Source organism: Mustela lutreola, chromosome 7, assembly GCF_030435805.1.
Source record: "Mustela lutreola isolate mMusLut2 chromosome 7, mMusLut2.pri, whole genome shotgun sequence".
Taxonomy (NCBI): domain Eukaryota; kingdom Metazoa; phylum Chordata; class Mammalia; order Carnivora; family Mustelidae; genus Mustela; species Mustela lutreola.
Window position 1 is genome coordinate 84,094,209 of NC_081296.1, and position 144,179 is coordinate 84,238,387.

The following is a 144,179-nucleotide window of genomic DNA, read 5'->3' on the forward strand; positions in this document are numbered from 1 at the left end:
AACATATACCTCATTTGCATAATCATTTGTTATCAGACAGAGCTCTCTATCTCTCTAATAATTTTTCTGAATATTTTGAAGGTAAGTTACAAACCACACTAAATGTGGAGTGTTTCCTAAAAAAGGGTCTACACAGTACAGTTATGCACTTCGTGTATTTCTATTGATTCACTGTTTTTAGCTATCCTTCCATCTATATTCTAATCTTGCCAGTTGACTTTTTTTTTTTTTTTAGTTTTTTTTTCAAATTCATTTTTTTTTTAATTTTTTATTTTTTATAAACATATATTTTTATCCCATGGGGTACAGGTCTGTGAATCACCAGGTTTACACACTTCACAGCACTCACCAAAGCACATACCCTCCCCAATGTCCATAATCCCACCCCCTTCTCCCAAACCCCCTCCCCCGAGCAACCCTCAGTTTATTTTGTGAGATTAAGAGTCACTTATGGTTTGTCTCCCTCCCAATCCCATCTTGTTTCATTTATTCTTCTCCTACCCACTTAAGCCCCCATGTTGCATCACCACTTCCTCATATCAGGGAGATCATATGATAGTTGTCTTTCGCTGCTTGACTTATTTCACTAAGCATGATACACTCTAGTTCCATCTATGTTGTCGCAAAAGGCAAGATTTCATTTCTTTTGAAGGCTGCATAGTATTCCATTGTGTATATATACCACTTCTTCTTGATCCATTCATCTGTTGATGGACATCGAGGTTCTTTACATAGTTTGGCTATTGTGGACATTGCTGCTATAAACATTCGGGTGCATGTACCCCTTTGGATCACTACGTTTGTATCTTTAGGGTAAATACCCAATAGTGCAATTGCTGGGTCATAGGGCAGTTCTATTTTCAACATTTTGAGGAACCTCCATGCTGTTTTCCAGAGTGGCTGCACCAGCTTGCATTCCCACCAACAGTGTAGGAGGGTTCCCCTTTCTCCGCATCCTCGCCAGCATCTGTCATTTCCTGACTTGTTGATTTTAGCCATTCTGACTGGTGTGAGGTGATATCTCATTGTAGTTTTGATTTGTATTTCCCTGATGCCGAGTGATATGGAGCACTTTTTCATGTGTCTGTTGGCCATCTGGATGTCTTCTTTGCAGAAATGTCTGTTCATGTTCTCTGCCCATTTCTTGATTGGATTATTTGTTCTTTGGGTGTTGAGTTTGCTAAGTTCTTTATAGATTCTGGACACTTTATCTGATATGTCGTTTGCAAATATCTTCTCCCATTGTGTCAGTTGTCTTTTGATTTTGTTAACTGTTTCCTTTGCTGTGCAAAAGCTTTTGATCTTGATGAAATCCCAATAGTTCATTTTTGCCCTTGCTTCCCTTGCCTTTGGCGTTGTTCCTAGGAAGATGTGCTGCGGCTGAGGTCGAAGAGGTTGCTGCCTGTGTTCTCCTCAAGGATTTTGAAGGATTCCTTTCGCACATTGAGGTCCTTCATCCATTTGAGTCTATTTTTGTGTGTGGTGTAAGGAAATGGTCCAATTTCATTTTTCTGCATGTGGCTGTCCAATTTTCCAAGCACCATTTATTGAAGAGGCTTTCTTTTTTCCATTGGACATTCTTTCCTGCTCTGTCAAAGATTAGTTGACTGTTCAGTTGAGGGTCTATTTCTGGGCTCTCTATTCTGTTCCATTGATCTATGTGTCTGTTTTTGTGCCAGTACCATGCTGTCTTGATGATGACAGCTTTGTAATAGAGCTTGAAGTCCGGAATTGTGATGCCACCAACGTTGGCTTTCTTTTTCAATATCCCTTTGGCTATTCGAGGTCTTTTCTGGTTTCATATAAATTTTAGAATTATTTGTTCCATTTCTTTGAAAAAGATGGATGGTACTTTGATAGGAATTGCATTAAATGTGTAGATTGCTTTAGGTAGCATAGACATTTTCACAATATTTATTCTTCCAGGAGCATGGAACATTTTTCCATTTCTTTGTGTCTTCCTCAATTTCTTTCATGAGTACTTTCTAGTTTTCTGAGTATAGATTCTGTGCCTCTTTGGTTAGGTTTATTCCTAGGTATCTTATGGTTTGGGTGCAATTGTAAATGGGATTGACTCCTTAATTTCTCTTTCTTCTGTCTTGCTGTTGGTGTAGAGAAATGCAACTGATTTCTGTGCATTGATTTTATATCCTGGCACTTTACTGAATTCCTGTATAAGTTCTAGCATTTTTGGAGTGGAGTCTTTTGGGTTTTCCACATATAGTATCATATCATCTGCGAAGAGTGATAATTTGACTTCTTCTTTGCCGATTTGGATGCCTTTAATTTCCTTTCGTTGTCTGATTGCTGAAGCTAGGACCTCGAGTACTATGTTGAATAGCAGTGGTGATAATGGACATCCCTGCCGTGTTCCTGACCTTAGCGGAAAAGCTTTCAGTTTTTCTCCATTGAGAATGATATTTGCGGTGGGTTTTTCATAGATGGCTTTGATGATATTGAGGTATGTGCCCTCTATCCCTACACTTTGAAGAGTTTTGATCAGGAAGGGATGCTGTACTTTGTCAAATGCTTTTTCAGCATCTATTGAGAGTATCATATGGTTCTTGTTCTTTCTTTTATTGATGTGTTGTATCACATTGACTGATTTGCGGATGTTGAACCAACCTTGCAGCCCTGGAATAAATCCCACTTGGTCGTGGTGAATAATCCTTTTAATGTACTGTTGAATCCTATTGGCTAGTATTTTGTTGAGTATTTTCGCATCTGTGTTCATCAAGGATATTGGTCTATAGCTCTCTTTTTTGATGGGATCCTTGTCTGGTTTTGGGATCCAGGTGATGCTGGCCTCATAAAATGAGTTTGGAAGTTTTCCTTCCATTTCTATTTTTTGGAACAGTTTCAGGAGAATAGGAATTAGTTCTTCTTTAAATGTTTGGTAGAATTCCCCCAGGAAGCCATCTGGCCCTGGGCTTTTGTTTGTTTGGAGATTTTTAATGACTGTTTCAATCTCCTTACTGCTTATGGGTCTGTTCCGGCTTTCTATTTCTTCCTGGTTCAGTTGTGGTAGTTTATATGTTTCTAGGAATGCATCCATTTCTTCCAGATGGTCAAATTTGTTGGCGTAGAGTTGCTCATAGTATGTTTTTATAATAGTTTGTATTTCTTTGGTGTTAGTTATGATCTCTCCTCTTTCATTCATGATTTTATTTATTTGGGTCCTTTCTCTTTTCTTTTTGATAAGTCGGGCCAGGAGTTTATCAATTTTATTAATTCTTTCAAAGAACCAGCTCCTAGTTTTGTTGATTTGCTCTATTGTTTTTTTTTTTTTTTTTGGTTTCTATTTCATTTATTTCTGCTCTAATCTTTATGATTTCTCTTCTCCTGCTGGGTTTGGGGTTTCTTTCTTGTTCTTTCTCCAGCTCCTTTAGGTGTAGGATTAGGTTGTGTACTTGAGACCTTTCTTGTTTCTTGAGAAAGGCTTGTACGGCTATATATTTTCCTCTCAGGACTGCCTTTGTTGTGTCCCACAGATTTTGAAACGTTGTATTTTCATTATCATTTGTTTCCATGATTTTTTTCAATTCTTCTTTAATTTCCCAGTTGACCCATTCATTCTTTAGAAGGATGCTGTTTAGTCTCCATGTATTTGGGTTCTTTTCAAACTTCCTTTTGTGGTTGAGTTCTAGCTTTAGAGCATTGTGGTCTGAAAATATGCAGGGAATGATCCCAGTCTTTTGATACTGGTTGAGTCCTGATTTAGGACCGAGGATGTGATCTATTCTGGAGAATGTTCCATGTGCACTAGAGAAGAATGTGTATTCTGTTGCTTTGGGATGAAATGTTCTGAATATATCTGTGATGTCCATCTGGTCCAGTGTGTCGTTTAAGGCCTTTATTTCCTTGCTGATCTTTTGCTTGGATGATCTGTCCATTTCAGTGAGGGGAGTGTTTAAGTCCCCTTCTATTATTCTATTATTGTTGATGTGTTTCTTTGATTTTGTTATTAATTGGTTTATATATTTGGCTGCTCCCACGTTGGGGGCTTAGATATTTAAAATTGTTAGATCTTCTTGTTGGACAGACCCTTTGTATGACATAGTGTCCTTCCTCATCTCTTATTATAGTCTTTGGCTTAAAATCTAATTGATCTGATATAAGGATTGCCACTCCTGCTTTCTTCTGATGTCCATTAGCATGGTAAATTCTTTTCCACCCCCTCACTTTAAATCTGGAGGTGTCTTTGGGCTTAAAATGAGTTTCTTGGAGGCAACATATAGATGGGTTTTGTTTTTTTATCCATTCTGATACCCTGTGTCTTTTGACAGGGGCATTTAGTCCATTAACATTCAGGGTAACTATTGAGAGGTATGAATTTAGTGCCATTGTATTGCCTGTATGGTGACTGTTACTTTATATGGTCTCTGTTCCTTTCTGATCTACCACTTGTAGGCTCTCTCTTTGCTTAGAGGATCCCTTTCATTATTTCCTGTAGAACTGGTTTGGTGTTTGCAAATTCTTTCAGTTTTTGTTTGTCCTGGAAGCTTTTAATCTCTCCTTCTATTTTCAATTATAGCCTAGCTGGATATAGTATTCTTGGCTGCATGTTTTTCTCGTTTAGTGCTCTGAAAATATCATGCCAGCTCTTTTTGGCCTGCCAGGTCTCTGTGGATAAGTCAGCTGCCAATCTAATATTTTTACCATTGTATGTTACAGACTTCTTCTCCCGGGCTGCTTTCAGGATTTTCTCTTTGTCACTGAGACTTGTAAATTTTACTATTAGGTGATGGGGTGTGGGCCTATTTTTATTGATTTTGAGGGGCGTTCTCTGAACCTCCTGAATTTTGATGCTCGTTTCCTTTGCCATATTGGGGAAATTCTCCCCAATAATTCTCTCCAGTATACCTTCTGCTCCCCTCTCTCTTTCTTCTTCTGGAATCCCAATTATTCTAATGAGGTTTCGTCTTATGGTGCCACTTATCTCTCTAATTCTCCCCTCGTGGTCCAGTAGCTGTTTGTCCCTCTTTTGCTCAGCTTCTTTATTCTCTGTCATTTCGTCTTCTATATCACTAATTCTTTCTTCTGCCTCATTTATCCTAGCAGTGAGAGCCTCCATTTTTGATTGCACCTCATTAATAGCTTTTTTGATTTCAACTTGGTTAGATTTTAGTTCTTTTATTTCTCCAGAAAGGGCTTTTATGTCTCTCGAGAGGGTTTCTCTAATATCTTCCATGCTTTTTTCGAGCCCGGCTAAAACCTTGAGATATGACATATTACCAATGTCTGTATTGATTAGGTCCCTAGCCTTCGGTACTGCCTCTTGTTCTTTTTTTGGTGTTGAATTTTTCCGTCTGTCATTTTGTCCAGATAAGAGTATATGAGGGAGCAATTAAAATACTAAAAGGGTGGCAACAACCCCAGGAAAATATGCTTAACCAAATTAGAAGAGATCCCAAATCATGAGGGGGGAGAAAGGGGATAAAAAGAGGTTCAAAAGGAAGAAAGGAAAAAAAAGAAAAAAGAAAAGAAAAGAATTAAAAAAAAGAAAACAATTAATAAAAATATAAAAAGAAAAAATATATATATTGGATAAACTAGTTAAAGAACATTAAAAAAGAAAAAGGTAAAAGTTAAAAAAAAAATTTACCAGAAGGCGAGAAAAAAAACAAAAAATGAAAAAAAAATTAAATTATATGCAAGACTAAAAAAAATCACAGGAGTTCCGTGCTTGGCTTTCTCCTCCTCTAATATTCTGCTGCTCTCCTTGGTATTGAAACTGCACTCCTTGGTAGGTGAACTTGGTCTCGGCTGGATTTCTTGTTGATCTTCTGGGGGAGGGGCCTTTTGTAGTGATTCTCAAGTGTCTTTGCCCCAGGCTGAATTGCACCGCCCTTACCAGGGGTGGGGGGGGAGTAATCCGCTGGGGTTTGCTTTCAGGAGCTTTTGTTACCTGAGAGCTTTCCATAGAGTTCCAGAGGATGGGAATACAAATGGCGGCCTCCTGGTCTCCGGCCCGGAGGAGCCGAGAGCCCAGGGACCCACTCTTCAGTGCGCCCTCAGAGAACAGCGCCCTGTTTCTCCCGTCTGCCTGACCTCCGGCCGAGCTCCGAGCTCACCAAGCCTGCGACCAGTTCAAGGTAACACCGTGCTGTGAGCTTACTGTCGGCTCTGTCTCTGTAGCCGGCTTTCCCGTTCCAATACCCGCAAGCTCTGCGACACTCAGACACCCCCCCCCCCGATCCTTCTGTGACCCTGCGGGACCTGAGGCCACGCTGACCCCGTGTGGGCTTTGCCCCGGGTAGCCTCTGGAGCAATGTCCCTCAGCGGAACAGACTTTTAAAAGTCCTGATTTTGTGCGCCGTTGCTCCGCCGCTTGCTGGGAGCTGGCCCCTTCCCCCGGGGTCTATCTTCCCGTCGCTTTGGATTCACTTCTCCGCCGGTCCTACCTTTCAGAAAGTGGTTGTTTTTCTGTTTCCAGAATTGCTGTTCTTCTTCTCTTAGATCTGGCGATGGATTTTCAGGTGTTTGCAATCTTTAGATAAGCTATCTAGCTGATCTCCACCTAGCTGAAGTAGTCTCAGCCTGCTACTTCTCTGCCATCTTGACTCCTCCTTCTTTCTCTCTCTTTTTTAAGTCTATAGGAAATCATTAGTAAAGACATCAGGGTCTAAGATTCTTTGTGGGAATATTTTTAATTAATGATGAAATTATTTTTACAAACATATAGAATTATCCAGATTTTCTCCTCTTTTGGCAATTTAATATTTATTTTTCTAAGACATTGTCTCATTTTTATAAAGATGTTCTTAATATCTTACTAACTTTAGTGTAGGATATATTAATGTATTAATATATTGTAATGTATTAATATTAACTTAAATGTAGGTTATATTTAAAAAATTTTTTCTTAGTATTAGAAATTTGTGCCTCCTCTCCCTACCTCCATTCTAAAAATCAATCTTGTAAAGAGTTTATTGATCATAATTTGTCATTCCCTTTCTAACGTCATAAAATAGTATTTATTTTAGCCTTTTATTTTGTTTCTATTGTGTGCTTTTTTTAAAATTTTTTATTTTTTTTTATTTTTTTATTTTTAATTTTTTTCCCTAAGACTTCACTTATTTATTTGACAGAGAGAGATCACAGTAGGAGAGAGGAAGGGAAGAGATCACAGAGAGAGGAAGGGAAGCAGGCCCCCTGCTGAGCAGAGAGCCCGATGTGGGACTCGATCCCAGGACCCTGAGATCATGACCTGAGCCGAAGGCAGCGGCTTAACCCACTGAGCCACCCAGGTGCCCCTAAAATTTTTTATTTTTTATAAACATATATTTTTATCTCCAGGGGTACAGGTCTGTGAATCACTAGGTTTACATACTTCACAGCATGTCTGTAAATTGGCTCTATTATGACTTTGCTAAAATCAGTAAGTTTTAATATATCATATTTTCATTATTCTTTTCATAATATCTTCTAATTTTCATTGGAACTTTCTTCATCCATAGGTGTTTAATTTATTTTTAAATATATTTTTTTAAATTTATTCACTTAGAGAGAGAGAGAGAGAGCGAGGATGATCAGGGGAGAAAAGCAGCGGGAAAGGGAGAAACAGACTCCCCATGGAGCCTGACACAGGGCTCAATCACATGACCTGAGCCAAAGGCAGACGCTTAACTGTCTGAGCCACCCAGGTGTCCCATCTATAGGTTATTTTAAATCCTTCTTTAAGGGATTTTCTAGTTTTCTTTTTATTGTCAATTTCATTTTCTTCCCAACTTTTAGAAACTTGCTTTCTAGCTATTATATAATCAGTTTTTCATGCATATTTTAAAAGAATGAACAGTTATGTCTTTTTTTAGATATGGAGATTAATTTATGTTGAATTGGTCAAGTTTGATATTTGTGTCCAATTCTTTAATATGTTTGCATATATTTTTTAAGATTTTTTAAATTTATTTGACAGAGAGAGAGAGATCACAAGTAGGCAGAGAGGCAGGTACAGAGAGAGGGGGAAGCAGGCTCCCCGCTGAGCAGAGAGCCTGATGCAGGGATCCTAGGACCCTGAGATCATGATCTGAGCCTAAGGCAGAGGCTTAACCCACTGAGCCACCCAGGTGTCCCTGTTTGCATATTTTCTGCTTAACATTTTCTGTCAGTGGTTGAGAAAGAAATCTGAAACTTTCTCTAATTTGGAATAGGGTTTTTTTTCCATATTTTTCAGTTTTAACTTCATATAGTTTAAATAGATAACTATATAGCAATTGTAGTTTTTAATGGTCATAAATGCCTGATAATTTTTATTATTAACCCATTTATCATTATGTAATTTCTTTCTCATTCTTAAGTACTACTTCCTTTTGTGTAATGTACTTACAGTATGTATTTTTTCTTTTTTCTTACACTGAAGGTGTAATTTTAGTAAGTGATAAGATATTGTTATTTTCTAACTCACTGTAGAAGTTTTACCTAAATATTTGTTTACATTTAATGTAGTTCCAGCTGAGCAACTCCAGTGCCCCTGAACTCTTTATTTTAATATACAGTTTGTTATTATTCTTTTCATAGTTGTGAGTATAGAGTTAACAAAACTTGATTCCTACATGGGAAATTGACCTTGGGTTAACTTTCACTTAGCTATTTCACTTAGCAAAACCCTGATGATAGCAGTATTTCAGTTGTACTAATTAATAATTAGTAAACTCCCAGCAGTTGGATTGGCAAGGAAGGCCACGGATAAATTTTAAATATCAGGTTGGAAGATACAATTTGGATTTTCCTTATTTGTAAAATTATTTCTAAAGAGGGTGTTTTGTTTTGTTTTGTTTTTGCAGAGATCTGGAAGTTATGCCCAAGCCTTTTCTTATATGAAGCTTATGGCTTCAAAGATAAAGTTTCTGTTCTTGGATGTGTTGTTGCCTCACACCTGAGCTTTCAGTTGGTAGGCCAAAGAATTAGTCCTGAATTTTTATAAGAATTCCCACTGATGCTGCCCTGTTGGCATCCTGACTCTCTCATCATCTTTGTTCCTTTAAAGCTGAATAGGGGCGTCTGGGTGGCTCAGTGGGTTAAAACCTCTGCCTTTGGCTTGGGTCATGATCCCTGCGTCCTGGGATTGAGCCCCGCATCGGATTGTCTGCTCGGCAGAGAGCCTGCCTCCACCTCTCCTCTCTGCTTGCCTCTCTGCCTACTTGTGATCTCTCTCTGTCAAATGGATAAATAAAATCTTAAAAAAAAAAAAGCTGAATAAACCATACTGTGATAGTTTATTCACATCTGGGGTATGAAAGGTACACTATGGATATTCTGTCAGAATGGCTGCTGCAGGGGCATGTGAGTGGCTCAGTCAGTTGAGTGATTTCAGCTCAGGTCATAGATCTCAGGGTCCTGGGATGAGCCCTGCATTGGGCTCTGTGGTCATCGAGGAGTCTGCTTCTCCCTCTCTCTTTCCCTCTCCCCCAACCTTCTCCCCATCCACCCCCAGCTTGTGTGCTCCTGCTCTCTCTCTCTCAAATAAATAAAGTCTTTAAAAAAAGGAAAACAATGGGTATTACAGTATTTACCAGCTGATTACAATATGCACCCTTATAATAGTGTAATATTACCACTCCTTAGATAATTTCATGGCCTTGGAACATTTTGATTCCATTTATGGTAACTTTAGTCTATTTTCTCTATTTTTGCCATGCATTTTAATTATGCATATATTTTAAATGTTATATTTGTTATTTATACTCAGTGTTATTTCCTTTGTTCTTTATTTACTTCCTCCATTTCTGTGCTTCACTCTGGAAACATTGCCCTTCTGTATGAACCTTTTTGATTTAATATTAGCATAGTATCAGTTTTGTAGTGGTGAATTACCTCAATTTTTAATCATCTAAATATTTTTACTAAGTTTTCACTTACTTAGGATATTTTTACTGGCTATGTAATTTTGTACTTGCAATGATTTTTTTTTTTAAGTTTTTATTTAAATTCATCACCTATTTAATCCATTCCCCCCACCCACCTCTTCTCCGGTAACCGTCACTTAGTTCTCTCTTTCTTGGTTTGCCTCTCTCTCTCATTTTCTTCCTTTTGCTCATTTGTATCTTAAATTCCACATGAGTGACATCATATGGTAATTGTCTTTCTCTGACTGATTTTGCTTAGCATAATAGTCTAGCTTCATCCATGCCATTGCAGTGCTTGCTTTGGCAGCACATATACATCCATGCCATTGTAAATGGCAAGATTTCATTCTTTTTTTATGGCTGAGTAGTGTGTGTGTGCACATACAACTTCTTTTTCCATTCATCAGTTGATGGACTCTTGGGCTGTTTCCCTAATTTGACAATTATAGATAATGCTGCTATAAACATTGTGGTGTATGTATCCCTTTGAATTAGTACTTTTGTATTCCTTGGGTAACTACGCACTAGTGCAACTACTGGATTATAGGGAAGCTCTGTTTTTAACTTTTTGAGGAACCTCCCATTGTATTTTCCAGAGGGGCTCTACCAGTTTGCATTCCCACTGACAGTGCAAGAGGATTCCTTTTTCTCCATATCTTTGCCAACACTTGGAGTTTCTTGCATTTTTTTCTAAATTTTAGCAATTATGAGAGATGTGAGGTAATATCATATTGAAGTTTTGATTTGTATTTCTCTAATAATGAGTGATGTTGAGCATATTTTGGCATCTTTTGAATATGTGTCTATTGGCCATCTGAATGTCTTCTTTGGAAAAATGTCTAGTCTTTTCTTCTGCCCATTTTTAAATGGATTATTTGTTTTTTTGAGTGTTGATTTAATAAGTTCTTTTTGTATTTTGGATACTAACCCTTTATTGGATATGTCATTTGCAAATATCTTTTCCCATTCCATAGGTTGCCTTTTAGTGTTGTTGCCTTTTAGTGTTGTTGATTATTTCCTTATTTCCTTTGCTGTATATTTTGATGATGTCCCAATAGTATTATATTTTTGTTTCCCTTGCCTCAGGAGACCTATCTAGAAAAATGTTGCTATGACCAATGCCAAAGAAGTTATTACCTTTGTTCTTCTCTAGGATTTTTATGTTTCAAGTCTCACATTTCGGTCGTTAACCCATTTTGAATTTATTTTTGTGTATGTTGTAGTAAAGTGCTTCAGTTTCATTCTTTTGCATGTTGCTGTCCAGTTTTCCCAATACCGCTTGTTGAATAGACTATCATTTTCTCATTGAATATTCTTTCCTGCTTTGTTGAAGATAAATTGACCATATAGGTTTGGGTTCATTTCTGGGTTTTCTATTCTGTTCTTTTGATATATGTGTCTATTTTTGTGCCAGTACCATACTGTCTTGATCACTAATGCTTTGTAATATAGGTTGAAGTCTGGAATTGTGATACCTCCAGCTTTGCTTTTCTTTTTCATACACATTTTAGGATTGTTTGTTCTATCTCGGTGAAAAATGCTTGTGGTATTTTGATAGGGGTTGCATTAAATGTGTAGACTGCCTTAGGTAATATATATATTTTAACAATATTTGTTGCTCTAATTCATGAGGATGGAATGTTTTTCTGTATCTTTGTATCATTTTAAGTTTCTTTCATCAGTGTTTTATAAAGTTTTCAGAGTACATGTCTTTCACCTTCTTGGTTAGGTTTATTCCTAGGTATCTTACTGTTTTGGGAGTAATTGTAAATGGGACTAATTCCTTCATTTGTTCTTCTGCTTCTGTATTGGTATATAGAAATGTGACAGATTTCTGTATGTTGATTTTGTATCCTGTAACTTTACAGAATTTATCATTTCTAGGAGCTTTTTGGTGGAATGTTTCTTCTATGGTCAGGAACAAGACAGGGTTATCCATTTTATTTAACATAGTATTGGAAGTTCTAGCCACAGCCATCCGCCAACAAAAAGTAATAAAAGACATTCAGATTGGCAAAGAAGAGGTAAAACTTTCATTGTTTTTACAGTGACATGATACTCTATATAGAAAACTTGCACTATTTTAGAATTTTAGAGCTGTTACTCATTGTTTCCTAGACTAAATTATTTCTCTTAACTCAGCTGTAAGTATATTTTTGCAAGATTGTTAGTAGATCTGGCTTTTCTGCATAGGTCTAGATCTTGGTTCAGCCTATTGCTTTGCACAAAGAATCATTCAATGCTGAGTAGGAGAATGGTGAGCAGAACATCTGCTAACATCTCTGGGATTGCTTTCTGTCTTTGATCTTGGCTTCTCTTTTCTGAAGGCCCCAATCCTGTCTGATATATATATTTTTTCATTTGTCTTTACTTTTTCTAAGATGGTATTGGTCTGCAGCAAGACAGTTCTTTGTTAATTAATCATACTTGGAGGTGGCAATCTGTACTCACCGATATGTGACTTACTAATAAAATGTGTCTTTTTTTTTTTTTTTTTTTACTTTACCATTTAAGTTTATGGTTGCCTAAAAATGTCACTAAGGGGACAAAAAAGAACGACTAGCATATTATTTTTCCTTTCTACAACTCCTGTTTCAAATAATGGGATTTTGTGCAAAATCATTTGCATTGGGTCCTAAACTGGATCCAAACTGCCTAATTTATACCTTGAGCCTATCAATTATTAGCTCTGTGACCCTAATCAACTTGCTCAATGCCTCTGTGGTTTTCATTTACTCATATGCTAATTAATAATAATACTAGTTTTTACACCATGTTGTTTTTGTGATAAATAATTCAATTTATTGCTAAGTCTTTGGTGATGGTGATATTATAACTAAAATACTACTCATTGCTCTAGATATTACATACATAAAACTGAAGATGATGTATCCTGTGAGATAGTTATATATTGTTATATAGTTGTATTTTCCAACTGTACTAATACAGGTGTTAGTACTAGCACTAGCACAGGTGTTATAGCAGCTAATTTCTGTAGGTGATTTTACTAAAACACTCATGGAAATAGTATATACTTTCACCCAAACTGAAGTTTGAGACTAACATTTCCATATATCATGTATTAGTCTATATTTTTGACCTAGTATGGGACCACTTTTTAATATTACAATTGGATTGATTATTGATTCTCCATTTCTAGGAGACATCCTATTTACCTGAAATGTGTATCGTAAATTTAAAAACACCTTGTTTGCCCTCGTGTGTATATATATTTTTTAAAGATTTTATTTATTTATTTGACAGAGATCCTGAGTAGGCAGAGAGGCAGGCAGAGAGAGAGAGAGGGGAAGCAGGCTCTCTGCTGAGCAGAGAGCCTGATGTGGGGCTCAATCCCAGGACCCTGAGATCATGACCTGAGCTGAAGGCAGAGGCTTTAACCCACTGAGCCACCTAGGCAACCCCCTTCTTGTGTATATTTTAACATAACTTCTCTGTTATCTTGTTCAGGTGTTTTATTTAATGCTAGATGTTTAAGAGGAATTGCTAAGTTATGAACTACATTCTTTGGTATTTTTATGAAGTTCTGTGCTATGAAAGTATCAATTCAGTGGAGTAGTTATGCAATTTCTATGCAGTGAGCATGAAGTAGCAGCTTTCATTAGCAGGTTTTCACAGTCAAAACTGTTACTTCTCTACCAACATCTCTAATTTAAAATGCAAGCTGCTTGTTTGCAGACACAGAAATTGGAACTTGCCAGTTATGTTAATCATCAGTTATAAAAATCTCTTGAATGTCTTATGATCTAAAGAACAATTGAAAATTCACTTTTTAATGCCTTGGGTACAACATTCTATTACATTTTTTTCTGTCATTTGAAATGGATTACAAAGGGATTTTTAGAAGCTCGTTTGTCAATTAATGGATATTATTATTAATTTTTAAGGGATTTAGCTGGGGTTTGCTGCTGAAACAACTTACTATAAGGCTTTTTATAAGTGAGTGCTAGCAATGACTGCTTCTGTGGAAGCTTAGATTACTCTTTACCATCCTCTATATTGTCTGGCTTGGAAATTTGGGAGTCATAACTTTAGTTCATTATGCCATATTCCAGAAGACTTTTAAGATGTTTTAAGTAACTAATTTAATGCAATATTATAAAAATTTAGATTATCATTATTTTCTATGGGGCCAAAATAACATAATAATGTATTAATTGTTCATGATGTTATTACCTTAATATTTGTTACACATTAAGTGTCACTAGAAAATAGATGAACTTTGTTTCTTCATTATACCAAATAGTTTTATAGCTAAGTCTCATTGTCTTTTTAAAAATACCTTTGAAAAATAAAGCAAAATATATACCTGCAATTTAATATGACATTTTACTTGCTTGACGCCAAAATTAATTCTTTATATCAAATTATTAAAAGTAACAATGCTGTGGATAACTCATCTGCACCATGTGTTGTTTTCCTAAAAGAGAACATACTTACAAAAATAATTCAAGTTTGAAATGAAATATTTTCACCATCTCTTTGTTTAAAGAGATGTCTACTTTGCAAAATTTTCTATTGTTGGATTATCTTAAAATTATTTTTAACTAATCTTTAATGCTAATATCAATAAAACTAATTTTTTATATAGAATTCAAATTATACGTTGTTTATCCCACTTTCAGGATCATTCAGAAAGCTTGTCTGTCATTCAGTGTATGCTGTGAAGGGATATTAATATTATAATAGTAATAACCTCATACTACCTATAAGTCAAGTTAATAAATGTGTGCTGTTTCAACATATATTTGATGCAAAACAGATATATATTAGCCATTAGTACATTTAGGATTCTGGTTTGTAGGGTATTTCATTGTTCTTGCAGAGTCACTGTTGGCCCTCTTCCCCATCAATTTAGGAAAACGCATAAGTAAATTTAAAAGCTGGTGAACATATTAGCAAAGGTGTATGAGAACTTACAGTTCTTTTATCCAGAGATTGTTCAGAGAGTTTGTCCTATTTTTGTAGTTTCTGCACCACGAGAGATACCCTCCAAAAGGCTCTAAGGTCAGTACAAACATGATTCATTGCTAGCAACAACAGGTAAAGCCAAAAATGGTCTTTTATTTACAGAACTTATGGCAAGCAGAATAAGCAAGGATGACAGGTTAGTTAAAATTCCAAAGAAATAGAGGGTCTGGGAATGTAATACATGACAATTCTTTATTGTCTATTAAGGCATCTCTGAAATATTTCTATAGTTTAAGGACAAGAGAGATTAAAAGATTAGAAGTTAGATATTCCATTCTAGAAATTGGAGAATATGTACTACTAGAACTTGATGATTTAGTTTAGTAAACTGTAACCTTGGAGTAGCACGTATAAAAATGTTCCTGTTGCTCTTTTGGCAAATTGTCAATCCTAGAAGTTGCTTCAGTCCTTTGTGTCACAGTGCCTTCATTCATTAAAGTGTAAAACACTTCCAATGTGTGACAAAATTTGTGGTAGACAAAGAGATGTAGACATATAGTAAAGAAACACTGATCTTAAGTGAGAAAAATACTTTGAATCTCTTGAGATATATGACTTTTTAAAAAGCCAATGGTCAAGGAAATAGGAAGTACATCTCCTTTTAAAAATATTCAGTGTCACATGGCACTCCCTACTGATAGAAAGGAATGGTTTTATCAAGAAATATTGCAGGATTAAATGTCCTTAGCTTGTCCATGGAACAGAAATAAGAAAAGGAAATTTTTGCTACTCTTTCCTGCTTTCAGTGTAGAAGTAATGGAGTAGGATAAGAAATCATGATATGAGTTCCTCACAATGCATATATTTAGATACAAAATTAATAGATGTAGAGTGGTAGTAAGGTATTAGGAAGACCATCAGTACAATAAATGCATTAATTAAACTAAAATCACACAACAAATGGTAATCATAGGAAGAGGCAACTTCCTAAGGGGCTTAATAGTGCCCAAGACTAGATAGGGAAAGATTTGGGTCCAATTCTATTAAAGTTATGAATACATCTAAAGAAATAATAAATGTATGATGGAAAAAAATGGTGATGGTTCCCTAAAATGCAAATCCTCCTACTCTGGCCCATTCTTGCCAAGAGAAGTATGAATTGTAATTTGTTTCTCTAGTGGTATATCTAAATAGTGTTAGTATTCTTTCACTTTAGAATGTAGACTTTAAAGTACAAAATATTGTTTCTGTGTATTTTAATCTCAGGTTACTGCAATATCAACAATAGTTAACTTTCTAAGAACAGTCAGATCTGGAGTTTGACAACATTAAGTCTGTGGACCAGTTGAAAGCATTATCAATTCACTCAAAACAAAACAAAACACAATAAAACTCCAAAAACCAATCGTTGTCTGCCTTATTCATTTGGGATATTGAGGATAAAAGATAATGATAGAAAATATTCAAAGGAAGTTTATATTTTCTGTCTCTATACTGCTTCATATTCAGAATCCTTTCAAAAATGAGAATCTACTGAAAAATTAAAACCATATTCTGATTTTAACATCATGGATTCATATCTTTATTTGTTTTGTGTATTGTAGTCAGGGAATACCATTATATTCAGTAAGAATTTCTGCAAGGAAGGATCATAAGATAAGATGTGCCACAGTGAGAAGAGATAAAAGTAACATTATGTTCTAAGTCATCAAGCCCTTTAATTCTCTAGGACAGTTTTACCGTTCATGTGTCATAGTGAATCCTTAGACCATTGATAAAGAGTTATAGAAAATCACTACCTAAGGACAGGTACTCCAGTGTAAAAAATATATATATGTATCATTCTTCTTTTCTGCAAATCAGACCCACTGGGATTCTGGCTTGTTATTTTTTTTGTTTCTGGGGCCTATACCAACTTAATCCTGTTCAGAAAGGAAATCTAAGTCTCAGTACTTTCTCAGCAGAGAAGAGACTCTAGAATTCCTCCAGAGCACTTGACAAATGAAAATCAGTAGAATTTCCTTTTAAAAGAAAATACTCTTTATGTGAGAATTTTACTGAAATACAGCCAATTAATCATGTTTTCTCATGTTTATATTTACTTATATACATATATATATATAACTCTACATTCTATCTTTGAAAATTATACATGTCCTCACTTGATAATACATTATTAAAGATAAAGACTTAATTCCCAAATTTAAAAAAAGGACCAAGGGCAATACATTATTATTCAAATTATTTTTGAATCCTTTGATTTTGAATTTGTTGGCATTAAAAATATTAAATTCTATGAAAAAATGTCCCCTCAGAAATGTTCTCTTATGACAGCTGTAGCTCAGAGAGTAATTAGCAAGGCCTATATACCAAAACACAATCAACTACATTATGGCTAATTTTCTGTTTTTAGTGAAATTGACAGTTGGTTATGCCTTAAAACTGGAATAATTGGCAGAAGATATGCCAATACTTGATAATACTAATCAATCCAGCAGGCAAGTGACAATACAATAGATAGGGCTAAGCCAAAACTCAATAAATACATGACTACTTAGAGGCTAAGTAATGCCACCACAGAGGCTGGTTCTTATGGTCAGTCAGTAGCTGACTGACACAGGCACAAATACTGATATACCGTGGGCTTCATTGTAATTTGCACAGGTGTAAACTTCAGGATTTATTCAGGGTATGAGGCAGAGCAGAAGTAAATTCATCATTCTGTCAAATATTGAACAAGTAAGTGGACAACAATCAGGGTTCTATGAGATATTTGCATGAGAACTAGGAGCAGATGCAGGTGTGCAAATGCTGTAGGCACCAAAGACAGGGGGACCTGGTAAGAATTAGCTAGTTTGCAGTGTGTGCAGTGCTAAAGGCTTGAGTGCTGGTCATAGTGGAGAACTATGGTAATAGCTTAGGAAATTAGAACAATTACAGAGTAAGCACAGGGGGGAAAGGATGAAAGCAACAAGAGAAATAGGAAATGTTTTGCCTCGGTCTGTTCATGAGCTTAAGGCTAGCACCTGGGCAATGACTTCTTAGTCTTGTTTCAATTAAAAATATTTTAGACATTGCTGCTATAAACATTCGGGTGCATGTGCCCCTTTGGATCACTACATTTGTATCTTTAGGGTAAATACCCAATAGTGCAATTGCTGGGTCATAGGGCAGTTCTATTTTCAACATTTTGAGGAACCTCCATGCTGTTTTCCAGAGAGGTTGCACCAGCTTGCATTCCCACCAACAGTGTAGGAGGGTTCCCCTTTCTCCGCATCCTCGCCAGCATCTGTCATTTCCTGACTTGTTGATTTTAGCCATTCTGACTGGTGTGAGGTCATTGGGGAGGGTATGTGCTTTGGTGAGTGCTGTGAAGTGTGTAAACCTGGTGATTCACAGACCTGTACCCCTGGGGATAAAAATATATGTTTATAAAAAATAAAAAAAATAAAAAAAATAAATAAAAAAATAAAAGTAGAAACACACACACACAAAAAAATATTTTGACTAGGAAAAATTAAAGGGCATTTTAGGTTCTTGATAAGCCAGGTAAAATTGCAGACCATCAATTTGCAGAGGCCGTGTACTTTTTATTTTCTATAACTTTTTAAAGCATAGGGAGAAATAAAGGTAGATATTAATATTGGGCTAAGGTATTGTATGCTTTGGTCAGCAGATGTAACAAGAAGTGAAATAATTGGTAATACAGTTGTTAGTGGAATCTCACTTCCCATCCATCATGACACTGAAGTCCCTGCTGAACTAGTGATTGTTAGTAGACTTTTACCATTGATTCTTTAGCTGAATTGTTAAAATGTATTAAAATCACTTGGTGCAATATAGTCAGTTTAACAGTGTGGCTAGTGTAGGAAGATACCTCCCCCCTTTACCGAATTTTTAAATTTGCATTACATAGTCACTGCTTGATGGGTTCACAGTGGTTGAGAGAGAGAGAGAGAGGGAGTGAGTGAGAGCAAACTAGTGGAAAGCAAGGGAACATGGGAGGAAAAAAAAAAAAAAAAAAACTAAAGTGAAAGGTCCAGCTATGACTATTTTCTGTCTTGCTTTGCAAGCCATTAATACTCCAGACTGAAATCTGTTCTTAAAAAGGTTTAACTGAACTTTAGCAATGTGTTTTGTACAGTATTTTGTTGGGGGGGGGTTTTCCAAATGATGGATAGGTTTTGCAGAGATTAATAATTAAAGTATCCAGTGTATTCTTGGGAAGAATCATTCAAAAAGGATGCTACCTTTTAATCTAGTTTCCCTACTCAGTAGTTTATGAATATATATTTTTGTGACTCACTGGAGGAAAATAAAGCTTTCCAAAACTAAGGCATGATAAAAATTAATTGTATTTTTAAATGTTTGTAATGTGCAATGTTTCTCTTTCAAGGAATAAATATCATTTAATTTATAAAAAAATAATAATTTAAAGGTCACGGACTATTTTTTTTCCCTTTTTGACACCTTTGTGCATTTATCTCATTGTTTGACTGTTTACTTCATGCATTCAGTAATATAAATTCCTTGGCATTTAGCAGGATCTTTTTTCCCCTTGTGGTTTGAAGTTCGTTCCTTTTTTTAATTAGATTGACCTTTTGGTTCACTTGAATGCCCTCAACCTGACAATGAATAACTGTTCTCTTCTGAGGCAACCAGAAATGAACAGAGAAAGAGTGAAAACACTGACATAAAATGAAAAACTTTGATGCAGTGATTTGGGTATTATAATTGTATAATCGTTACTTTTCACAGTCACTAATGTAGAGAAATACTGGCTCTGCACAATTCTCAGAACTTTAATGTGGTGAGCTACTTCTCATCTTGCCAAGTGCACACTTTTTTTTTTTTAATTTTTATTTTTTATTTTTTATAAACATATATTTTTATCCCATGGGGTACAGGTCTGTGAATCACCAGGTTTATACACTTCACAGCACTCACCAAAGCACATACCCTCCCCAATGTCCATAATCCCACCCCCTTCTCCCAAACCCCCTACCCCAGCAACCCTCAGTTTGTTTTGTGAAATTAAGAGTCACTTATGGTTTGTCTCCCTCCCAATCCCATCTTGTTTCATTGATTCTTCTCGTACCCACTTAAGCCCCCATGTTGCATCACCTCTTCCACCTCAGCCGCAGCAACATCTTCCTAGGAACAACGCCAAAGGCAAGGGAAGCAAGGGCAAAAATGAACTATTGGGATTTCATCAAGATTAAAAGCTTTTGCACAGCAAAGGAAACAGTTAACAAAATCAAAAGACAACTGACAGAATGGGAGAAGATATTTGCAAACGACATATCAGATAAAGGACTAGTGTCCAGAATCTATAAAGAACTTAGCAAACTCAACACCCAAAGAACAAATAATCCAATCAAGAAATGGGCAGAAGACATGAACAGACATTTCTGCAAAGAAGACATCCAGATGGCCAACAGACACATGAAAAAGTGCTCCATATCACTCGGCATCAGGGAAATACAAATCAAAACCACAATGCGATATCACCTCACACCAGTCAGAATGGCTAAAATTAACAAGTCAGGAAATGACAGATGCTGGCGAGGATGCGGAGAAAGGGGAACCCTCCTACACTGTTGGTGGGAATGCAAGCTGGTGCAGCCACTCTGGAAAACAGCATGGAGGTTCCTCAAAATGTTGAAAATAGAACTGCCCTATGACCCAGCAATTGCACTATTGGGTATTTACCCTAAAGATACAAACGTAGTGATCCAAAGGGGCACGTGCACCCGAATGTTTATAGCAGCAATGTCCACAATAGCCAAACTATGGAAAGAACCTCGATGTCCATCAACAGATGAATGGATCAAGAAGAAGTGGTATATATACACAATGGAATACTATGCAGCCGTCAAAAGAAATGAAATCTTGCCATTTGCGACAACATGGATGGAACTAGAGCGTATCATGCTTAGCGAAATAAGTCAAGCAGAGAAAGACAACTATCATATGATCTCCCTGATATGACCAAGTGCACACTTTTATAGTGACTCCTTAAAACCAATGTCTTTAAAGTGTTTTTAAATGTCTAATAACAGCTGACCTGCCTTACCTTTCTAAAACCCAATGACTAGTATTGAACGAATAAAAAAAGTGTGACTACTCCTCATTTTCGTTCTGTCATTGTGTGTCTGTACATATGATGTACATAAATGCGCGTGTGTGTGCACACATAGTTTTTTTCTTTTTATAAAAGTAAACACTAAGGAACATTTAGAACTACAGCTGTTTGTTATGGTTGAATACAAACTGCCTAATTTTAAACTCTGTAAGATTCAAATATTTATTATATATATTTCTACACATAACTCATAATGTGTAACTCATAAAATTGTGAGACCAACTTATTTTGACTAGTTTAACTATATGCCAAAACTTGAGACATAAAGGGGGTAAGAATTTCCTCTGAAATCTCATGTTGAATACAACAAAGCCATAATAATACTAATGTGGGTTACTCTAATATTCTAAGACATCACTTTTTTTCAGTTTCCAAAAGAAAAAATAAAAGATTATTTTTAAAATGTGTAAGGTTGCTATAAATTGACTGATGCATACTCCATTATTTCTGAGTTATCAGTTGACAATTAGGTAGTTCCTTGGTCAACTTGGCCTGTATGTAGGAAAAGATGATAATTGGATCTCAAGGTAGGTAAAACAATTATAAAAGAACACTAAGGTAAAGGCATCCTGTTCAGATTTCTAGCCTTTATCAAATTATGTCTGGGATGTGGAGCAGAATATAGAAGAGATATCAGAAAAATAGACAATCTAATTATTTTAAAGAGTGACATGTAGACTCTGATGCCAGAACTCTGTAATAGAAAATTAATAAAATTATATCGCAAGGTTTACATTATAGAATACTGTGAAGCCACAAAAATAATATCTATGAATACCAGTGACATGGAAATATATTCATAATTTGATTTTTAGTTTAAGGAATATCAGGATACACAACAGTATATCCTGTGGTATATATCATCTATATGTATAGGCATATATACAATTCAGGCATTTATTCCACCATTATTTATAATTTGAATGCATAAAAGAAATTTAAACATTTATGGAACAATGTATGAATAGCTTTTGATTGTATTAGAATTATAAACCAAAAATTATTCTAGCTTTGGAAAAAAATTGGGTAGGTGATGAAGTTTTGAATGGCTTAAATAGAACTAACTGATGGCAACATTAATGTCTGTGTAAGGTCTCTGTGTTACCATAAGGTAGGATACTGCATCCTAACAAAAGCTGGGTATAATAATAGTAATCCTAATAATAACCGTTATCAGTAGCCACAAGAAAATTATGTGGTTGATTGCTTCAAAAGTGGTTAAGATGTGTACCAGTGATCCTAAACAAAATTTTAAAGAGGTGTTAAAACTATTCAGTGAAGATAAGATTGTATTTTCAAGAAATGGTACAAGGGGCACCTGGGTGGCTCAATGGGTTAAACCTCTGCCTTCCGGCTCAGACCATGATCTCAGGGTCCTGGGATGGAGCCCTGCATCTGACTCTTTGCTTAGCAGGGAGCCTGTTTCCCTCCTCCTACCGGCCTCTCCTCCTCCTTGTGATCTCAGTCAAATAAATTAAAAGAAAAAAAAAAAAAACTTAAAAGAAGTTTCTATTAAAAAAACAAAGAAATGGTACAGAGACAATGAGATATCTATGCACAAAAAGATGTATTCAGAAGCTTATCCTACACCATATAGAAAAATTAACTTAAATGGATAATATAACTAAATGAAGAGCTAAAGCTATAAAATTCTTGGAAGGGAATATGGGGGGGGGAATTTTACACACGTGAGGTACAAAAATATTTCTTAGCCTCAAGAGCAAAACTATATAAAGATAAATTAAATTAGACTTCATGAGAATTAAAAATTTTGTACTCTAGGGGCACCTGGGTGGCTCATGGGTTAAAGCCCCTGCCTTCAGCTCAGGTCATGATCCCAGGGTCCTGGGATGGAGCCCTGCATTGGGCAATCTGCTCAGCACGGAGCCTGCTTCCCTCTGTCTCTCTCTCTGCCTGCCTCTATACCTACTTGTGATCTCTGTCAAATAAATAAATAAATCTTAAAGAAGTTTTTTTGCACTCTAAATAATACAAGTGAGACAATGAAAAGGCATCTAAAGAGTTGGAGAAAATATTTGCAAGTCATGTATCTGATAAAGGTTGTGTATCTCAGAAAATTAACTCTTAAAAATTCAATAATATGTCAACCCAAATAAAAAAGGTAAAGATTTAAAAATTCAAAGATCTTAATGGATACTTCCTCAGAAAGGCATTCAAGTGGTATATAAAGACACTTATATAAATACATAAAAAATGCTCAGCATCATTAGTTATTAGGGAAATGAAAGCTGAAAACACAATAATACATCACTTCACAAACAGATACTGGCCAGATTGTGAAGAAACTAGAATTCTGATTCTTTACTTCTGGGTATATCAGATGTGCCAGCCATTTGGAATATAATTTGGCAGTTTTGTAAAAAGGTAAACATAAATTTATCACACAAGCCAACAATTCTACATCTTGGCATCTCAGAGAAATTAAGTTATACATTAACACAGTCTTGTATATAAATTTTCATGGCAACATTATCATGATCAAAACTGGAGGCAATCCAAATGTCTATCAGTTGGTACATGGTTAAACAAAATGTTACATATTCATACAGTAGAATTGGGTCCATGGAAATGTTTTAAAGGAATTGTTATAGTTGCGTAGCCCTGCAAAATTGATAAAAATTCATTGCATTGTACAAATTGTAAGTTTTTTAATCGAATTACTCCTATAGTTCAAAAAAAGTGAACCACTTAATTTTTTCTTCTTAGTATACATGATAATAACATGTCACACTTTTTATACCACACTGAACTAGAATTTATAACCACTACAATAAGGCAAGAAAAAAAAAGTATAAAGACTTAAAAGGAAGAAATAAAATATCCAGTATTTTTTAAATGGAATGATTAGAGTTACAGGAGTGAAAATGATAAGAGTCAGTTATTCTAAAACTCCATGCCTCCACAAAAGTAGTGAACAAACTAGCAAAAATATTAGAATGAACTCTTTCTGAATTCTGGCATCTAATCAAACACAGCATTCAGGAGAATGCTTAACAAGAAAAAAAATAAAAACAGCTGAATTTTTTTAAGAGAGCTCTGTGGCATTTTAACATACTCTATTACCATCCCTCATTCTCCAGCTTGGAGGAACCTTGAAGATAGTAGTAGCCTGCATTCCTGGTGTAGGTTTTTGTTAGAGAGAGTAATAGATGTTAGTCTCCATAAATTATGGTTGTGAGTTATGTATGACCTCCTGATGGTTCCTTGAAGGATCCCTGAGTGTTTGCCTTTCTTTTGTCTGTCCTGGACACAAGGGAAATTTAAGCGAGATGAATGAAAACAAAAATGCAATATATCAAAACTTAGGGGATGTAGTGAAAGTATTGCTTGGATAGAAATTTATAGCCCAAAATGCCTACATTATATAAAAGGAGGATAACAAATTAGTATCCTGTTTTTCCAACCAAAGGAAATAGTAAAAGAACAAACTAAGCAGAAGAAAATAAGAATAATAAAATAGAGAATATAAAAATCGAGATAATCAACACAACCAAAAGATGAACAAAATTGACAGTCTTTAACTAGAATGACCAAGAGTAAAAGAAATAAAACTCAAAATAATAAAATTGGGGGCCTTACATAAATTTAAAGAAAAGGATTTTTAGAGAATACTATGAACAATTTTATGAATGAATTAGATAACCTACATGAAATGGACTTCTTCCTGAAGCACGACAAATACTGAAACTGATTCAGGAAACATAAAAAGTTTGAGTAGATATATAATAAGGAAAGATAATGAATAATCAAAAATTTCCCAACCAGGAAAAGCTCAGAGCAAGAGGGCTTTATTGGTGGATTTTACCAAATATTTAAAGAAGAATTAACAACAGTCCTTTACAAAATCTTCTAAAAAATAGGACAGGAAAGAACACTTCAGTTAACTCATTAATGTGATAATGAAGACATTATTGAAGACATTACTATAAAACTACAAACCAATATATATTATAAATTATTGATGCAAAAATTTTCAGCAAAATACTAGCAAACCAAATCCAGCAGTATATAAAAAGGATTTATATACTATGACCAAATGGAAGTTTTTCCAAGAATGCAAACGTGGATTATAAAAGTCATCAACAGAATGAAGGAAAAAAAAATCCATGATGTAGAGAAGCATTTCGCAAAATCTAGCATACTTTCATAATGAAACACCACCACCAACAACAAAACACTTAGAAAACTAAGAATAAAATAATTCCTCAATGTGATAAGAGTCTGTATGAACAATTCACAGCTACTCAGTGATGAAAGCCTGAAAGCTTTACCCTTAAATCAGGAAGACCAGTATATTCACTTTACCTTTTGCTATATACCTCTGTCCTAGAATTTCTGTCCCCAGCTACCAGGCTAGAAAAAGAAATGAAGGCATCCTAATTGGAAAGGAAGATGTAAAATTGTCTGTATTCTAAGATAACATGATCTTATATAAACAATCTGATAAAGTCACAGGTACTAGAATTTTAAGTGAATTCAAGAGTTTCTGGATACAAGATGAACATACATAAATCAGTTATATTTCTTTATACTATCAAAGAACAATCTGAAAAGAAAGCTAAAAACAAGTTCCTTTATAAAAAAGTAAAATCCCTGGAATAAATTTAACATAGGAGGTGTAAGACTTGTGTACTGAAACTAAAATATTGCTAAAAGAAATTAAAACTAAATACTGTTAAGATCCTGTATTTGTGAGTAAGAAGTCTTAAATAGTGTTAAGATGACATACCTCTCCTTCCAAAATGATCTACAGATTTGTTCAGTTCTTACCAAAATTCTAGTGGATTTTGCAGAAATGGAAAAGCTGATGTTAAAATTCATAAAGCACTTAGGGAGAATAATGTGTTCATTATTGTGTTTGTGAGGATGGTACACATATGTGAAAACAAACATATACAGTTATTTTACCTCAGTTATATTTCAGGAAAGCTGTTAAGTCAACATTTTTTTTTCTTTGTGTCCTTAAATGTAGGGTAACATGATACAGCACTAACTTCAGAAACAAGACACCATTTTTATGAAAGACTCTTCTGATTTCTTTTAATACAGTATCCCTATTATTTTATCATTCTTTTAGATGCTCTGAAAATTTTCAGGCAAATATACCACTCAAATAGTTTATACTTGAATTTATTGATATATTTAATTTTTAAAATAATGTATTCTGAATGTTATGCTATAATCAATAAATGATATTCAATGAAAGTCTTCAGTCCTTCCTCTACCAGAATTCCTTTGACCAAATTATTTGTATTAGGCCTCATTCTCTCATTTATCTTTTAATGAATGTGCTAATGAAGATTGAAATGATCAGAAGTTCAGAAAGAGGACAGTGGAGTAGAAGCAGAGGAGGTCTGGACAGTGCCCATAGTGGATATGTTGTTCTTGAAATCAATGACTAACTGTAGTCAGAGCAGTTGTAAAAGCTCTGGTACTTGTACTTCTGTAATAGCCAGGTACTTCTACCCAGTATAAAACTAGTCAGCTTTTTGGCATTTCCTTTGCCATGATAAAAGTAGTGTTACTTAGTGTTATTTTTCTTTATTTTTACATAAATAATCATTAAATCAAGTCTAAGACTGGTACTGTATATGGTATTTTAGCTTCTCTGCTGCATACAATATTTTTTTTTTCTGTTTTATAGCATCTATGTAATTTATTGTTGCAAGACTCAGCAGTTACCAGAATGAGGTATAAATGGTAATGATGGTGATTAACTTCCCTGCTTGTATACACTGAGGTTTTAGTATCATGCTAGGATGCTTTTCATAATATTCTTGACTACTAGGAACACATGCTAATTGAGCTTCACATCCAATTTCAACTAAATGCATTTGTAGAACATTTGCTCATTTAAAAAAGAAAAGGAAAAGAAAAAGTTGAAATCTTACTTTGGAATTTTGGAATCGTATAAGAAACTTATAATTATTTTTAAAATCACCTTTGAAGAAAGAAGGATTCCACATTTCATGTCACATTTCAGTGCTTTCCTTGGAGACGGTATCTGTATCTATCTATCTATATTCTTCCCAGGACAAAAGACACCTTATTGTCATAACTTTGTCTTAAAATATAGAATATACTGTTTTAGGAAAGACCATTTATTTTTAAAAAATGGTTCTTTACACCTTTGTAGTTGTACCACTGACCTTCTGTATCCTTAGCTTTTCCTGTCATGCCCCCCCCTTCCTCCTTGCACAATCCTGACCAAACATCGAGCCTAAACTGTCCTTTATGTTTAAAGGGAAGAAAATGGCTCACACAGATCACAAGGTGAAAACCATATAATGAATTGGAGAAAATAAAAAACAGAATGTTCTTTTTTTTTAAATTAATGTTTTCTTTGGCAAAACTATAAAAGGATAGAAGGACATGCTGTATGTATATATGTATGTATGTATGTATGTATGTATGTATGTATTTTTTAGGGAAAGAGAGAGAGTGGGGTGGGGAGAGGGGCAGAGGAAGAGGGAGAGCAGAGAATCTTAAGCAGGCTGATCCAGGGCTCAATTTCACAGTCCTGAGGTCGTGACCAGAACCAAAACCAAGAGTTGGAGGCTTAATAGACTGATTTATCCAGGTGCCCCAGAAGTTGTTTTACTTTTTAAATATTAATCTTACTTATCTCACTGGGTCTCTAATTCAGATATTGCTTGCTACCTACCTAATATTAATTCTGCAAACTATTCCCTCCTTCTTGAAAGAAAACCGGTTGGTTTTAGTAGCCCTTTTCCTCCTTATATTATAGTTCATGCCTTGGTGGAGACTGCTACAATCCCCGGCATTAGGGGTATGTAGGTTGTGACTGATCTAAGCTAATCATGGTGGTTTCTTTCCTTTTGCTTGTGACTGGTTTAGTTGTAGGCATATGTTATCATTCCAGCTAATGACATGTGATTGGCACTCTGCTCCAAAGAGAAGTATATATGAAAACTATTTGATTTTTTTTTTCATTTCTGAAAGTGACACATAGATTTACTGAAATTGTCCAGTCAGAGGAAACATCATGGATTCTAAAAATGGATATAGTCTGGAGCCTTTGAGATCTTTTTGAACACTGATTTAATGTCTAGATTCTTCCTATGCCTAACCTTCTTGTCATATGAGGTTAATACATTTCCTGATTGTTAAAAGTTTAAACTCTTTTTTTTTTCTTTGTAAGATTTTATTTATTTGAGAGAAAGAGCGTGTGTGCAAATCGGGGGAGGGGCAGAAGGAGAGCAAGAAGCAGACTTCCTGCTAAGCAGGGAGCTAGATCCCAGGACTCTGGGATCATGACCAAAACTGAAGGCAGACACTTAACTGACTGAGCCACCCAGATGCCCCAAAAGTTTGAATTCTTAATCATTATTATTCCTTGTAGCAGAATGTGTCTTAACTAGTAAGCTCCTACTAAATAATAATAATAATCATAGTCATAAACATAATCATAATAATAATTACCTTAGACTATTCTTAGAATTATTTTTGCTGAAAAAACAAATCACTCTGATGGGTGGAGAAAAATACAAATCTACATTTCAAATACTTGTATTTGTAATGTAAATGCATCTATATTATTTGAATAGATTTTTGATAAACACGGAACATTGATTTATTGGTAATAAAGTGATTAAAAATAGACAACTTCAATCTTATTGGCAGCTAAGGTGTGTATGGGAAGGCAGACACAGGGAAAAAACAATGAAAAACAAATTATCATAATAATGGCAATTGTTATATAGGAAGTTTAAAACAGTTTAATGTATTTTGAAAACACACAACCAAAAGCAGGTGAAATGAAAAAGGGATTGAAGTTGACTAGACATGATAATTGAGTAGATGTCTTCCAGGGAGTGAAGTGGGTAGGGTGTGATTGGATAATTGCTAATAAAGGAAATAGGACTGGTGAAGCTTAAGATCAGAAGGAACATGGCATATTCAAGAAATTAAAATTAAGTTTGCCAGGTTTTAGTTCGGTGGCAGTAATGAGGGAGTCACATCCTGTACCTTTAGGAATGACAGAGTCTCATCAGAGTAAACACACTCATGAACCCAGGTGGTTCTAATCATACCCCACACTGAGAAATGAATTCATTTAATACATTTTTAGTAAAACTATCTTATGGATGCCTATAGGATCCAAATACCATATGGCAGAAATGGTTTGATTATACCTTACCAAAGTCAGTGTATGCTTGCCTGGAAAAAACAAAGATGAATCAGGGTGGATCTGGCAACTGGTTGGACTGCTGCTCACATAAATGTATGTTAGTGCCAAACGCGTTTTCTTTTTCTTGGTAGAACATTGCTTTTTTTTTTTTTTTTTTTTTTTTTAGGAATTAGATACAATATGTGAGTAAGCCAGGTATTTCAATTAAATAATTATTAAAATTAAATAATTTTTTAATATATCCAATATAAAAATTACCAAATTTATCTTTTTACAAGCTAAAACAATTTTGTTTTAAAGCAATGTGAAAATGTTGCTAAATGCTTTTTTCAGGAGAAACTTAAAGGTTGTGAGAGACCATGAACTGATAAGAGATAATATTACTTTAATAAATTTTTAAATGAAAATTGGAATTCTAAAATATTCAATAAATAAAAGAAATAAAATAAAATAAATTAATTCTTTAATTATGACTAGTAAATCAAACTTCTATGGACAAATAAATGTTATAAAATGACATTTGAAATTTTAAAAAGCATAGCATGGGGGTACCTAAGCATGTGTCTCAGTTGGTTAGATGTCTCACTCTTGTTATCAGCTCAGATCATGATCTCAGGGTTTTGGGATCAAGTGCAATCTGGTTTTGCAGTTGGCAGGGAGTCTGCTTGAAGATTTTCTCCCTTTGCTCCTCCACCTATTCACTTGCACTCTCTCCCTATCACTCTCTCAAATAAATAAATAAATATTTTTTAAAAAGTAGTGTATTTTAATTATGTTTTGAGTGCAATTGCTTGGAAAACTTGCTGTGGTAACAGAGCAATGATATTTTATACATTGTGATAGACTGAGCAAAACTATACTAATTTTGCTGCTGACCCAACACAAAGTCAATGGAAATAATTCTTTCTTTAAAAAAGTAACTCCTGCCTAAAGTTTTGTTTCCCATTAATTTAACGGGAAAGAGATATTTTTACATCTTGCTCTTACCTCATCTGATATAATGACAGTGCAGAATATGTCAGTAAAATGTATCCTTGCTTAGTTAAAATTCATAGAAGAAAATGTAACAGATAGTTGTAATACCTCTATGAAATGCATTTATGCAACCATCCACAAGGAGAACTAATGTTTTCTACATACTTATTAGGGCCATTGAAGTCGGGGTTTTAATTTTTAAATTTTAGGGTACATAAGTAGATTCATCAGATAGGTAGAATCATCTCAAATCTCAGGCTATGTAAATATATGTGTGTATATGCATATGTATACATTTAACTTGATTCTTGAAAGATTATGAAATCCTTTAACTAATGTATATCTGTGTACTTAACAGTTCAAAGATCTCAGATATTAACCAATAATGATAAGGCTAATACATTTTTGGAGTAGATTCAGCAAGGGATATTTAAAGGATAATCTTTAAAATAACCTAATATAAATGAAATAAGTCATTTCAAGTGAGAAGTACCATAATGATAACTCTCTAAAGATGAGAACAAAAATGTTACAACATAAATGAGCTTAATACTGCTTTTTAAAAATTGTGTCTAAATATTTGAGTAATTTTAATTTTTATGCTTAAAGAAGCATCAGTATTTAAAAGATTAATGTCAATGCATCATTAACAAAAGGGCATGACAAGGAAAATCAAGTGCTAATAAAAATTTTTAAAGTATTTGCAATGAAATCCAACTTTCTGAAAATTATCTAATTCTCTAGATGTAGATATCTATAAATATTCAGTATATTTCTTGAATACCCATTAAAATAATTGTGATAGGATTGTTTTTCTTAAATTTTTGTTTTATTTCTGTGTTTTACCCGAGGCCCATAAGAGTCCTTTTCTTCATGAATATTGTTTTATTTGATTAACATATGTATGAAAAAGCCCATAAGCTAAACTTCCATTGGGTTTTATATGTCCTACTCACTATACATAAGCCATAGAAATGAGAACAATAAGAATGTATTAGAGTTGTTTTTAAAGTGTAGGGCTCTCCAAGTGTATACAATATTTTACAAAACTAACTCCTTTAAATGGGGGAAGAAAAAGTTGTAAACTAATAGCTTTTCATTAAATTTAGCTTCTTTCTTTTATCAGCAAGTGGCCCTTGTTGTAGGTTTTTGGCATCTTTTCTGTCATGAATAACCTTACACCATTTTCGGTTCTACTTAATTATTCTTTCTGGCTTAAAGCATAATCAGCATTAAACCAGCTGTGCAACCTTGAATGAACACCATTTCAATAATACATTGATTTTTTAAAAAGCACAAGGTGACTATTAATTTTACTTGAAACTCTCCCTCCTGACTCTTGCCAGTACACTGCTTTAGAGGCTGTATCTGTTTGCCACTAAGTAGTAGTATCTCTAGTGTACTTCTCTCAGAGGCAGACAACCACTAAGAGCTAGGAAAGACCCCTTTTGAGAGGGCATCCTTAATATCATGACTAACCAGATCATGGAAAATCTTTTTAGTAGCACAAAAAGCAGACCAGTTTCTTTGGGGGTTGGGGGGGAAGGAATTTTCTGAAAGCCCTTTCTAGTAGGATATAATTAGTTCATATATTAAGATGGCCTGCATATGAAGAAACCACAGTCTTGATAGGTGTTGATAATTCATTCGATTCATAGCAAAGTCAGATTGCTAGCAAAAACAGCCTTAAATACACGAAAAAGGAGCTCATTAATCATGAATATGTAGTATCCAGGTCTGAATCTTGGCTAGTGATGAAGCATAGGACTTACAGTAAATGAATTACATGGGTTTTGGCATGAAATCTAAATATCAAATTTCACCTTGGGTAACCCATGCAACTTTATGGAATTACGAACTTAAAAAAAATGATGGCATGCCATCATTCTATCCCAGAGAGGATGTCATAAAATCATTGATTATTTGTGCTGGAAAGAACCTTGGTGATTTCAGTCTAGTTCTTTAGTTAACCAACATAAAAACAAACCAGGAGAACTCAAGTGAATTACCAAATATGAAAAGCCTGTTTCTTTTTGTATTCTTTTTTCTTTTTAGTTTGGATAAAGTTACATATTGTCACATAAAAGATTTATTATCATACTATGGATCTTTATTAGTTAGAAAAAACAACATTGCCTTCTAAGTCTCTGTTCCTTACCATAAAATGGGTCCAATTTTTCTTATAAAAAGTCCACAAACTTTTATGTTTCTGGTCAAATGACAATATTCATCCTGGTCATTCAGATTCAAGGTTTGTTTAACCTTTTAGTTTTTCTGTGGAGCCTTTTCCTTTAGTGGATCATCTGCTGCAAGCAGTGCATGGAAGAAGACAGGAGTGTGGAGGATTATGCAGGAGAATTCTATGGACCAGGCCCAGAAATTGGATATATCCTTTGGTATTACCCTGGGAGACAGTCCAACATCCTATCTCGTTATTCCATTCATCTTAAAACTTTTCTAGTGATTACGTGGCCTTTTTAGCAGGTCCAGCAATCACTAAATCAGAAAAGATAAGTTATCTGCCCCTAATCCATCAAATACATCATGGTGGAGAAGGTCCAGAAAAAAAAAGAGAGAGAGAGAGAGAGAGGCGTAAGGAGGAAGGAAAGAGAAGGAGGAAAGGAAGGAGAGAGAAAAAGAAAAGGAAAGGAAAGGGAAAGGAAAAGAAATATGGAAATTGAAAGACACACCTTTACAGGTACATCTTAATGTTTGATACCTTGCTAGGCATGCTTTGTGAAAACTTACGTTTATAGTAGAGGTTGGTTAGGAAAATTCCTTGATTAGACTCTGATTTTGACTTCTGAAAGAAATATCCTTACTCTATCAATAATTCTCTCAGGGCTTTGTCTCTACCATTTGCAAGGTTCCTTCTTATTTTCCTCAGTGATTGTATCTTACATGAACAAATGAGAGTATGTTCTAATTGGGGTCTACATATGCTTGCAGTTTACTTGCTGTTTAGGTGGTGGTGTTTTTAGGTTTGAAAAGCTGCAGGCATTTTGGATGAAAGTCTTGGATTTTTAAAAAAAATATTATTGGACTATAATTGACATACAATTTATATTAGTTGCAGGAGACTCTTAGTTTCTTTTGGCTATATAATTCCCACCAAAACTTCTTAAGCTTTTGATCTGAGTCCATTTGGTTCCATGGGATAATAAGCAAAACCCAAAGTTCTTTCCCAGAGTTTTTTAATTGCTTCACATTTTCTTAACTATCACTCTCTCTTATTCTCTATCAACTATTTAACTTTCTTACCTACTTAATATTCTCTGAATCATTTTTGTTCAATTTTTCCCCCTCATACTTAGCACTTTTCTAGAGGAGAGTCTAGAATAGTTGTCTTTCCAATCCTGAATCTCTAATTCTTTTTAAACTTTGTAAGATGATCTGTTTTAGAAACACTTTGCTAAAGGCAGCCAATAGTAACCCACATACTTTTTTTTTTTTTTTAATTTTTTATTTTTTATAAACATATATTTTTATATACATATATTTTTATCCCCAGGTCTGTGAATCACCAGGTTTACACACTTCACAGCACTCACCAAATCACATACCCTCCCCAATGTCCATAATCCCACCCCATTCTCCCCAACCCCCTCCCCCCGGCAACCCTCAGTTTGTTTTGTGAGATTAAGAGTCACTTATGGTTTGTCTCCCTCCCAATCCCATCTTGTTTCATTTATTCTTCTACCCACTTAAGCCTCCATGTTGCATCACCACTTCTTCATATCAGGGAGATCATATGATAGTTGTCTTTCTCTGCTTGACTTATTTCGCTAAGCATGATACGCTCTAGTTCCATCCACGTTGTTGCAAATGGCAAGATTTCATTTCTTTTGATGGCTGCATAGTATTCCATTGTGTATATATACCACATCTTCTTGATCCATTCATCTGTTGATGGACATCTAGGTTCTTTCCATAGTTTGGCTATTGTGGACATTGCTGCTATAAACATTCGGGTGCATGTGTCCCTTTGGATCACTACGTTTGTATCTTTAGGGTAAATACCCAATAGTGCAATTGCTGGGTCATAGGGCAGTTCTATTTTCAACATTTTGAGGAACCTCCATGCTGTTTTCCAGAGTGGCTGCACCAGCTTGCATTCCCACCAACAGTGTAGGAGGGTTCCCCTTTCTCCGCATCCTCGCCAGCATCTGTCATTTCCTGACTTGTTGATTTTAGCCATTCTGACTGGTGTGAGGTGATATCTCATTGTGGTTTTGATTTGTATTTCCCTGATGCCGAGTGATATGGAGCACTTTTTCATGTGTCTGTTGGCCATCTGGATGTCTTCTTTGCAGAAATGTCTGTTCATGTCTTCTGCCCATTTCTTGATTGGATTATTTGTTCTTTGGGTGTTGAGTTTGCTAAGTTCTTTATAGATTCTGGACACTAGTCCTTTATCTGATATGTCGTTTGCAAATATCTTCTCCCATTCTGTCAGTTGTCTTTTGATTTTGTTAACTGTTTCCTTTGCTGTGCAAAAGCTTTTGATCTTGATGAAATCCCAGTAGTTCATTTTTTCCCTTGCTTCCCTTGCCTTTTGCGTTGTTCCTAGGAAGATGTTGCTGCGGCAGAGGTCGAAGAGGTTGCTGCCCGTGTTCTCCTCAAGGATTTTGATGGATTCCTTTCGTACATTGAGGTCCTTCATCCATTTTGAGTCTATTTTTGTGTGTGGTGTAAGGAAATGGTCCAATTTCATTTTTCTGCATGTGGCTGTCCAATTTTCCCAGCACCATTTATTGAAAAGGCTGTCTTTTTTCCATTGGACATTCTTTCCTGCTTTGTCGAAGATTAGTTGACCATAGAGTTGAGGGTCTATTTCTGGGCTCTCTATTCTGTTCCATTGATCTATGTGTCTGTTTTTGTGCCAGTACCATGCTGTCTTGATGATGACAGCTTTGTAATAGAGCTTGAAGTCCGGAATTGTGATGCCACCAACGTTGGCTTTCTTTTTCAATATCCCTTTGGCTATTCGAGGTCTTTTCTGGTTCCATATAAATTTTAGAATTATTTGTTCCATTTCTTTGAAAAAGATGGATGGTACTTTGATAGGAATTGCATTAAATGTGTAGATTGCTTTAGGTAGCATAGACATTTTCACAATATTTATTCTTCCAATCCAGGAGCATGGAACATTTTTCCATTTCTTTGTGTCTTCCTCAATTTCTTTCATGAGTACTTTCTAGTTTTCTGAGTATAGATTCTGTGTCTCTTTGGTTAGGTTTATTCCTAGGTATCTTATGGTTTTGGATGCAATTGTAAATGGGATTGACTCCTTAATATCTCTTTCTTCTGTCTTGCTGTTGGTGTAGAGAAATGCAACTGATTTCTGTGCATTGATTTTATATCCTGACACTTTACTGAATTCCTGTATAAGTTCTAGCAGTTTTGGAGTGGAGTCTTTTGGGTTTTCCACATATAGTATCATATCATCTGCGAAGAGTGATAATTTGACTTCTTCTTTGCCGATTTGGATGCCTTTAATTTCCTTTTGTTGTCTGATTGCTGAGGCTAGGACCTCTAGTACGATGTTGAATAGCAGTGGTGATAATGGACATCCCTGCCGTGTTCCTGACCTTAGCGGAAAAGCTTTCAGTTTTTCTCCATTGAGAATGATATTTGCGGTGGGTTTTTCATAGATGGCTTTGATGATATTGAGGTATGTGCCCTCTATCCCTACACTTTGAAGAGTTTTGATCAGGAAGGGATGTTGTACTTTGTCAAATGCTTTTTCAGCATCTATTGAGAGTATCATATGGTTCTTGTTCTTACTTTTATTGATGTGTTGTATCACATTGACTGATTTGCGGATGTTGAACCAACCTTGCAGCCCCGGAATAAATCCCACTTGGTCGTGGTGAATAATCTTTTTAATGTACTGTTGAATCCTATTGGCTAGTATTTTGTTGAGTATTTTCGCATCTGTGTTCATCAAGGATATCGGTCTATAGCTCTCTTTTTTGGTGGGATCCTTGTCTGGTTTTGGGATCAAGGTGATGCTGGCCTCATAAAATGAGTTTGGAAGTTTTCCTTCCATTTCTATTTTTTGGAACAGTTTCAGGAGAATAGGAATTAGTTCTTCTTTAAATGTTTGGTAGAATTCCCCCGGGAAGCCGTCTGGCCCTGGGCTTTTGTTTGGTGTTTTCTTTTTTAAAAAAAATTCTTTTCTTTTCTTTTTTTTTTTTTTTTTCTTTTTTCTTTCTTCCTTTTTGAACCTCTTTTTATCCCCTTTCTCCCCACTCACGATTTTGGATCTCTTCTAATTTGGCTAAAGCATATTTTCCTGGGGTTGTTGCCACCCTTTTAGTATTTTACTTGCCCCTTCATTTACTCTTATCTGGACAAAATGACAAGACGTAAAAATTCACCACAAAAAAAAGAACAAGAGGCAGTACCGAAGGCTAGGGACCTAATCAATACAGACATCGGTAATATGTCAGATCTAGAGTTCAGAATGACAATTCTCAAGGTTCTAGCCGGGCTCGAAAAAGGCATGGAAGATATTAGAGAAACCCTCTCGAGAGATATAAAAGCCCTTTCTGGAGAAATAAAAGAACTAAAATCTAACCAAGTTGAAATCAAAAAAGCTATTAATGAGGTGCAATCAAAAATGGAGGCTCTCACTGCTAGGATAAATGAGGCAGAAGAAAGAATTAGTGATATAGAAGACCAAATGACAGAGAATAAAGAAGCTGATCAAAAGAGGGACAAACAGCTACTGGACCACGAGGGGAGAATTCGAGAAATAAGTGACACCATAAGACGAAACAACATTAGAATAATTGGGATTCCAGAAGAAGAAGAAAGTGAGAGGGGAGCAGAAGGTATACTGGAGAGAATTATTGGGGAGAATTTCCCCAATATGGCAAAGGGAACGAGCATCAAAATTCAGGAGGTTCAGAGAATGCCCCTCAAAATCAATAAGAATAGGCCCACACCCCGTCACCTAATAGTAAAATTTACAAGTCTCAATGACAAAGAGAAAATCCTGAAAGCAGCCCGGGAAAAGAAGTCTGTAACATACAATGGTAAAAATATTAGATTGGCAGCTGACTTATCCACAGAGACCTGGCAGGCCAGAAAGAGCTGGCATGATATTTTCAGAGCACTAAACGAGAAAAACATGCAGCCAAGAATACTATATCCAGCTAGGCTATCATTGAAAATAGAAGGAGAGATTAAAAGCTTCCAGGACAAACAACAACTGAAAGAATTTGCAAATACCAAACCAGCTCTACAGGAAATATTGAAAGGGGTCCTCTAAGCAAAGAGAGAGCCTACAAGTGGTAGATCAGAAAGGAACAGAGACCATATACAGTAACAGTCACCTTACAGGCAATACAATGGCACTAAATTCATATCTCTCAATACTTACCCTGAATGTGAATGGGCTAAATGCCCCTGTCAAAAGACACAGGGTATCAGAATGGATAAAAAAACAAAACCCATCTATATGTTGCCTCCAAGAAACACATTTTAAGCCCGAAGACACCTCCAGATTTAAAGTGAGGGGGTGGAAAAGAATTTACCATGCTAATGGACATCAGAAGAAAGCAGGAGTGGCAATCCTTATATCAGATCAATTAGATTTTAAGCCAAAGACTGTAGTAAGAGATGAGGAAGGACACTATATCATACTCAAAGGGTCTGTCCAACAAGAAGATTTAACAATTTTAAATATCTATGCCCCCAACGTGGGAGCAGCCAACTATATAAACCAATTAATAACAAAATCAAAGAAACACATCAACAACAATACAATAATAGTAGGGGACTTTAACACTCCCCTCACTGAAATGGACAGGTCATCCAAGCAAAAGATCAGCAAGGAAATAAAGGCCTTAAATGACACACTGGACCAGATGGACATCACAGATATATTCAGAATATTTCATCCCAAAGCAACAGAATACACATTCTTCTCTAGTGCACATGGAACATTCTCCAGAATAGATCACATCCTCGGTCCTAAATCAGGACTCAACCGGTATCAAAAGATTGGGATCATTCCCTGCATATTTTCAGACCACAATGCTCTAAAGCTAGAACTCAACCACAAAAGGAAGTTTGGAAAGAACCCAAATACATGGAGACTAAACAGTATCCTTCTAAAGAATGAATGGGTCAACCGGGAAATTAAAGAAGAATTGAAAAAAATCATGGAAACAAATGATAATGAAAATACAACGGTTCAAAATCTATGGGACACAACAAAGGCAGTCCTGAGAGGAAAATATATAGCGGTACAAGCCTTTCTCAAGAAACAAGAAAGGTCTCAGGTACACAACCTAACCCTACACCTAAAGGAGCTGGAGAAAGAACAAGAAAGAAACCCTAAGCCCAGCAGGAGAAGAGAAATCATAAAGATCAGAGCAGAAATCAATGAAATAGAAACCAAAAAAACAATAGAACAAATCAACGAAACTAGGAGCTGGTTCTTTGAAAGAATTAATAAAATTGATAAACCCCTGGCCCGACTTATCAAAAAGAAAAGAGAAAGGACCCAAATAAATAAAATCATGAATGAAAGAGGAGAGATCACAACTAACACCAAGGAAATACAAACTATTATAAGAACATACTATGAGCAACTCTACGGCAATAAATTTGACAATCTGGAAGAAATGGATGCATTCCTAGAAACATATAAACTACCACAACTGAACCATGAAGAAATAGAAAGCCTGAAGAGACCCATAACCAGTAAGGAGATTGAAACAGTCATTAAAAATCTCCCACATACATTTTTATACTGCCTTTTCCCAGTCACTTTCTCTAGAGCAGTAGTCTTAACTATATGTTTGACTTGCCTTCCAAGTTATGGCAGATGGGAGTTTTGTCACAGTATAACAGAAATCTCTAGGGTTTCAGTCTATATTACTGTTTTCTTGTCCTATACAAATTCCACACAATTTGGCTTTTTAATGGCAGCACAATAATTACAAGTCTTTTTTTGTATTATTTGGGGTAAATAATTGTTTTGGGTAAGTATTATAAGTATACCTCTAAATTTCAGTGGCTTGGAATAACATATTTTTTCTCACTCAACTAAAGTATGGTGTAAACATTGCTAATTTTTGCATAGTCTTGGACTTAGTCACCTAGACATTTAGACTACTTTCGTATTTTTTTCTGCTGTCTTCCTGCCTCTGATCAGTTGTTTGTCTGTCTGGCTGGCAGGGAAAGAGATGATATGGAAATTACTTGGATATATTGTTTTCTGGGCTAGTCCTGGAAGTGGTGCACTTCAAAGAAAATCATTTGGTTGGAACTTGGTCATAGAGCCACATTTAAGTGTAAGGGATCCTGGGAAATGTCTGGCCTCTCTAGCAGGCAGTAGAAATACATTTCATGAACACAGAATATCTGCTGTAAAGTCTTGCTGTTTATGTATTTTTCACTACATATTATAAAAACTGTGCAACAATTATTGTGTGACATCATTGCCATTGAAAGATTTCATGAGCACCATTGTCAGTTTGATTTCTTTGCTGCAATATTCTTATATTTTCAGAATAAGATCTGCAGTATAGGGATGCCTGGATGGCTCAGCTGGTTAATGTCCAACTCTTGATTTTAGCTGAAGTCATGATACCAAGGTGGTGAGATCAAGTCATGCATCTGGCTCTGCACTGGGCATGGAGATTGCTTTAAGATTCCCTCTCTCCTTCTCCCTCTGTCCCTTCCCCTTGCCATTCTTGCACACATATGAGTACTTTCTCTCTCTCTCTAAAAAACAAATAATAATAAGATATGTTATATATTAAGCAATGTATGTCACATCAAAAAAAATTCTTCTGGGGCAACCATATTAATTGGTTAAGGATAGGGACAAGTACTGCACTCATATCCAAACAAAATGATTTTTGGAAAATAACTGTTAACTCCTAGAGTATATAATATATGGAATCAAATTTTACTTTGTTTCCATTTTCCTGAAATGTACCCTATAATTACGTTTAATAGTCCCTACGTAAATACCACGTAAACTGGAATCTTCTTTAAAGGAGAGAAGCAATCACATATTCACACTGTAATGATGGGGTATTTGCATGGCAATTACCAAGCCATTATATTGTCTTTCCTTTAATTTAGTCAACTTCTCCTAAATCTTGTTCGGCCAAAGTCGTTGAGCTAAATAACTTTTAACTACCGAAGTGTGTTTTTCTTAAAGCAGTTGTCATTGGCATTTTTGTAGTTACTCTGATAGTTTTCTTATTTTAATCATTTGGGAATAGAAAAGTTCAGACATCAGTTATATATTTATGCAAATAACCTATCAGACTGGTTGTTTCAAAAATATTCCAGTCACAATAATTATCACTAATTATCACAATAACTATGGAGAATTGAATATAAATAGAGTACAATAAAATTATTAAAAAAGTACAAACTATGAGCAAACGTGAAAAAATGAAGTCAGGATCCTCATTACAGATACCAAACTTACTCATTATTGATTATTTGTTTTTTTTTAATTTTTAATTAATTTTTTATTTTTTATAAACATATATTTTTATCCCCAGGGGTACAGGTCTGTGAATCACCAGGTTATTTTTAATATCCATGTTAAATATGAGTATTCGGGTCATCCATGGGTCATTACTTGATTTTTTTTTTTAAGATTTTATTTATTTGACAGACAGAGATCACAAATAGGCAGAGAGGCAGATAAAGAGAGAGGAAGGGAAGTAGGCTTCTGCCGAGCAGAGAGCCGGATGCGGGGCTCAATCCCAGGACCCTGGGATCATGACTCGAGCCGAAGGCAAAGGCTTTAACCCACTGAGCCATCCAAGCGTCCCCTCATTACTTGATTTTATAGCTGAAAACTTACTTGTAATTTTGTATAATTTGATTAATGTGAGTTTTGCTCAGTTAAAGGGTTTCTGACTGACCCCATTGTATTTTCAAGGATTGCTTTCTAAATTCCCATTTTCTCACTGGATGGTGAAACTACTGAAAATCTCATGGTTTTGGTTTCATTTATATTTAGATTTTGGTTTCTTATCTCTCTGGTTGGTATTTATTTAGAATTTGGAAAAAAAAAACCACCAAAATAAAAGATTCATGTTTCTAAGCCTATCTTTGGGAGGTTGGCCTCATACATACTAGGTGCTTTTATAGCCCAGGACTCCAACTTTTTCCCTGCAGATTCTATAAGGCTGTAAAAACCTCTTTTGGTCTTTAGTAGTAGACTTTTGCTTAGATATGCCAAAAACAGATTATAGCCCTTATGGCAAAGTTGCCTTATTTATGGTTGATTTCATATTTTTCTGAGGTCCCAGCCCTCGAAATCTTTGATGTCTTACCAGATCTCCAAGCTTTCATTGAATCTTTAGATGTATCTATATATCTGTGTATATTCAAATATCAATCTGATTGTTTCAGTGGGAGTGCTGGTGGACTTCTATAAGTTGCCCATTGTAGCTAGAAAGTCTTTCATCAATATTTTTAAGTAAACATCTCTTATGTTTTTTTTAAGCCTGGATATGGAGAAAGATAAAAGACAAACATTAAGTGTCTAAAAAATAAATGGGTGAAGTCAAGTGCAATTTATATAAAATGCTATGGTAAGTCCAGGCAGTTGTAAATTTTGTAAGTCATTACCATCATTTCTCAATTTGGTATTTATACTGTAGTTGTACTTATTTTGTAAATAAATTTATTTTTCATAAGAAAGTGTTTTTTTTTTTTTTTAATGCCATGATAGTTCAGTTGGTTGCGTTTAGCTCCACACTTTTTCAACCCAAGTCTTTTCATGTTAGTACTATCTCTCCTTACAGATTTCATAGTTTGGTACTGTATTTTAGCATCCAAAAAGTTAGTGAATGCTTTAATCCAATTTTAAAAATAAGTTTTTCTCAGTGCTACAACACTCTTTATTTACCATTTAGTAAGATTTTTTGGAAGTAGAATCTTCTTATATTTAAACTCGAAATAGATTTTATATTTATAACTCTAATATAATGCATTTTCTATTTATAAAGACACATCATCCACTTTTTAAAAAATTCCACTTCATATAATTTTTTTGTGTATTTTAGAAAATATTTGTTCTTGGTCAGCATCAGTTTTTGATTATCTGCAGCAGAAAACTAAATTTTTTATTGTCATCTTTTATATTGGAAATTGAACCACAGTATAGCAGTAAGTAGGGATGTAGGACTATCATGTATGTTTTCTGGGTCTTTGTATTGAGATAAAAATGTGTCTCAAATTATCTGATATGTTTTAGACCTCATAGCTTTTTATTTATTTTTTTGGCATATTTTAGATACTAAGGGCACAGGTATTTTTCTTAAGATCTTAAATTTTTACCATTTGTATTATTTTATAGAATTACAGTTAAAACTTACTATAATATAGGAAACTTTAATAAAAAGCAGTGAATGAGATTCTAAGAAATTGGTAGCAGGTACTTTGATTTGTTTTTGTTTTTATATTTTCTCTTACATTATTTTATTATTTATTTTCATTGTTATTTTACTTCATTTTTGTGCTGTTGAATTTGAGGTATAGGTGTTTTTGTTCCTGTTGTTACACCTAGAAAATTAAGCTTTGTCTTTAGGCCTTGAAAATAAAGTGGGAATAGAGTAAATTTAAAAGCTGCAGGGTACCATTAGAAATAAACAGAGGAATGTGAAATGTTGATTAAAGATCAAAGAATAGTAGCAGAATTAATTATCTAGAAGCTGTGAAATCACTTATAAACTGCATAAAGCCAAGGCAAGGGAATTGAAAACTTATTACTAATTAATTCTTATAATACATTGATAAAACAGACAAGGCCACATCACAATGTTTTAGTAGAAATTTGGCTTTAGTGTCCACAATCATTTTTTGAAAGATATATGATTCAAGTAATTAAACTCTTAAAAAACTAACTTCAGAACATAAACATCTAACTGGAAGACAGGTCACAATTCAAGTGTAAGTGCACAGAGTTACTAGGTTTGGGTGTAGAAATTATGAGGAAATATGACTATAATAATAGGAATATTATAAGGAATATGATTATGATAGGAATATGAATATAATAGCATAGCTATAATGAAGTGTGCCACTACCAGAACTCTGTAGGCAAGGTAAAGTAATACAGGCTTAACCGCTGAGCAAACATGCAGAACACAATATATAGAACCCCTGAACAAATATTTAGAAAACAGTGAGAGTTCTAGACAAAGAGACGAGGATATTTCAAAATGGAAAAATGGACTTATGCAAGAACTTTACACTGTGATTTTCAGGTGAGATAATAGCTTTCAGAGTACAAACTTCCAAACCTGGATTCTAGACCAAATATCAGCAACACTTTCTTGAGACTCAACTCTCTCAACTTCATGTTGATTCTTAGACTAATCCAAGCATTGAAAGAAAAAAAGTTAATCCATTTTACCTTTATTATTTTAACATCAGTTGACTTTGCCAAAGAGAGGTGCACAACCTTGAAGACTGGAGTTACAAAGGCATACATTCCAGATGTAGCTGGTATCTAAGCAAAGTCATAAAGATGTTTGTGGTGCTGTAAGCTCTACAAAACCCACAGACATCATTTTTAAGTATATAAAAATACCATGTCACTCTTGTAAAGGCAATATCCATACCTAATATTTTAGAGATTAAAAATAATATCAGAAATAAAAACAACCTTCCATCCCCTTTACTCCCTAATCTACTCCACTTTTCCCTTCTGTCATAAGACTGTAGTGTCTTTAATTTTTCAAAGCTTATGTCTCCTATCTTTACTTCTGCTTCCTACACATCTTTATCAGGAATCTTATACCCCTGCTACCTTTATTATTCATTCATTAATTTTCTTTCTCTCTGTTTCTCATTTCTCCATTTCCTCTGTTGCTTTGCTTCCTTCTTTCTTTGATCCTTTGTTCACTCTACATCTTTGTCCCAATTCTTATGTTTTAGCATTCTTTTTTTTTTTTTAAGATTTTATTTATTTATTTGAGAGAGAGAGATCACAAGTAGGCTGAGAGAGAAAGAGGGAGCAGGAAGCAGGCTCCCTGCTCAGCAGAGAGACCTACACAGGGCTCAGTCCCAGGACCCTGAGATCATGACCTGAGCTGAAGGCAGAGGCTTAACCCACTAAGCCACCCAGGTGCCCTTTAGCATTCTTTCATGATGAAAACAAATTGACCAGGAAGAAAACTATCATTCTCAAAAAAAAGAGACTATCAATCTCTATTTCTTTTAAAAATTTTTGTCTTCTTTACTACATATCATCTTGAAATAATGTTTGTACTTACTTTTTCAGCTTTCTCAAATTTTTCAACAGCACCTGTTTCTTAAGTCATTAGTGTCTGGCCATGACAAACTATTTTATTCAGTCTTTGTAAAAATTATGCTCAATATCAACTTATGGTGATTGGCTTATATGAAATTATACTAGTTGGTTTATAGAAAATGTTTACCATATTTTATCTCTTTGAGGTATTTAATGGTGTTCTCAATACCCTGAGTTTTACAGTATGTTCTTCATTGGCTTCTATAATTCATTCCTTCCGATAGCATCTGATTCTCCTCCTAAACTTCTGACCTAATCTACGCACAGATTAAATCATGGACTTAAGAGTTTTTAGTTTGATTACTTTATATTCTTTCAAACTCTTACTTGACAAATGTTTAATGGTGTATTAACTCTGATAATTTTATCATTTCTAAGCTGGACATTCTCAAATCGGTATCTCTTTCTCTAAACTATAGTGGAATTTATAATGTCCTTACTGAAAGTTCATAACAATATTTCCCTGTAGAATTCTCATTCATAATTATTTTAACTTAGACTATTTTATTGAATTTGTGACTTACCCTCACAAGATATATATGTAAATTATCTTGTCAACAAATTCCATTACTATTTATTCACCCTTTTTTCTTTTTTTACCATACACAGTTTCATTAACATTTTAATAGTCATTTTATTAAATTTATTAATGAACTTACTCTTGAATATACATTTTCTACTATACTGACAATGTTTAAATCACCACTGATTAACCTATACTTGGACTATTTGAAGAAAATTATCAGGTCTAACAATAATCTCTTCTCAGACTGGCTTTCTATGTACTGTATTGGCAGATTTCTTCTTAAAAAAAACAAAGCTAGAGGTGTGTCTATTAACCAGGCTTAACCTTACACATTTATCTCTGCCTTAAAAGATAACATCAAATTATTTAGCTTAGTCCAAGAAGTCCTACATAGTCTCTCTCCTATCTTGTTCCCATGCTTAACATACCTTGTTCTGTTTTGTATGTGATCTTCAAAAATGTTTCTAGAATGTAAAAAGCTTCTTAATGACTCATGTTTCTGGTTTCTCTTGAATGCTTTTCTTATTTTTTACTTTCAACTTGGAAAAATTTTGCATGTCACCAGTTCTTACTCAAATGTTCTCCCCTTTGTTATTTCCCAAGACATATTTTTTTCCATCTTTAGTATAATTGCATTTTGCTTTTCTTGTCTTCTAGAAAAACTGATTGAAAATCAAGGTATATTTGCTGAATTATTTAGATGGGTCATGTCTAAAGAACTGATGGGATTTTTCAGGAATCTTATATGAGGATTAATGTGAGGGTCTAGAGGCCTGTAAAATATAACTTTATTTAAAAGAAATAGTTCTGCACATTTAGACTACTTCTCAAAATCTTTTTCTAATCCTGTATTAATTGATAAGCCATTACTATGATTAGGGACAGTGCTGCAAAAAACAAAGTTGACCTGTCTTTTTGGGATGTTCTTTAGTTACTTCTGCCCTACAGTTGCATGTTTTGAAAAATATCTTCTTTATTTCTTATTGCCTCTATTTTATTCCTTCAGTTCCTTTTATCATATTATCCTTTGACAGATTATTGGTCTTGATAGAACTTATTTATCTAAATATTAATAAGGACAGCACACCATAAAATACCTCTACCAATAGATAGGAGAGAAGATAAATGGAGAAAAGCAAGGTAATTGGTAAAAATAGCATGCATGGAATTTTTCTGTAATACAAGAATCAGATAAATACTTATCCCCTATCCTAAAATAGAGAATATGACTCTTAAGAAAATAAAGGCAACAAAAAATAATTGAGAGCCAAGAAGAAGGAATATGATAATAGGAAATAATAAATAAGTTTTCACTAGTAAATGATACCTACAGTTTAAATAAAGACATAAAATAAATGAAAGAGATTAGAATCAAAAACAATTAGGAAGGATACACCTTAAGACTGAGTTAGGTAAATGGATATCAAATTTGAAAAATTATATAATTTGCATTTGATAAAACCGAGACAAATAAGTTAATAAATACATGTACCCCAAGAGATGGTGATATACAAAGAAGTTAGGTAACAAGGTTACAATTTAGGCATAACTGATATACCCTGGAACACTGAAAAAATAAAATTTAAAAAAGTAGTTGTACATAAAAATTATTAACACTCTAAGAATGTGATGACATTAGATAAAAATCTGAATCTCCATATCAACTGGTATATTTGTCCAAGAAGAGTTGATAGAATGTTCTATGTTTTAACTGATAGCCTTGTATAGTATTGAACTAATAGAGTAAAAGTTATGTCTTACGGAAATTTGGACAATCTCTGCTTTCAGTTATTACCAGTATAAAGAAAAAGTCCTATGAGTATGTAGGCAAAGACTAGTTCCAAAAAATAAAATAAAATAGGAAAAGATCTGATTTGTCTTAATATTCCATGCTCAGTGCAAGATGACCAAGGAGGGGCGCCTGGGTGGCTCAGTGGCTTAAGTCGCTGCCTTTGGCTCAGGTCATGATCTCAGGGTTCTGGGATCGAGTCCCACTTTGGGCTCTCTGCTCAGCAGGGAACCTGCTTCCCTCTCTCTCTCTCTCTGCTTGCCTCTCCATCTACTTGTGATCTCTCTCTGTCAAATAAATAAATAAAATCTTTAAAAAAAAATGAGCAAGGAGTTTACACATTTTAAGGGAAGATGAGCATGAACCAAATACTCCTTTGGCTGGTGGTGGGGGACACAGACTTATTTTGCTTAGCATAATACACTCTAGTTCCATCCATGTTGTTACAAATGGCAAGATTTTTTGATGGCTGCTTTGTATTCCATTGTATATATATACCACATCTTCTTTATCCATTCATCTGTTGATGGACATCTAGGTTATTCCCATATTTTGGTTATTGTGGACATTGTTGCTATAAACATTCGGGTATGCATGCCCCTTTGGATCACTACATTTGTCTCTTTAGGGTAAATACCCAGTAGTGCGATTGCTGGGTTGTAGGGTAGCTCTATTTTCCACTTTTTGAGGAACCTCCATACTGTTTTCCACAGCGGCTGCACCAGCTTGCATTCCCACCAACAGCGTGGGAGGGTTCCCATTTCTCTGCACCCTCGCCAACCTGTGTTGTTTCCTAACTGGTTAATTTTAGCCATTCTGACTGGTGTGAGGTGGTATCTACTGTGGTTTTGATTTGTATCTCCCTGGTGCCGAGTGATGTTGAGCACTTTTTTATGTGTCTGTTGGCTATTTGGATGTCTTCTTTGAAGAAATGTCTGTTCATGTCTTCTGCCTGCAACATTTCTTGATCACATACAGCTACAAAGATTATCTCCATGCTCAGGGGTTGTGCATGGGGTCCATTTCTTGTTTTGTGATGTGCAGGAGTAACCTGTTCTTTCTGCAAAGGGGGTTGAGGTCTACAGCTACACCAAGGGAAATAAGTGTGCCTTAAATGAAGGAAAAACATGCTTTTTTTGCTTTTTTTTTTTTTTTTTTTTGCTAGGCTAATCAGAAAGCTGAGGCAGCTTCAAACAGACTTGTCCTTTTGTGGCCTGGGAAAGTTCTAGTTCTTCACTCCTCAAAACTAGCTGTCTGCAAATCTCAAAGAAAGTAAACTAGCTCTATTATATATCAAGGGCCTTATATCAGCAAGTTAACCCTTAAGACTGGCTGGAGTGCTGTTCCAGGTTCAGGAATGGCAAGACCACCAAGACCACCACTGACCACTGTGAACATCTCTAAAACATTTGACTTGCATTTTATCTCAGCTATCAGACTGTTCCCTTTTGTGGCTCCAGAGAGCACCCTTCCACCTCTAACTGCTCTCAGTATTCTATCTTTGTGCTCCTACTGCAGTTCTTTGGGTCCCATATTTTCCTTATTCCTCTCCAAGTCTAGCTAGATTACAAGAGTTAAGTTCATAATTATAAAATACGAACTAAACAGTAGTTTAAAAATTTTTAACTATTCTGCAATTTTATCCAAGTCGCATCAAAGTACAAAGCCATCTTTCAAATACCACAGACTATTTTGTAAACATAAATTTTTGAATGAATTCAGTTACATTACTGTATGAAGAGAATTACTTGACCCTTTTAATATTATAAGTAAAAATACTGAAATAGAGACATTGAAATTTATCTGTATCTATATGGATATTCAAATGAGTCCCTTTTTATTGTACTTGATTTTTCCCTTGTGGATGGTTTTTCAAATGCTCTGTTTAAGTATTAAGTTTGATCCCTCACTAAACCAAGAACCTGCTTTGTAGGGAAATGATTCTTTTTCTTTAGCAGATTGTCCTTGCAGACAGTATACCTGCTGCTTAAAATCCCAATTTTCTTGCTCCTTTTTTTTTTTTTGTCATTTCACATATCCATGAAAGTAAAATTATTGAATAACATAATTTTGAGCCCTAAAGAAACTAAGAATTCTGAAAGATAGGGACTTAACAAAGCATTAATGTATTTTACATTTTATCATGCTTTATTACTGTCTAGCACCTTATTTACAATAAAAAATAATGAGTTGTAGAGATACCTATTAAGGGATTTCATGAGAAATGACTTCATTCTTACTATGAAACTAAATGTAGACAGCAGCACAGTATTGTTCAGGATAAATGACTATTTGATGGGATGATTATACCAGGAGGGATAACCTTTGCTGTGGTGCACAGATTCTCAGGCTCAAAAATCTAGTCAATACTAGTAGGAATATCCCTGAGATACCTTTTCTGGCAATGGATGAGAAAGCTCTTTCTTTTAGGACATTCAGAGGTCAGTGCTTACAATTTCACTAGCAACCAATATCTATTTAGCATGTCCTTTGTTAGAGAAGTGATAGGGATATAGATTTTCCTCAAATTTAACTAAAAGATAGAAAGCACCATCAAGAACAAGCAAAAAAGAATGTAGCACATGTATATATCAGTATAAAAGTATTATACTTATATATACCTGTATATAGTACTACTATATACCTGTATATATACTTCTATATACCTGTATATATACTTCTATATACCTGTATATATATCTATACATATATATATATATATTTATATATACCTGTAAATGAAGGCTTCACAAATAAAAATGAATTTGGTAGCCAAGTAGAAATGAAGCCATGAAGTTTAAAACCAAACATACCCTGTGTGCTGAGAATCATCTCTGCCTTTCATTTTGAGAAATGATCATACATGTGACATAAGTCTGAAGGATTATTTTGCAAGCCTTTTGTTGTTGTTGTTAGTCTTTTAATCTCAGACTTTGAAGTATTAATGAACTGAACTGGGGATATAAGACTGCAGTGGCAAACTGCAGGTGAAGTATACTGTTATACCATAATAATGATTTTGAAAACTTTAACATCCCTAAAATTCACATGTATATATAATGCCAGATCATGTTTAGAGTCACTTATACAACATACTTGCTTATACAACTTGGAGAACTCTGGGATAAACAAGATTTTTTTTTTTTCTTGAAACTCATTAGAAGATAGATTATGTGAGTTTTGGGAGCTGAAGATCAAGAAGGGGGCTAGGTAAGGAATGTAGTGAATTTAAAGCTGTTTGTAAGGCACTACTGATATGTTAGTTCAGTTATTCCAGTAGTGTGTTCATGGGCTGTACTGCAGAAAAGTAGGACAATCTCTTTGGAAAATGTGAAAAGGCTCTTTTAGCTGAAGTCTTCATTTTTCTTAGTGCCACCTCGGTAACACATACATTATTTATATATAAACTACTGATTGATAATTGGAAAAATTTAAATGAACTGAATGTGTGTATGTGTTTGTGCACATGTGCATGGGTGGGCATATACATGCATGTGTGTGGGAAGGTCACCAAATAATTGAGAGACCTTTTGAACTGAATATAGTTATCTGCTGTACTTGATGGAATAGTGATTTCTTAACATCATTCCTCAAATCCATATTTCTTTCAGTTCTAGAATTATTACAAATGAGACATTTGACATCATCTTCCTCCTGCTTCCACACTAGGAATGAGTGAACATTTGTCACGTAACAGCAGAATCTTATATTTTTTTAAATACAATTATCCTTATACTTGTCTGTGATAATTTCTAAGTATTTTACCCAGTTTCCCAGACATAGTTTTGGAACCCCGCTTCATTTGCATTTTCTCTCTGTTTCTCTTTCTCATTCTTATGTTCACTTTTTGCTGGCTTTACTCCATATTCTCCAAATCCAAGTGAATCTATTAAAATAATTAGGGTCAAGAGTATTTTCAAACTAATTATTCTCTGTACATTTCATGTACAACAAGCAACATGTACATATTGTGTATCTATACAAAACAGGGTTAAGTCAGAATGTTTCTTTTGCTTATAAGACATTTATTCAATGAGGAATGAAATCTAGGTTGGTCAAAAGGACTCAGGAATCTCAGAAAATGAATAATTCTTAAGAGAATTCCACTTTGCTTTATATATAAATATCAGCATATTTTGAGGTCAGGGGCACTTGGAGCTCTAGCTCAGGAAAGAAACTTAGCTCAGATTTTGAATTCTCAGGTGATGGTGTCCTTTTAAATAATAAGCATGGGGAAGTAAAAACATTTCTACCTATTAAGATGTGTTTCCTTCATTGCAAAAAGCTAAATTTATATTTAATAAAGACATGAACTTCCTACTGAAAATTTCAACTGTGAGTAAACTTCAAAAATCCTTTCTAATTTTTTTTTTCAAATTTGGATCTTTTAAATGCATACCATTTTCTCAGACCTTACTTAGACTCAATTATGTATTTTTTCTTTAAAAAGTTGTAAAAACATAAAGTTATTTAAAAGATAGTGTGTTCCTTAAAAATACTTATTTAAGCTTTTCCTATGTTTCAGGAACCATGAAAGGAATACAAGAATAAAACAATACAGATTCATTCTGGTTAGGATATATGTCAGTTAAACATAACAGAGAGGTTCTTTAGGAAAGTTCTGCCATATTACTAGTCTGCCTCCCCCTAGCAGAGCATTCCATCATTTGCAGTGTGAAATATACCTTGTTAGAGGCCCTACCAGAGGTAAGCAGCAGAAGAGGGAGCTGTGGATGCTGGCTTAGTCTCAAACTATTCTTAGATTTGTTTTTTGTTTGCTCTTTGGAGTCTTGGTTTTATATATATATATATATATATATATATATATATATATATATATATAAATGATTTTAAACTCTTGAAGGTTTTTGTGCATTTCAGCATTACTCAAATTCTGATGCTTTTAGTTATGTTGTGTTGTCCATGAAATATTTGATAGATATGCTCTTTCCTTGAGCATCATATTTGCTTCTACAAACATATCTCAAAGTATGAGGAATTTGTAATTTTCATCATAACTGACAGGACTGGCAAGCACACTTCTCTCAACTGACTTGGTGCATATTTCTGATATACATAAATTATGAAAGAAGCCTTTATTTGTTTATAATCTTAAATTCTCAGAGCAGCAAAACAGATTATAACAGACTTGTTCAAAATTAAGTAAAACTGTATTTAGATTATTTTAGAATAAAACACTATATTTTATTGTAGGAAGTTGAGGCAACAAAAATGATGGTTAAAAGAGCGCAAAGCTGATAAACACCGTGAGTTAAGCACTTTGTGCTAATAGTGTATGTACTGCTTTAAATACACATTACTAGGCTGCCTTAACATCAAAGACTGTTCTGCTTGGTAGGTTCATGGTAGTGTACTGCTTTATGTTTCAAGTTTCAGCTTGGTACAAATTGAATCAGCTGAGTTGCAAAATCAAATTTATCATAAAAGTGGTAACTGACCATTAACTACTATATAATGCTGTAAACATGACCCTATCATGAAACTACAAGACAGCCTCTTCTAGAACATGACAGACAGTTAGGAGGAACAGGAAAAGTCAGTGTATTTGTCACTAAGAACAAGAAAGATAAAAGGAACACGATCTTGTGTTCATTGTTTTCTTCACAATTTTAAGACACGCACTGTGCTCTTAATGGCAAATGCCTAGAGGAATGGTGCCTTCATTTTAAATTACAGCTATGTTTGTTTAAGACATTGTATCGGCATTTTCAAGGAGTTACTTTTCTATAGTAGATATTTTGTTTTAAGTGCAGCAAAAGGCCAAGCTCAGATTCATTCCTAATGAGCCATGTGTTAATGTCAAAGTCTCTGCTGTCCACTCAAATGCCAAAGAACACATCTGACTTTATAATGAGCCAAACAGTTGTCTCTTCATAATCTCTGTTAGCCTTCTGTTAGATAGCTGCATCCAAAATTTATAACACATAGATGGAGGTTGTTGTTGTAATGGCTGAAATCCAATCAAAGATATAAAACTTCTTATATTGTGTCAATATTATTACCAAGTCTTTGCCATTCTATCTCCACATCAAATAAATTGGTCCAACAAATTCCAAATGAAATCTTGCCTGCTTTTAATCTATTCTGTATACTAATGCGGGGAAGATCAAAACCAGATGACAGGCATCAAAACAATTAGACAGTGGCCGGGTGGTTGGAACATAGGCAAAAGTTTGAAATTGTACTTCCAAATCTTTCTTCTCTGGAGAACATGCATTCCAACTAATCACCTAATTTTTTATACTTTTAGGTCCTAAATTTTGTTCCTGATTTGACGTTTATTGACATTCAAACAGTTGTTTAGCTTTTTTCATTGTCTAGAAAATATGTCATACTTGCTTAACATGAAAATGAATGCCTTTACATAGTCATGGATAATGAAAAAGATATCTAAAAATAAGGGGACTTTTTAGATAAAGTGTTATACATATACATGACAATTTTGAGTTGAAATTAGATACATAATTCAGGCAAATCTATAAAATTGAAAGATAGTCACATTTTTGTTTCATTTCCAAGCGAGTCAGTCTATATTGATATAAGTTCCTGGATAGATTTTTCAAGTATTTACCCTTAAGTTAAATAGGGAAATTAGAATATTCATACATTAACTTGAAAATATTTTACTTTAGTAGAGATAGAAATACATCAGAAGAAAACCAAGACATAGAAAAACAACATTAGAAATAAATGTAGTTAAATGTTACTGTCTTTGATTGATGAGACTTTAAGAATTTTTACTTACTTTCTTGTATTCTCTAAGTTGACTATAATGAGACTGCATTTCTTTTTAAAGTTTCAGCTGAAATACATGAATATCTAACTTCTGGCACCACACAAATTAAGCTTGATAGTGTGTTCTACTAGTGGGGACAAGCATATTAAAATGATGTCACTGTCTCTGTACCTTTGCTATATGCTTCAGGATCTGTCTTAGTTTTTATTTTTTAATAAGGTTTCTTTAAACATATCTTAGTAAAGGAGTTAGCAACTAAAATGATAGTTTATATAAAATTTCTTTTAATGTATATATTGATAAAATGTAATATTAAATAATATCAAATATAGCAAGTACCTTAGAATTAAGATAACAAAATATGCAGAATCCATATAGCAAACTTGTAGGACAAGGTAGTTCTAAAATTGGTATGAAATTGCAAAGGTTCAAGATAGCAGAGTTGGTTTTGAAAAAGGCAAAAACTAGAGGATTTACTTTGTCAGATATCAAAACTAATTACCAAACTGTTCTGTTTGGTATGTAATTGGTATGTTATACAATTGTTGGAAAGATCAATTTACTTTTCAAAGCTAAAAGTGGAAAGTGGTGTAGTGATGCATCTCCTAATGAGGAATCAGGAGTGAAGAGTGAGAGAGACTGATTCTCAAATCTGTATCTTCGACTCTGATATCTTCCTGGAATTACAGATTCATATATCTGGCCATATACTAGGCCACATCATTTTCTTGTCTAATATTCACCTGAAATTTAGTATGTTCTAAAAATAACTGTTGATTTCTTTCTTTTCTTTCTTTTTTTTTTTTTTTTAAGATTTTATTTGTTTATTTCACAGTGACACAGTGAGAGAGGGAACACAAACAGGGGGATTAGGAGAGGGAGAAGCAGGCTTCTTGCTGAGCAGGAAGCCCCATGTGGGGCTGGCTCCCAGGACTCTGGGATCACAATTTGAGCTGAAGGCAGACCTAAATGACTGAGCCACCAAGGTGCCCCAGAACTGTTTATTTTTTATAATCTTCTTCCACATCTATATTTCTCTCAAAAATACCAGTTATTCACATATTATGTGTAGCTATATTGGCATAGGACCTTGACACCTGCAGTTTCTATTACCACACTAACCTGGGTTGCTTGTTTTTGGATCTTGAATTATCCTTTTGCAGTTTATTCAGATTAAATATGTGTTATGAGTACTTGCTCTTTATTCTAACCAGAATTTAGATAATCAGAATACTTTGCTTTAATTGAATCTCCTTTGCAACTGTAGTAATGAAAAATGGTATATAGCAAATACTACTTACTTTTTTTCATTAGGAAAATCACAGCCTATTAAAATAATACAGCTTTTATTTACAGCTTATATTACCACTATTTAATTTGTTTTAATAATTGCTAATAAACTAATATTAAAGCAATAGAAGAACAAATATTTTAGGATAAGCAGCATTTTAACTATGATTCAAAATTATAATTCAGGTTTCATTACTAGTTCCCTTTAGGGGGAAAAAAGTTTATGTTGTGTTATGACAATGCAGTGTAAATCTTATTAAATCTGTGGCTTAGATTTATGTTCTAAGGAATAACTTGTGATAGATGACAATTAGACAATTCAAGAAAATGCTTAACGTCAGTTATAAAAGTGTAGTAAATATAAATAATTATCAAGTACATCTAAATGTGTGTAATATTTTATCTAGGACTACATTTGAGGATATGGTAGTACTACTTATCATAATGAGAGAGTTATAACTTACTGTGATTGATTTTCTTTCTTTCTCTTTTTTAACTTTTTGCCCAGCAGTTGTTATTGTATTTCCACCCTGCTTCATTCTGCATATGGAGATACTACAATATAGATTGCCTTCTCATTTGAAGATCTAAATATTTAAGAAATAAGGGATGAGCTCTTACCAGCCCTTACATAATACTCATATAAGTATATGCATATGGATTTATTTAATTACTATAAATATTTATGTTTACCATATACCTTTAAATCAAGATTCATATACATTCTAATGCAACAATCACTTAAGTAAGATTAACTGAGCAATATAAATGGTATTTAGTAAGTCTTATTCATTTTATTCTGTTAAAAATTTTAATACACTATCCTTTCAAAAAATACACTAAAGCTCATATTTTAAGTTGCAACTACTTGTTGGTATAGCTCATACTTTACATTTGCCGAGCATTAAGTTCAGTATAACTACTTTATGGGATGAATCAACCACTTAAGAGCTAGGATGTGGATTTTCATCCAAATATTCTTCTTCATTAGAATCAAAGGATCAGCCTTAGCAGAAAAAGTTGTGTTTTAAATCATATGTGGCATTTAAAGATATGATATTTAAATATATGACTATCATATATAAACTTACAAATCCTAACAAATTGAGTAAAAGTCTCAACCCAGATCTCTATTAATGATATAAGGAGTAACAACTGTAGAGGGCTGGAGGAATCCAGTTACATCTGTGCTGTGTTCTTGAACTCTGTCTCAGTTAATACCCAGTCTGTTCCCTGAACCACCCTGATTGAAAGCTGAAAACCTGGATTGCATTTACCTGCTTCAAAACTCTGGTGTCCCATTCAGTAGCTGTTTGACTTTTGTTAAGTTGCTTAATTTCTCTGCTTTCACCTTTCTGTTTATAAGGTAGAGATAACAATGGTATCTAACTGCTATGGTTTGAATATTCTTTGAATATCCTCAGAATTCTTATATTGAAATCTTAACCCCAAAGATGATGGTATTAGGAGGTGGGGCCTTTGGGAAGTGCTTAGTTTATGATAACAGCCCAGATTCTTCCATAATGTTGGAAATTTAAGATCAAAAGACCCCACAAAGAGAATATGTTAGGATATCTCACAAAGGATGAAATAATGTAGCTTGTATATCCTGTAGTTTTTCCTCCATTTAGAGCTATTTCTATATATATTTAGAAAGGGCAGATATCTTAGGACTTCGATATTATCATTTACAAAATTTTTAGAAAGCTTATACAATGAGAATTAGACTAGGTATATTGTCATTCACATAATATTTCTTGAACCATAAGTCATTCAACTTTTCTAATACTCTGTCAGCTAGAAAAAAAAAATCTGTCTTTTTATTTATTTTTCTCATTGTGGTAAGTGTATTCTTGAATCCCTATCACCTATTTCACACATCCCTTCATCCACCTCCCCTCTGATAACCATCAGTTCATTCTCTATAATTAAGAGTCTATTTGTTGGTTTGTCTCTTTTACGCCCCCCTCTTATTTTTTTTTCCTTTTCTCATTTCTTTTGTTTCCACAGATTAATGAAACCATATGGCATTTGTCTTTCTCTGACTGATTTGTTTTACTTAGCATTGTATTCTCTAGCTCTGTCCATGTTGTTGCAAATGGGAAGATTTTGTTCTTTTTTTATGAATGAATAATATTCCATGATCTCTCTGTCTCTATTCATCCATCTGTCTGTCTACCTCCTTTTTCCATTCATCAGTGGATCAGTTGATGGATGCTTGGGCTATTTCCGTAGTTTGGCTATTGTAAATAATGCTGCCATAAACATAGGGGTATATTTTTCCCTTTGAATTACTGTTTTTATATTTTTCAGGTAAATATCTAGTAGTGCAATTACTGGATCATAGGATAGTTCTTTTTTTCAACTGTTTTTTTAACTGAAACCTCCATACTGTTTTCCACAGTAGCTGTACCAGTTTGCATTCCTTCCAACAGTGTTCCTTTTTCTGCGTATCCTCATCAACACTCATTTTTTATTATATTGTTATTATATTGTTGATTTTAGTCATTCTGATAGCTGGGAGGTGATATCTTATTATCCTTTTGATTTGCATTTCTTGGTGATGAATGATGTTGAGCATTGTTTCATATGTCTGTGGGCCATCTAGATGTATGTCTTCTTTGAAGAAATGTCTATTCTTGTCTTCTGCCCATTTTTAATTGCATTACTTATTTTGGGGGTGTTGAATTTTTCACATTCTTTACATAATTTGGATGCTAACCCTTTACTGGGTATGTCATTTGCAAATATCTTCTTCCCATTCCATAGGTCGTCTTTTAGTTTTGTTGCTTGTTTCCTTTCCTGTGCAAAAGCCTCTTATTTTGATGTAGTCCAGCTGTTTATTTTTGCTTTTGTTTCCTTTGCCTCAGGAGACATATCTAGAAAAATGTTGCTGCTGCCAATGTCAGATAAATTACTGCCTGTGCTCTCTTCAAGGATTTTAATGGTTTCAGGTCTCACATTTAAATCTTTAATCCATTTTGAATTTATTTGTTTTGTATGGTGAATGAAAGCAGTCTAGTTTCATTTTTTTTTTTTTTTTGCATATTGTTGTGTTTCCCAATACCAATGACAAGATGTTTTTTTTTCCCCATGTGTATCCGTTCCTCTGTTGTCAAAGATTAATTGACCATATAATGGTGGGGTTATTTCTGGATTTTCTTTCTTCTATTCCATTCATCTCTGTGTCTCTTTTAATGCCAGTACCTTACTGGTTTGTTGTTGTTGTTATCTTAAGTAGACTCAGCGTCCAGCATGGAGCCCAATGCTGGGCTCGAAGTCAAGACTGAGATCAAGACCTGAACTGAGATTAAGAGTCATATGCTTACCCAACTGAGCCACTCAATTGCCTCAGTACCATACTGTTTTAATTACTACCACTTTGTAATATAACTTAAAGTCTGAAATTGTGATACCTCCAGTTTTGTTTTTGAATTATGTCTTAATTTATATAATCTGGGACCTTAGGATTTATATTTTGTGTGTGGTAAGGCATTGATTTTTATATCCAAGGCATCAGTTCATTGATTTTTTTTAGCTTATTTATTTTTTAGGTATGCATAACAATTAGGAGATTCCAAGCTGCATAGAAAATTCCTCAGAACACAAACTACAAAGTTCAAGTTAATAATGTACCTTGTGAGGATACATGCATATAAAGAAACAATATGGTTATTTACTCACCACATTTACTCATTTATTTGACAATTAGTTCTTGAGCTTTTATTATGTGCCAGGCACTATTAAGCATATTGCAGAAACATCTGAAAGCAACAACAATCAAAACAAGCTCTGTCTTCTTGGAAGAGAGAGATAAGTACATAAGCAGATCCATAAATAAGATAATTTCAGAGTGTGATGAATGGTATGAAAGATATTAGGATGACTAGAAAAGGAGAGGAAAAGGAGAGGAAAGAAAGGAGAGTTATCTTCAAGTGGGTTTAGGTCAGACTTCTTTGAAGAAATATTTGAACTGATTAATGAGATGGGTCTATATCATGTGAAGATTTGGGAAAGAGTGTTCCAGGCAAAGGGAACACTTAGTTATGCTAGTAACATAAAAATGACCTTATCCTGATAAGGAATATGACGAAGACTTTTGTTCACTGTAGCTTGAACGGAATGGGGTAGGAGAATGTTCAACAGGAGATGAAAGTAGTGGAATAGGAAGAACCATATTTTGAAGTCTGCTGAGCCGTGATAAGATCTTGGGATTTATTTCTAATCATAAGAATATCTTAATTCCCTGAAACCTGGTAGGTAGATAGATGGAGAGATAAATAATTCAGCTTCGGTTAATTAAAAGAAACAGGTGATGTGGAACAAAACTGCTTTAAAAAAAAAAAAAAAAACCTTTATTTCACAATCACTAACCTCCACATTATCAGTGGCCAATGAACTGTGACATCTTCATATCTTTATAATTTGCCCTGTATTTTGACAGTTATTTCTCTACCTTGGCAAATTCAGCACCAAGTCTTCACTGCTTTTCTTACACATTAATAAAATATAAAACATATGGACAACTTTTTTCTCTTGGATTCTTGACTCCAAACTATTCACTGTTGAATAGTGTTGAACAAAAAAGTTATCACCTGAAATCTACAGTGGGAGCCAACAATATCCAACACCATGTTCATAAGCTGGTTAGGGTATTCAAATATATTATCCTTAATATCATGGCTCCCTTCCTGCCCAAATGAGGGCATATAGTTTTCATAATTGTTATTGGTATTGAATGCTGACCTATGGGTTATTGTTTTTTTTTACTCATTAAGCACTTATTATAGCTAAACATATCTGATGTAGTACAACTTATAGAGCAACATAATTTAGAAGGAAAACAAAAGATAATTTGCATAATAAAGATATTATAAATTTAAGTAGAAAATTATGTGACAAATTACATAAAAATATCTACAGATTTTTTGAACAGAGAATAAATATCTCCACGTATTGAAAGAAAAATTGGAGAGCCTTTAACCTCAGAAATGCAGAAAAGTTGGATTTATTTCTATCTCTGTTTCCTTTTCCAGTGAGGATGTTGGGCGCCTTTCAGAAACGCATGTACCCTCCTGTTTCCCTACCCCCAACTGCCCACACACATGCATTAGGAGCTAAAACACTAGACTCGGCCACTGGCCAAAGAGTGGCCTTAGTTTGAAATTTCTAAAAATTTAAACAGATCATACTAGAGAAGTATTATCAAGATTTTCGTTGTTGTGTTTCTTTGTTTTTTAAGCTGTATTTCAGCAGTTTACTTCCACAAGTGAGGACTGAAACTTAAACATTCTCTTAATAGTAGTATATATAAAGTGTCTTAGAGTACTTGCTCAATAAATATTTGAATATATAAGAAAATATATTTTAGTTGTTAAGCTATTAAGGCCTCCCTGATCCTAATCAGTGCCTTGCCTGCCTTTTGTAATGCCAAATTATACCCAGGGTTGCATTGATCAATGCCTCTTCATTGTAGTTCTTGACTAACTACAAAGTACTTACCTACATTTTTTGGCTATCTTCTTTATATTGATATTGATTTTCTTGATATTCTTCTTGATATTGACTTCTATTTTAGTTTATTCATATTGACTATTAATATGCTGGTTTAACTGACCATTCAGATTTTTGAGTCTCGCTCTTATTTCATACTCTTCTTCTATGGCCAACATGCAACAAATACAGGTCTAGTGAACAGATTTTATAATGCGTTTCCTGTTTGGTTACTAGGTGATTTTGGGTTAGTTCTGTTTTTGCTCAATTCTTGTCATGGTAGGGTTAATTGAGGGTACTATGCAAATAGCCTTAAAATAAAAAAGATGTACCTAGGTCCTTTTACCCAAAATGAACCACTTGAAAAACATTATTATTTTGATGCATTTGTTTAGATTATAGTATTTCTTTCAAGCCATTGTTAGAGTTCCTTTAATATTTTATTCCTTTCTTTCAAAAAATTAAATTGCGTTTATGTAATATATGTAATTCTAATAAAAGTAAAGAGTTTCACTCAGCAATTATCATTTCCTCTGCCATTTTAATAAAAATGTTTCACCTGGACACTTGTATTTATGGCAATCCTAATTATAGCACTTAATAACCATTACTGGAAGTAGTCTGCTATATATTAATATTCACTCATAGATTGTGAGCATCTTAATGGTCTTCAGCATTTGTCCATTCTAGATGTGCCAATAAATAGCCTTATTTTTTCCTGGAATGTAAAATGTGCTCAGTAAATGTTGATTGAAGACATGGATGAATGAGAAAACCATTTTAAAACTTTTATCAACATTGGTGGAAAGTTACATGGCATTCTCTATTTAAAAATAGTGAATACTTTTTCAGAACTTGAAAGACAATAACTTTAATCCTTTCTAAAAACAAGGCAATGTTATTGCTTCCTAATCTTCCATGAATACTTATATTTTCAACTATTCATAACAGTCTTTGTCAATGTCTCCACTAACTCACATTTTAATTCTCTTAGGTTTTCTGATAGATACTATCTGGTCCTCTTGATTTATTCTAATTTGTCATCTGGCTTGAGTTTAATTCTTTGAGAATTTTGACTTTGCCAATTATATGTTCAGGATTTTCTTAAAATACACCTTGGATATAAAAATTTCCATATTTTATATTACCCAGAATAAAAGACATATATGCAATAAATTTCTTATAAGAAATATGTAAATGTAAATTTACAAATGTAAATTTCTGACTTATAAGAAAAATGTAAACATACATTTATGCTGTATTAGGGCATAAATGAAATACCACTTATTATTATTTCTACTACATATAAAAGTTTTCCTTTATGTAATGCTGTTAAAACTTGAATTTCAGAGCATTTCTTTTTCTTCATTAATTTAATTTTTTGACTTTTTGCTATGTTTTTTTAAATTTTTTTCTCCTAAGTTTTTATTTAAATTCAAGTTAGTTAACATACAGTGTAACATTAGTTTCTGGTATAGAATTGTGTGATTCAGCATTTCTGTATAACACTTGGTGCTCATCACAAGTGTCCTCCTTAATCCCCATTGCCTGTTTAACCCATCTGTCTGCCCACCTCCCCTCTGATAACCATCACTTTGTTCTCTAGAGTCTTTCTTTGTCTTCCTCTTTTTTCTTTCTTATGTTCGTTTGTTTTGTTTCTTAAAATCCAGGTATGGGTGAAATCATAATAGTATTTTAACTTTCTCTGACAGACTTACTTCACTTAACATAACACACTAGCTCCATCCATGTTGTTGCAAATGACAAGATTTCATTCTTTTTATGGCTGAGTAATATTCTGTATTAAATATAATTGAAATACCAGATAGTATTTGAGGTGTATGTGTGTGTGTACATACATACACACACACCACTTCTTTATCCATTCATCAGTTGATGGACATTTGGGCTCTTTCCATAATTTGGATATTGTAGATACTGCTGCTATAAACATTGTGGTCCATGTATCTCTTTGAATTAGTATTTTTTGTTTCCTTTGGGTAAATATTTAGTAGTGCAGCTGGATCTAGGGTAGTTCTATTTTTAATAGTTTGAGGAGCTTTCATCCTGTTTTCCAAAATGGCTGCACCAGTTTCATTCCCACCAGCAGTGCAGGAGGGTTCCTCTTTCTTTAGATCCTTATGAGCACCTATTGTTTCTTTTATTGTTGATTTTAGCCTTTCTGACAGGTATGGGGTGATAGCTCATTGAGGTTTTGATTTGTATCTCCCTGATGATGAATGATATTAAGCATCTTTTCATGTGTCTGTTAGTCATCAGATGTCTTCTTTGGAAAAATATCTGTTTATGTCTTCTGCCCATTTTTAATTGGATTGTTTATTTTTGAGGTGTTGAGTTTGATAAGCTCTCTATGTATTTTAGATGCTAACCCTTTATCAGATAGATGATTTGCAATTATCTTCTCCTATTCCATAGGTTGCTTTTTTAGTTTTGTTGATTTTTTTCCTTTGCTGTGCAGAAGCTTTTGATTTTGATGTAGTCCCAAAGTTTATTTTTCTTTTTTTCCCCCCCTGTGTCAGAGACCTATCTAGTAAGAACTTACTATGGCTGATGTATAAAGGTTACTGCCTGTGTTCTCCTCTAGGATTTTAATGGCTTCAACTCTCACATTTAGGATGTTAATCCATTTTGAATTTATTTTGTGTATGGTATATAAGAAAGTGCTTTAGTTTCATTCTTATTTATGTTACTCTTCAGTTTTCACCATATGTTGAAGAGTCTGTCTTTTTTCCATTGGATACTTTTTGTTGAAGATTAGTTGACCATATAGTTGTGGGTTCATTTCTGGGTTTTCTATTCTGTTCTTTTAATCTATGTGTCTGTTTTTGTGCTTGTACCATACTCTCTTGATTACTACAGCTCTGTAATATAACTCAAAGTCTGGAATTGTGATGTCTCCAGCTTTGCTTTTCTTTTTCAAGGATGCTTTTGGCTATGCCAGGTCTTCTGTGGTTCTATACAAGTTGTAGGATTGTTTGTGCTAGCACTTAAAAATGCTCTTGGCATTTTGATAGGGATTGCATTAAATTTGTAGTATACTTGCTTTGAGTAGTATAAACATTTTAACAATATGTATTCTTTTAATCCATGAGCATAGGATGTTTTTCCCTTTCTTTGTGTCATCTTCAATTTCTTTCATAAGTGTTTTATAGTTTTCAGAATACAGATCTTTTACCTCTTTGGTTAGGTTTAGTCATTTCTCTTTCTGCTACTTCATTATTTGTATATAAAAATGTGGCAGATTTCTGTGTGTTGGTTTTGTATCCTGTGACTTTACTGAATTTGTATATCAATTCTAGTGATTTTTTGGCAGATTCTTTGGATTTTCTATATAAAGTATCATGGCATCTGCAAAGAATATAAATTTGACTTCTTTATTGCTGATTTGGATGCCTTTTATTTCTTTGTGTTATCTGATTGCTGTGGCTAGAACTTCCAGTACTGTGTTGAATAGTAATGGTGACAGTGACATCTCTGTCTTCTTCCTTTCCTCATTAATTTTAAATTTTATTCTGTATTCTGTGCTTTTACCTATTTTTGTTCTCTTGATTTCTAAATGTCACAAACATGGGTTTGTATATTTTTGTGTTTTTAAAACACTCTTTTTCTGTTAATTTTGAGTACTTAAGTACCATGTAATAGGTATCCCTTTCTTACTCTGCCACTCTTATTTCCTCAAAACAAACAAATAAAAACAAAAACCCAAAACAGAGACATCCAGAAAACTGGTGGAATTTATCTACCATCACTTGAGACTCTCAAGAATACCTTAATCCACAATAACCCAACTCGAAGCACTTTTAAAGCTCTCAAGAAAGAAGAAAGATTTTTTTGATATTCCTTTCTTGCTATTTCTTTTTATTGTCATGACAGCTAATAAGCTTATATTTTTGTCACTCACTTTTCCTGTTCCATTTTGTACAGCTAAAACTCATATATCTATCAAATATTGACAATTCCAACTCCTAGAGTGTTTGACTTTCCTCACTGAAGTATTGGAGTTTCTCGTTCATTGTGTATATGAGGGCAGGAGCAATGTTTTTACTCATTTACAACTATGACCTCCATGCCTAGTTCAAGGCTTGTTCCATATTAGGTACTAAATAAGTTATTCAGTAATGTATATATCTGCATACTAATAAATCGTATGACCATCAAGAATTATTGTTTTAATTTCAAGGATTTAATCATGTAAGATAACCAATCTGTAAGTGTTCTATTGCTGTATCTTCTATGATTTATCATCAATAAATATGAAAATAAATTAAAATTATATGATTTTTACTTATTCTTTAGAATCTTTAAGAGATTTAAAGGTCTGTGCTTCTTATCAAGTCTATTATGAGCTTAGTGAATACTTTATCAAGTAAAAACAACAGCAGGGCATTCCTGGACTCCAGGGGAGAAGTTCCCTTTTACTTTATTTGCTTCAGTTTGCAGATTCCAAATGTTCTGCCTTTTGTAGTCATTTTGTTTTATACTACAGAATGTTTTTTGCATTATTTCATGTAAACTTGTACTAAAGTAGCATTTATTTAAGAAGGTAAGAGGGATCGATGAAACATGGATCAAATATAGTAAAGAGTCATGATCAAACCTAGTCTGTTAAAAGTAAACAAAACACACATAAATAAATTTAATGTTCACACACTCCCTGAACCTAATAAAAATTTGAAATGAGAACTAAAAAATTTAAGAAGTGTAGAAAAATCAAAGTCAACTTTGTGAATGCTTAGAAATAATGTAAAAAATAAACTTTCAGTTAAATGAAGAATGAAAATGTCTGTGTCCCCATGTAGAAGCAGTTTAAATTTTAAGTATAGTTAATTAAATGTGACATTTTTTATAAGCCTATTCCAAATTTTATATTCCAAAGGAAGAATAAAATTGAACTGAAGTTTGAGAAAATCAGAGGCACAAGGCATTTACAATATAAAAAAATACAGAATATAATCTCATGTGAAGCAATATATATAAAATTAATAATATATTGAAAAGTTATACAGTATAATCTGTAACTCATTTAAGAGTAAGTACAGTGGTACACCACAGAGTTTTAAAAACAGAGATCTTGTTATTTACTTACAGAGTTTGAAACTCAAAGTGAAACATTCTGCACATTTCATATTTTCCCCAACTTCATGCTTATTGATATACCACCTCTCCACTAGGAAGATAATGTATAAATGTAGAAACACATTTCTCTTTCAAAATTCGAAGTCATAGAGCTGCTTTATTTGAATATTGTATCTTTAACTTTACTTTCATTGAAAACAAACTGACTTTTCCAACAATAGTAAAAACATGTGGATGGGGTTATGTTTCAAGCACAAAATGCTAATATTTGACTGTATTTCTTATTCTCCTTTCTCTCCCCAATGCTTTAAAATAGCAACAATAAATTTGTGTAGCTTGATATTAAAAATAAATAATGCTCTGTTAGCAGTTCAAAAGACATAGAAGTTTCTGGGAAAAAAAATGCACAGTTCTCATCCCACTTCCAACCCACCCATTCTCTATCTCCAACCTGCCTTTTAATGCTGTTAATTACTGTTTATATAATTCTGTATATTTCTTTGATTATATAAACATTTATGCACACAGTGTTTAATTGACATTATATGCTTATTTTCAAGCAATAATATGTTAGACTTGATTAGAAATAAACACTTATTGCCATGGAAAAAGTTACAATGAAAGCCTGTATTTTCAATTCAAAGAACACAATTTCCCAGTCGCATTCCCAATAGTTCCTCAGAAACAGCCAGTAAGAATACTTAGAATTTATTACTTCTGTTAGGGAACATAAAAAATAATATATTGAAATAATAGGTATGCTGGAGCATTGAAGAAAGTTTTAGGCCAAAACTTAAAATCACAAAGGCAGAAAATAGAAAAATTAAAGCTTAGCCACCAAGGTTATCAACAGTGCATGTATTATAAAATGAAGTTCAACCTGAAGATGTTGATGAGAGCAATTGCATATGCAGGTCTTCCAAATTCAAAGTAACTACATAAAGACAAATCAGCATTTCTTTAGAAAGGTACATGATTTGTAATTTAGATTTTTAAACAATAATATGTTTGTTTTTAGTAGATATTAACATATATTTTTTTAATGTAGCAAGTGCATGGAAAATGAATATAATTTCCAGCATTTCCTATTATTTCATTTAACATTTTAGAATTTCAAAATAGCAGTCAGGCAGAATAGAGGAAATCTAGTTAAAATTTAAATGTTTTGAAATGAATAAACATTGAAAAATTGTTTAGGGTATACATATATGGAGATTTTATAAAATATGTATTGAGAAACGTATCATCCTATTGAAATGAATATCATCCTTGTAATAATTAAAAATGGTTAGTAATAACAAATACCTATTTTCCTGGTCCTATATATCTAAACCAACTAAAGAAATAACACTGAGAGTTCTTACCCCAAAATAGACTTTATGTTTCCTAAGTCTTTAGGAAGCTTCCTTATAGGAAGGGAGCATTCATGGAAAGTTATAAAAGCAGAACCCCATATGTATATATAAATAAATCTATGATTTATTGAATAAATAATTGGTTGAGTTTATATTTATTGAGTAAGTATCATCCGCCAAGTATTAAGGGATATACAGGATAAGGTGAGGAACAAGGAAGAAGTCTAAGCTCTGGAACCTTATGCAGATAATCAATATTAGGAGATATGGGTGGAACTGAACAAAATATTCAAGGGTTTGAAATCTTTAATTTCCATGTAGTCCTCAGTCAAGTTATTGATAATATCCCATATCATGGGGGGATATAATATGCATTTTTCTCTTTGACTTTTTAGACCTCTCTTCTTTTTTTTTTTTTTTTTAAGATTTTATTTATTTATTTATTTGACAGAGAGAAATTACAAGTACACTGAGAGGCAGGCAGAGAAAGAGAGAAGGAAGCAGGCTCCCTGCTTAGCAGAGAGCCCGATGCGGGACTCGATCCCAGGACCCTGAGATCATGACCTGAGCCAAAGGCAGCGGCATAACCCACTGAGCCACCCAGGTGCCCCATAGACCTCTCTTCTTTAAATAAAGATTTTATTTATTTTTTTGACAGAGACAGTGAGAGAGGGAACAGAAGCAGGGGAGGCTGGGGAGGGAGAAGCAGACTTCCTGCTGAGCAGGGAGGCTGATGTGGGGCTCAATCCCAGGACACTGGGATCATGACCTGAGCCAAAGGCAGATGTCCAATAACTGAGCCACCCAGCACCCCTAGATCTCTTTTTTGGCAGTTATTTGAAGGAAGAGGTCATGTCCTAAGAATGTAATACAATAGTCTCTCCTTGCTACAGAAACACTGTACAGTACATATATCAATAAAAATACATTTGACATAAACTAGCCTTTTTAAAATGGTCTCTTGCGTATGGTCCCACTTATCAATCACTGAGAATCCACAGTATTTAAAGTTCCATGTTTATATAGTGGTGAGCACAGCAGATAGTCCCTGACCTCAAGGAGTTCACAGTTTAGGAAAAGCAATAAGAAAGAAACATACTTAGAAGCCAATTTGCCAAATGCAATGATAGGAGTATAGATTGAGGTTTTCAAACCTAGAGTGATTTATTTAGTGCTTAATTTAGTTTAAAGGAATATTAGTGCTTGAGTTTTCAAAAAGAAGAGAACAACAAAGGCCATATTTGAACTAAGATTTGAATGCCTTAGAATTTAGGTGAGTACAGAGTGGGTGGTATAAGGAAAAATAAGGAGGAAGAAAGTAAACTATGAGATTTAAGATCTTAGAAATAAGAAAGAGCATGATGTATTCAAGAAATTCTGGTGCTTATGAAGTACGTGATAAGCCTTGAATTTATTCAAGTATAAAGAAATATAAAGTATATTCAAGTATAAAGAAATCCTTGAAGAATTATGGAAGCCTACCCAAAAGGACACACTAGAGTCAGCAGCTTGAAGGGGCCCCCACTGGCAAAATCTGCCACTTTCCTCAGGGCGCAAAATCTGCCACTTTCCTCAGGGCGCATGGGAGAAGAATGAGGTACAAACAAGTCAGTTGTAAGAGAAGGGGAGCAGGGGACAATACTGTCGCCCCAAACAGCCCCAAAGAGCCCCAAACAACTCCTCAATCCCGGATTTATTAGATACAAGATAACAAAGGAGAAGAAAAGGCTAACAAAGGAGAAGAAAAGGCTATAATACATTAACCATTTGTTTAGTAGGTAAACAAGAAGGAATGTGAGTCATATGTTGGTCACAAGTTTTAGAGGCAAACAGGTAAACAAGAGGAGGAGTAAGGTGTGTCTTGTTCCCTGTATAGGATTTGTAGTTGTGCAAAGGCACTTAAATGGATTACTTTAGCAGGAGGCTTTCTCTGAGGTAGGGAAGAAAAAAAGGAAAGCAGGGCGGTGTTCCACCCTGAGCCAGCCAGGCGGTCCCAGCCATTTGGCTTTAATAAGGACGTGTATCATCCCCTCCACTAGAAGCCTGCTGCTAGTATGTTTTTCTCAAGGTCAACTTTAAGCATGTTTACGTGACTAGTACAACTCCTCATTAGTTATAGTTTAAGCTGTATTATTCTGAGGGATGGTGACACAAATCTGAGACAATTTTGGCAACAGAATACATAATGAAGTGAAATGGATTGTAACTATAAAATAAAATAATATTTGATAACTCCATTATTGATATATACAAATGAAAAAAGAACACTCTTCCTTGGAATATAACTTCAAATAATAAATGTAGAAAGCATGATGAAATTAGAAAAACCACTATTTAGAAAGTGCCATAGCAATACTTACATCAGGCAGGATTCATCAATGGATGTTAACATTTATTTTTTTTTATTTTTTTTTTAAAGATTTTATTTATTTATTTGACAGAGAGAGATCACAAGTAGGCCGAGAGGCAGGCAGAGAGAGAGAGGAGGAAGCAGGCTCCCTGCTGAGCAGAGAGCCCGATGTGGGACTCGATCCCAGGACCCTGAGATCATGACCTGAGCTGAAGGCAGCGGCTTAACCCACTGAGCCACCCAGGCGCCCGGATGTTAACATTTAATAAACAAAAATATCATAATGTATTGACATTATCAAAGTATATCCTTGTAAATTATCTATGTAGCATCTACCTCCCATTCCACCGGCTTTCTTTTAGTTTTGTTGATTGTTTCCTTCACTGTGCAGAAACTGTTTATCTTGATGAAGTTTTAATAGTTCATTTTTGCTTTTGTTTCCCTTGCTTCTTGAGACATGTCTAGTAAGAAGTTGCTATGGCTGAGGTAAAAGAGATTTCTGCCAATTTTCTCCTCTAGGAATTTGATGGTTCCCTACTCTTCCTATTTAGGTCTTTCATCCATTCGAAATTTATTTTTGTGTCTACTGCAAAAAAGTTATCTAGTTACATTCTTATGCAAGTTGCTGTCCTGTTTTCCCAGCACCATTTATTGAAAAGACAATCGTTCCCCTATTGTATGGTTTTTTTTTTGTGTGTGTGGTGTATTAATTAACCTTATAAGCATGATGTATTTCTGGGCTCTCTGTTGTGTTCTGTTCATACATATGTCTATCTCTTTGTCATACCATACTCTTTTGATACTGTAGCTTTGTAATATATCTTGAAATCTGGATTATGATAGTTTCAGGTTTGTTCTTCTTTCTCAGGATTGCCTTGACTATTTGGGGTCTTTTATGGTTCCACACAAATTTTAGGATTATTAGTTCTAGCTCTAGCTCTGTGAAAAACACTATTGGTATTTCAAGAGGAATTGCATTGAATCTGTAGGTTGCTTTGGGTAGTATGGATATTTTAATAATATTAATTCTTCCAATCTATGAGTATAATTATCTTTCCATTATATTTTTGTTGCCTTCAGTTTCCTTCATTGGTCTCTTACAGTTTTCAGAGTTTAAGTATTTCACCTCCTTGGTGAATTCCTAGGTATTTTAGTCTTCTTGATGCAGTTGTAAATGGGGTTTTCTTAATTTTTCTTTCTGCTAGTTCATTGTTAGTAAATAGAAACACAACAAGCTTCTGTATATTAATTTTTTATCTTATTTTCTGCATCACTGCTCTATGAATAAAAAAGTATAAAATTTTCATGGAGAGAATGTAATGAATTACATCTTTCACATATATGTTCTGCATATTTTACACATACATTGCATTCATAATTATATGTATTATATATACATGTATACATTATGTGTCCAAATTATTGCACATGCAAGGGCTCATGCATACACACACACATACGCACATACATATATACACACACATACATACATACATACATACTCAGATTTCTTAGCCAAGCTAGAAGGGAGAAATCTAAAAGGATGACTAACTCAGGTAAATATATAGTTAGTGATAATAGGAAAATAATGGATGTGTAATTATAATTGACTTATTTTAAAAAGTGAGAACAGAAAAAAAGAGTTGACAATAAAAGGCCTTTGTGATTTCCATCATTAATGAGCTAAGTTCCATTTTAAAGTAAAACATCTTAGAGACCACATCTTCAATTTCTATGACCATTTAGTAGGAAAATAACCACTTTTGAAAATCAGTACTCTTACATTGCTCTTCGCCTTTAATAGAATAGTATTATAAGAATAAGAATGCTAGAATTTATACTCAGAGTATTAGATTACAATTTAATATGTTCAAAGTGCAAGTTCAGGAAGATAAGAATGTATCATCTTACAGACTGCTAAACCCATGGTAGGAATAGAAGTCTGTCAAAGATACTTTATTTTGTGTATGTCTTCAGTACTACTTTTCCAGACCAACTGCAAACTGTGAGAACTTAAGAAAAATACAACATTAATTAGAAAAAGAGAAAGGTGTAGAAGTTATTTTCTGAAACATATACATTGTTTTAAATACCTACATTTCTCTGAGTTACCACATATAAATTCCTAACTGCTATTTTAATCTCAGCTTGGATGACATATGAAAAATAACATCTTTTAAGAAGGAACTGAATTAATGTAATTGAGTGTATATTTGTGTGTGCTAAGTATCTTTAATTCAGTATAAGATAAAACGATTCATAACAGAAGAATTTTTTGGCCCTTAATGTCAGTCCTGAACTCCTCACATTTGGATATAATCTTGAAAAATAATAAATCAGGACATGTTGAAGACGAAGATGGATAGATAGATAATAGATATCGACATTGATATGTTCTTTCACATTGAAATAATTTATCCAAGCTTTAAAGGGTTTTAAAAATAGTGAAAATATAGTATGTTCCATAATATAGTAAAAGAATGTCATCTGAAAATTAAAATAATTTATATAGTGATTAATGTATATAAAAATCTAGTGAAGAAGACATTATTTCTTGACTGGCAGAAAAACAGAGAGACAATGATCCATAATTTCAATTGTTTCCATTATTGTAGAATAAAGATATAACATAGGTACATACACACACAGATACACATACACGCACACACACACCCCAAGCTGCTTTTAGGTCCTTAAATTTATATAGTAATGCTTAGCAATTTTTATCTCCATTAATGCATATCACTTAACCATATCACTTATAAGCCATATTCATATCCCTTTAAGTAAGTGGATAGAAATGATCAAATGAAGGAAACAGTTAAGCCTGGTGGGGGGAATGGGGGAAGGGAGACCTCAGATTTTCTTTTGGGTTGTAGACCAAAAGAAAACACTAATTATAGGATTGCAAAAAATAAAAACATAGTGTGAGTAGGCATTATCTTTAATGAATTAATTGCTTGAATAGTAAGTATAGTATTCAGCCCTGATGCACTGGTAAATTGTTTGAATAAGCACTGAGGAAACTAAGTGGAAGGCAAGCTGAAAACAATACAGGAACTCTAAGCCACAAACACCTGTTAACTACTCTGAGCATCTTCAGTGCTGATTATGTCATTTCATTTGGCACCCTTTGAATGAATGGCATTGAAATTGTTTCCTGCCTGGTGATCTTGTTAAATGAATGTACTGTGTTTTCTATCCCAATTAAAAGCAAAGGGTTGGTGGCATTTTTATATCCTTATGGAACACTTCGTTTTTTTTACTTAAATACCTAAAATTGAATCTTGCCTTTCTCTATCAAAGATACCTCAAATACAAGATCTTAGGCTAACACCTTTACTTCCCTTTCTCCTTTGAACACCTGCCTGACCTATTTTCTTATTATTGACTTCTTGTTATTCAGTTAAGGATGATTGTTAACAGAGAAGCCCAGGAACACTTGGTTCTATTTAAAACAAAAGGCTACTGTTGAATTCAGTGTCAGAGCTGAGGTTTATAGCACTGAAGAATTGCCTTGATAAATGGCCCTGACATTACAGTTTCCACGACTCCACCTTCAATGTCATCACAACACAGTGTAAGTGTTAAAGTATGGCCGCTGCTGCCTCCCCAAAACATATTAACTTGATGCTTACTCTATCTCTGGATCCCATAGGCACAATAAATGGAGAAAATAACACATTTACAAACTGATAAAACCCAGCAAAGCTAATAAAATCAGACACTTTATAGCTCGGCTAATCGTGTCCTTTGAAGGGCATCAAATAACACATCATGTACTGCTCAGGGGGAAATCAAATTAGGTGCAGCAATGTCCCTTCAGAACTAACACATTTGAATAGACAGAAGCTATTGTAGCTAATCAGCTTGTATTGTGGATGCTTTATCATTAATACAGTATTTATGTTAAGTGGGCATTATGCAGTTTTTGTATGAAAAGGGAGTAATGTGTTCCTTAAATTTTTCTTTAGTTTGGATTCTGAATCTTTCTGTTTTTTATTTTTGTTCTTATTTTATTTTTAATATATTTGTCCTAATGTGGTGTACACCCCTGCAAATGGTGTTTAAAAGTTATTTGGCCTATAAAGAATTGACTAAGTTACTCAGTTTAGTGATAACCTGCCTTCCATTTTCCCCTCTTCATATATACCGAACTCCAAATGATCACAATTATCAGTGGCTTCAGAAAACATAAAGAAATGCTTGTAACAAATAGGACCAAGTATCTTGCCCCAGAATGTTTAGCTTTGTCTTAAGCCAAACTCTCTGAAAAGAAAGTGCCAATGTTCTTTCTTCTCCAAATTCTTGAATTCAGGATTAGTATTCTTTTAGTTATGTGCCAATTCTCTTCCACCAAAGCTTTAAATTACATATAAAAATTTTAAAAATGTCTTATTGCAAAGAAAACAATTAAGGAATCCTAAGCCTAGATGTTACTGCTAGGAAGAGGTCATTACAACATGAAGATATAAACAAATTAACAAAATCTCGGAGAAAAAAAGGATGAGCCTAGAAATTAGAAAATATGAATAATGCATGGACTTTACTTAGTAATAATTATATCAATATTGGTTCACTAATTACAATACATTTCATACCAATGTAAGATGCTAATTTGAGGAGAAACTGGTATGTCTTATATGGGAACTCTGTACTGTCTTTGTAATTTTTCTGTAAATCTTAATGTTGCTATAACTTTAAATGTCTGGGAATTATATTATGATAATATTTTATCATTTTCTAACTCCCAATCTTTCCTGTGACTTTAAACCCATTGAAAACTCAGACTCATATATAAGGAAGATTATTATAAAGTAAGTGTAAATAAAGGAATTACATAAAGCCTTAGTAAATGAATAATATGAAGCTCCTTCATGAAGATGCTTAATGATTGCCATGCCTGGGTGGCTCAGTCAGATTTCAGCTGAGGTCATGATCTCAGGCTCATGAGATTAAGCCCTATGTTGGGTTCCACACTCAGTGCAGAGTCTGGTTGGGATTCTGTCTCTCTCTCTCCTGCCCCCCACCCCGCTCACTCTAAATAAATAAATAAATAAAATCTTTTAAAAATGCTTAATGATTATAAACACTATAAGCAAAAATTAATTGTATGTAAATTACTACAAACCTGGACTCCAGAATAAATTTTAGTTTCTGTAATACTGTTCTGATGTTCAACACATCAAGTGGCTGTTGACAAGCTTCCATGACTTGGTCAGCTCTTCACAATTTTTTTCTAAGCACCAGTTGCTCTTGAGAACCTATATCTTACTATTAAGGATAGGGAAGGAAGTGACTAACTAAACCTCTCCATTTTGTTTCCCTTTTTCCTTTCTTCCTTGTGCTTATGTTGTGATTCAAAGCATTAAATGACTTGTTGATTACTGTAGAACTAGCAAATGACAGTATTGAGGTTAAGGTATTGCTTTTGAAATATCTTAATTCATGCATTTACTTACACAAGAAATATTTATTTATCACCTTTCTCACCATCTTTTGTAGGTCCTGAAGCTTAGATTCAAATACAATGGGAAGGAGCAATTTTTAAAAAATGATAAAATATATAGAAAATATGTAGTAATTTAAGAAGTGATATGTGTAAGAAGGGTGACAGGAAATATGAGTGGCAGAAAAAAAATAGTTTATCATCTGAGTAAACTGAGCTGGCTTAATAAAAATACAGACACACAGACCAATATAAAGAAATAGAACCTTTTATTATTAATGGCCTTACATCTTTCATATCTTTTAAAAAAATTTTTAAAGACTTTATTTAGAGCATGTACGCACGTGTGCACACACAAACACACACACGGGAGTGGGGGGTGGCGGGAAAAAGGAGAGAGAGAGAAAGAATCTCAAGCAGACCTCCTGTTGAGCACAGAGCCCAGTGCAGGGCTCAATCTCACAACCCTGAGATCATGACTGAAATCAAAAGTCAGGTGCTTAACAGACTGAGCCACCCAGGCACCCCTTCTTTGTATTTAAAACATTTCATTGCTATATCTACCTGCTTACTTTAGACAAAAAGCCCTGTCTATATATTTTTATATTTCCGTGGTGAAGTCACAGCAAATGGGTTGGTCATTAGAATGCATCTCTAGGCTAATAGAGACAGAAGTGTATCTTTATTTTTTTTTTTTTCTAGAACTTACATAACACCTTTATTTCAAGTAGTAAACAACCTTCTTTGAATGAATTTTATTTTTATGCTCTGAAACATTTTTCTGCCATAGCCTTGTCTAGTTGCTAGATGGTAACATGAAGTAAACATATAAATTATTCAAAACAAGAGTTGAATATTATTCTGTTAAAGGTAGATGACCGTTGGAGGAAAAGTGAGAAGAGAAAAATGGCAAGCAGCTCTTTAAATATATTTTTAAAGTACGTGAAAAGAAGCATATGAATTAATTTTCAGAAACTGGTTCCTGCTGGTATAAGCAGTGTGGAAAGCAATCAGATCAAGATCTGTTAGCATAAAAATTAAAAACAAAAAATTCAGATGTTCCATTTGTGATCAGTCAACTATCAAATGTTGTGTTACTAAAGATTTTACTTCTGCTAGATATACCACTAACCACAAATTTGGAATGCCACTATTTTTAACGTGTGTGTCATTAGTCTAAACAAGAATATGGTCCAAAAAGGGAAATAATTGTTTTGGCATTGGTGATACACTGATTTCACACATTTGTACTAATCTTCTTTCTCTGGAAGCATCATCCTCAATTCCTTACAATAAAATAAAGGAAAAAAGCAGAAACTTGATTCTAGGGTATAGGAAAATAAATTCCTCAACAGGAGATTCTTGAAACTATTGTATTTCCCTCAAGTAAATAGAACTTGCACCACTTTACCATAAGGTCCATTATTTTCATTAAAGTCTAATGAGAATCAGAAAAGCATCCATAGAACCCAAAGAATTATTAATATTATCTTTTTATAGATACTGCTAAGACAAATTAGGTTTATTTTTCACACAAATATGTAATGGCTCCTCTCCCCGTGTAACTAAGGTTCATTGTCATCTCATTTCTCTTAGCCAACTCAGTGGACATTACTTGAGGTTAAAATCAAGTCAATTAATCAAGATCTTCAGCTGGTTACAGAGAATGGAAGTTTTCAGCTTGCCAGAACACCTGCGCCACTCAAATGGTCTTGGCGCTTAATTGTTTCCAGGTGCAGCACATGTTCATTCTGGCCTAACACAGAATTGTGAATTTCTGGTGCCAGAGGATGCACTTCAGAAGCTGGAGTTAACTAGAAAGAGAATTAACCCTCACTTAAAAAAGGTGTATGTGCTGCTTAATCATTAAAATGGAAATTTGCAGAATATTTTCTGATACTAGGTTAAGGAATAGACTTTTTTGTTGCGCTAACAGATCCTACCCTTGAAAACTTCAAAGATGTATGTACATGTGTTGGTGATCATTTTGTGAAATTTACTCTATAACTATTGAGCACCCTCTTATGTTTCAGGAACTTGAAATACAGCAAAACAGAGATCCTTCATGGAGATTATATTCTACTGAGGGACATTTTCATCATTCATACATTCCACCCTTCCTTTTTTCCTTTCCTCTCTTTCCTTTTTTCTTCCAGCCTATCTTCCATCTTTTCTTTCTCTTTCACTATTTCTTTCTTTCCCCTTCTTTAGAATGTCCTTAGGTAAAATAAAAATCTCTTTCACAGTCTAGTTCCCATGAAGTAAGTGCACCCAGTTTTATAGTGGCTTTGGAGCTTGGAAATGAGTGGATAGTCGGTTTGGTGTTGCTCTGCAGTCCAACTTATCTAGAGCGTATCAGAGATCAAGAAACCCCACTTTGGAACCTGGTCTCTCCCATCTTCTTACCTGATTTTACCACAAATAATGCTCATACTCTGTTCTAATAGCCATCTTATACTTACCTCTCAATCTATTAGGACATTGGGAGGATAATGGATCATTGTTAACTACTGTAGCCTTCTCCCATTGTACTCGATTTTTATTCTGGAAAACAGTACATATTTATACTTCAGAGGTTCAAGATTTATACTCTAACTTAAAGAAGAATGGCAGTTCCTACCTCAAAGCAACAGATCACCAACAGAAACTTTGGAGGAATTTGGAGCTCAGTTTCCTATTTTCAGTTTTTACCCTGCTATATCATATCACTAAGATGTATCCTCTGAGGGTAGGTAAAATAAGGAGAAGGTACTATCTACATCCTGGCAGTCATGGAGCCTACGTGATCAACATTCATAAGGAAGATTGCTGATAAAAGGTTCTTGTTCTTTGCTCATCTATTTTTTTTTTTTTTAACTTCTTGTTAGGTGAGTAAGTGCCATCTACTTTGTTTATAGCTAAAAATGATCAGAAACCTGGGAGTAAATCCTATCTCTGATTAAGCCAGAATCAGACATCGAAGGATAACTTCCGTTTTGGCTAAAGATCTTCATTTATGCTGTGGCTGTTCTTCTTTTTTAGTTTTCTGTGAATTAGGATATTAGAAGGATGATGATACTGGCAAATTACATCTCATTGTAAGGCTAAAAACAAAACAAAAAAATTACTAACTACTCTGGTATGAATCTGTGATTATTTTAACTCTTTTAAATACTTTGAAAATTGTTATTGTTGTATTTTTATTGTTATTTTAAATAACATGTCAAAGCTGACTGTTTATGAATTACTTTCCAAAGACCATGAAACTGTTTCTCAGGCCGAGTAGTTTCTGTTATTTTTTAACGTATTTTCTTCCTAGAGCATCTTACTTGTTTTGAGTGTTCACCACATTTTCAATTCTGAATAAATTCATGTTTAACTTACACTGATTATTCTTTAGAGATTTAACCAAGTCATTTATATCTCTTTCTCTGCCTCATTTTATACTATGTCATTTCTTTATATTGGCTCTCTCCAATTGTGTTTCACGGAAAACAAGTGTCTTGTGGCATATTAGCTGCTTTTACTCCAAAAAGGAACTAAGGTTTTATCAGAAAGGATGTCCAAGCTGGGCTTTCATAGATATCTGATATTTATTCCTTAATTGGCTAGGTCACTGGAAGGACAATAGGTAGCACAAGCACTGTTGGTTATATATCCATCCTTCCTTCTATACTAACAGAACTCTGAATTTTCTCCAGATATCCACTCTCATTTCCCCAGTGAGTCAAACATACTTGTTTCAGAAAGGCTTACCCTAGATTACTTTAATGGTTATGGGGGTCCCATTAGTCATCATTGTGTGATGAAATTCTGGAATTAATGAATGAGGAGAAATGTACTCTTGCCTTTGAGACACAGAAGAAAAGATGATCCATTTGAATCGTGTCATACCTGAGTATCATTTTTACAATTGTCACAAGTCTCAAGCAGTTTTTTAAAATTTTGTGTATTAATATAGGTGACTCTTTCAAGGATGACTGGCTGCAAAGGAGAACAAAGAAGTGGGGTGGAAACTTACAAGAAAAGCAAAGAAGGTAGAAGAAAAAAATGGGGAAGTTGATGAGAAATACCTAGTAGAGTAGGAAAATTAATAGTACAGAAGAGAGTTGGAAAGGAGTGAAGTAATATCCTTGAAATGGTAAGAATGGCTAAGAGGTAAGGATCAAGTAGAGAGATGGATTTAGATAACCCAGATAATCCATGCATGTTGTCAAGTTACACAGGACATTTTTGAGTATGCATGTAGGGAGGTAAGAACATATAGTTGTGGAAGTCTTGAAATCTTTCATGTAATTGTTTCAATTCCTGAAATATTCTTATATTGTCATAATTTATTCAAGGTCTCATCACACTAATAAACTAGTAATGACTTTTATTAATTTGAGAGAGAGAGAAAATGTCCATGCTCACAAGTGGGGTAGAGGCAGAAGAAGAGAGTCTTCAAGCAGACTCCCCACTGGGATCAGAGCCTGCCCATCAGATCAGAGGTTGCCCATCAGCCTGCCAACCATGGGCCTAGATCCCACCACACTGAGATCTAGACCTAGCCAAAACCAAGAGTCAGATGCTTAACTGACTGAGCCACCCAGGCACCCCAAGATCTCGTCACTAATAAAGATAAGAAACATATTCAAACTTAAGAGTCTGTTCATATGTTTTTCCTATAAGCATCATAGCATCTGCAAGAAGGCATTGTTACAGACAATGCTATCAAGACGAGATCCCAAAAAAATCTCCTTTCTTACCAAACCCCAGTTATTTTGTGATGGAAATGTGAACAAACCTAGGCATTTAATCATAATCGATCTAAAACCATTATAACAGTTCTCTTCTTCACTCTCCCAGCAGCACTTGCAGATATGGGTGGTCCAATTATGGACAATAAAGTGAAACTTTATTACAAATGTCTCTGGAAATATTTCTTTCTTAATTAAAAGAGACTGGTGCAGTTAGCACTATCCTTGTTTCATATTCAGCCTTTATAACTATATCAAACACTTATGCCAGGTGGAGCTACAGCAGCCATCTTGCCATTTATTACAAAATAAAACAAAATACTGTACTTAAAGGCTGGTGGGTTAAAAAGAATGACAGAGCCTAGATTTCTAATGGCATCACAAGACAGCTGACCTGAATATGGATAAATAAATGACAGTTTGAATAAGTTATTGTTATTTAGGTACTTGGTGCCCAATGAACTTCTAAATGATATGGCTAGAATGCCATCATTCTTAACTTTCTTGGGAAAAAAACCTAAAACTGTCAGTTATGATAGAATTCTCAAAACAGATATTAATTATGAAGCTACTGATCTTATGATTCTGCTGTGTTCTAAGAAATGCAAAATTAGTTGTAAATTTTTAGTCTAGGTAGAAGATAAATCCTACAATTAAGTGTTTAAATAATGCTTGCCCCCTGCTCATTTAGAAATGTTATTTATTTCATATACTGCTGACACAGTAGATTTTAAAATTCTTAAGGAAAATAGATATCACTAGAAGCTTGAAAATTAAGATGTGTCTAAATTAAACCCATATTTTTAAATGGGAAATTTCCTTTTTTACCATAGTACCACCTTACAAAATTACATAGATCAGTTGGCATGCCAGGAAAAGTATTTCCAAGCATATTTTGATGTAAGATTTTATGGTCTGACACTGAAAAATAGTTTAAAAGTTGGCGCTGGCAGAGTGAAAAAAAGAAAGATTTCCTGCGTGTTTCCTATTTGTATTAATCCATTGAATTATCCAATTCAGAAGCTACTTTACTTATGTTTTCTTGTTATGAGAGATGATGAAAGGCTACATTGGTTAAACCACTTTGAGCTGAATTTACTGTTACTTCTAGCTGGTGTCCTAACTGATGAATAGTCAAACAGGTCTGGGAAACACTAGAATTAACAATATTAAAGGCTATTGTTTGGACTTCCTACTAAACACATTACTTAAACATTTAATTGTAGGATTTAGCTTGTTTTTTTTGTTTGTTTGTTTATTTGTTTTGTTTTGTTTTGGTTTTTTGTTTACTGCAGAACTTCACTAAGCCTTTCAAATGCTAAGGTACATATTAAATTCCCTAAGCAAAGAATAGGGTAGGCAATATTTTGTAAATTTATTTGATCATGGAGGTTATGTTAGAAGCTGCTCTCCCTACAGACAGTCCCTAAAACACATATTAAGTGGATCTAACATTCAAAAAATCATCATTTTAGCCTTGAAACACAAGAAAGGAAAAAAACCAAAGCACCTAAAAGCCCAGATATATGTGGGTTTAAAACTGGTCTTCCACTGATACTCAATTAGCTTTAGTCAAGAAGTCTGACTTTTCAGAGGCTTTGCCTCTTTGTAAATTGGAAGAAATAATACTGCTGTTTAACAATACTGGTTGGAGAATTCAAATGTTGAAATTTATTGAGTATCTGGCGCATACTGAGTACCCACTGACGATATTCACAATGGTGATTTTATAATACTACCAGCAATGTTAATGGATATTATTAAAGTGATGTTTCAGTATTATATATTTGATTTATCTATGCTACCTTTGACCCTGAGGGGGCCAATAAGTAACTCCTGTCTTCTTTGGTATTTATTTTTCTCATGTTTTATATTATAAATCTGAGCTTGGTTGAGCCTATGTAAAGATAAAAACAATGGACACAGTTTAAAGGTTAATTTTTAAAAAAATTATCCAAGTGCTGAGAGTGAGAAATTCCTTTGAACTCTAAATTTATAGAGAGTACCACTTAAGTTAGGGGCTATAGTTTTATTTAGCATTCAGTGCAGAAATATTTTTCTCATGTAAATAAATGGAGATGAATTAAAAAATTTACTGTTTGGGGGCGCCTGGATGGCTCAGTGGGTTAAGCCGTTGCCTTCGGCTCAGATCATGATCTCAGGGTCCTGGGATCGAGTCCCGCATCGGGCTCTCTGCTCGGCAGGGAGCCTGCTTCCTTCCCTTCCTCTCTCTCTGCCTGCCTCTCTGCCTACTTGTGATCTCTCGCTGTCAAATAAATAAATAAAATCTTAAAAAAAAATTTACTGTTTGGTAGAAAAATAGGGCAGTGTTGGGGTATTTTACTGGGTTTTCCACCACTATGATAACCCTCACTTTAAAGGCCAAGGAAACATTTTGGGCATTACTTCAACTTCTAAGTATGTTCATCAAAATTTGTCCTCAGAGTTGGAAAATGGCCTACTGGAAAGTTGTGGACCCATTTTAAACTAGACCGTAGCCAAGCAATGCTTAATACTTGCTCCATGTATTTACCTCTAGATCCTATAGATCCTATTTGTCCCCACATGAGCTCCATTCTGAGAGACACTTCTGGCCTCTGGGCATCTGTATCAACTCAGTTGCTGAACCCTCAAAATATCTAGCACTCCCCTTTTTTTCTACTGTACAGTTTTACCTGAGTAAATGTTAAGATAACTTTGGGGATAATTAGGGAATCTTCATAGCATATACTTACCATGGTGTTGCAAAGTCTATCTCTTCTGTCTGTTTGTTCCAGATCTAAATATTGACTTAGATCTGGAAACCAGGCAGTGTTTTGTTATATTTTACCCACACAATCAAACACATTCCTACATTTCCATTCTTGCTTTTTTATTATGGATGTTAAGAAGCACTTTCATTGGCTATTTTTTCCCCTAGTGTTGTTTATATCTCCCTGAGGATTCATTCCTATTGTCTGCCTTTCCATCCTTGCCCACCTTTCTTTCTATTAACTGTAATCTCTTGGATTCTTGTGTTTAAGTGTCACCACCTGGCCTCTATTATTTTACCACCTGTGTCAGTGTTCCTGTTTACACTGAGACTAGTCCTCTAAGTTATTCCTGGACTGCAGTGAAGAGGAAGCTCTAAACTTCTTACTGATCAAAGTACTCCTTTCAGTAGCACAGTACTGATTACTTTGGGTGGGTGATGTGTCCTCTGGTGCCTCCTGTGAAATATAATTCCCTGAACCTTATTCGTTTTTCTGTCATCCTGATAAAACCAAAACCAAAAACTTGGGCATTTCTATTTTACTTATTGTGGGTCATTCTTACTTCAGGCCTCTGGAGTCATTCTTGCAGCAAGTTGGGATCCTTGTCAGGTATTGAATCCTGTATCTTCAGGAAGTACCCCCAAATTAATAAATTTTTAATATTTAGTCTTACTGCTATCCCCTTTGATGAAACACCCCGAAAATTCAAACTTACGGATATTCCTTAGGCTCCTACACTTACATGCTAGCTGAAACTTGTATCATCTTCCGAGTGTGAGCTTTTTCGTCCTTATCAGATCCAGCATATACCAGGCTGAAAAATTTTGAGTTGGAATCAGCAGGACTTGGTAATTAGATTTGAAAATCCAGGGACAAATGAATGCCTTTTTATCACTGTTTTTTTGCTTTCTCTTCTATGTAACGATATTGACAAACTTAACTCATTCTTCTTTTTAATCAGTTTTATTTTTATGTTCCAATTTTTTGTACCCTCCTAAAAATGTAACTCAGTTTTTAATATTTGCAATAAACCATCCTGTTATGGAAAAAAAATTCTAATTTGGATTAATCAAGAAATACCAGTGTGTTTTTAAAACTTTATGGCATCTTTTACATGATGATATATTATATACCTTCCTATGTTCAAACATGATTGATTAAGAGAGAGACTGATTGCAATGACTGCAGTCTTGGGGCTCTGTGGTCAATGTAGACTTAAATCCTGGATTGTTTATTAACTCCGTGACTTACATATACTATAAAAAGCTCTAACATAATTTCCACATCTACATAAAGGGAATACTTATGCTGTCTCTCTGATAGGGCTGATGTGATAATTTATGAACTAACTAGGACAATGAAAGCACTAAGCTAAGACTTGGCATGGAGTAAGTGCTGAAGAAGTAGTACCTTCTAAAGGATTATAATGAGATGTCACATCCTTTCTTACTCCCATTTTGGCATATATTGTATCATCAAATCTCAGATCAAATTTTGCTGTATTCTTAAAATCAAAATAAAATAATTATAGCTAAAATAATCTTTCTTTTGCTGACTCCCAGAGAGGTTTTTCTTTACTTTGCTTAGATTACTTGTACACTTATTTTTCTATATTTTGGTGTTCATATAATATCTTCTGTCTTAGGATATCATAGATATTTTTTAGAACAGACATTCTGTTTTCAATAGTATTTTATCCTTCTTCCTCATTCTCTGTAGTGTCTTATATACACCTGGTGTTCAAACTATATGTTCTAAAAGAAATAAAGAGTACTAAATCCTAAGTAATGCTCATTTTATCAACAATAAAACAGTTATAACTATTCACCCTCAGTAGTTTTGTAATGACAGTGAGATATAAATTATGGATGTGAAAAGTGAATTGGGAAGAAAAAGCAAATGTAGAAGTTAAGGTAGAATTTTTTGTATTTGTGTCAAGGTTTCAGATTTGTACTTTATTAGTACTTATGTGTCATAACTTAGTGTCATAACTTTCAAGGACAAAGTTGTGGGGAGATCATACTGTTGAATATTGCTGAAGTCAGCCTTCAAACGTGTATAATCCATACCAAATCCTTAAGCTTTTGAATGAATCAAGATAAAGACTATTTTTACAGCTTTATTCCTCTGCCTTTCATCATCTCTTTCTCCTTGCCTTTGTCTTATTTCAAAGCCTAAGTCAATCAAAAGCATTAAAAATGTGTGTTTTTTCCTTACATTTATGGACTCTTTGCTAAAGCCTTAAATTAGGCCCTTCTTACAAATAGGACATTTGTATCTATAAAATGTGAGCTCCTTAACTTCTCTAACTTTAAGTGGACAATGTGAACAGATAAGAGTGGCTTCATTACTACTCCTTTTTCTACACAGCTTAATAAATGTATATCCACATTTAAGTACAAAATGCATACACATTTAAATTATATATATTGAAGGAGCTTGAAAATTATTGTTTTAGAATTTCCTTGGATATTCGTCCTCTTCTAAAAACTTTTTTTTTTTTTAATTTGCAAATTACCATGAAGCAGGCAGGAATGGAAAACTATGATTGACCCCTACCTCCCACTTGTTTTTAGAGAATCTGAGAAAAGGACATTAAGTTGGTGTTACAGAGCCAAGTATAGCATTTTCACATTAAAAATGAAATCAGTATTACTATATCCACTCATACATGTACACACAAAGCATTAACAAAGATTCACTTTTCTATATATAGTATTTGGATCTATTGTTAATGGTAACTTATAAATAAACTTATAAATAGTTTAGAATTGGGCATTTTATTGGTTAGCAGTTAGTATAATAAGTTTTAAAAACATATTTCTTTGGTGTTTCTTTTTGTTCTGATAATAATTCCAAAAACATTTCACCACGTTTATCAATGATTTATTTCTAATTAGTTTGAAATAATAGGGGTTTTACCATAGTCTTTATATGAGGAAACATCAAGTTCTAGAAAATTCAAAGAGCCTCTTAATGAGTGGGTACAGGTTTTAAAAATATAAATCAGGGGGCACCATGGTGGTTTAGCTGGTTAATTGTCCAACTCTTGATTTTGGCTCAGGTCATGATCTTTAGGGTCCTGAGATCTGAGCCCCATTTTGGGTTCTGCATTCTTCACAGTCTGCTTGCTCTCCCTTCCTCTCTGCCCCTTCCCACCTCCCCATTTCCCCCTCCCCCAGTTCTCTCTGTCTTTCAAAAAAGTAAATAAAATCTTAAAAGATACATATAAATCAGTATCTCCCTATATTAATAGTTCACTTGATATATAGCTCCTGTTTTGTAAGAACAAATGTATTAAGTTTCTGTAGAAAAAAAATAATGGCTGAAAGAATGGATATAAAGTACAACAAAAAATGTATCTTTAGAATATCATTTAATATCATGGATCTGTCTGTGATCAATAATAGGAAACATGACCGGGAGTAAAAGAACAGAATAGAATAATAGTCATTAGATGACATAGATTCATAATACTATGTTAGAGGCCATGCATAGTTTAGTTAAAATAATTTATTCTCTGATTAGTTTTCTGCTGTCGTTCCATTCCTAACGAGAAACTGAGCATCCAGTTGACTATCCTAAGCAAATGCAGGACTTCTGGGTTACAGAATTAAATCACCATTATTGCACTTAGAGAGTCCTTATCATGACACTACTTTAAGACTGACACTATAAAGCTACAGTAATTATGACAGACTGATACTAATGTAAGCATATATATTGAGATCAATGGAAAGAACAGAAAGCCCAGATGTAAACAAATATATATATGGTCAATCAGTTTTTTTCAAAGATTTGTTTATTTATCGTAGCATGTGAGCGAGGGTTGGGGGAGGGGCAGAGGGAAAGGGAGAGAAAAATTCTCAAGCAGACTCCCTGGTGAGCACAGAGCCCAATGTGGGCCTCCATCTCATGACCCAGAGATCATGACCTGCTGAAATCAGGAGTCAGATGGTTACCCCACTAAGCCACCCAGGTGCCTCTATGGTCGAGTGATTGTTTTTTTTTAAAGATTTTATTTATTTATTTGAGAGAGAGAGACAGAGAGAGGATGAGCGAGGAGAAGGTCAGAGGGAGAAGCAGACTCCCCATGGAGCTGGGAGCCCGATGCAGGACTCGATCCCGGGACTCCGGGATCATGACCTGAGCCGGAGGCAGTCGTCCAACCAACTGAGCCACCCAGGCATCCCAGGTCGAGTGATTTTTGATAGGAGTGCCAAAGTAATTCAGTGAGGGAAGAATAAGCATGCAGGATTTGAGAAACCAGGACAGGTAGACACTGTGTGCCTGCATTACTGACTGTCAGTAAAAGCCCGGCAAAGCAATACTTTAGTAAGCTTCCCTGGTCAGCAAACTGCACAATTGTTCTCATACCTCATTGCTGGAGGATTAGCAAATCCCCATGTGACTCTGTTGGGAGGAAATAGCTATAAACTCATGTCTGGTTTCTCCTAGACTTCACCCATATGCCTTTTCCTTTCCCTTTGCTCATTTTAATCTGTACCTTTTCACTATTATAAACTATAAGCATGAGTATAACAGCTTTTTTGAGTTTTGTTAGTCCTTAGAGCAAATTGCTGAGTCTGCTGGTAGCCTTGGACATCTTGGACCCAGCAGTATTTTCAACAGATGGTATTGGAATCAATTTGGAATTGGTCACAGGTCAAAATACTTAGATTAATACAATAAAACTTCTGAGAAGAAAAATTAATAGAAAATGTTCATTAACTTAGGCAGTCATTCTTTACATAAAATACAAAAAGCAAAAATCACAAAAGAAAAATTAACTGAACTATGTCACCCCAAATCCATATATTGAAGCCTTAACTCTGGGTATTTGGAGATAGGGCTTGAAGAAGGGAATTACTAAATGAGTTCATAGGTTTGAAGCCTTGATCCAGTAGGATTAGTATCTGTATAAGAAAAGACAACAGAAAGCTCTTTTTTTTTTTTTCTTCTACTGTATGGAGACATAACAGGAAGGGAACTATTCACAAGCCAGGAAGTAAACCATCACCAGGAATCCAGTCAACCACCACCTTCAACTTGGACTTCCCAACTCCCATAACTTCAAAAAATAAGTTCTTGTAGTTTAATCTTTGTAGTCTATGGTACTTACTATGACAGCTTGAACTGATTAATATAGATGATGGAAGACTTATATTCCACAATAAAGAACCCTAACAACTCAAAAAGAAAAGTAGCCCCAACAGTGGACAAAAAAAAAAAAATTGGGAAGATGCTTTATAAAAGAAGAAATACAAATGTCCAGTTATCACATGAAAAGACATTCAAGGCATTTAGTTAAGAAATCCAAATTAATACCAGCGTGAACTACCAATAACGAATCAGTAGAAAGGATGTAAAAGTATTAGCAATACCAAGTGATAGAATGCATAACTTCAGCTTCATTCATTACTTCTATGACTTTAAATGATACGACCACTTTGGAAAATGTTTGGCATTTTTTAGAGAGTTTATTATACACTTACTATATGGCTAAGTAATTCTCCTACTAGAAAATTATCCAGAGGAGGTGAAAACACATTATGTACAGAAAAAATTACATGTGACTGCTCATGGCAACTTTATTTATAAGAGCCCAAAACCCCCAAATAATGTGTACATGTATCAATATATGAACAGATGAGTAAAATAAGCTATATCCATGCAATATAATATAGTTAATAAAAAAGGAATAAACTACCAGTGCATAAAAACTACATGGATAAAACTCGGAAATACTAAGGTAGGGAAAAAAAAATCAGACAGAAGTATGCCCTTTGATTCCATTCATGTGAAATTCTAGAAATGGAAAAGCTAATGGCAGGGAAAAAGGTCAGTGGTTCCCTGGTATGATGTGAGGGTGTAAGTACTGATTACAAAAGGGTGTATCTATAGATGCACTTTGGCAAAGATGAAAATATTCTATATCTTGATTTTGGTGGTATTTATACTATATATTAGTCATATTTTATTAAAATGTATGTTTAACTGGGTGATTTTATTGTTTGTAAATCATACCTCAGTAAGTTAATTTTTAAAAAAGAGTGAATGTAAAGTGAAACATATATGCATTGGATTTGCATATGCAATTATTGTCTCTGTTAACAAATGAGATGCTGCCAACATCAGCTGCTCTTTTACAGGGCAATTGTTTCAGGAAGGTTACCTTAGTATGTTTTTTGAATTTTGAATCAACATATGTGTTACCTATTAAAAAATAACTCTTTTTCCTTACATTCCAGAACCTAACACCATTGCAGGAATAAAGTAGGCACTGTAAATGTATATTTAGTTAAAACTATGACTGTGAACTGAATCATGACTCACTGTTTACCAAATATTGGGCATATGTGATAACTTTCTACATAGCTCAGAAGAAAATTTTTTACTGGACAATATTTCAAACAAGTACTACTTTAGGATAATAATAGAAGAAAATTTTGATAAATATCATTAGTTCTTTCGGTATTCTTCAACCGATTTTAAGGGGCCAGTAGTCATGAATCAGTACAACAGAAATGTTTAAAACATTATAGTTCCTAGCGGGACAGAAGCCCTTATAATCAATAAAACAGAAAATCCACTTAAGTCAAGGCACATAACAGATCATGGTAAAGATATATTTTTTTTAATAGAAGTTTGTAATAAAAAACAATATGTAGAATTTATTGGTAGCACTTCTGGGAACTGGTAAATTCAGTTATTCCCTTAAGATACATATTTTTAGATTGACCGAAGATGGCGGAGAAGTAGCAGGCTGAGACTACTTCAGCTAGCTGGAGATCAGCTAGATAGCTTATCTAAAGATTGCAAACACCTGAAAATCCATCGGCAGATCGAAGAGAAGAGAAGAAGAACAGCAATTCTGGAAACAGAAAAACAACCACTTTCTGAAAGGTAGGACCGGCAGAGAAGTGAATCCAAAGCGACGGGAAGATAGACCCCGGGGGCAGGGGCCAGCTCCCAGCAAGCGGCGGAGCAACACAGCACAAAATCAGGACTTTTAAAAGTCTGTTCCGCTGAGGGACATCGCTCCAGAGGCTAAACTGAGGCAAAGCCCACGCGGGGTCAGCGTGGCCTCAGGTCCCGCAGGGTCACAGAAGGATCAGGGGTGTCTGAGTGTTGCAGAGCTTGCGGGTATTGGAAGAGGAAAGCCGGCTACAGAGACAGAGCCAACAGTAAGCTCGCAGCTCGGTGTTGCTTTGAACCTTCCACAGGCTCGGTGAGCTCGGAGCTCGGCCAGAGGTCAGGCAGACGGGAGTTACTGGGCGCTGTTGTCTGAGGGCGCACTGAGGAGTGGGGCCCTGGGCTCTGGGCTCCTCCGGCCAGAGACCAGGAGGCTGCCATTTGTATTCCTGTCCGCCGGAACTCTATGGAAAGCGCTCAGGGAACAAAAGCTCCTGAAAGCAAACCCGAGTGGATTACTCCCCCGGCCCCTGGTAAGGGCCGTGCAATTCCTCCTGGGGCAAAGACACTTGAGAATAACTACAACAGGCCCCTCCCCCAGAAGATCAACAAGAAATCCTGCCGAGACCAAGTTCACCTACCAAGGAGTGCGGTTTCAATACCAAGGAGAGCAGCAGAATTCCGGAGGAGGAGAGAGCAAGCCACGGAACTCATGGCTTTTTCCCTGTGATTTATTTTAGTCTTGCAGTTAATTTAATTTTTTTCTTTTTCATTTTTTGTTTTTATTCTCGCCTCCTAGTAAAATTTTTTTTAACATTTACCTTTTTCTTTTTTAATGGTTCTTAACTAGTTTATCTAATATATATTTTTTCTTTTTTATATTTTTCTTATTTGTTTTCTTCTTTTTTTAATTCTTTTTTTTTTTTTTTTTCGTTTTTCTTTTTTTTTTTTTTTCTTCCTTTTTGAACCTCTTTTTATCCCCTTTCTCCCCCCTCACGATTTGGGATCTCTTCTAATTTGGTTAAAGCATATTTTCCTGGGGTTGTTGCCACCCTTTTAGTATTTTAATTGCTCCTTCATATACTCTTCTCTAGACAAAATGACAGGCAGAAAAATTCACCACAAAAAAAAGAACAAGAGGTAGTACCGAAGGCTAGGGACCTAATCAATACAGACATTGGTAATATGTCAGATCTAGAGTTCAGAATGACAATTCTCAAGGTTCTAGCCGGGCTCAAAAAAGGCATGGAAGATATTAGAGAAACCCTCTCGAGAGATATAAAAGCCCTTTCTGGAGAAATAAAAGAACTAAAATCTAACCAAGTTGAAATCAAAAAGCTATTAATGAGGTGCAATAAAAAATGGAGGCTCTCACTGCTAGGATAAATGAGGCAGAAGAAAGAATTAGTGATATAGAAGACCAAATGACAGAGAATAAAGAAGCTGAGCAAAAGAGGGACAAACAGCTACTGGACCACGAGGGGAAAATTCGAGAGAGAAGTGACACCATAAGACGAAACAACATTAGAATAATTGGGATTCCAGAAGAAGAAGAAAGAGAGAGGGGAGCAGAAGGTATACTGGAGAGAATTATTGGGGAGAATTTCCCCAATATGGCAAAGGAAACGAGCATCAAAATTCAGGAGGTTCAGAGAACGCCCCTCAAAATCAATAAAAATAGGCCCACACCTCATCACCTAATAGTAAAATTTACAAATCTCAGTGACAAAGAGAAAATCCTGAAAGCAGCCCGGGAGAAGAAGTCTGTAACATACAATGGTAAAAATATTACATTGGCAGCTAACTTATCCACAGAGACTGGCAGGTCAGAAAGAGCTGGCATGATATTTTCAGAGCACTAAATGAGAAAAACATGCAGCCAAGAATACTATATCCAGCTAGGCTATCATTGAAAATAGAAGGAGAGATTAAAAGCTTCCAGGACAAACAAAAACTGAAAGAATTTGCAAACACTAAACCAGCTCTACAGGAAATATTGAAAGGGGTCCTCTAAGCAAAGAGAGAGCCTACAAGTGGTAGATCAGAAAGGAATAGAGACCATATACAGTAACAGACACCTTACAGGCAATACAATGGCACTAAATTCATACCTCTCAATAGTTACCCTGAATGTTAATGGGCTAAATGCCCCTGTCAAAAGACACAGGGTATCAGAATGAAGAAAAAAACAAAACCCGTCTATATGATGACTCCAAGAAACTCATTTTAAACCCGAAGACACCTCCAGATTTAAAGTGAGGGGGTGGAAACGAATTTACCATGCTAATGGACATCAGAAGAAAGCAGGAGTGGCAATCCTTATATCAGATCAATTAGATTTTAAGCCAAAGACTAGAATAAGAGATGAGGAAAGACACTATATCATACTCAAAGGGTCTGTCCAAGAAGAAGATTTAACAATTTTAAATATCTATGCACCCAACGTGGGAGCAGCCAACTATATAAACCAATTAATAACAAAATCAAAGAAACACATCAACAATCATACAATAATAGTAGGGGACTTTAACACTCCCCTCACTGAAAGGGACAGATCATCCAAGCAAAAGATCAGCAAGGAAAAAAAGGCCTTAAACGACACACTGGACCAGATGGACATCACAGATATATTCAGAACATTTCATCCCAAAGCAACAGAATACACATCTTCTCCAGTGCACATGGAACATTCTCCAGAATAGATTACATCCTCAGTCCTAAATCAGGACTCAACCGGTATCAAAAGATTGGGATCATTCCCTGCATATTTTCAGACCACAATGCTCTAAAGCTAGAACTCAACCACAAAAGGAAGTTTGGAAAGAACCCAAATACATGGAGAATAAACAGCATTCTTCTAAATAATGAATGGGTCAACCGGGAAATTAAAGAAGAATTGAAAAAAATCATGGAAAAAAATGATAATGAAAATACAACGGTTCAAAATCTGTGGGACACAACAAAGGCAGTCCTGAGAGGAAAATATATAGCGGTACAAGCCTTTCTCAAGAAACAAAAAGGTCTCAGGTATACAACCTAACCCTACACATAAAAGAGCTGGAGAAAGAACAAGAAAGAAACCCTAAGCCCAGCAGGAGAAGAGAAATCATAAAGATCAGAGCAGAAATCAATGAAATAGAAACCAAAAAGACAATAGAGCAAATCAATGAAACTAGGAGCTGGTTCTTTGAAAGAATTAATAAAATTGATAAACCCCTGGCCAGACTTATCAAAAAGAAAAGAGGACCCAAATAAATAAAATCATGAATGAAAGAGGAGAGATCACAACTAACACCAAAGAAATACAAACTATTATAAGAACATACTATGAGCAACTCTACGCCAACAAATTTGACAATCTGGAAGAAATGGTTGCATTCCTAGAAACTTATAAACTACCACAACTGAACCAGGAAGAAATAGAAAGCCTGAACAGACCCATAACCAGTAAGGAGATTGAAACAGTCATTAAAAATCTCCAAACAAACAAAAGCCCAGGGCCAGACGGCTTCCCAGGGGAATTCTACCAAACATTTAAAGAAGAACTAATTCCTATTCTCCTGAAACTGTTCCAAAAAATAGAAATGGAAGGAAAACTTCCAAACTCATTTTATGAGGCCAGCATCACCTTGATCCCCAAACAAGACAAGGATCCTACCAAAAAAGAGAGCTATAGACTGATATCCTTGATGAACACAGATACTAGCCAATAGGATTCAACAGTACATTAAAAAGATTATTCACCACGACCAAGTGGGATTTATTCCAGGGCTGCAAGGTTGGTTCAACATCCGCAAATCAGTCAATGTGATACAACACATCAATAAAAGAAAGAACAAGAACCATATGATACTCTCAATAGATGCTGAAAAAGCATTTGACAAAGTACAACATCCCTTCCTGATCAAAACTCTTCAAAGTGTAGGGATAGAGGGCACATACCTCAATATCATCAAAGCCATCTATGAAAAACCCACCGCAAATATCATTCTCAATGGAGAAAAACTGAAAGCTTTTCCGCTAAGGTCAGGAACACGGCAGGGATGTCCATTATCACCACTGCTTTTCAACATCGTACTAGAGGTCCTAGCCTCAGCAATCAGACAACGAAAGGAAATTAAAGGCATCCAAATCGGCAAAGAAGAAGTCAAATTATCACTCTTCGCAGATGATATGATACTATATGTGGAAAACCCAAAAGACTCCACTCCAAAACTGCTAGAACTTATACAGGAATTCAGTAAAGTGTCAGGATATAAAATCAATGCACAGAAATCAGTTGCATTTCTCTACACCAACAGCAAGACAGAAGAAATAGATATTAAGGTGTCAATCCCACTTACAATTGCATCCAAAACCATAAGATACCTAGGAATAAACCTAACCAAAGAGACACAGAATCTATACTCAGAAAACTATAAAGTACTCAGGAAAGAAATTGAGGAAGACACCAAGAAATGGAAAAATGTTCCATGCTCCTGGATTGGAAGAATAAATATTGTGAAAATGTCTATGCTACCTAAAGCAATCTACACATTTAATGCAATTCCTATCAAAGTACCATCCATCTTTTTCAAAGAAATGGAACAAATAATGCTAAAATTTATATGGAACCAGAAAAGACCTCGAATAGCCAAAGGGATATTGAAAAAGAAAGCCAACGTTGGTGGCATCACAATTCCGGACTTCAGGCTCTATTACAAAGCTGTCATCATCAAGACAGCATGGTACTGGCACAAAAACAGACACATAGATCAATGGAACAGAATAGAGAGCCCAGAAATAGACCCTCAACTCTATGGTCAACTAATCTTCGACAAAGCAGGAAAGAATGTCCAATGGAAAAAAGACAGCCTTTTCAATAAATGGTGCTGGGAAAATTGGACAGCCACATGCAGAAAAATGAAATTGGACCATTCCCTTACACCACACACAAGAATTATCACATTTTTTAACCTCCTAGTACTATTTTATCAATAAAATTGTAGTTATAATCAATAACTACAAACAAATTGAGACAAACCTCCCCATTAAAGCTTGCATATTCAGCAAATAAATGTATGATGAAATAAACAAAAGTATCATTGTTTTTACTTTATGTGATTTATTTGAATTTTCTAGCTTAAAATATTTTATGATCTATTGTCTTCAGTTCCAGCACACATTAGCGGGATAGAAATTTTACATGTGGCACAAAATGTTATTTGTTTTCTATTTCATAGATTCTATAATGTTCCTTTGAGACCTATTTTATTGGGCTTTTATTCTTATACAAAGTCATATGAATGGATCATAAACTACAACAAAATTATCATCACTGTTTATCTTTAAAACAATCATTTGTAAAAGGCCACAGACAGCTAATAGAGTTACACAGCCCTGATATGCAATCAGCTCTTATTTCTACTGATATTTGAAACATCCCTTAAAATAGAACTTACCTGCTTTAATTTTTTGTTTCTTAAATTAATTTTTTAGAAAGTATTTTATGGAAATAGTGAGATACAGCATTTTCTCCATTTCTGTGCTTTGCTATTTCCTCTCCGATAAAAGTACTATTTACAGTTTAAGCACTTGTTTAATTTCCCAAAACAAAACACTTGAGGTATAACAACAATTTTAAAAACCATACAGGAAGAGATAAATAGATACAAAAATTCACAAAATGTAGAAAAGTAATCTCAGCCTCTATCTTTAAATTCTAATGCATATGAAAATACTTCCATAGATAATTACAGATCTTTAAAAGAGATTAGTTATGCAAGAATAAAAGTATAGTTTCTCTGAGCAGAAGAACAAAGAAATTTCTAAAAAATTACTCCATACCTACAGATGAAGGAAGGAAGAACACAAGGAAGACAAAAAGTTAATACATTTGACTTAGAAAACTGTTCACTGACACTGTTAATAAAAGGCTAAAATGTGTTCAATCTCAATATATATGTAAATTTTCTTAAATGATTAAACTTTCAAAAATTAAAAAAAAACTCATAGAGAAGAAAAGGATAAAATCGGGTGGCTTCAGAACAAAACTTTTTTTTAAATGATTTATTTACTTATTTTTTAGAAGAGAGAGAGCACAAGCGGGAAGGGCGGAGGAAGAGGGAGAGAGAATCTCACGCATACTGAGCACATTGCCCAACCCGTGGCTCAGTATCATGATCCTGAGATTATAACCTGAGTGAAAGCAAGGTAGGGATGCTTAACTAGCTGAGCCACCCAGGTCCCCCAGAACAAAACTTCTTAAGCATGTTATGCATAATTACATTTACAATTATCTTCCATTTTTTTAGAATCTAGCATCTCCAGTTAATCAAGGTTTCTGAAGAAATGTTCAGCCAGCCCTTAAATGTTAAAGATTTTGTTTGAAATTATTTATCTATAGCTTTGTTATATCTCATGTAGGACTGCAAAGACATATTTTATTCTAATATATTTGTGATATTTTAACATTTTATAATAATTTTAAGGTAGTATTTGAAGTTAAATATACATTCAAATTCTTTAGCAACTTACTAAAAAAAAGTTGTCAATGGAAATTACATTGTGTATGTATTCTGTATTTAAGAGAAAAAAAGGGTACTTTTATTAGTCTCATGCATTACCAAATATCAAGCAACACAGAATAAACTTTCTCATTCCTTACAGTACTTTATAACTCCATTTTAAAATCACTTTTTAGTTTCCTGTTGCATAAAAATCCTACTTCAGACATTGCAGTATGCCAATTTATAAGATGTATTGAAATGATCAACTATGTAAAATAAAGTAATGAACACAAAAACAAATAACTGTATTCAGGTATAATTGAATAGGAATTTGAAGTACAGAAAAATGATGTCATGTTATAGAGATAACAAACTTTTTTAAAAAGATGTATTTTCAGAGCAGTTTTAGGTTGACAGAAAAATTGGGCAGAAGGAAAAAGATTCCCCATATACCCAATGTCTCCATACTCATACAACTTCCCTATCAGCATCTCCCACCAGAGTGGTGCATTTGTTATAAGTGATGAACCTACACTGAAAAATCATGATCACCTTAAAGCCATAGTTTATATTGTGGTTTACTCTTGGTGTTATATGTTCTATAGCTTTAGGCAAGTATATAATAAAATTTTATTATTCCCTGTGATAATACCAAACAGATAATTATCACTGCCCTAAAAATGTTCTGTGTTTTACCAGTGCATCCCTATCTTCCTCCTAACTCATGGAAACAACTGGTGTTTTATGGTCTTCATAGTTTTGCCTATTCCAGAATGTCACATGTCTGGAATCATACAAAAAGTACTCTTTTCAGATTGACTTCTGCAATATGCATTTAAGTTTTTGCTGTCTTTTCGTGATTTGATGGCTCATTTCTCTTACTGCTTAATAATATTCCATTGTCTGGATATGCTGTAGTTTATCCATTCACTATCTAAAGGACATCTTAGTTGCTTTCGAAGTTTGGCAATATCTCTAATGACATAATACACAGCAACTTTTACATGTTTTTTTTTTACCATGTGTATACTTCTTTGGTGAAATATCTGTTCAGGTTGTTGCCTATTTTTTAATCAGGTTGCTTTTTTTTATTTTGAATTTAAGAGTTCTTTGTATATTTTGGGTGACAGTCCTTTATCAGGTATGTCTATTGCAAATATTTTCTCCCAGTCTGTGGCTCGTATTTTCATTCTCTTGACAGTATCTCTTGCAAAGCAGACATTTTTTAATTTTAATGAAGTTCAGGTTATGAATACCTTCTCTCATAGATCATGTCCTTGTTGTTGTAGGGAAATGATTTTTTAGATCTCAGAAGTTCGGAAAGAATATGTGACACAATAATAATAGTGTCAGCAAAAACATAGAGGTATGAAAATTCATACTTTAGGAAAAAGAAGGTAGTATTATGGTACTCAAAAATTACACATTTTGAGTGGGATAAAGTAGGAAATATTATTGAAAAAATAGTATGGCACTGTAGAAAGTAATATGAATAGCATCCTGAGGAGTTCCTTTATATCATGCAAGCAAAGGGGAACATTGAGTTTTTCATTTCTCTTCCAACCTCCACACCCAGGAGAAGGCATAGCAGATTTTTTCTTTGTGTTCTAGGAAGTTCATTATGTTGGCAACCATTCATTGATAATAACATCATTAATTAAGTACTGAATGTAACAGTATGCTCTATATGTATATTAATTCCTTTAATCCTTACCAAACTTAAGTTTGCAAGTGGCACTATTAATTTTCAAAAATAATCTTTTTAATAGGAAAAAACTAGAAACAACCTAAATATCCATCAACATATCCATGGAAAAATTAATTGAAGATATATTCATACAATAGAATATTAGCAATGAAAAATTTTAAATAATAGCTATGAACATATAGCTCTAGGAGCTCCTGGGTGGCTCAGTAAGTTGTCTCCAGCTTTTAGTTTCAGATTAGGTCATGATCTCATGGATCGAGCCCTGCATCAGGCTCTGCACTCAGCGTGGAGTCTGCTTCATATTCTCTCTCTCTCCCTCCCCCCTGCTCCTCCCTGATCGTGTGTGCTCTCTCTCTCTCTCTCTCTCTAATAAGTATATTAAATCTTACATATACATCTTAAAGTCTGGAATTTCCAGACCTTAAGATATACATTTATTCACACATACTAGATAATAAATCATTATTAGAATGCATTGATTTATGTATTTATTTTCCTACCTGTGTATATGATTTCTGTTTCTCTTCTACTTCCCTAATACTTGTTACTGTTAGTCATTTTATTTATTGGTAGTCTACTTTATATTAAAAGTGTATTTCATTTTGGTTTTAGTGTGTATTCCCTGATTTATATTTAGGTTGGTATTTATCAATTATTCTGTTGAACAAAATATTTATTTAACAGATTCTATGTGAAACACTGTTTCAGAAATTGGGAAAAAATTATGAAAGTATAGATAAAAATCCCTGCCCTTGAAGCTGATATTCTATACAATACTTGCTTGCCTATTTTTATTGATGTCTAGGCATTTTCAGTATATTCTGAATATTTGTCTCTCAGATTGTTGCTTTTATTTTTACCTAATTTGCCCTTAACTTTCATCTTTTGAGACATAGAAATTTATATTTTCAGCTTTACCTACATTTTCCTTAAGGATTTGACCTTTTGGTGTTTTTTAAAAGAAATCTTTCTGATACACTTAACAGTATTTTTCCATAAGGTTAATCTATAGTCCAAGTACCACTTACTGATGTTCACTCATTTTGTGCGAAATTGAGTAAATCAACTTGGGTCTGTTTCTGCCCTCCAGTTTTTATTTCATTTTATTTGTTGTCTTCCTGTGCCAATATTATACTCTCTTATTGCTGAAAAGTGAACATATCAGGTTGGCTTGGATACCATTATTTGTTTTTCATCATTTGTCTCATATTTTGGCTTTTTAAAGACCATCTTTATTAAATAAACCTGTATGTTTCATCAAACAAAAACAAAAACAAACCTAAATCCTGTTGTGATGATTACTGAAATTGCAGTAAATCTATAGATAAAATACAGACAATTGAATTTTAGTAATAGTTAGACTTATACAATGACAGTATTTTATCATTCCAAATGTATAAATATCCTTTAATTTTAATACATACCTGTGTATCTGTAGTTTTACTCTCTTGATGTATTGATTAATGAATAGACATTCTTAGTGTTTATTTAATAGTTTCAATTTTTCCTATATGTCTAATGCTATTTTTTGAATTTAAGAAATATTTACATACAATCATATTGAGAATATATTCTTCTATGCCTTTCTTCTTGTTTGCTTTTATTGTTTTGCTGTGGGCATTTACATGTCAGACTGTTTGTGTGTGTTGAGAAGTAGGGAACAAGGTCTGATTTTTTTCATAGATATGACCCACCTAGATTAGATACATAATCCTTTCTTTCCTCATGGCATTGTAGTGGCATCATCTGAACTTTCTATTTAACCAATCTATCTGTCCTTGTATCATACAATATCACATTTTATAATTAATATGACTTTATAATATAGCTTGATAATGGTAGTGCAGGTACTCTACTTTTGTTGTCCTTTGTCAAGATTGTGATTACTATTTTTACCTTAGGTATTTTTATTTTTACTTATTTTTTATTTTTTTATTTTTTTAAAGATTTTATTTATTTATTTGACAGACAGAGATCCCAAGTAGGCATAGAGGCAGGCAGAGAGAGAGGAGGAAGCAGGCTCCCCTCTGAGCAGAGAGCCCGATGTAGGGCTTGACATGGGGCTTGATCCCAGGATACTGGGATCATGACCTGAGCCAAAGGCAGAGGCTTTAACCCACTGAGCCACCCAGGTGCCCCAACCTTAGGTATTTTTATAATAGTTTTCTAGCTAGCTAGTAAATTTCTACAAAAAAATCATGCAATAATTTTTGTTGGAATAAAAAATGTTGTTTGCTATACTTTCACAAACTTTCAGTTTTGTTCTGTCAACCATGGACCTGATTTTTCCTTTTGTTTCTGTATATCTTATTAAATATCTCCTCATGATATAGGGAGGTTTTATTGCAAGAGTTTTTACATTTCACTGATTTTATTTGATGTTTTTTACTGCTACTTTTTAAAATTTCAGTTATTTTGTTGTTGGCACATTAATGTATAATTAATTATTGAATATCAATCTGGTTTCAATAACCTTAACATAACTTTGAATAGATATAGTCATTAAAAGTATTCTTGTCTATTATTCAATCATAAGAAAATGAGCAACATTTTATCATTAACTAAGATAATTGAAGGTTTTTAGAAAAGCTATTCTATAAAGATATGCTTTTTGTTTCAAGTTTGCTCTTTTTTAAAAATCATGAATAGATTCTGAATTTATTCAAATGGTTTTTCTGTTCTTATTTTGATGATTATATATCTTTTCTCCCTTTATTCTTCAAAATGATTCTAATTATTAATTTACCTAATTACTTACTGCTCATTAACTAGTACCTAATTATTCTAAACTTCCTTGCTAAGATGGCTTCAAGCATACATCTGTGGTCAACTGCTGGTAAGATAAGTGGCTCTATTGACTTAGTGTTTTTTGCATGATCTGGGACCTTGCTGAAATGGCTCAGTTCTTCTCAATGTGTTCTCAGAATCTATCAAAGAAGCCGAGGCTTGTCCTTTTGGGAAAGGCAAGTTTGAGACAGAAACAGAGAGAAACAGAGATAGAAAGCCTGTAAAGCCTTTTGAGATTTGGGCTTGGAAGTGGAAAAACTCACTTTATCCACATTAGGTTTTTCAAATCAAGTAACAAGGCTAGTCTAGTTTCAAAATTTTGGGTAAGAGACTGCTTCACACTGCAAGAATAGCTGTCTCCGAAGGGGAAATGAGAAAGTTGAGACATTTTTGTTCTTAGGCTACTACATATTATAAACACTGTCACTACTAACAGCTTTTATTTCAGAACTACTGTGTTCCAGATTTTATGCGAAGTATTTTGTACATTATCTGTTAGAATTTCATTATAACTGTAGGAGGTTGTCTTAGCCCAGGCTGCTGTAATATAATACTATAGATCATGTAGTTTAAACAGGCATTTTTTTCTCACAGTTCTGAAGGCTGAGAAGTCTAAGATCAAGTGGTGGCCAATTCACTTTGCACTGATGGCCGCCTTCTAGCTTTCAGACAGTGACTGTGGCCTTACAAGCTTACAGAAAGCTCTGGTCTTTCTTCTTCTTCTTATATGGAAACTAATAAGGACATCCCATCATGGGGGCTCTATCCACATGACCTCAGCTAAACCAAATTAACTCTCAAAGTCCCCAGTTCCAAATACCATCACATTTGGTGTTAGGGCTACTTCTGTATATGAATTTTGGGGGAGAATAAGTAATCAGTCCATAATACAGGTGAGTACAACTTTTATATTTATTTGACATATGGTGTATTTTAAATTAAAATTTTATTATCAGTAAATAATTTTACTATGACTCTCAAGAAAAGTGGCATGGAAAATTATATTTTGGGTATATAATTATTATGATGGGAAATACATATTGATAATGATTCCTTGGACATAGAAAACAGTATATGGTTCATAGGAAAAAATAGACAGTGAATCACAGTTAATCAATCCAAATAACTATTTTTTTACTACCTGCATTATCAAAATTTAGGTTAGCTATATAATACTTCAACTTTATGGATTTTTTTTTTTTGCTCCTAAATGTTTATTGCTTTGTTTACTTTATTCTAAAATGAGAGAGAAGAAAAAAACAAGTTCTCAGAACAGCAAAAATCTGAGAGATTTTGTTACATCAGATGCACTACAATAAATAATAGAAAATATTTGAACAAGCTGAAAGTAAACTACCCCAGTGGGAGACAGAGGGGAATGAGAAAGAATGGAGAGTACCAGGAAAGAAATAGTTTGGTAAATATAAAAGGCTATCAACAGTCTGAAGAAACAATAATTGTAATGCTTATAAAATAATGTCATAGCAGAATATGTAACAGTAATAGTATATAAGATAGGTGTAAGGTTAAAGGAATTAAATAGTGAAAAGTTGTTGCATTTAAGGCTGGGATAAGGGAAGGTAATTTAGGCAACTTTCTTGATTGCTAGGCAATTTCTCTATCTTGATTTGATAGGGGTTGCATATGTGTCTGAATATATTTAATTTATTGAGCTAAAATGAAGATTTGTATACTCTTAGTTCATGTGTTATACCGTTCTAAAATTTAAATAAAAATTTTGAGCTATTAGAATTTTTATACTGTTTATATATGTTACTGTAATATGTTAAGTATAAAAACTAATCAAACACAAAACAAACTTTTCTTTTTATTGTAAAAAATAAAAGATACCTCTTGTAAGAGGTATCCAAGAAGAAATTTCCAATAGCTAGTATAAAATGAAAATGTGCATAGTCTTTAAGAATACTTAAATGGGTGGGGGCAAGTGGGTGGCTCAGTGGGTTAAGCCTCTGCCTTCAGCTCAGATCATGGTCTCAGGGTCCTGGGATCAAGTCCCATATCGGGCTCTCGGCTCAGCGGGGAGCCTGCTTCCCCCTCTCTCTCTGCCTGGTTCTCTGACTGCTTGTGATCTCTCTCTGTCAAATAAATAAAAAAATCTTTAAAAAAAAAGAATACTTAGGGGCGCCTGGGTGGCTCAGTGGGTTAAGCCGCTGCCTTCGGCTCAGGTCATGATCTCAGGGTCCTGGGATCGAGCCCCGCATCAGGCTCTCTGCTCAGCAGGGAGCCTGCTTCCTCCTCTCTCTCTCTGCCTGCCTCTCTGCCTACTTGTGTTCTCTCTCTGTCAAATAAATAAATAAAATCTTTAAAAAAAAAAAAAAGAATACTTAAATGGGCGAAATAATTTTATCTGAAAACTACTAATCATGGACGAAAGAAATTTAAAGACACAAATACATAGAAAGACATTCTGTATTCATGGATTGAAATAATTAGTATCATTAAAATGTCAATGCTATTATCCAAGGTGGTCTACAGATTCATTACAATCCCTGTCAGAATCCCAGACATTTTTTTTTTAACAAAAATAGAAAAAACAAAACAAAATTATTGTGGAATCACAGAAGACCATAAATAATGAAACAAATCTTGAGAAAAAAGAACTAAGCAGAGAACATCATACTTCCTGGTTTCAAATTATGTTACAAAGCTATAGTAGTGAAAACAGTACGGGATTAGCAAAAACCAAACTTATGGACACACCAGTGAACCAAATAGCAAGAAATAAACCCAAAGATAAAACAGTCAACTGATCTTTGACAAGGATGCCAAAAATACATAATGAAGAGAGGACAATCACTTCAATAAATTATACTGAGAAGTACAGATATCCACATACAGAAGGATGAAATTGAAACTTTGTCTTATACCATATAAAAAAATCAACTCAAGGTGGAGTAAAGATTTAAAGAAAAGACCCAATACTGTAAAACTCCTACAAGAAAATATAGGGGGAAATCTTCATAAAGTTAGATTTGGCAGTGATTTTATGGACGTGATACGAAAAGCACAAGCCACAACAGCAAAATATACAAGTAGACTACATCAAACTAAAAAGTTCTGGCATACCAAAGGAAACAACTGAAAAGGCAACCTATAGAATGGGAGTAAGTATTTACAAATTATGTATCTGATAAGGAGTTAATACATATATAAAATATATGAGGAACTTTTACAATTTAAGTTAAAAAGAAAATGATTTTTAAAATGGGCAAAGGAATTGAATATATGTTCCTCCAAAAAAAATGCATACAAATAACTAACAGGTATATGACATAATGTTCAGTATCACTAATTATCAGGCTAATGTAAATAAAAGCCATAAGAAATACCACCTCACACCTGTTAGGATAGCTGTTAAACAACAACAACAGCAACAGCACAAGTGTTGACCAAGATGTGGAGAAATTAGAACCCTTGTAGACTCTTGGGGGGAATCTAAAATGGGGCAGCTACTATATAAAACAACATAGAGATTCCTCAAAAATTTAAAAATTTAGCCTCCTTATGCTACAGCAATTCCATTTTTGGGCATATGTCCAAAATAACTGAAATCACGATCTTAAAGAAATAGAGCTCTCCAATGTTTACTGAAGCATCATAGCCACAATATGGAAGCCACCTAAATGTCCATCAATAGGTGAATGAAATTGTGATATAGATATATAATGGACACATCTATAGTAAGAAGTTGCTGTGGCCTATGTCAAAGAGGTTGCTACCTGTGTTCCCCTCTAGGATTTGGGTTATTTCCTATTTCACATTTAGGTCTTTCATCCATTTTGAATTTATTTTTGTGTATGGTGTAATAAAGTGGTCCTGTTGCTGTCCAGCTTTCTGCCTGTTGCTGTCCAGCTTTCCCATACCATTTGTTGAAGAGATGGTCTTTTTTCAATTGTATATTCTCTCCTGCTTTATTGAAGGTTCATTGACCATATGGTTGTAGTTTCATTGCTGGGTTTTCTATTCTGTCCTTTTGATCTATGTGTTTGTTTTCATGCTAGTACCATACTGTCTTGGTCACTTCAGCTTTGTAATACAAGTTGAAGTCCAGAATTGCGGTTCCTCCAGCTCTGTTTTTGTTTTTGTTTTCAAAATTGGTTGGGCTATTTGGAGTCATTTGTGGTTCCACACCAGTTTTAGGAAAAAATTGTTGTAACGCTGTGAAAACTGCTGGTGGTATTTTGATAGATATATAATGAAATATTATTCCTTCCTAAAAAAGAAGAAAATTCTGCCATACACATTATGGATGAGCCTGGAGAACATTATGCCTATCATGGAAGGAAACATACTACATGATTCCACTTATGATGTATAATAAAATATATGTGAGGGATTCAAAATAGTCAAACTCTTAGAAATGGACAGTAGGATGGTGATTGCTAGGTGATGGGGGTTAGGAGAAATACAGAGTTGATGTTCAATTTATATACAGTTTCAGTTGTGAAAGATGAAAAAGTTCCAGAGATCTATATAATATTGTGCCTATAGTTATCAGTAGTGCACTGCTCACTTAAAAATTTGTTGAAGGTGTTCTTACAGAATAATAAATGAAGTACTAAAAATATGACAGTAAACCCATTAACAGTATAATATCATAATATAAATGTGGGTATAAATTTCCTTTGCAATAAATACAAAATATTTTACAGTGTTATTATTGAAAACAAATATTATTTCTGTGAAAACAAAATAATAACAACCACCACAAAATTAAATGTACAAGATCTCTACAGTGAAAACTGTAAAACCTTATTGAGAGTAATGGGGATCCAGTAAGTGCAGGGATGTACCATGTGTATGAATTAGAAGACTTAATATTTTCAGGTATCAGTTCTTCCCTAATTGATACATAAATTCAGTGCAGTTCAAATCTGATCAGAATCACAGTAAACTTTTCTAGGGAGATGGATAGATGATTCCAAGTTGTATGTGGTAATTCATATGGCAAAAAAAAAAAATGAATGTGATATTGAAAAGAAAAACTAAAGGACTTACCAAATAAGTCCTATGGTAATATTATACTGGTATAAGGAAAGACAAAACAGTACTAAAAATATGACAGTAAACCCATTAACACAGTAAACCCATAGAACACTACAGAGTTCAGAAACATTCACAAATATACATAATAAAAATTATGCTAAATATGGCATTACCATATATTGATAAAAAGATGAGAAAAAGTCTTTTCATAAATGGTGCTAGTTGAATTAGATATTTATATGAAAAATTATATCTTGACCTCTTCCCCATGTTATGGATAAAAATCAGTTTCAGTCTATATTGTATACCTAATGTAAAAAGTAAGGGAACTTAATATTTTCATAACTTTGTAGACAGCAAATATTATTTAAAAACAAAGAAGGAAAAATTGGTAAGTTGAGCTACATTAAAATTTAACTTCTGTTTTTCAGAGCACATCTTTAAGAAGATAAGCCTCACTCTAAAATAAATTATTTACAAAAAAGGAAGGAAATTATATCCAGAATACATACAAAACTCCTCAATTAGTTAAGCAGATAAATTCATATAAAAGGGCAAAAGGAACTGGAAACATAACCTCACAAAAAAAGAATATCCAATTGGCAAATAAATTTATGAAAAGGTGGTTTATTCTATGAGATATAAAATGAATCCAAATTGAAACCACAATTAGAGGCCACTACACATCTGCCAAGGTGGCTAAACTGTTTTTTAAAAGGTAAGTAGAACGCTAAGCATGATACACTCTAGTTCCATCCATGCTGTCGCAAATGGCAAGATTTCATTTCTTTTGATGGCTGCATGAGGGGGTTTGGGAGAAGGGGGTGGGATTATGGACATTGGGGAGGGTATGTGCTTTGGTGAGTGCTGTGAAGTGTGTAAACCTGGTGATTCACAGACCTGTACCCCTGGGGATAAAAATATATGTTTTATTTTTAAAAAATAAAAAAGTTAAAAAAAAAAAAAGGTAAGTAGAACGAACTCATGATCACCTGGAGCAACATCAACTCTCCTACATTGCTGGTGGAAATGAAAATTGACATATATTGGAAAACTGTTTGTCAGTATACATATATACTTCAATATATGCTTATACTATGCCTCAATGATTCTACTTCTAAGTCGTACCCAAGATAAAGGAATGATGTATTTAATAAAAAGTTATGTGTATGAATGTTACTTAGCAGAATACTATTTGTAGTAGTCCCAAACTAGAAACAGCTCATCAGAAGTCATATGTATAATTGATGATATATTTATATAATGAATTACTACACAACAATGAAAACAAGAACAAAAGTCTAGCCACATAAAGAGCAGGGAGGACTCTTAATATTTTCTGAAACAAAAAGTCATACTTCCTTGTTTTATTTATGGAAAATTCACAAATGGACAAAACTAATTTGCAATGTTAAGTGGTCAAGCTATAAAACTATATGTGTCAGAGTGTGGGGTGGGCAAGAGTAATAGGGGATGGTCAGTCTAATGGGATTGAAGGGAATTTCCGTTCTGTAACATTCTCTTGTTTCATCTATGCTAGTTACACAGTAGCATTCATTTTATGAAATGTATTAATCTGTATGCTTTTTTAAAAAAATTGTTATTATTTTTTAAATTTATTTATTTTCAGCATAACAGTATCATTATTTTTTCACCACATCCAGTGCTCCATGCAATCCGTGCCCTCTATAATACCCAGCACCTGGTATGCTTTTTAATAGAAACAGCATAAACCATTTTAAAGCATATGATTCCATGGCATTTAGTACTTTCATATTATTGTTCAACTACCACCTCTTTGTAGTTCCAAACGTTTTCATCCACGCAAAACAAAATCCCATACTCATTAAGCAGTCATTCCCTATGCTACTTATTCCCCAAGCCCCGGCAACCAGAAAGATGTTTTCTGTCTCTATGGATTTACCTATACTAGGTAGTTCATATAAATGGGATCATACACTATGTGACTGTTGTGTCTAGCTTCTTTCACTGAACAACGTTTTCTAGGTTCATCTACATTGTAGCATGAATCAGAACTCCATTCCCTTTTCTCTGGCTGAATAATATTTCATTGTGTGTGTGTTTGTGTGTATGTGTGTATAACTATATGCCTTTGTTTTTGACAGTGTAATTTTTCCTCCTACTAAATTTATATATTTTGATATTCTTTTTTTTAAAACAATTCTTAACATTTAATTTTGAGGAAAGCCATTGTCATAGACACAAATTTTAAATTTTTTAAAAATGAGTTTTTGCTTTGAGAAAAAATACTTTTTTTCCTTCTAAGTAATTTTGATAATATTAGATAATAGAAAGTCTTTAATTGAAAGCATTATAAATGTACTTTCTTCATTTGAGAGGCACTTTAATAAAAATACCATGTGATAAATTACAAGTTGAGAGACTACCCAGGCACAAAATTAAAGAAGGTTTATACTGAATCTTTAAATACTCTTCAAATCTTAGTTGATAAGTTTATTTATAACAATGCTTCCTGGAAATTTATGCCTTATTTTAGAAAGTTTGACTTGAATCATGGTCTTTTGACCAAATGTGATGTGGAAAATTATATATAATGAAATTCTAGCTTGCAAGTTAGTGGATTTTTTTTTCCCTCTCACTTCTGCAATGACTTGTCTTATTACAGTTTTCTATATTTTCAACTTATTGATATACTTTAGATAGTGGAATTGATTTTCAGCAGCCAATCTTTTCCCTCTTACATTATTTATTAGTTCACAAATTCAGTTAGATGATAGAAAGTCTTTTCACTTGACTTGTACATAGACTAACCTCATTTTCATGACATTGTACAGTATAATTTTGCTATTTATTCAGATGACTAAAATATTGAGCATGAAGAGTACTCATAATGAAAATGATGAATAAATAAAAACCCTATTTGATGGTATACAATATTGGAACTCTGAGTGCATCTCATTATAAGAAATGCAATATGTCAATAGTCTAAAATTTTGATTAATTTTCAAAATAAGAAATACAAAGTTAATATCTGCTGACACAGAAAATGTGAATAAATGTTTTTAAAAAACTTTTCTAATAAAAGAACTATTTCAGGGTGCTTGGGTGGCTTACTGGGTTAAAGCCTCTGCCTTTGGCTCAGGTCATGATCTCAGGGTCCTAGGATTGAGCCCTGCATTGGGCTCTCTGCTTGGTGGGGAGCCTGCTTCCCCCTCTATCTCTGCCTGCCTCTCTGCCTACTTGTGATCTCTGTCAACTAAATAAATAAAATCTTTAAAAAAGAAAAAAAAAAACGATTTCTACAGGTAAGATGATTAGGAAGAAATGAGGTAAATGAGAACAACTTTATGACTCAAAACAATTGTGTTAGTTTAAAAAACATCATAAGTGCACTCCTTAATCCCTAGTACCTATTTAACCCACCACACTAGCCTCCCCTGCTCCGTCTGATAACCATCAGTTTTTTCTCTGTAGTTGAGAGTCTTTCTTGGCTTGCCTCTCTCTCTACTCAGTTTTATTTCTTAAATTCGAAATATGATTGGAATCATATGGTATTTCTCTTTTTCCGACTGACTTATTTCACTTAGAAAAATACTCTCTAGCCCATCCATGTCTTTGTAAATGACAGTGTTTCATTCTATTTTTTTACTATATTGTACACCTGAAACTAATATTACACTGTATGTTAACTTACTGGAATTTGATTAAAAACTTAAAAACTTCATATGCAGTCATCTTATGCTGAAATAGGTTAGGACTATAGTTCTATAACTCTGCTAATGTTTTTTACTAAACAAGCAATATCGTATACAAATTCTTATGCTGTTAACTTTTTGGGGCCTATTATAATGGTATGGGTTTTGAACTTCAATTTGAGAGGTAAAGTTCAATTCCTTTTTTTTTTTTTTAAAGATTTTATTTATTTATTTGACAGACAGAGATCACAAGTAGGCAGAGATAGAGGGGGAAGCAGGCTCCCCGCCAAGCAGAGAGCCCGATGTGGGGCTCGATCCCAGGACTCTGGGATCATGACCTGAGCTGAAGGCAGAGGCTTTAACCCACTGAGCCACCCAGGTGCCCCTAAAGTTCAATTCTTTATTCAACTCTCAATGACCTGCATGCTAATAGTCATGACATAAGTCACAAATCATGGTATTTCATCTGTAAAAGGAGGCAGCTAATTTCTTTTTAAAAATTGTGTCCCAGTCTGTACTTCTATGTTTATGCATTCTGGATATGTCACCTACTTTCTAGTGTCTCATATTTCCTCCAAAAATCATAGAGGGCAACAGAGAAGTCACAAATCAAGATCGAAAACAAAGGTATTTGTGCTTTATTTTTTTAAGACCCTGAATGGTGTCAATATTTGTAATTTTAGTCTTCTAATCAAACTACATAAATCCTATAGTGTGGTGATAGGAGAACATACTCATTTTAATTTTTGCTATTATGACTATTCATGTGACACAACTCCATTTATTAAAAATGCTGTCTTTTCTGAATTATTTCAAAACTTCATTTTTTTGTACGTATTGTTGTGACTTTTTTAGTTTTCATATTTATGTTTTTATGTTTTTATTTTTTTATTAATGTAGTATGTATTATTTGTCTTAGGGGTACAGGTTTGTGAACATCAGTCTTATACATTTCACAGCACTCACGATAGCACATACCCTCCCCATTGTCCATCACCAAGCCACCCTAACCTTCTCCCCACTCCTTCCAGCAGCCCTCAGTTTGTTTCCTAAGATTAAGAGTCTCTTATGGTTTGTCTCCCTCCCGATCCCATCTTGTTTCATTTTTCCCTCCCTTCCCGCTACGATCCTCCTCTACCCTGCTTCTAAAATTCCTCATATCAGAGAAATCATATGATAATTGTCTTTCTCTGATTGACCTTTTCACTTAGCATAATACCCTCTAGTTCCACACCATCATTGCAAATTGCAAAATTTCTATTTTTTGATGGCTGTGTAATATTGGATTATATATTGTTGTTTTGCTTATTTTATTTTGTTTTACTGAGGTTCCATTAGCCTTTTTTTATTGAAGCATAATTGACATATAATGTTACATTAGTTTCAGTTGTACAGCATGTTGATTTGGCAGTTCTATGTATTACTCGGTGCTCACCACAAGTATAGTCATCGTCTGCCACCATACAGTGTTAAAAGGTATTATTGACTATATTCCCATTCTGTACTTTATCTCTACTTGTTGATTTTGTAAATGGAAGTTTGTATCTCTTAATCCCTTTTATTTCATTCATCCCTCATCTTTCCTCTGGTTAACCACCAGCTGTTCTCTGTATTTAAGATTATGTTTTTTTGTTTCTTTGTCCATCTGTTTGCTTCTTTTGTTTTTTAGACTCTACATATAAGTGAAATTATATGGTATTTCTTTTTCTCTGACTTATTTTATTTAGCGTAATCCCATTCTAGCTTCATCTATGTTATCACAAATGGTAAGATTTCATCCTCTTTTATGATTAAGTAATATTCCAGTGTGTGTACATATATCTTTTTTTTTTTTAAGTTTTATTTCAGTTCCAGTTAACATACAATGTTATATTGGTTTCAGGTTTACAATGTAGTGATTCAACAATCCTGTATATCATCCAGTGCTCATCACAATAGGTATATTCCTTAATCTACATTACTTATTTAAACCATCCCCCACGAACCTCCCCTCTGGTAACCATGAGTTTGTTCTCTATACTTAAGAGTTTATTTCTTGTTTGCCTCTTTCTCTCTCTTTTTTCCTTTGCTCATTTCTTTCTGAAGTTGCATATATAAGTGAAATCATATGGTATTGTCTTTTTCTGACTTACTTCATTTAGCATTATACTCTTCAGCTCCATCCATGTTGTTGCAAATGGCAAGACTCCTTTCCTTTTAATGAGTGAATAATATTCCATTGTGTATATATATCACTTCTTTATCCATTCATCAGTTGATGGACACTTGGGCTGCTTCCAGAATTTAGCTTTTATGAATAATGCTGCTATAAACATAGGAGTGCATGTATCCCTTTGGATTAGTGCTTTTGTAATCACTGGGTAGATACCCAGTAGTGTGATTGCTAGATCATAGAATAGTTCTATTTTAAACTTTTTGGGAACCTCCATACTATTTTCTAGAATAGCTGTACTACTTTGCATTCCTACCAACAGTGTGAGAAATTTCCCCTTTCTTCACATCCTTGCCAACACCTGTTGTTTCTTGTGTTATTTTTAGCCATTCTGACTGACATCTCGTAGTTTGATTTGCATTTCCCTGATGATGAGGGATGTTGAGCATCTTTTCATGTATCTGTTGGCCATCTGTCTGTCTTCTTCTTTTTTATAAAAAAGATTTTATTCATTTATTTGGCAGAGATCACAAGTGGCAATGAGGCAGGCAGAAAGAGATGGGGGGGGGGGGAGGGGAGCAGGCTCCCTACCAAGCAGAGAGCCTGATGCAGGCTTGATCCAAGGACCCTGAGATCATGACCTGAGCTGAAGGCAGAGGCTTAACCTGCCCCCACCTGGATGTCTTCTTTGCAGAAATGTCTTCTGCCCATTTTTTAATTGCATGATTTGTTCTTTGGCTGCTGAGTTGTGTCAGTTCTTTTTCTTTTAAGATTTTATTTATTTATTTGAGAGAGATAGAAGGAGCATAGAGGGACAAGTAGACTCTATACTCAACATGGAGCCCAATGAGAGGCTTGATCCTATGACCCTGAGATCATGACCTGAGCCTAAATCAAGAGTCAGAAGCTTAATCAACTGAGCAACCAGGTGCCCTGAGTTGTATCAGTTTTTTCTTTTGTTTCAGATTTTTATTTAAATTCTAATTAGTTAACACATAGGGTAGTATTGGTTTCAGGAGTAGAATTTAGTAATTGATCACTTACATGTAATACCCAGTGCTCATGCAAATGACATAATTGATAAAGAGATAGTATCCAAAATCTATGAAGAACTTATCAAACTCAACATATTTATATGAATATATATATATATATATATAGTGGAATATTACTCAGCCATCAAAAAGAATGAAATCTTGCCATTTACAATGAAGTAGCTGGAGCTAGAGTATATTATGCTATGCAAAATACATCAATCAGAGAAAGAAAAATACCATATGGTATCAGTCATTTGTGGAATTTAAGAAACAAAACAGATGAACATGGGGGATGGGGAAAAAACGAGGGAAGTTAACCATAAGACTGTTTGAAAGGGTCCCTGACAAAAGGACGAGACTGATACAAAGCGAAGGTCAAGCAAAGCTTTATTTCCCACCAAGCATCGAGAATCAAACTGACTGGCCAGGGCCGTCTCTTGCAAAGAGGCGACCCCTCACAGACTAACTTTTATAGAGTAAAGGCCATGTGTTTGAGCCTGGCCACACACAGGTGGCCAATTGAATTACAATTCACCCCATGATAGTTATTTAATTCAGCCTATGACCATGGCTGGAATGGGCGCCTTTGACTGGCACCTGATAGGCGGGGCTCACACTTCTTGACGGGAAATATGTGCGCTTTCCCTTGATTGGATGTTTCCACCTGGCCTGGCTCATCCTTGGTGGGTAGGGAGGTAATATGTGTGCTTTTACTGATTGGACGTTTGCACCTGGCCAGACACATCCTTGTATGTGGGCTCCATTATCTGGGGCTGGTCAGTCATATTTCACCAGTTCTGTTTCTAAGTGCTTTCCACTTGGGGGAAAGGGGCAGGTTCAATCTAAATTTACTGCATAAACAACAAAATGGCTTGCTCTGGCTAAGTAGGCCCTTACATGTTAACTATAGGGTACTTGTGAGTTGCGTCAGTTCTTGATATGTCATTTGCATATATCTTCTCTCATTCTCTAGGTTGACTTTTAGTTTTGTTGTTCATGTCCTTCACTGTAGTTTACTTTTGCTCTTGTTTCCCTTACCTCAGGAGACTTATCATAAAAAAAAAAAAAAAAAATTTGCTATGGCTGTAATCAGAAAAGTTACTACGTATGTTCTCTTCTAGGATTTTTTGCTCTTAGGTCTCACATGTAGAGTCTTTAATCCATTTTGAATTTATTTTTTGTGTGGTGAAAGAAGGTAGTCAAGTTTCATTATTTTGCACATGGCTGTCCAATTTTCCAAACACCATTTATTGAAGAGACTGTCTTTATTCCATTGTATATTATTATCTTGTCTCTTGCATATTAATTGAGCATATATTTGTGGCTTTTTTGTGGGTTTTCTGTTCTGTTCTTTTGATGTATGTATCTAAATTGTGCCAGTACCATATTGTTTTGATTACCACAGCTCTATAATATAACCTGAAGTTCAGAAATGTAATGCCTCCAGCTTTGCATTTCTTTTTCAAGAATGCTTTGGATATTTGGGGTCTTTTGTGGTTCCATACATATTTTAAGGTTGCTGGTTCCAGTTCTATGAAAGATGCTGTTGGTATTTTATGTTTTGGTAGGGATTCCATTAAATGTGTATATTTCTTTGGATAGTATACACATTTTAACAATATTTGTTCTCACAATCTATAAGCATGGCATTTTTTTTCCATTTCTTACATTGTCTTCACTTTCTTTCATCAGCGTTTTATAGTTTTCAGAGTATATGTCTTCTGCCTCTTTGGTTAATTTTTTTCCTAGGTAGGTTATTATTTTTGGTACACTTGTAAATGGGACTGTTTTATTTCTGCTGCTTCATTATTTGTGTGTATAAATGCAACAGATTTCTGTAAGTTGATTTTGTATCCTGTAATTTTACTGAATTCATTTATCAGTTTGGTCAGTTTTGGGGTAGATTCTTTTGGGTTTACAATGTGTAGTGTCTTTTGTCTTCATGTCTTTTGAAAATACTGAAAGATTTACTTCTTTACTGATTTGGTTGCCTTTTATTTCTTTCTGTTGTCTGATTGCTGTAGCTAGGACTTCTACTACTATATCGATAAAAACAGTGAGAGTAGACATTCTTGTCTTATTCCTGACGTTAGAGGAAAAGCTCCATTTTTCCACATTAAGGATCATGTAGCTATGGGTTTTTCATTTATGACCTTATTATGTTGGGTATGTTCCCTCTAAACCTGTTTTGTTGAGAGTTGTACTTTGTCAAGTGCTTTTTTTGTGTCCATTGAAATGATCATATGGTTCTTATCCTTTCTTTTATTGATGCACGTTATCATGTTGATTGATTTGTAAATATTGGTCCACCCTTGCAACCCTGGAATAAATCCCACTTGATTGTGGTGAATGAGTTTTTAAATATATTGTTGGGTTCAGTTTTTGTATCTATGTTCATCAGAGATATTAGCCTGTAGTTCTTTTTCTGTGGTGTTTTTATCTGGCTTTGGTATCAGGATAATGCTGGTCTCATAGAATAAATTTTGGAAATTTTCCTTCCTTTTCTGTTTTTTGGAATTTGAGAAAAATAGGTATTAACTTTTCTTTAAATGTTTGGTAGAATTTACCTATGAAGCCATCTGGTCCTGGATTTTTGTTTGTTGGGAGATTTTTGACTACTGATTCAATTTCTTTGCTCATACCACATTTTCTTTATCTATTCATCTATCAGTGAATACTTAGGTTGCTTCCAGATCTTGTCTAGTACAAATATTTCTGCTATAAACTCATTTTCTTTGGGTAAATACCCAGAAGTGAAATTACTGGATCATATTGTATTTCTATTTAAAAAAATTTTTTGAATCTTCATTACTGTATTCCACAGTGATTGCACATTCCCACTAATAATTTGTAAGGGTTGCCTTTTTTCTGCTTCCTCTCTAACAGTTGTTATTTTTTGTCTGTTTGATATGAGCCATTCTGACTGATGCAAAGTGATATCTCAATGAGGATTTGATTTACATATTTCTGATTAGTGATATTGAAATTCTCCCAGTTCAGTCTTGATTTTTGCCTTTTTCAGTATTACTGGGATCAGATTGGCATTGTGTCTGAAAGTTTCTCTGTTCAGCTGCGCTATCCTACTTGCTTTATGTCACAGACATACTGGTTAAGCTTCTGGCTCTATCTCAGTTTCTGCGTTTTGGAGGACCCCAGTGACCTAGTAATACTTTACATTTTGTTTATTTGATAACTATCTATCTTTCCTCACTAATATATAAGCTCCAATAAAACATTTTTTAAAGATTTTTCTGAGTGGCTAGGATAGTATCTGACACAGAGTAAATATTCAGAAATATGCATTATGGAACATTTAGGAAATATAACACCAAGACTAAATATTAAGTGGCTCTGATTGCATAGTTTATAAGTGATGTCCTTTCCTCCATTCTTTACTCCACATACCATATAATTAGAGATGTATTCTCTCTGAGACGTCAAGAAATTCTGAACATCTGAGTTGGTCTTAAAAAACAGAAAATTGTAATGTTACCTTAAGATATATTAGTCAACCATGAACTTAAATCCTTTGAGCAGGGTAAGTAAGAATTAAGATGGCAATATAATAGCTCTCTTTTTCCGTAAAAACAGACCTCTGACACCCTCCCTGGTAAGAACAAGATGAGAAAGTAAATCAAGAATATGAAAGGCATTTCACCATTCTATTGATTTACTATTTCCAGCTTCTCACTAACTTACCCACTGAATGCATATCTAAAATAAAAGGAGTCTGTGAAAGGATTTGAAATGAATCAAAGAGAAGAAAAATAAGAACACATTTGTAATGATATGGAAATCTATTTTTTGTTAAACATAAATAAATCTTCTCAAGTATCCTCCACAGAATGTATATTGTCCCACTGACCACTAAATATACTTACCTGTATATTTTTACCTACTGTAATCATCATGTAGTAAACAAAGCCCTCTATATGAATATACTAAAAATGTGTATACTATTGAGATCAAATTATAAACTACTTGTTAAGGATAATTCCTCAGAGTCCATGTTGTTTATGAATTAGATCCATTAATATTGAGAGTTATAAAAGTTAACAATGGACAAAACCTTTGCACCTTTTAGATCTTTATATGACAGTTGTATATTTGGTAATATACAAAATAAGATTGTGTGGAAGAGCATAAATAAATACACAGATAGCAAAGAAAATGATAACTTAAATGTTAATAGTATGCTGGTTAAATAATTATAATATACCCCTACAGTGTCACAGAGAAAAAATTATATCGGCCTTTATGTAACAAAATTATAATTTTTTCCACAATTTAAGGTCAAGTTGAACAAATGCCTGAAACATGTAAAGATATTTGTAATTGGAAAATGCTTTTTAATATCACATTTATTAACTTTTAAGTCATTTAACACAATGAGATAAGTTCTAATATCATTTCTATTATATGAAGAAGGGCACTGAGGCACAAAGGGGTAGACGTATTGGAAAGTTCTTTAAATATACCTGACATATGTAAGTGTTCTTTGACAGTTAATTAAAATAAATAAATATGACATTATGGATTCTCAGTATGAATTATTTTATGTAATAAAACTAACTTAAAAATATGTCAATTTCCCTAGTATTTATATTGAAAATGAAGAGACTAAATTATGATACCATTCTCAAGGAACCAATTTGTAAGTTATAGGCAAAAATTATCTTAATCATTTTTGTGTCTGGTGTGTAAAGGACTATTAAATTAGAATATCTTCAGTCCTTAATAATGATCAATAGATACTATGACATATTATGTTCTCTTGATATCTGTGTATTCATATTTCCTGTATACCTTAGACCGTAATTCTGCCCCTAGGGGCAGATAAAGAGTTTATGAATAAAAGAGAGCATAACTTCTGCCCCAGTAGAAGAATGTAGCAAATTCACATATATGATCAGGAATCTTTAGAAATAAATTATATGTATTTCCAAGAGAAATGCAGGCTGTGACTGAAAGACTATCAGTACAACCAACTTGTAGAAATGGCACTTCTTTTCCTTTCTTCCTTTATCTTAATTTGGACTCCTATAACAGAATACCATAGGCTGCATGGCTTAACAAACATCTATTTCTTACAGTTTTACAGGCTGGGAAATTTAAAATTAAGGTGTCAGTGTCTGGTGACAGCCTGCCTCCTGGTTCATAGATGGTCGTCTTTCTACTGTATCTTCACAAGGCATGAAGAAGATGAGAGAACTTTCTGAACTCCCTTTTATAAGAGCACTTGTCCCATTCATGAGGGCTCTACCCTCATCACCTAATTACCTCCCAAAGTCTCATTGGCTAATATCACCACCTTGGGGCTTAGGATTTCAATATACAAGTGGGGGAGGACACAAACATTCAGTCCATTCCATTCTGCTGGCCCATCCTACCTTCTTTCTCTACTTCTTCATTCTCCCCTCCACTCCCCTCCCCTCCTCTCCACTCCCCTTCCTTTTCCTTCTTTTTTCATTCTACTTTTGCCTATAGGCCAAGGTTCAATTCATTCTTCTACCCATTACACCAATCCAAGAGAATTCTAACTTAATGGGCTTAGTTTGATTCCTGGGGTTTCTCCCTCCTCCTCCCTTTTTGGGGCATATTAACTTATTCTGATATAGAAATGTTTGGAAATCAAGAATTATTGATGAATGCAGAGCTGTTTGATATATGCATAATTTTATTAGAGCAGTAAATGTACCTCCTAAAATCAAAGTCATATGACATTACATTTTCTAAGAATGTTTTTGAGCTATTTATATTAGTTGCTCACAATTCCACTTCTCTGCATAGATAATAAATCTTAGTAGCTTATTAATTAAGAATCATGGATTCCTTCAGATATTCCAGCCAGGGAAACTGAACAGTAAAGTCTTCTGTTTGTCAAGTGAAAATGTATTATAAAAAATTATACAAATTTTTCCAGCTTTGTTTCAAAAAGAGGCATTGAAGACAATTTTTCAAAGAAAGGAAACTCTCTCTGGACCCTGGATACTTTATCCAGATGGTATATGGAAAACCCTATCTTGAGCTAATAAGGAATCTGAAACAAAACTGGTTTTGATTAGCTGATTAATCACATTGAAGCAATGCTCCCCAAAGACTACATTTAACTATATCATGCTCTGTATCTCAAATGCAAAATTCCTCCTTTGCAATTTTCTTCAGCCAGTTTAAAAAGATTGGGATTCTTATTTTGTTTAATCATTGTATTTAACTTACCTAGAGCAAGTTCAGCCTCTGCAGTAAAAACTTCAACTTCTAGGGTTGAAATTATTTCTTGCAGTTATTAAAATTTTTGCATGTGCAATGTAGGAAATAGTATTAACTAATACAGTATAACTGTTATTTTGTACTTATATTAAAATTATATCACCAATAAATCTTATTTTCTTTCTGTTTAGTTTGTCCTTTTAATTATGTATTAATTCTGTGAAAAATTCCAAGGTGTGTCCTTCATAGCAGCTAATAGTTTTCAGGAAATTGATTTTATTTTAAAAAGTTTTGAATTTTGGTGTATATATACCTATTTTGTACAGATAAAAATTATAAAATGATTAATAAGGATTTTCAAGGAAAAAAAGTTATATTATCATAAAGTTTCTTGGGATATTAGAATGAAAGGACAAGCTCAAGGAGAAAAGGAATATTGTTAAATATCCACTGTTTAAGAAGATCCTGTCCATGCACCATTTCCAAATGGATAATAGTATCAGATTGTTATGTTATACAGATTCCATTGGATTCATTTAAAACAGTGATGTCCCTGATTTAATTTAAAATGTAATATTTGAAGTAGATTGAAAATCATATCTTCTGCAATTTCTTAAATTAAAGATAAAAAAAGTTAATAGATGTTAATTTTTATGTGAGGGAGTATGTATAATACTTTCCTTAATATCTTTTTTTGTCTTTTGTTAACAGTCTGACTTAAAATCTATTTTGATTGATATTAGTATAGCCACCACTGATCTTTTTTGGTTATCATTTACATGGAATACTTTTTCCCATCCTTTCACTTTCAGCTTTTGTGAGTCTTCTAGGGATTGACTATTCCCACCTCCCTAACCCCAAATTCATATGTTGAAACCCTAATTCACTATATGATGGTATGTGTTAATGTGGCCTTTGGAAAGTAATTGTATTTAGATGAGGTCATGAAAGTGGAACTTTGATGATGGGATTAATCCCTCAAGAGTAGATATCTGAGCGTTTGCTTTCTCTTTCTGTCTCTTTTCTCTGTGTCTGTCTCTTTCTCTATTTTCATAAGCAGCTTGGAAAGGCCATGTGAGGACATAGCAAGAAAGAAGTTGGCTGGCTGGGCAAGAAAATTCTCACCAGGAACAGAATCTGGAGTGCTTTGGTCTTGGGCTCCCCAGCCTTCAGAATTGTGAGATATAAATGTTTATTGTTAAAGCCACCCGGTTTATTGTATTTTGTTGTGGTGGCCCAGGCTAACTAAAATGGTGTCCATAAATCCAAAGTGAGTTTCTTGTAGACAGCATATAATTGGAACCTGTCTTTTTTTTTTTTTATTCTATCTATGTCTTTTAATTGGGGAGTTTAATCCATTTATATTACATTTAATAATTTACATTAGAGTTGGATCCTGGTTTTTTAAAAAATCTATTAAATCTGTGTCTTTGAATTGGGAAGCCTAATCCATTCACATTTAAGGTAGTTATGAGGATGGAAGGGTTTCTTATTGCCATTTTGTTGATTGCTTTCTGTTTATCTTGTACCTTTGGTCCTTCCTTTCCTCTTTATTACTTTACTTTGTGTTTTACTAAATTTTTTTTGTAGTGATATGCTTCATTTCCCCTCTTGTTTCCCTTTTGTGTGTATTTGACAGATATTTTCTTTGTGGTTACCGTTTTTTATTTGTTTTTCTGGCATCAAGTCAAGTTTTTTACTCCCCAAAAGTGATGATTTTTTTTTTAAGATTTTATTTATTTATTTGACAGAGATCACAAGTAGGCAGAGAGTTAGGCAGAGAGAGAACGGGAAGTAGGCTCCCCACTGAGCAGAGAGCCCGATGCGGGGCTCGATCCCAGGACACTGAGATCATGACCTGAGCCGAAGGCAGCATCTTAATCCACTGAGCCACCTAGGCGCCCCAACATCTGGTTTTTATTGTGTTCATAGAACGCTTTTTTTTTTTTACTTGTGAGACATATTCTAAATGCCGACATGCATCACCTAAAGGACATCCATTGTGACATACATAATAGTCTAGATTTATGCGATTTTGGTAGATTTCTTTAAAAGGCTGATTCTCTTTTTGAAATTTAAATATGATTGAATGACTTCTTTTTTTTTTTATATGGTTTCTTTTTTTTTTAATTTATTTATTTTCAGAAAAACAGTATTCATTATTTTTTCACCACACCCAGTGCTCCATGCAATCCGTGCCCTCTATAATACCCACCACCTGGTACCCCAACCTCCGACCCTCCCGCCACTTCAAACCCCTCAGATTGTTTTTCAGAGTCCATAGTCTCTCATCACCTCCCCTTCCAATTTACCCCAACTCCCTTCTCTCTAACACTCCTTGTCCTCCATGATATTTGTTATGCTCCACAAATAAGTGAAACCATATGATAATTAACTCTCTCTGCTTGACTAACTTCACTCAGCACAATCTCTTCCAGTCCCATCCATGTTGCTACAAAAGTTGGGTATTCATCCTTTCTGATGGAGGCATAATACTCCATAGTGTATATGGACCACATCTTTCTTATCCATTCGTCCGTTGAAGGGCATCTTGGTTCTTTCCATAGTTTGGCGACCATGGCCATTGCTGCTATAAACATTGGGATACAGATGGCCCTTCTTTACACGACATCTGTATCTTTGGGGTAAATACCCAGGAATGCAATTACAGGGTCATAGGGAAGTTCTATTTTTAATTTCTTGAGGAATCTCCACACTGTTCTCCAAAGAGGCTGCATCAACTTGCATTCCCACCAACAGTGTAAGAGGGTTCCCTTTTCTCCACATCCTCTCCAACACATGTTGTTTCCTGTTTTGTTAATTTTGGCCATTCTAACTGGTGTAAGGTGATATCTCAATGTGGTTTTAATTTGAATCTCCCTGAGGGCTAATGATGATGAACATTTTTTCATGTGTCTGATAGCCATTTGTATGTTTTGATTGGGTAAGTGTCTGTTCATATCTTCTTCCCATTTTTTGATATGTTTGCCTATTTCATGTGTGTTGAGTTTAAGGAGTTCATTAAATGGTGCTGGGAAAACTGGACAGCTATATGTAGAAGAATGAAACTCAACCATTCTCTTACACCGTACACAAAGATAAACTCAAAATGGATAAAAGACCTCAACGTGAGACAGGAATCCATCAGAATCCTAGAGGAGAACATAAGCAGTAATCTCTTTGATATCAGCCACAGCAACTTCTTTCAAGATATGTCTCCAAAGGCAAAGGAAACAAAAGCGAAAATAAACTTTTGGGACTTCATCAAAATCAAAAGCTTCTGCACAGCAAAGGAAACAGTCAAAAAACCAAAGAGGCAACCCACGGAATGGGAGAAGATATTTGCAAATGACAGTACAGACAAAAGGTTGATATCCAGGATCTATAATGAACTCCCCAAAAGTGATGATTAAGGGGAGGAAGAGGAGGGCAAGAAGAGGAAGACAGAAAAGCCAGAGAGAGTAAGGAGATGGGAAGAAAAGAGACAGTAAACCACTGTTCTCTTAAATCTTAGGAAGAAGGTATTCAAAGTGAGAGTCCTGGAGAGTTATCTATGGCTGCAGGAAGCATCTTGGTTTTTTTCTGTATGCGTTCTTGGGTAGAGGAAAAGCTATTGTCTTTGCTGCTGCAAATACTAGATCCTCGTTCCATCTTAATTTCATCAGGCTCAAGACCATTTAAGACAATGTAAAGCAATGTTGACTGTCACAAGGAATATCTGTACCAGAATGTTTACACATTGCCTCCCAAATATTGTGCCTGGCTTGTGTTATTTTATTTTATAGAAAGAAAAATGATCCTTGTAAAGGATAAGGTCATTACCACTTCCTAGAGACCTGGATCTTTTGGCAGTTATACCACTCATTTACACTGCATCTGTGGCCTTGTGACCACTCATACTTTCCTGCCGTGCTCTACTATTAGGGGCTTTACAGTGATTTTTCTTTCACATTTCAACTTTCCTCCAAATTTTCATATATGTCTAACTTAATTGCCTCCTTTATTTCTTTGTTCAAATGTCATCTACTCTCCAAAACTGTTTCTGAACATTCTGTTTAAAAATAGTTTAACTTTGTTTTTCTATCTTTATTGTATATGTAGGGTCTTCTTCAACTAGAATGTGTCCTTTAATAAAGAGATAGATTTTGGTCTGTTAGCTTAGCTGGTTTGTACCCAGTGTTTACAACAGTGCCTAATAGAAATTATGCAAGAAATGATGGTTGAATGACTGTAGCAGCAGTCAAACAAGCTTCTTACCCATCTCCTTAATCTACTCTTAATTTAGTGCCCTTCAATCTTGTCTAATCTGCTTGTGTTTTAACCATATTGCCTTGATTAAGGTATTTTGAGGCCAGACACAGATCAAGTGAGAAACTGGAAAGACTTTTATAATTTTGTTATACTCATAGTTCTCCTTGAGAACACAGCACATCATGCAGGACCACTCAGGGAAAGCACATAGGTTAGTCATAAGGCAAAGTGAGAGATGGGGGAAATGTGGGCAAGCACCTTCATTGTATTTCTGCAGAAAGAAAAGGTAGATTAGGGTTAGCAGGTTTAAGATTGGCTAATTTGAACAATTTAAGTTTGCTCTAGGGCATACAGGCTGTTGACGGTTTTCTGGTACCTGGCCTGAGACAGTTAATGATAGGTGTATAGTAGTTTTTGTTTTTTTCAAGATTTTATTTATTTATTTGACAGACAGAGATCACAAGCAAGCAGAGCAGCAGGCAGAGATAGAGGGGGAAGCAGGCTCCACACTGAGCAGAGAGCCTGATACAGGGCTCGATCCCAAGACCCTGAGATCATGACCTGAGCTGAAGGCAGAGGCTTAACCCACTGAGCCACGAAGGCGCCCCTGATAGGTGTATACTAGCTCAGAGTGTGAGAATCTCAAAAGGGAAGTGGTTGAGCCTGTGGATTTAATCAGCTCTCAGGAAAGGCAAATGATTGACTTTTAGCCGGGGGCCTGAAAACTGTGTCAAGATGCTGTTTTTAAAATTTATATTATAATTGACTGCTTGACATCTACATCTGTTTTGAGCTTGATTATTTGGGATATTTGAGTATCCTAAAGAAGAAAGAAGACTTTCAGACTAATTTGGGATATTAGTAGCCCTAAACAATAAAAATAACATTTTATTATGAGAGTAAAAAGGAGAGACGTAAATAGAATTATAAGGAGTCCTTCAAGGCTAGCCCATAACTACATTTCTCATTTATATGACATTAGCCATTAAACAGATCTGAAATTTTGAGGATTTCTAACAGTATCTTGATGGAGTTGTAATGTGTGTTAAAAGTATCATATCTATATCTGTAAGTCCATCTATCTATCTATCTATCAATCACCTATCTTTTGACAAAATATTGTTGATAATATCTTGTATTTTTTGAGTCAGTGTGACAGTTGAAGTTATGTTGTTAGAGGGTATAAACTAATGGTTTAGTAAGATATATTTAGCAAGTTTCATGGTATTTGTGTGTAATCAAGGGGAAGGGGTGGTTGTTTTGTCCATGGTTGAGACACTGAATAGGAGATTGTGGTAGAAAGGTAGAGGAGGGTGAGTATGAGAAGGCACTGACGGTTTGTCCTCTCCCTAGGGGCATGACAAAATAGGTCCCTTCTGGAGAAAGCGATACTGTCAATTTTTAGTATAGTGCAGATAGCAGTAACCTCTACCAGATGTCTATTTAAGAATGGGGGTCTAGGGGTGTACATTTTGTTGAAAGTAAGTGGTATAACACGATATGAGCAGAAAAACAAGCTCAAGAAGCATGATAGAATCCCTAACATTGAAGGAAGCAATAACGATCTTCTGTCCCAATTTTCCAGAATCTTAGGAGAAGTAGCCTGTCAGTGTTAAAGGTTTTAGTGTCTGGTTTGGAGTCCTCTTTGACACAGAGGGGAAAGTCATTTCCTATGGTAGATCTTGAAGTCTTAGGCTAGAGTGCTGTCATCTGATGTGATGTCATATCCAGCAATGAGGTCCTGAGCTGAGTGATGTCATCTGGGACATGGGACTGAAATACCTTTTCTAAATAAGTACTCACTCAAATTTATGTGGGTTTTCTTTTTCTAACTCTGTGGTATTATGTAGCTAAGGTTGGAGCCCCAGAACTATTCACTTAAAGGTAGGCCAACTAATTTGGCCAATAGTATGAACCCTTTCCTTGATGTGTTTGTTTGTTTGGTGATGGGCAAGGCAGAGAGGTCTTTGGATTATAGGACTTATACTGGCCAGATTAAGTGGCATAGGGGTCTCAGCATTTGCCACGTTTGGTTGGAACTACAGCATATTTGGAGGGTTTGGTCTTCTGTATTGCAAACCAATGAAAACATCCAGACCAATAGTTGTAAGACCAGCAGACAGTTGTCATGTGCAGCTGCACTTGTCAGGCTTTTGCGGTTTGCTTTTGGTATTCCTTCAGCATGTAGTGTTACCAAGGAGGCACTGTCTGCTTTCATCATCATGGGATATAGTATTGATTTTATTATCTCTGGATATGATTATTTACTGAGTTTTCTCTCTCTCTCCTTTTGGTAACCTACACTATCTGTGGAAATAGCCCTATAGTACTAATTTTAATTTCCTGAGGGGGACCAGAGGGAGAGCCTAGATTAATTATTCACCTTCTATAACCAAATACTGAGGGAGAATTTTGGGGTAGTAAAAGTTTAGGATTCCACAACAGTCACCTAGCCTATGGGGCCGTCTATGGTTAAAGGGTCCCAGGAGACTATGTACCTTGATCTGGACTTCATCTCTTATGGGTTATAGGCAAGATGAAAAATTTATAAAAATAATAATAGACATTATTAAAAGGCCTAATATATAGTGAGTTTTCATATTACATAGAGGAGAGATGTGTTCTTTTTAAATCTAGGGAGGAAAGATCTATTGGAATATTTTTAAAAATTGGTGTGAAGTATAAGTTCATCAAGGGGCCTTAAATTAAGAGATATCAATGCCTGATGCCTGGGAAAGATACAGATCCATTTAGGGGTGCATTTGATTGGTGTTTAAAGGGAGATGTTTATTGAACGCTACATCAAAAACTAATGATGTACTAAAATTAATACAAAAATAAAAAGGATATGTTTGAGGAGACTTACATTATCTATAAGGCAAGAGATTCCTGATTTCTTTGCTCTGTAAGGAAAAACTCTTAGGTAATGGAACAGTAGTTTAGGATAAATGTGTTTGTTGGCTCGAGAATCCCACCTAAGATCACTTCCTGACGTTTGGCCAGTTGTATTGACCCTTGGGTTTCATCCTATACCAGAGACATCATGGCTAAAAGACAAAAAGCAGCAAATTCCATTGAGTTCCAGTATTAATGATAGTGTCATTGTCTACAGTATAGGCGATGAACTCCCATTGCTCCTAACTCAGTCTTAAGGGGCCCTTCAGAAGCCAAAGATTCTGAGGAAGGGTGATCTTCTATAGCACCATAGCATTAGACTGAGGACACAAGGCTACCTCCTCCTGCAGGTGGAGTATACCAGAGGGCTTAGGTTTAGCTCCATTCTGTGTTAAAGACATCTAAGTAGCCATGCTTAGCTTCTAGGGTATCGCTTCTGAGATCCAAGGTATAGTGCGTGGATGGGTATGGAGAGTCATAGGCTAAGGGTCTGTGACAGCCTCTGTTTCCAAGAAAGTCTTGTATGAAGTCAGCAACTTTTACTTTAATTGTATATACTATATGGTTGAGAGAGGCAATATTTTGCATCAGAAGCTCTTAGGCAACTTTTGGCCATTATAGGTATGTCCAGAGACTCCAGGATACATGAGAGGAGGTTGTAAAAACCTCTACAGTGAAGAGTCTCTGAGGACACTAAGAGGAGTGTCTGTTGACTTTAATTTTTACATATTCTGCAGCCTTTCATTGAAAGTTCCCCATTTAAGGTATACTGATTTATAACTAGCATAGTCAGTGAGATTAAGTAAAATTTGTAAATGAGGAATATGTTCCCACCAGAACCCAAAAAGGACTATTCCATATTTGACTTGTATGTCCTTAATGAATGTGTCAAATTTTGGAGGAAGATGTCATCAATTTAATGCCATACACCTGTACTCTTAGAAAAAGGAAGATTCAGTTAATATTTTGTCTATAAAGATTGTGTGTAATGGCAAAGCTGTTTAGGTACCTGCTCCCCGATAGCTTAAAAAAGATGTGTGATGACTTTTTGAGGGTAAAGACAAACTAAGAGCCTTTTGAAACAGATACTGAAAATGATATTCTTCTAAGTGAAAAATAGTTTAACAGTTATTCTTTGAATGGAATAAGTAATTTAATAACATTGGATTTGGGCATATTTGACTTAGTGGACCACATTATTAAGATTGTAGTAATCCGCTATGAGGTGCAATGTATTCCCTCCATGTTTAAGAACAGGCAAAATTGGTGCCTAATGGGGCGGCAGTGGACATAACCATATATAAACTTATATGATAAGTTTCAATACTTGAAGACCCTATTTTAAATTGAATTGGAACATAATCACATTTTAAATAGAGATCCATGAAGGCCCATTTTATCAAGCCAGTTTGTAAATGTCAAAATTTTAAATTAATTTCAGTTTATTACTTATTGTGTTTGAGTGTCTTTGGCAACTATGGGGTATTTTAGGGCAATGGACACATAATAGTGGGAAATTTAGGCATGGCTATATGTAAGTGAATTATCCCTATTTTTTTCTCTATGTTATGTTTAGTTACTTTCCTAAGATTATAGAAAGTACCATGTTTAAATTTAATGGGAAGGGTGCACCTGGGTGGCTCAGTCGTTAAGCATCTGCCTTGGACTCGGGTCATGATGCCAGGGTCCTGGGATAGAGCCCTGCGTTGGGCTCCCTGCTCAGTGGGAAGGCTGCTTCTCCCTCTCCTACTCCCACCACCGCTTGTGTTCCCTCTCTTGTTGTCTCTTTCTCTGTCAAATAAATAAATAAAATATTTGAAAATAAATAAATAAATAAAAACTATAACTTGAGCACCAGTATTTATTAAGTCCATGAAGCTATGTCATTTTAGAAGATGTTCATTTAGAAGATGTTAATCTAAAACGGATTTTGTAGAGGCATAAAACCCAGTCAGTGCCCCTTTTATTTGTTTGTTACATAAATTCTTTTAGCAAGTCTTTGATTCCCAGTTGGGTCAAATTATACATGGTTGTTTTGATTTAGTTATATATATATATATATATATATATATATATATATATATATACACACAAAACATATGATATATATACAATATTGTATATTACATTCATTATATGTAATTTAATTTGTACACTTACCTTTTATTTTCTCTCCCTGTATCTAGGTATTTTTTAAAAACAGCGTTTTTTGGGTTTTTTTTTTTTTCCTTTCTCTTACAGCTACCTGGATCCATAATTTTTACTTTCTGTTTTTGTCTGAAAACTCATAATGCAGACTTTCTAAGTGGCTACAGGACAAGGAGGCAGTGGGGAACATGAAAGGGGCACCTGGGTTACCTGGTAGGCAATACTCTCACCTTCCGAGCTTTCTCAGTCTACATCCAAGGGAATGTGATTTGCGTTTACACTGTTAATAGCAGCCTTTCCTTGGGACAGCACAGTTAGCCCCCATGTTTCAAGTATATCAGTCCCATTTTCATTGTCTTTTTAAACAAATCTTTTTAGAATGGCTTGTATTTCTTCCTTTCTTCCTTCCTTCCTTCCTCCTTCCCTCCATCCCTTCCTTCCTTCCTTCCTTTCTTTCTCTCTCTCTCTCTCAATCCTTCCTTCCTTCCGTTTTTTTTTTTTTTTTTTTTTTTTTTAGATTTTATTTATTTATTTGACAGAGAGAGATTACAAGTAGGCAGAGCGGCAGGCAGAGAGAGAGAGGAGGAAGCAGGCTCCCTGCTGAGCAGAGAGCCCAATGCGGGACTCGATCCCAGGACCCTGAGATCATGACCCGAGCCGAAGGAAGCTGCCTAACCCACTGAGCCACCCAGGCGCCCCCCTTCCTTCCTGTTTTTAATCTCTTGTCTGCCCCTGACTCTTTTACCCTTTGGATAAATTTTATCCAGATAAATTCCTGATGGTCCATTATGGGTCTGTTCATAGGTCTGCCTTGGGTTTTAGGGTATCCTACTTGACCTGAAGGGGCTCTGGTTTGCTCTGGAACATCAGTGTTGGCTCTGGTTCTACCAAGGACTATTAGGCCTTTTTATCTCAGTAACAAGCTTTTAGCCTGACAGTAGGCTGTAACAACATCAACTCCATACACTGTCCTGGACTTGTGGGTGATCTGTGGGCAGTCTTCTACTACCCCACTCTGGGCAAAAATAAACTAGATTATGACTTATCTATGCCAAGCAACTTGCTAGGAGCCTTTTTTTTTTTTTTTAAGTTTTTAATTTATTGAGAGAGAGAGAGAGAGAGCATGAGAGGGGAGGAAGTCAGAAGGAGCAGCAGACACCCTGGGTAACCGGGACTCTGGGATCATGACCTGAGCCAAAAGCAGTCGCCTAACCAACTGAGCCACCTAGGTGCCTCCTAGCAGGCTTAATATAAAACTTTGTATTCATTTTGTATTGTTTCTACTGTAGAAAGCATTAGGATTTTCTCAACTCCATAATCACTCAATTTATCACTATAGTATAGTATAGTATAGTATAGTATATAAATGTATAAAATATCAGATGATGTGGTTGGTGCATTCCAATTATATTTAGGAACGTTAGATAAAAATATTTGAAGAACTGTATAAGAACTACTGAAATATTCAGTTTCTTTTTTTTTTTTTTAAGATTTTTATTTATTTATTTGATAGAGATCACAAGTAGGCAGAAGGCAGGCAGAGAGAGAGGGGGAAGCAGGCTCCCCACTGAGCAGAGAGCCCGATATGGGGCTCCATCCCAGGACCCTGAGATCATGACCTGAGCTGAAGGCAGAGGCTTAAACCACTGAGCCACCCAGGCGCCCCTGAAATATTCAGTTTCTTAAAGGGAAGTGATATGCAGTAATTATATTTGGAAGCTTCAATGAAGTTTTATGAGTAAATTACTAATACCACAAGCTTTATTGAAGACACACGCAGCTCTTTCTTTATGTATTTCATTTTTAGTTTTTCTCCCCATATCTGTCTGTCTTTATATTTGCAGTTGTTTCTTGTGTTTTTAACTATCGTTTTCTTCTTTTTTTCTTTCTTTACTGAATTTGTCTTTACCTATTTCTACCTTCTATTTCTTTTTTCTGTAGTCTACATTTTTAAATTTCTGTCTTCTGCCATAACTCATATTATTTTTTAATCATCTGTTCATAGTAAAAAGGTAAAGATCCATGTCAAAATATTCTTTAAGATAAACATAAATTTTCTCTATTCATTGTTTTCCTCATTTGTTCATTGAACATACTACAAAAGCATTACTAAAAGTTTCTTATTTTGTGTATTCTTTGACAGATATGTTTTCCTTGTGGATCAGTATCCCTCAGTAGAACAATCTGCTGACCTTGTCTTTGTGTAAATAATATCTCCATTTTATTTAAAAATGCATGAAACTCGTGACATAGTCAATAGAGTGACAGAGGATATATTACAAAGTATATTCCCTCATATATAAAAGCATGAGTAAAATGACAACTTTTTGGTCATCATGAGAACATACAGTATTAGAATTCATTCCCGCAATTGTAAAGAATGTCATTTACATCTCCCTCCATTTGTGACAGTGACAGTTATTAAATTTCTTTTTACAGTCACCTAATTTCTAAAATTGAATTTATGACTTTTGAGGAATGAAAGAAATTACAACAAAATATATACAGTCACATCCTGAACTTGCTTTTTTTTTTATTTTATTAAAGGGGTTATGTAATGCTTTTCATTGAAACTGAGAAACAAAAAATGCTTTGACTTTAATTAATGGGGTATTCAAAATTTGCAGAATGAGGAAGAGGATAAGTATTTATAGTTTTTATTTGTATATTCTCATTTATAGAAATTTACTGTTATTTTTCCATCATTATAAATTTTATTATCAAGGTTAATACTCATACAAAACCAAGTTATATGTATTTTTAGAAGGCATCAAGCACAGATTCTGACAAGATATTCTTTTTGAATGAGTAAATGAATGCATGAATAAATTAATAATTTTGGAAATACATTATTGACTCTGATAAGCAGTAAGAGCCACACTTCATGATAATTTTAAGACATGTGACATTGAGTAAGTTACCTCAGTTTCTAATAATTTGATTCTTCTGTTTAATGGGGATAAAAATGGTACTTAGTTTAGAATTATTTTGAGGGTTATTTCAGAAAATATATATGGAAATCATTATCAAAGAATCAATGAAACGAGATGGGATTGGGAGGGAGACAAACCATAAGTGACTCTTAATCTTACTAAACAAATTGAGGGTTGCTGGGGGGAGGGTGCTTGGTAGAAGGGGGGGTGGGGTTATGGACATTGGAGAGGGTATGTGCTTTGGTGAGTGCTGTGAAGTGTGTAAACCTGGCGATTCACAGACCTGTACCCCTGGGGATAAAAATACATGTTTATAAAAAAATTTAAAAAAAAATTAAAAAAAATATATCTGGCACACAGTGAATTTCAATAAATATTAGCTCTCATTTGAAAGCCATTATAGAAAGAATGTAATATCATTTCTCCCTTTTCACATTGAATATTTCAGTAGAGGAAATTTAACATGACTTAGGACATCAAGAAATTGGGAATACTGGGATTAAAACCCACATCTATTTAACCTCAGAGCTAGTAGTGTTTAACAACCATTAAAGCAAAAACAAAAACACATTAACATACCATAATAAAATAGAAAGAGTAGAAATAAGTAGTAGGGAAAATAAGTAGAAAAAGAGAGACTTTGACAATTAGCTATTCAATTCTGGTTTTAAGCCCATTATCCTGTTATTTACATGGACCAGTAATGTCAGTGATACTTTAATGCAGCCTGGAAAAGTATACTGATGTACTGATGTACTCTAGGTGGCTTTAAAATCGTCACCTAATATCAGATATTAAAAATTAGCATATATTAGGATAGCAACCTGCTCATAAAGGATTTACTCCTAATGAATTATGGAAAGATAGTAAAGTTCCAAATGATGAGGCAGAGGGGAAACAATTTATCAATTGTCACAAATTTCTACTGTAGTGAACTATAGTAAAGTACATTGCTCCAGGTAGATCTATTTTTCCTAAATTTATTAGATTTAAATATCTTCAGAACAACCAAGTTTTTGCTAATACTCTGTGTATTTCACTCCTTTCTCCTCCTTTACTGCAAAGGTGTCCAAAGGTGTCTGGGATTTAAAAGAATTGCTAAAGTTGGAATAGAAACAGAGAAAGGTGGATTCACCTTGGGTTAGATTTCATCTGATTCGATCTATGACCCAACCCTTTCATCCATTATGAAATTGGCCCTAGAAATTGCTGTAATTTTATATTTCCATAATATTTCTCCATTCAGTAATTAAAATTCTCCTTGCAAGCCCCTAATATATTTATTGTTACATATATACAGAAGAGAGATTACTGCATCTCCTTATCTATGTGCATTTGTATACAAAACCATGAATTCATAATGATAACTCCAACTCTAATCTAACACCACAGAGTTATTCTGGTCTTTCCCCTTTCTCTATTTGTAACTGCTTTTTCTTTTTTTTTTTTTTTAAAGATTTTATTTATTTATTTGACAGAGAGAGATCACGAGTAGGCAGAGAGGCAGGCAGAGAGAGAGAGAGGAGGAAGCAGGCTCCTGCTGAGCAGAGAGCCCGATGCGGGACTCGATCCCAGGACCCCGAGATCATGACCTGAGCCGAAGGCAGCGGCTTAACCCACTGAGCCACCCAGGCGCCCTGTAACTGCTTTTTCTGAGAAATCACATCTTACTATATATATTGTATTTATTTGTGTGTACACTCCTAGAATACACATAAAATATTTCAGAATTGCTAATCCATGCCTTTGTGAAAAACAAATTTATTAACAGTACAATATTTGTATATAGGATTTTTTGTGTTGCATCTTAGACAAAGATGGCCAACACACTCTTTTGCAACTTTCCTAAGGTTAATTCTTTTCTTTTCCATTCAATTCAGTGTTTTTATGTTATTATTTATAACATAGTTATATTAGTCTTTTCTAGTTTGTGTTGTATTTGAGGGGTTTTTTTTTCCCCTACATCTGGTTGAATCAGACTTTATTTTCTCCTTATTCATCACTTGGTCATAGATGACATAGGAATCTAGGCTGTCTATTCATCTGACTCATTCATGACCTATAAACCTGTTTGAACTCTCTCCTGAATTCACCATTTAAATCATATGAACAGTATGCATATTGTACCTTATGACTTGGTAGGTCTGATAATGTACTGTATATGCTAGGATGCTGTAGTAATATAGCCGCTTGATGTCCTATGATCAGGCATGTTGTTTCTACTAGAGCACAGTATTATGGCAGCCAGCTGTCTTGGGAGTAATGAGTAGTTGTTTGCTATAGAAAGTATGGACTTACTATAGAGCCCTAAGAGTCTGCACAGTACTTCCCTTATTACGCTTATTGAGGACCCCATAGTGACTCAACCTACTATCAATATTACAAGCACTATGAGACATAATAGGCCATATGGGAGAAGGGACAGGGCCACTTACACTGCTGTTAAAATCTAATACAGAATATTCTCTTATTCTGAACCTAATCAAAACAATCAGAATTATGTAATAAATAGGTAAAATTAGAGTTTTTAGATGTATTATGTGCTATAAATAAGCCTACTAAGAGCTGTCACTCTTGGGACAGGAACTGAAAGGTACAGTATTTTACCATGTTGGGGATGACTTAGCATACTAGTTGCTATCCACCATCAGCAATTGGATTCTTGTGTTTTTTGGCTGACAAGTTATCAATTTCTGCTATCTCATACTGAGGATCTTCATTTGATAGGAGAGTGGGTGTGTATGAAAAGTAAATTGAATACATTTTATTATTTTTAAATACATTTTAATAATATTGGTTCTTTTCAGTCTATGAGCATGGAGTATTTTTCCATTTGTTTGTGTCATCTTCAGTTTCCTTCATCAGTGTTTTATGGGTTTCAAAGCACAGCTCTTTCATCTCCTTGGTTAAGTTTATTCTTTTTGGTGCAATTGTAATTTCCCTTTCTACTATTTCATTGTTAGTGTATAGAAGTGCAGTGGATTTCTGATTATTGATTTTCTATCCAGCAGCCTTACTGGATTCATCCTTTTATTTTGTAAATCCCCTGACTTTATGGATATAATGATTTTACTGCTTTTTTGCTTTAATGTCTATATGGTTTTATAAGTGATTAATCTACTTTTATTATGTTTGAATTTTTTTCCTTTCATAAGGGAAGGCCCAGTTATGACGTTTTCTTTCTACTCAAGAGAATTTCCTTTACCCTTTCTTGTAAGTCTGGTTTAGTGGTGATGAACTCCTTTAACTTTTATTTCTCTAGAAAACTATCTCTTCTCCTATTCTGAATGATAGTCTTTCTGGGGTAGAGTATTCTTGGCTGCATTTTTTTTTATCCTTTCTTTCTGTATTTTGAATAAATCCTACCACTTTCTTCTGGCCTACAAAGTTTCTGCTGAAAAATCAGCTGATAGCCTATGTTTTCCTTGTATATAACTGTTATTTTCTCTTGCTGCTTTTAAAATTGTCTCTTTATCACTACTTTTTTGCCCTATTAATTATTGTGTGTCTTGGTGTGGAGCTCCTTGGGATGATTATGTTGGGGTCTTTCTGTGGCTCCTGGATCTAGATGTCTCTCTCCTCTAGATTAGAGAAGTTTTCAGCTGTTATTTCCTCCTTTCTTTTCTCTTAACATAAATTTTCAAGTAAATTTTCTCCCTTCTTTTCTCTTTTCTTTCTGAGATCCTTATGATGCATATATTATTATGCTTAATGATCTCATCGAGTTCTTTGGATCTTTGTAGGCTTATAGTTAGGCAATGTTGGTAGTCAGACCAAATTCCTACCTTTAGCTGGTTTAGCATGATTATGGTTGTACCAAACTTCAGGCCATTCTCCCAGAATTGTCCAGAGAGGCTTTTGTTAGTCAGCAGGACCATCAGTCAGCCAAACCCACTGATTTTTAAAGTATCCAGAGTTAAGCTTTGCTGTTTGTGAAAACTCAAGAAGACACACTGGTTTTCAAGGCCCAGTGTTAAGCGAGCTCATCTTCTCAGTGCTGTCCCTGGGGTGCCCAGGGTGGGGTCTGTTCTTCTCCTATCTCTGTACTTGTGGTATCCCTTTCTTTCATGGTTATTCACACTGTGAATTTGGTTCCTGAATGCATCTCCATGCCCCCTACCCTTTTCAGTGTGTCTTTTTCTTTACAATTAACTGTGGAAAGTCTGTTCTGCCAGTCTTCAGGTAGTTTTCTGGATTGGATGCTCTGATACAACTGTTAACTAGGTGTGTCCTTGAAACAAGGTGAGCTTAGGATCCTCTCACTCAGTCATCTTTCAAATAGTTTTCCAGCAATTACATCTTAATCCCATCGAGAAAACTTTAGGATGCAGTGTATAACACATAATTGTGTTATCTGTGCAATAGGAAAACTTGTATAGTTATGCATAGATTCTCATTCCCATTAGTTATTTGTTGGGACAGTCATTTGTTGAGGTAATATTAGTGGCCCAGATTGAAGATCTAAATATAAACTTCAGATAAATAAAGGTATAAAATTCAAAATGACCTTGAATAGGAAAGATTTATTAAGCAGAGCCCAAAGTATGCCAGTCATAAAGGAAAAAAGGGCAGATTGGATTCCATTAAAATTGAAAACTGTTCTTTATCAAACATCACCATTAGGAAAATAAAAATTCAGGTCTCATAGAGGCAAAACTTATTTGTAATTCATGTATCTTACAGAGGAATCATCATATTCAGTATACACACAAAAATATACACACAAACAGACACAAACACACACAAATCAAAAGAAAAATTCATAGGTCCTGATACCAAAGCCAGACAAGTATACTACAAGAAAATTACAAGCTAATATCCCTGATGATCATAGATGAAAAAATCCTCAATAAAATATTAACAAATAAAATTCAACAGTACATCAGAAGGACCATATAACATGTTCAAGTAGGATTTATTCCAGAGATGCAAGGATGGTTCACATTCTTGAATCAATAAATATGATATAACACATTAACAAAATGCTCATCTCAGTGCAGAAAAAGTATTTGACAAATCCAACTTTTTTTCATGATACAAGCTCAACAAATGAAGCATAAATGAGACTTTTAAAAAAGGCCATATATAACAAGCTGATAACAAACATCATGTTCAGTTGTGAAAATCTGGCTCCATTCAAGGTAAAAGCAAATAAAAGGTATCCAAATCTAAAAGAAAGAAATAAAATTGTCTCTTTACAGATAACATAATGCTATGCATTGAAAGTCCTAACTACTCCACCAAAAGACTGTTAGAACTAGTAAATGAATTCAGTAAGGTTGCAGGGTATAGATTCAATATGCAAAAATCAGTTATGTTTCTATATACTAATGACAAACTCTCAGAAAGAGAAATTAAGAAAACAGTCTCATTTATAGTAGCATTAAAAAGAGTAAAATATTTAGGAATAAGTTTAACCAAGGCAGTGAAAATCTGTGCACTGAAAGGGATAAGACATTGGTTAAAGAAATTCAAGAGGACACAAGTAAATGGGTATTCTGCATTCATGAATTGGAAAAATTATAACGTTGAAATGATCGTATAACCCAGAGCAATCTACAGATTCAGTACAATCCCTATCAGTAGTCCAATGGCATTATTAACATAAACTGTAAAAACAGTATGAATATAGGCCCAAATGCCCTAAATAGCTTAAGTAATCTTGAGTAAGAAGAGCAAAGCTAGACATATAACACTTCCTGATTTTAGAAATAAACCCATTCATATATAATGAATTAATTTTTGGCAAAGCACAAAGAGTACAAAATGGGAAAAGGATAGTCTATGTCATAAATGGTGCTGGAAAACTTGTACTTGCATCAATTAGTGAAAAACTATCCACTTGAAAAGGAATAGAATTGTATTCCTGTGTTACACCATACATAAAAATAACTCAAAATGGATTAAAGACCACAAAGGAAACCCCAAAATAAAACAAGGATTAGCTTCTTGACACTGGTTTTGTTAATGATTTTTTTTTCTTTGTTTTAGGATTTGGTAACAAAAGCACAGGCAACAAAAGCAAAAAACCAAAAATAAGTGGGACATCATACTGAAAAGCTTATGTACAGCTTTTGAAAAGAAAACCATCAACAAAGGGCAACATTGAAATGAAAGAAAATATTTTCAACCCTCATACCCAATGAGGGGTTAACATCTAAAATATATAAGGAAATTATACAACTCAGTAGCAAAAGGAAAAAAAAATCCAATTAAGAAATGAGTAAAGGACATTTTTTTTTTCCAAAGGAGACACACAGATGGTCAACAGACACATGAAAAGATGCTCAACATCACTAATCATCAGGGAAATGAGAATCAAACCACAGTGAGACCCACAACACCTGTTAGGATGTTTGTTATCAAACAGATGAAAAATAACAAATGTGGTTGTGGAGAAAAGGGAACCCTTGTACACATGGATGGGAATATAAACTGGTAGAGCCACTATGGAAAACAGTATGGAGATTCTTACAGAAATTAAAAATATAGCAATCACAGGATTCAGTGATCACACTTCTAGGTATATATATAAAAGAAATGAAATCAGTGTCCTGAAAAGTTGTGTGCACTCTCAAGTTCATTGCAACATTATTCACACTATCAAAGACATGAAAACAACCTAAGTGTTCATTGATGAATGATTTGGTGCATCAAAGAGTGTGTACGTGTTTATTATATTATATTATATTACATATAAATTAATATTAACGTGTATATTATATTATATTACATATAAATTAATACAAATATTGTATAAATTACTATATAATACATATATGTATAAATATATAAATAGCATTTTCAGCCTATTTAAGAAGGAAATCTTAATATCTGCGAAAACATGAATCAACACAGAGGATATTATGATAAGTGAAATAAAAAAGATAAATAATGCATTGGTCTCATATATATTTGGAATCTAAAAGCCAAACTCAGAAACAGAAAATAGAATTATGGTTGCCAAGGGCTATAAGGTGAAAGAAATAGGGAGGAGTGGTCAAAGGTTACAAAGTTTCATTTATGTAGAATGTATATATTCTGGAGATCTTAAGAATAGCATAGTGATTACAGTTGATGATATTGCATTGTAGAACTGAAATTTGCTAGAATAGATATTAAGCATTCTCACCAAAAATGAATGAATGAATGGTAACTGTTGATGGATGTGTTAATTAACTTGGTGGAAATCCCTTCACATTATATACATATTTCAATCACATTGTACATTTTAAATATATTATAATATTATTTGTCATTGTACCTCAATAAAGTTAGAAAAAATAAGTGAAAGAAATAAAAATAGTTAAGTTTTTAATTTTATATTGTATGTATTTTGCTATAATAAAAATTGAGAAAAATGAAAAAAGATAGAATTGATAAGTTAATAAAATCAATAAAATATTGCATTGATTAAAAAAAAAGTAGATAAGGCACCTGGCTGGCTTTGTCAGTTAAGTGTCTGACTTTGGCACAGGTCATTGATATCAGGGTCCTTGGATGGAAGCCTACATCAGGCTACATACTCAGGAGGGAGTCTGCTTAAAGACTCTCTCCTTTTGCCCATACCCCCAGTCACTCTCTGTCTCTCTCTAAAATCATAAAAAAAAAGGTAGAAAAACAGGTGTAAAAAAAAAAATAAGGATAAGAGATTCATTTGAGTTGATCAACAAAGCCAAAGCTTAGTCCTCAAAAGGTGGTTCTTGCCTGGAAATATAGACAAATCTACCAGATGAGAAGAAAGTACTTTTAAAAATTTACAGATGCAAACCTAAATATTACTAAGGCTAGAGTCTACAGTTTACACATACTGATTTCTTTTATTAACATATAATGCATTAATAGCCCCAGAGTACAGGTCTGTGAATCGTCAGGCTTATACACTTCACAGCACTCACCATAGCACATATCCTCCCCAATGTGCAAAACCAAAACACCCTCTCCCTACCCCACTCCCACTGGAAACCCTCAGTTTGTTTTGTGACATTAAGAGTATCTTATGGTTGGTCTCCCTCCTGATGCCATCTTGTTTCATTTTTTTCGTTCCCTACCCTTCAAATCCCCCACTTTGCTTCTCAAATTCCTCATATCAGGGAGATCATATGATAGTTGTCTTTCTGCAGTTGACTTATTTCACTAAGCTTAATACCCTCTAGTTCCATCCATGTCGTTGCAAATGGCAAGATTTCATTTCTTTTGATGGCTGTGTAGTATTCCATTTTATTTTTATATATATATGTATCTGTACCACTACTTTTTTATCCACTCATCTGTTGACAGACATCTAGGTTGTTTCCTAGTTTGGCTATTGTGGACATTGCTGCTATAAATATTCGGTGTACGTGCCCCTTTGGATCACTACATTTGTGTCTTTAGGGTTAATACCCAATAGTGTGATTACTGGGTCATAGGGTAGGTCAATTTTAAACTTTCTGAGGAACGTCCATGTTGTTTCGAAAGTGGCTGCACCAGCTTGCATTCTCACCAACAGTGTAGGAGGGTTCCCCTTTCTCCGCATCGATGATTTCCTGACTTGTTACTTTTAGCCAATCTGACTGGTGTGAGGTGGTATCTCAGTGTGGTTTTTATTTGTATTTCCCTGATGCCTAGTGATGCAGAACACTTTTTCATGTGTCTGTTGGCCATCTGGATGTCTTCTTTGGAGAAATGTCTATTCATGTCTTCTGCCCATTTCCTGATTGAATTCTTTGTTCTTTGGGTGTTGAGTTTGATAAGTTCTTTATAGATTTTGGATACTAGCCCTTTACCTGATATGATGTTTGCAAATATATTCGCCCATTCTATCAACTGTATTTTGGTGTTGTTGACTATTTCCTTTGCTGTGAAAAAGCTTTTGATCTTGATGAAGTCCCAATAGTTCATTTTTGCCCTTGCTTCCCTTGCCTTTGGTGATATTCCTAAGAAGAAGTTGCTGAGGCTCAGGTCGAAGAGGTTGCTGCCTGTGTTGTCCTCAAGAATTTTGATGGATTCCTTTCTCACATTGAAGTCCTTCATCCATTTTGAGTCTATTTTCATGTTGGTGTAAAGAAATTGTCCAGTTGGATTTTTCTGCATGTGGCTGTCCAATTTTCCCAAAACCATTTGTTGAAGAGACTGTACTTTCTCCATTGGACATTCTTCCCTGCTTTGTCAAAGATTAGCTGACCGTAGAGTTGAGGATCTATTTCTGGGCTCTCTGTTCTGTTGCAATGATCTATATGTCTGTTTTTGTGCAAGCACCATACTGTCTTGATGATTACAGCTTTGTAATAGAGCTTGAACTCTGGAATTGTGATGCCACCAACTTTGGCTTTCTTTTTCAATATTCCTCTACCTATTCAGGGTCTTTTCTGGTTCCATATAAATTTTAGGATTCTTTTCATTTGTTTGAAAAACATAAATGGTATTTTGATAAGGATTGTGTAAAATGTGTAGATTGCCTTAGGTACCATAGACATTTCCACAATGTTTATTCTTCCAGTCCATAAGCATGGAACATTTTTCCATTTCTTTGTGTCTTCCTCAATTTCTTTCATGAGTACTGTAGTTTCCTGAGTACAGATTCTTTGCCTCCTTGGTTAGATTTATTCCTAGGTATCTTATGGTTTTGGGTGCAATTATAATTGGTATTGACTCCTTAATTTCTCTTTCTTCTGTCTTGTTGTTGGTGTGTAGAAATGCAACTGATTTCTGAGCATTGATTTTATATCCTAACACTTTACTGAATTCCTGTACAAGTTCTAGCAGATTTGGAGTGGAGTCTTTTGGGTTTTCCACATAAAGTATCATATCATCTGCAAGAGGGATAGTTTGCTGCCTTCTTTGCTGATTTGGACGCCTTTAATTTCTTTTTGTTGTCTGATTGCTGAGGCTAGGACTTCTAGTACTATGCTGAATAGCAGTGGAGATAAAGGACATCCCTGCTGTGTTCCTGACCTTAGCGGAAAAGCTCTCAGTATTTCTCCATTGAGAATGATATTCACGGTGGGTTTTTCATAGATGGCTATTGAGGTATGTTCCCTCTATGCCCACATTGTGAACAGGATTTTGATCAGGAAAGGATGCTGTAGTTTGTCAAATGCTTTTTCATACAGTTCTTGTTCTTTCTTTTATTAATGTATCACATTGATTGATTTGCGGATGTTGAACCAACCTTGCAGCCCGGGAATAAATCCCAGTTGGTCGTGGTGAATAGTCCTTTTAATGTACTGTTGGATCCTATTGGCTAGTATTTTGATGAGAATTTTTGCATTGTGTTCATCAAGGATATTGGTCTGTAATTCTCTTTTTTGATGGGATCCTTATCTGGTTTTGGGATCCAGGTAATGCTGGCCTCATAAAATGAGTTTGGAAGTTTTCCTTCCATTTCTGTTTTTTGGAACAGTTTCAGGAGAATAGGAATTAATTCCTCTTTAAATGTTTGGTAGAATTTCCCTGGGAAGCCATCTGGCCCTGAGCTCTTGTTTGTTGGGAGATTTTTGATGACTGTTTCAATCTCCTTACTGGTTATGGGTCTGTTCCGGTTTTCTACTTCTTCCTGGTTCAGTCGTGGTAGTTTATATGTCTCTAGGAATGCATCCATGTCTTCCAGATTGTCAAATCTGGGGGCATATAGTAGCTCATAATATACTCCTATAATTGTTTGTATGTCGTTGGTGTTGGTTGTGATCTCTCCTCTTACTTTCATTCATGATTTTATTGATTTGGGTCCTTTTTCTTTTCTTTTTGATGAGTCTGGCCAGGGGTTTATCTATCTTAATTCTTTCAAAAACCAGTTGCTGGTTTCGCTGATTTCTTCTCCTTTTAATTTTTTTTTCCATTTCCATTTCATTGATTTCTGCTTGATCTTTATTATTTCTCTCTTCCTGCTGGGTTTAGGCTTTCTTTGCTGCTCTTTCTCCAGCTCCTTTAGGTGTAGGGTTAGACTGCGTACTTGAGACCTTTCTTGTTTCTTGAGAAAGGCTTGTATCACTATATACTTTCCTCTCAGGACTGACTTTGCTGTGTCCCACAGATTTTGCACAGTTGTGTTTTTATTATCATTTGTTTCCATGAAGTTTTTCAATTCTTTTTTAATTTTCTGGTTGAGCTATTCATTCTTTAGTAGGATGCTCTTTAGCCTCCGTGTATTTGGGTCCTTTCCAACTTTCCTCTTGTGCTTGAGTTCTAGCTTCAGAGCATTGTGTTCTGAAAATATGCAGGGAATGATCCCAGTCTTTTGGTACCGGTTGAGACCTGATGTGTGTCCCAGGATGTGATCTATTCTGGAGAATGTTCCATGTGAACTAGAGAAGAATGTGTATTCCGTTACTTTGAGATGGAATGTTCTGAATATATCTGTGATGTTCAACTGGTCCAGTGTGTCATTTAAGGCCTTTATTTCCTTGTTGACCTTTTGCTTGGATGATCTGTCCATTTCAGTGAGGGGGGGTGTTAAAGTCCCCTCGATTGTATTATTGTATTATTGTCGATGTGTTTCTTTGATTTTATTATTAATTAGTTTATATAGTTGGCTGCTCCCATGTTAGGGGCATAGATATTTAAAATTGTTATATCTTCTTGTTGGACAGACCCTTTGAGTATGATATAGTGTCCTTCCTCATCTCTTATTATAGTCTTTGGCTTAAAATCTAATTGATGTGCTATAGGGATTGTCACTCTGGCTTTCTTTTGATATCCATTAGTATGGTAAGTTGTTTTCCACCCCCTCACTTTAAATCTGGAGGTGTCTTTGGGTCTAAAATGAGTTTCTTGTAGGTGTAGGCAGCATATTGATGTGGGTTTTTTTGTTTGTTTGTTTGTTTGTTTGTTTTCTCCATTCTGATACCCTGTGTCTTTTGATTGGGGCATTTGGTCCATTTACATTCAGGGTAACTATTGAAAGATATGAATTTAGTGCCATTGTATTGCCTGTAAGGGGACTATTACTGTATATTGTCTCTGTTCCTTTCTGATCTACTACTTTTAGGCTCACTCTTTGCTTAGAGGACCCCTTTCAATATTCCTTGTAGTGCTGGTTTGACGCTTGCAAATTCTTCTAATTTTCGTTTGTCCTGGAAGCTTTTTATCCCTCCTTCTATTTGCAATGATAGCCTAGCCAGATATAGTATTCTTGGCTGCATGTTTTTCTTGTTTAGTGCTCTGAATATGTCATGCCAGTTCTTTCTGGCCTGCCAGGTCTCTGTGGATAAGTCTGCTGCCCATCTAATATTTTTACCATTGTATGTTACAGACTTCTTGTCCCAGGCTGCTTTCAGGATTTTCTCTTTGTCACTAATACTTGTAAGTTTCACCATCAGATGACGGGGTGTGGACCTGGTCTTCTTGATTTTGAGGGGGGTTCTCTGTGCCTCCTGGATTTTGATGCTTGTTCCCTTTGCCATGTTAGTGAAATTCTCTACAATAATTCTCTCCAATATACCTTCTGCTCCCCTCTCTTTCTGCTTCTTCTTGAATCCCAGTTATTCTAATGTTGTTTCATCTTATGGTATCACTTATCTCTCGAATTCTCCCTCAGGGTCCAGTAGTTGTTTGTCTCTTTTTTGCTCAGCTTCTTTATTCTCTGTCATTTGGTCTTCCATATCACTAATTCTCTCTTCTGCCTCATTTATCCTAGCAGTAAGACCCTCCATTTTTGATGTCACCTCGTTAATAATATCTTTTTTTATTTCAACTTGGTTAGATTTTGGTTCTTTTATTTCTCCAGAAAGGGCTTTTATTTCTCTAGACAGGGTTTCTGTAATATCTTCCATGCCTTTTTTGAACCCAGCTATTACCTTGAGAATTGTCATTCTGAAAATCTCTGAAATATTACCAATGTCCGTATTGATTAGGTCCCTACCCTTTGGTACTGCCTCTTGTTCTTTTTTTTTTTTTTTTTTTTTGAGGTGAATCTTTCTGCCTTGTCATTTTATCTAGATAAGAATTTATGAATGAGAAAATAAAATACTAAAAGGATGGCACAGACCCCAGAAAAATTACACTAACCAAATCAGAAGAGACTCCAAAACGGGGGAGAAGAAAGGGCGTAAAAAGAAGTTCCAAAAAAATTTAAAAATTTATATTTATATGTATGTATGTGTGTGTGTGTGTATACATATTTATTTATTTATTTGTTTGTTTATTTATTTATTTTATCCTGGCAAATAGAACAGAGCCACACTCTTGATTTTGGGTGTATTTTGTTCTCTTTGGAGAAACTACCTCCCACAATTTTTTAATGAAAGAAAAAGTTACAAAATAAGGGTAAGCACAATAAAAGGGTGGAATATGACTCCAAGGACGAAAATTTTTTTAAAAATTCTAAAAAATTGTTTTGGTAAATATGTTGGTTGAAAAAGAAAGAGAAGAAAGTGGAGAGAATGTGTTCAGGCTGGAGACTAGAACAGAGCCCTGTGGTAGATTTAGGGTATATTTTGATCTTAGAAGAAATTATATCCCAAAAATTTTTTAGAAGAAAAATCTCTGTATGTATACAAAAATTAAATTTTGATACATGAAGTATAAAATATGGCTATAATAATGAAGGCTTAAAAAGAATATTTTAAAGAAAGGTATTGTTAAGATAAACTAGTTAAAAAGCGTTAAAAGAGGAAAGAGGAAAAGTTAAAATAATTAGAATAAGAAAAAAGTAATATTAATAAAATTTAATTAACTTTGCAAACTAAGGTATCATGGGGAGAAAGCCATGAGTTCCATGCTTTGCTTTGCCCTCTTCTGGAATTCCACTGTTCTGCTTGATCAGTGAGTTTGGTCTTCGCTGGATGTTCTTCCTGATCTTCCTCTTCTTCTTCCTGATCAATACTGTTGTAGTGATTCTCATGTGTCTTTGCCCAAGGTAGAATTGTACCGCCCTGCCAGGACTGGTCTAGGTAATCCACTTGGTTTTGCTCTTGGGAGCTTTTGTTCCCTGAACACTTTCCGTAGAACTCTGGAGGATGGGAATAAAAATGGAAGCCTCCCAGTCTCTGTCCTGGAGGATCTGAGAGCTTGTATCCCCACTCCTCAGTATGC